General features: G+C 50.6%; 2 protein-coding genes and 1 non-coding gene across 5 annotated transcripts; 1 reads left to right on the top strand and 2 right to left on the bottom strand.

Moving 5' to 3' along the window:
- The first annotated feature begins 38769 nt into the window (after window positions 1-38769).
- Window positions 38770-112271, top strand: Znf710 (zinc finger protein 710). Of its 3 annotated transcripts, none has more exons than XM_028873731.2 (5): window positions 38770-38966; window positions 98698-100186; window positions 105126-105317; window positions 105696-105870; window positions 109869-112271. In XM_028873731.2, exons 1-5 carry the CDS (start codon window positions 38785-38787, stop codon window positions 110036-110038), a joined length of 2208 nt encoding a protein of 735 aa, XP_028729564.2. In that variant the 5' UTR covers window positions 38770-38784; the 3' UTR covers window positions 110039-112271. The 3 variants fall into 3 exon arrangements, with proteins under 3 accessions (XP_028729564.2, XP_028729566.1, XP_028729565.1); XM_028873733.2 differs by lacking the exon at window positions 38770-38966 and adding an exon at window positions 39701-40498 and having other exon boundaries at window positions 109869-110038; XM_028873732.2 differs by lacking the exon at window positions 38770-38966 and adding an exon at window positions 41171-42041 and having other exon boundaries at window positions 109869-110038.
- On the bottom strand, window positions 61277-61353 carry Trnae-uuc. Its single transcript has one exon. It is a non-coding gene; the product is annotated as a tRNA-Glu (tRNA).
- A 2118-nt stretch (window positions 112272-114389) lies between the features above and the next one.
- On the bottom strand, window positions 114390-135434 carry Idh2 (isocitrate dehydrogenase (NADP(+)) 2). Its single transcript, XM_028873735.2, has 11 exons — window positions 135254-135434; window positions 123290-123381; window positions 120674-120839; window positions 118827-118987; window positions 118600-118743; window positions 117953-118089; window positions 117619-117770; window positions 115563-115675; window positions 115337-115434; window positions 115135-115227; window positions 114390-114741 (listed from the first exon to the last, which is right to left on the bottom strand). The coding sequence occupies exons 1-11, from the start codon at window positions 135366-135368 to the stop codon at window positions 114654-114656; spliced, it is 1359 nt and encodes a 452-aa protein (XP_028729568.1). The 5' UTR covers window positions 135369-135434; the 3' UTR covers window positions 114390-114653.
- Window positions 135435-141850: the final 6416 nt, after the last annotated feature.

The raw sequence follows: 141850 nt of genomic DNA, 5'->3' as shown, positions 1-141850 counted from the left end.
AGCTAGGAACTGAACTAGGCCCTCTGCAAGAGCAGTACACATTCTTACCAACTGAGCCATCTCCCCAGCCCCTGACCAATAGACTTGGGGGGGGGGTTGTTTTGTTTTGTTTTGTTTTGTTTCAAGACAGGGTTTCTCTGTGTAGTTTCAGAGCCTGTCCTGGAACTCACTCTGTAGCCCAGGCTGGCCTCGAACTCACAGAGATTCACCTGGCTCTGCCTCCTGAGTGCTGGGATTAAGGAAATGCACCACCACCGGACAGCTAGCCAATAGACTCTTAACCAAGGGGCCAAAGGAAAAAACCACAGGAAAATTTAAAAACATTTTGTGACAAATAGAAACAAAATGCAACAAAACTTAGAAAATGAAAGAAGTGCGTAGCCGTAAATGCCTACATTGTTAAAGAAACCAGCCGCAAAGATGGCCTGGCAGTGAAGAGAACTCCTCTTCTGGAGGACCCTGATTCGATTCCCAGCACCCACAGGGCAGCTCCCAACCTTCTGTAACCCCAGTTCCAGGGACTCCGATGCCCATTCCTGGCCTCCACAGCTACCAAGCTTTCACGTGGTACACGGACAAACACGCAGGCAGAATATTCATACACATAAATTGTGATGTAGTTTAACGTTATGAAACAAAACAAGAAATGGGTGTGGTTACCCATGACTCTAAACCCACCAGGACTTGGGACTTGGAGGTGGAGATAGATCAGGAGTTCAAGATCATCCCCTGCTGAGTACCAAATTCAAGGCCAGCACGAAGAAACGCCGCCGTTGCGTGCCCAGTGATCAGTGCGGGGTCGGTCACCTGCGTTCTCCCCGCTTCATCCCTCGGAGCAGCAGCCCTCTGCATTTTCCGGGGATGAGAACGTGGAAGGCTGTTTGCCGCAGTCAGAACAGGAGACACCCCGCTTGTAGCAAGCACTGGCAAAGAGTGGAGGAGGCCTTGACACCAGGCAGAGGCGGCCGTGTGAGGTCCACAGGGAGTCATGGAAGTTCCTTGAGCAGAATCGGTGACCCCAGGGGTGTTTCCCACAGTGTGTGAGGAAGGACTGGCGGGACCCTGGCCCCTCAGCCCAGTCAGCAAGATGGGTAACAAGTACATGAGCAGGTCAGCGGTCAAAGGTAAGTACCCCAAGTCCATGCCCCTTCTCCTCCCGGCATCCCCACATGCCCAGGCCTTTCCTCTGAATGACTCACGCCCTGAGGCAGCAGGTCTCTGCCATCTGGGCTGCTCTGCTCCGGCTGAGTGAGACCAGCTGGGATTGGCAATGCGGGCCTTGCTCGGCGTTGGGGGAGCAGGACCTCCCGCCCCTGTGAGCACCCTCTGCTGGAGACTTCTGGCCTGGCTGAGTCTGCAGGCTCTGGGCACTGGGCCCAATGGTTTTCATTTTTTATAAGAGCAGTGGGATGTCTTTCAAGAGTCTTCATGATATTAATTACAGCCTGTTGTGCAGCAGCCTATGGCTTCACAAAGGCCAGGGCTCATGTTCCTAAAGGCCTCAGAGACCTGAGACGCCCCCCCCCCCAGTCCCCAAGGATTGATTTCGCGAGGATTCTGGGCTCCCTCCCTCTTCTGATGCTCAGGAGGGCCTTCTGTCCCCAGGCCCTCCTGAGCAGCACATCAGCACATCAGCAGGGCCCTAGAGCTGCAGAAACTCCGTACGGGGAGCCTTCTATAGAGCGGAGAATTCTAGAAATCAGATCTAGAAGTTGAACACCCATGGTCAGGACAGAGCACGGCATTCCAATTCCAGAAAAGAGAGGCAGTTAATCTCCCATTGCTGATCAGGTCACAGGAGAGTCTCAGCCACCCAGGGAAGCAACATCTCCAGATGAGGGTAGTTTTTCAACCTCTTTAACAGCAAATCCCCAGAACTTAGGCACCGAGGCAGCTCTGGATGGGAGATTCCTGGGGTCCCAGCTGCCAACCCTGGTGATCTCCCTTCCAACTACCCATGGAAGTCCGTGCCTGGCCATCCTAAGCCAGAGAAATACTAAGGCTGGGGGCATAGCTCAGTGGTAGAGGAAGGGAGATAAGTAAAGAAAGAATTAGTAGCCGGGCCGTGGTGGCGCACGCCTTTAATCCCAGCACTTGGGAGGCAGAGGCAGGCGGATCTCTGTGAGTTCGAGGCCAGCCTGGGCTACCAAGTGAGTTCCAGGAAAGGCACAAAGCTACACAGGGAAACCCTGTCTCGAAAAACCAAAAAAAGAAAAAAAAAAAGAAAGAATTAGTACTTTTAATTTTACGTGTGTGTGTGTGTGTGTGTGTGTGTGTGTGTGTGTGTGTGCATGACAGGCTGAGAAGGCAGAAACCTTGTTGGCCACAAGCCTGACAGCTGGAGTTCAGTCCCTGGAAGCTATGGTTCTGTTGTTGTTTTTTAAGTTGGACGTGTCGTCCTGCATCTGTCCTCACAATACTCCTAAGGTGGGATGGGGAGTCAAGTATTCACGCTGACACAAAAGGAGGGACCGTGCCTCAGAAACAAGATGGCGCAACCAACTGAAGAGAACCCACTTCCAAAAGCTGTCCTCCGACTTCCATGTGTGCTGCGACATGACGGTGCCCATGGGTGCATGCATGCATGCTCGCGTGCGTACACACGCACATTAATTAAGTAGCTAATTGTTAAGTAAGAATAATAAAAAAAAAATATGTCTGCAGGTGGTGACACAGGCCTTTAATTCCAGCACTCAGGAGACAGAGGCAGGCAGAACTCTGTGAGTTCAAGGATTTCAAGGCTAGCCTGGTCTACAGAGCAAGTTCCAGGATAGTTAAGGCTACACAGAGAAACCCTGTCTTGAAACTCCCATGCCCCCAAAAAAAGAATAAAATAAATTAAGGAATTTTTTAAGAGTAAGATTTGTTTGTTTGTTTTGTTTTGTTTATAAAGAGCTAGCCAAGCATGGTGGCATACACACCTTTAATCCCAGCACTCAAGTGGCAGAGGAGACACAGCTCTGAGTTCAAGGCCAACCTGGTCTACATAGCAAGTTCCAGGACAGCCAGAGTTACACAGTGAGACCCTGTGAAGAAGGAGGAGGAGGGGGAGAAAGAGGGGGAGGAAGAGGAAGAAAAGGAGGAGGAGAAGGAGAAGATGAAGAGGAAGAGGAAGAGGAGGAGGAGGAGGAAGAAGAAGAGGAAGAGGAAGAGGAAGAAGGGCTAGCCCAGCCAGCCCCCTTGGCCATGCTCTGGCTCCTTTTTATGTCCATGCAGTCCCTCCCCCTCCCTGGCATTGAGGCTTCTGCCACGCTGCTGTTTATCCACGGTGCCATCCATCATGTCACGACAGTCTCTGTTACATGCCTGGATCTCCCTTCATAAACCCGACAGCAGCTCTCCTCTCTGTGCCTGCCGAGTTGCTGGTGTGACAGGGCTGCACCACCACATTCGGCAACCCTCTCCTCTTTATAAAGTGCCCAGCCGGCCAGGGGTGGTGGCGCACCCCTTTAATCCCAGCACTTGGGAGGCAGAGGCAGGCAGATCTCTGTGAGTTCGAGGCCAGCCTGATTTACAGAGTGAGGTCCAGGAAAGGCACAAAGCTACACAGAGAAACCCTGTCTCGAAAAACCAAAATAAATAAATAAAGTGCCCAGCCTTCGGTAGTTTGTTGTGGTAATACAAAATAACGAGGGAAATGTCTAGGCTAGAACTAAAGGGAGTTTCTGGGGCCCTAAGAGGTGCTGACTCGAACCCAGCTCTTTTCAAACCAGTGCCAGAGAATTTGATTGGGTCCCACAGCTCCCAGGGAGCAGCAGTCTGTGCTTACAGACCTCAAGGCAAGGTCACTCTATGTCCTTCTTCCTCCATAGCACTGCTGTTTTCCCATGATCCTTTCTTCCTCTTTTCTGGTTCCTCTTCCTCTTCTCTTACCATAAATAAATCCCCATCTAAGTAATACACTTTGTCCACATAAAGATAAGAGCAGTCTCCCGCCTGCTAATCTAACCGTGGACTTGTCCCTTGCCTAGCCAGCCCAGGGTCATATGAGAGCTGTTCTCAACACTTGCTGCACTTCCAGCAACATGGCAGGCAGGTGACTCTGTAAGTTCATTGCATCACACACAGGTCTCAGAGGTGGGATCCCACCTGCCCATTTGACAGATGAGCTAGCAAAGGTTCAGAAGGCTGCTCATGGCTTCCTGCACAGAATGGTTGCTTTCTGGCTAAGTTTTCTGGCCATTTCCACTTAAAGGGAAGGTTGTTCATTTTATTTGTGTGAATGTTTGTGTGTATATATTAGTTAATTTTTGGGTTTGGTTTTGTTTTGAGACAGGGTTTCTCTATGTAGCCCTTGCTGTCCTGGAACTTTGTAGATCAGGCTGGCCTCGAACTCACAGAGATCTGCCTGCCTCTGCCTCTTGAGTGCTGGGATTAAAGGCATTCACCATCACACTCATCGTATTAGTTAATTTTCTATAGTTGTAATAAAGAACCATGATCAGACTGGAGAAATGGCTCAGAGGTTAAGAGGACTGGCTGCTCTTCCGGAGGACTCAGGTTCAATTCCCAGCACCCACATGGCAGCTCACAACTATCTGTAACTCCAGTTCTAGAGAATCTGACACTCTCACACCAATGCACATAAAATAAAGCTAAATAACCATGATCAAGGCAACTTAAAAAAGAAAGTGTTAAATTGGACATGGAGTTCCAGAGGGCTAGAGTCCATGACAGCAGAGCAAAGGCAAGCAGCAGGAACAGCTGAGCGCTCACACTTTAAGCCATGAGCAATAGGCAGAGAGTGCTAGCTCCAAATGGCACGAGTCTTCTGAACATCAAAGCCCACACTCTCAGTGGCACACCTCCTCCAACAAGACCACACCTCCTAATCCTTCCCAAACAGTCCCACCAGCTAGAGACCAAGTCTTCAAACATAGGAGTCTTTGGGAGTCATTCTCTCTCAAACCACTACCACAATGTGTGTGTGTGTGTGTCTGTGTGTGTCTGTGTCTGTGTCTGTGTCTGTGTCAGTGTGTGTGTATCTCTCTCTGCGGTGTTAATATGCATGTGTGGCAGCCTGCTTTCACCTGTGAATATGTACAGAAACCAGAAGAGGCCATCAGGTGTCCTGCGCTGTTGCTCCCTTGAGACAGGGTCTCTCGATGAACCTGGAGCTAGTCTGGCAGGAAGCAAGCCCAGAAAGGCCCCCCACCAAACAACCCTTCCCCCTCTTCCTGACACCTTGGATGTAGCCACACACAGCTTTTTTTTTTTTTAATGTGTATGTATTTTGCCTGCGTGTATGTAAGTGCTCCACTTGCGTACAGTGGCCATGGACACCAGAAGAGGGTGTCAGAAACTGGAGTGATTGGTGGTTGTGAGCCACCATGAGTGCTGAGTACCAAACCTGGACCGGTGGCCCTGGGTGATTTCAGAAAGCAGACTGAGCATTCACAGAGAGCAAGCCAGTAAGTAGCTCTCCTCCATGGCCTGTTTCCATTCCTGCCTCCAGGCTCCTGCCTCCAGGCTCCTGCCTCCAGGTTCCTGCCCTGACTTCCTTGGGTGATAGACTATAAACTGTAAGCTGAAATAAACCCTTTCCTCCCCACATTGCTTTTGGTCATGGCGTTTTATCACAGCAATGGGAGCTCTAAGTACTTCAGTACTTAGTACTTCAGTCCCCACAAAGTACTTTATGAGGTGGGTCCTGCTCCCCCGACCCCCATTTGACAGAGGAGAAAATTTCTGGGGTTCAGGAGACCTAGGAGCTCGCCACCAGCACACAGCTTGTGAGTATCAGAAAGATGGTGTCCAAATCTGGCTGATTTCTGGGTCCAGCCCTTTGACCCGCTCCCCCACCTTGCCAGCCGGATTCACTGTTTCTGGACTTCTCTGCTTTTGGAGGCAGGGTGGAGTCCACAGGCCTGATGTGCTTGGCCTGGCTTCCCAGACTCCATGTTTCTGCCTGAGGCTGGCTTTACTTCCCTGCAGAAGAGCTATCTGGGTTTCAGGATGGAAGCCAGTTGACAGCTAGAATGTCTGCTGGAACCCTGGGAACATATGTGACACGTCTATTTGGAGGCACAGAGGAGACTAGACTATTCCGAAACAGTTCCTTTCTCTAGAGCGAGATGTATGTGCAGCGCTCATCTTCCGAAGAAGAGGAGGAGGAACAGCATAAAATCCATATCACGGACCCATGAGTTGGCTGTGGGACTCCCTCGTGTAGGAGTATGTGAACATTAGAGACAGGAAACCAGGGAGGGAATCTTTTGGTTGCAAGCAACAGAAAACTCAACCCTAATTAGCAAAAACACGCATTGATGGACAGAGCAGAAAACCCAGGAGCTGGCCCGTCTTCAGGTGCAGCTTGATCAAGAGGCCAGGTCCCATCTTCCCAGTTCTGTGTCCTGCTCCTGAACTTCACCTTCTCCCTCAAAGCAAGATGGCTGCTGTGTTAGGTACTCTTTCACCACGGGGACCAAAGCACCTGAGGTGGCAGCTCCCAGGAGGATGTTATGCCCAGATCGCTGGGACCCCCAAAAGACCACCATGGAGACTGAATCCTGCATGTAAAAGCAAAGAGCCTTTACTTCAAGCTCCAAAGCTTGGTCCCTCTGTCTGTCCAACACAGCGGTGAGAGCAGAGAACCCTGAGCTCAGGTGGGGCAGAGTTTTAATCACAGCAGAGGTTGGGGTGAGGGGATTTCCAGGGTCCAGGACCCTGATTGGCTGACAATTGTCTACAAAATGACATAGGGGTATCTGTAAAACAAAAATAGGTGTGTGCTCGACTCAAAGGCATCTGGCCACCTTATCTAATGGTTAGAATGTTTGGGATGTCAGGTACTTCCTCATCCCTGGGTGGATCCCTAGGTGGTATCAGCTTAAGGCTTTTCCTGGATCTGGGTGTTGCCTGCCAGTAAGCCTGTCACAGAAGCTGTGTCTAGGCCTCTAAGCCTGTCATGGCTGCTGTGTGGTCAAGCTGTTTTAGGGCCCTCCACATTGGAATGACTTGTTTGAGCTCACAGATCCAGAGAATTCCATTCATAAATGTTTGGGCAGAGCACCATTATGGCATGAGCCTGTGGGAGGAAAGCTGCTCACCTCATGATAGACAGGGAGCAGAGACAGTGTTGGAAAGGGGGCAGGACATTGCTGCCCCCCCTCCCCCTCCCTCCCCCCTGCCCCGGCTTAAGGAACGGCCCACTTCCTCTAGCTAGGGTCCCCCTCCTCAGGTTTCTGGAACCTCCTAAAATAGAGCCACAAGCTAGGGACCAAGCAGTCAAGTTGTGAGGCCAGAGGGATATTTCGTATTTAAGCTTTATCTCCTCTCAGGAAAAGGGAATGGAAAGGAAGGTAGACTCAGGACACACCAAGATCAAGTTCTCCGCAGAAAGGAGATCTATTTGCCCCAGAGGGGAAAAGGGCAGGGAATAAGAGACAAAGACAAGAGACAGAAGAGGAAGAAGGGAAAAGGAACAAGGGAGGGGGAAGGGATATCTGTCGCTGGGGGACAAAGGACTGAGACTCTAGATAGAGAGGAGACAGTCTAGGCTCATATGCAAATAAATGGCAGTTTACAAAGGGAAATGGGGAAACCCTGTGTAGGAGGAGTTATGTAGTTTGATGGAGCATGGTAGTTAGGGAAGCCAAAAGGGGACCTTTGATTGCTGGACTCCAACACTTTGACAGCTGGACCTTAGTAGTCAGTCTCAGGAGGAGGAAGTGGCCAAACAAGGGAATGGACCTTGGTGGCTAGCTTTAGGAGTGTAATCTAACGGGTCTTACCAAGGCAGAGGGGATGGGGAGAAGGGGAAAAGGCGACATGTTTGTTTGCCATGCTCGGGCCTGCCAAAGCCCTTCAGGAAATGTGTTTCCAATGAGTTAACTGAGTCTCATGGGCTCTGGATGGCTCAATATGGACCAGGAAAACGTGATGTCAGCCAGATGTGTTAGCATGTGCATGTGATCCCAGCACTTGGGAGGGTCAGATGCATTCAAAGTCATCTACATGGTATGAGACCAGTCTGGGAGGCAGGTGGATCTTTGTGAGTTCAAGGCCAGCCTGGTCTACAGAGCGAGATCTAGGAAATGCGCAAAGCTACAGAGAGAAACCCTGTCTCAAAAAAACAAACAAACAAAAAAGTCTCTTTAGAGGCCAGTCTGGGCTACATGAGATCCTGCTTCAAAAGAAGGAGAGAGAGAGAGAGAGAGAGAGAGAGAGAGAGAGAGAGAGAGAGAGAGAGAAGAAGGAGGAGGAGGAGGAGGAGGAGGAGGAGGAGGAAGAGGAGGAGGAGGAGGAGAAGAAAAAGAAGGAGGAGGAGGAGGAAAGGAAAGTGAGCTCCTTTACTGGCCTGAGTACCTGTGGGTGGGTCAGCAGCACCAGCCTCACAGGAATAAGGGGGAATGTTCTCAGACATTAGTGGGATACATTCCAAGAAGCAGGGTCAGTCAGGCTTGGTGAAGCAGGCCTGTAACTCAGATGACCTGAGAGCCTGAGGCAGCAAGATCACAGGTTAAAGGCCTGCCTGAACAAGAGGGAGTTCAAGTCTAGTCTGGTCAATTGATCAAGATCCTATCTCAAAATAAAAAGTGGAAGGAGGCCTGGGGATGTAGGTCGGTGGCAGAATGCTCATGTGGGGCCTTGGGTTCGATTCTCTCTCACCCTGCTCCCTGCTCCATATACACGCCCAAAGCAGCAGGATGGAATGGACATGGGGCATGAAAGGAGGAAGGTAAGAATCAGGGGAATACCGGAGGGAGGAAGGAACAAAGAAAGGGTGGAGGAAGACAGAAAAACTGGGGGGAAAACTCCATTGGGATTAAAAGCAAAGTGGCAAACAGCTTCCAGGAGGGCTATGCTCAAAAGTTCATTTATTAATCTGTTTGGAAGTCAGTACATTTTTACGTACGTACACACGTATGTACGTACGTGTGTGTGTGTGTGTGTGTGTGTGTGTGTGTGTGTGTGAGTGTGTGTGGGCCGGGTGAGGGGGGGAGTCATTGTAAATATCCCAGGCTAGCCTGAAGAAATACTCATTATTTCACCTGTAATGTAGTGAAGATAGTAGATATTTGCGATGAAAACTAGAAATCCAAATGTACAAGCTTAGATGACACCTCAGAAAGCTATTGTATTTGGAGTGCTGGCGTTTGAGAGAAAGAAGCCTTAATTAATGAGCACGGACTGGCAGATGGAGGCTCCGTCGGGGACCCGGAGGGGGCTTCGAAGCCTTTCCAAGGTCTCCGAGTTTGACAATGGGGTTCTCTGTTTTGCAGAATTTCCCTTCGTATGTTGTGGTTTTGCTTTCTCTAGGTGGAGATGAATCCAGAACGTCCCTCGTATCTTCTCTTTGTAGGTGCACAAAGAAGACGTGACTCTTTTCAACGGTACCACGACTCCTATTGTGACCCACAAATGGGATCCACGGAAGGGCGAGGAGAGCAGGAGGCTGTCCCACAGCTCCTGAGCCAAGAGTGGTTTAAGAGGCGGCAGGAGAGGGGCGGGGGTCAAGGAGAGCTTCGTAAATCATGAATCAGGAGGATGCGTAAGGCTTGTTCTCCAAGGAATGGCCTGTGTCTGCCCGAGGAAAGAGTCACAGCTGTGATGCTCTCCTGAACATCCAAACTCATGCACCTCTACGTCTCAGTAGCTGCCTCAGTTTGGATTTGTGTGTTTACGGGTAGCTCAACCTGGCAATGTTGAGTGTCCCCACAAGGCTCTGACGTTAAAGGTTTGATCACAGTAGGCATGGTAGCACGCTCCTATAATCCCAGCACGTGGGAGTTCCAGGCAGGAAGATCAGGAGTTCCAGGCTCTTCTGGTGAGTCTGTAGCCTGCCTGGGCTCAGAATGAGTTCCAGGCTAACCTGGACTACACATTAAGACCATTAAAAAAGGAGCTGGAGCCACGAGTGGTGGCGCACACTTTTAATCCCAGCACTCGGGAGGCAGAGCCAAGTGGATCTCTGTGAATTCGAGGCCAGCCTGGGCTACAGAGTGAGAGCTAGGACAGGCACCAAAGCTACACAGAGAAACCCTGTCTCTAAACACACGTGCGGGGCAGGAAGGGGGGCTGGGGGGGGCTTGGCAGTTAATTTTTTTCTTTTCTTTCTTTCTTTTTTTTTTTTTGGTTTTTCGAGACAGGGTTTCTCTGTGCAGCTTTTGTACCTTTCCTGGATCTCACTCTGTAGACCAGGCTGGCCTGGAACTCACAGAGATTCGCCTGCTTCTGCCTCCCCAGTGCTGGGATTAAAAGCGTAGGCAACCACCACCCAGCAATTTTTTTGCCTTTTAAAGAAAAGGTCGTTGAAAAAACAATGTGATAACACAGGCCTTTAATCCCAGCACCTAAGAGGTAGAAGCAGAATTCTGAGTTCAAGGCCAGCCTGGTTCTACAGAGTGAGTTCCAGGACAGCTAGGGCTGTTACAGAGAAACCCTGTCTAGGAAAAAAAAATTTTTTTTTCAAGACCTGTTTGGGCAAAACAGGGAGTTGCAGGTTAGCCCAAGCTACAAAGTAAACTCTGTCTTAAACAAAACAAAACAAAAACAAACTAGGGCTGTCGGGCATGGTGCACTTGGAGGAGGTTGAGACCAGGTGGGTTATATGGTGGGTACCAGGTGACCAGGTGTGCCAGGGCTGCTAGTGAGACCCTGTTTCAAGCGGGCCAAGCGTGACAGTGCACACCTCTAGCCCAGCACTTGGAGACAAGGGCAAGTGAATCTCTGTGAGATGGAGGGCAGCCTGGAGAGTTCCAGACCAACAAAGTGAGACCCGATTGCAAAACAAAACAAATAAACAAAAAACTCAAGAAACAAAGCCTGGCAGGACATGGCAACACACACCGGTCCATCTGTTGGTTAAGCGGCAGCCATGATGACAGAGGAGAGTGCCATGGTTACCTTTCTAGAGCTTTATTGGGAGAGAAAGAGAGAGAGAGAGACCATGGAGGGGGGAAATTTCGGAAGGAGAGAGTGTGGAAAGAAAGAGCACAGAGAGGGCACGCCCGCTTTTTGGGCTGGCATGCTGTCGCAGGCTGGTGACGTAATTAAGGGCATAATCCTTACACCTTCCCAAACTCCAGAGACAGAGCAGAGGGGATTAACAAAGAGTTTGAGGCCAGTCTGGTCTGCACAGCCAGTTCAGGCCAGTTTGAACTACAGATGTAAGACCCTGTCTCAAAAACAAAAATCAAGGGGCTGGAGAGATGGCTCAGAGGTTAAGAGCACCGACTGCTCTTCCAGAGGTCCTGAGTTCAATTCCCAGCAACCACATGGTGGTTCACAACCATCTGTAATAAGATCTGGCGCCCTCTTCTGTATACATAATAAATAAATAAATCTTTAAAAAAAATGTTAAAAACAAAAATCAAATACAATCAAAAAGGGAGATAGGGCCGGGCGTTGGTGGCGCACGCCTTTAATCCGAGCACTCGGGAGGCAGAGCCAGGCGGATCTCTGAGTTCGAAGCCAGCCTGGGCTACAGTGAGTTCCAGGAAAGGCGCAAAGCTACACAGAGAAACCCTGTCTCAAAAAAACAAAAAAAAGGGGGGGGGGGAACTGAGGGTATTAATTCAACAGAAGAACACTTGCCTACCATGTTCAAGGCTCTGGGTGATTGTCCAGTGCTCTAAAAAAGAAAAAAAACGTGGAGGAGGGGGCTTTAATCTGATAGACGTAATTTTACACTTGCTCTGAGCCAAGAGACTGAGAAGTGACGTGAGAGAATATGTTTATTTGTGTGCGTGTGTCCATGGTCCTTGTCCACGAGTGTGTGCACTCACACACTCATCTCATGTGCACCTGTGGAGACCGTAGGTTAACTTTGGGTATCTTATCTTCCTCTATCATTCCCCACCTTTTTAACAGTCTCTGGCTGAAGCTGGAGCTCTCGGTCTGGGGCAGCCCTGGAAACCTGTCCTTACCCCAATCCCCAGTCCTGGAGATCCGGAGCAGCAGCACCTTGCCCAGCATTTCCACGAGCGCTGGGGAGCCGAAGCACTGCTATCTGCTTGTACAGCGGACGCTGCACCCGCCGAGCCCCACTGCACCCGCCGAGCCCCACTGCACCCGCCGAGCCCCACTGCACCCGCCGAGCCGCACTGCACCCGCCGAGCCCCACTGCACCCGCCGAGCCCCACTGCACCCGCCGAGCCCCACTGCACCCGCCGAGCCCCACTGCACCCGCCGAGCCGCACTGTACCCGCCGAGCCCCACTGCACCCGCCGAGCCGCACTGTACCCGCCGAGCCACACTGCACCCGCCGAGCCCCACTGCACCCGCCGAGCCCCACTGCACCCGCGGAGCCCCACTGCACCCGCCGAGCCCCACTGCACCCGCCGAGCCTCACTGCACCCGCCGAGCCCCACTGTACCCGCGGAGCCCCACTGCACCCGCCGAGCCTCACTGCACCCGCCGAGCCCCACTGTACCCGCGGAGCCCCACTGTACCCGCCGAGCCCCACTGCACCCGCCGAGCCCCACTGCACCCGCCGAGCCCCACTGTACCCGCGGAGCCCCACTGCACCCGCTGAGCCCCACTGCACCCGCTGAGCCCCACTGCACCCGCTGAGCCCCACTGCACCCGCCGAGCCCCACTGCACCCGCTGAGCCCCACTGCACCCGCTGAGCCCCACTGCACCCGCCGAGCCCCACTGCACCCGCCGAGCCCCACTGTACCCGCGGAGCCCCACTGCTCCCCACTGCACCCACTGAGCCTCACTGCACCCGCCGAGCCCCACTGTACCCGCCGAGCCCCACTGCACCCGCTGAGCCCCACTGCACCCGCTGAGCCCCACTGCACCCGCTGAGCCCCACTGTACCCGCCGAGCCCCACTGTACCCGCCGAGCCCCACTGCACCCGCCGAGCCCCACTGCACCCGCTGAGCCCCACTGCTCCCCACTGCACCCGCTGAGCCCCACTGCACCCGCTGAGCCCCACTGCTCCCGCCGAGCCCCACTGCACCCGCCGAGCCCCACTGCACCCGCTGAGCCCCACTGCTCCCCACTGAGCCCCACTGCTCCCCGCTGAGCCCCACTGCACCCGCCGAGCGGTACTGCACCCGCCGAGCCCCACTGCACCCGCCGAGCCCCACTGCACCCGCTGAGCCCCACTGCACCCGCCGAGCCCCACTGCACCCGCCGAGCCCCACTGCACCCGCCGAGCCCCACTGCACCCGCTGAGCCCCACTGCACCCGCCGAGCCCCACTGCACCGGCCGAGCCGTACTGCACCCACCGAGCCCCACTGCTCCCGCTGAACCCTGGGAGAACGTTTCCAAGAGCGCGGGTCCTGAGCTCGGTGATTCAGTTGGTGGAATGTTTGCCTAGCACGCATACTCCCCAGCGCCATGTAAATGGGTCGTGGTGGTCCACACCTGTAATCCCAACACACATCTTGGGTGATGGAGACAGGAGGATCAGAAGTTCAAGTCCAGCCTGGACTACTTGAAACTGTCCAAAAACAAAGACGGTGGTCTGAGGAGTTCAGAGCACAGACTTAACGTCAGTCCAGTCTGTTAGAGGGGAGGGAGATGATGCGGGCTTGTAGACAAATTTCTAAACAGTCTTATTAAATAAGAAACACAGAGCCAGATACAGGGGTGCAAGCCAAAGAGATCAGAGCAATAGCCACCAACTAACTAACCTTAGCTTACCTCGTTGCCGTAGCCTCCCAAGAGAACCTCTTCCTGTCTAACCCGAGCCTTTATTGCCTTGCTGTTCTGCCTTCTCATTGGCTCTTAACCCAGCACCTCACTTCTTCCTCACTGCCTGTCTATACAGACCTCCAGGTCTTTATGGTTGGTACTGGGATTAAAGGTGTGAGTCACCACGCTTGGCTGTGCCCTTGAACACACAGAGACTCTGCCATGTGATCGGATTAAGGGCATTGTGCTACCACCGCCTGACTTCTCTTTATGGCTGGCTATGACCTCTGATCTCCAGGCAAACTTTATTTATTAACATACAAATAAAATAACACATTGTAGCACAAATAAAGTATCACCACGTGGGCTGGATATAACTGAACATTACTTGGGCTCTAGATTCGAAGGGGGAACCCTAATTAGTCCTGGATGCCTAAGAGCATGGAGGTGGAGGAGAAGGAATGTCAGGTTTTCAGTTGGTTCCTGATGGACATTGGTACTATTGGATCAAGCATAATGTGCAGCAGGCGTGGTGTGGAAGCTGGCAGGGAGTGGGGAGCTCTATTTTATACAAATGATTCATCAGGAGAGTATACAGGTGGGGTGGGCCAGCAGCCACGAGCCACACAGCTCAAACCCCGTGAACGTGCTTAGAAGGACAGCTCCCATCCGGCAAAGCCCTGAGTGATGCCTAAGCCCTAACCATAGCAGCCCTTGACGGACCACGTTCTTAACAGACCTTTGGAGAGTGAAACAGAATTCAGAGAGGCTCCATGATTTCCACGTAGCAGGTAGTAGGCGGATCTGGGGTTTAAGTCCTCGGTGTCTGGAAACTGAGAGTTAAGCCTTCTGCAGTCTGTTCGCTCTGTGTGAGCAAACAGTAGGGATCTGTGCAGCCTGAGAGAAGGTGCCAGTCTCCAGGGGTTCATCCCGCTGCACCGCCAGCACGTTAGAACCCGCTTGTCAGGCTGGCGAGGGGGCTCGGCAGCTAGAGGTGTTTACTGAGAACCTCACTTAGATCCCTGGGACCCGCAGGTGGAAAGAGAGAGTGACTCCTGGTATTTGTACACACACCCTGTGGTGCTTGTGTGCCCTGATATTTGCGCGCGCGCGCACACACACACACACACACACACTGTAATTTTTAAAAACCTCATTTGTCAGCCATACTCTGCGGTACACACCCATAATCCCAGCACTCCGGAGGTTTAAGGCCAGCCAAGGCTAAATAGTGAATAGGAGGCCAGTTTGAGATACATGAAATGAATGAATGAATGAATGACTACTAAGGAAATGAATTCCATGAATCATCTGCCTTCATTTCTTCTGTGGTCTCAAGGAAGCTACGAAGCTGATCTCTTTCCGGAAGGGACACCTGTGTGGGGGTGCCGGCCGAGGAACCCTGTTCTGCCTCAGTTCCCCAGTACACTCCTGTCACAGAAAGACCGGGGAAGTGAGGGGCGGGCAGGTGACAAGACAACCCACCACAGCAGGGAACCAATCAGACAGCACTAGGTTTCTCTCCTTAGAGGATTTGGGCGGGGCACTCCCTCTGTTACTGTTGGGGGACCATTTCCCAGGTAAGGTGTGTTCTAGGGTCCAGACAGAAGGTGGGAGCAGAGAAACTTCTCTTGCCCTGTGTCCACTCACACTTTTGGATTGCTCTAAATGTCCCAGAGTGAGTGCAGACATTTTCTGGATTTTTGTTTTCTGGAGTTTTCTCTTGAGCAACCTGTCTTGTGGTATCTTTTGATTATCTGTTGAGATTTTATAGTAATATATATAAAATGTGGAGCCTGCATCTAATCATCTAATAGAAAACTAGCTGTAGAGTATTTAAAGTAGTCTGACTTTCTGCTTGTCATTTTTCTTTTGGGTGCCCTTCCCCTCCCCCCAGTCCCTGCCACCCCTCCAGACAGGGTTTCTCTGTGTAGCCCTGGCTGTCCTGGATCTCGCTGTTGGCCTTGAACTCACAGAGATCTGCCTGCCTCTGCCTCCTGAGTGCTGGGATTATAGGTGTGCGCCACCACCGCCTGGCTTCTTTTGGAATTTTAAGAGTGTTTCATGTATCCCAGGGTGGCCGAAAATTCATATGTAGTTGAGGCTAGCCTGCAAGTCTTGGTCTTCCTGTCTCTACCCACCAAGTGCTGAGGTTACAGGCATGCATTGCCACACCCAGATAACCTCCCCCACCTCCTCTTCTTATTCTTCCACTTCCTCCTCTTTCTTCCTCCATTCTCCTCCCTCTTTTCAGACCTTTGAGATAGGATATCATGTAGCCAAGACTGGTCTTAAACTCCTGACCCTTCTGTCTCCATTTCCTAGTGCTAGGACTATAGGTCTATGCCATCATGACACACACACACATATATATATAGGTTTTTCAAGACAGGGTTTCTCTGTGTAGTTTTGGAGCCTGTCCTGGATCTCTCTCTGTAGACCAGGCTGGCCTCGAACTCACAGAGATCCACCTGGCTCTGCCCCCCCCTCCCCCCAGTGCTGGGATTAAGGCTTGTACCACCACTGCCCGGCTCCCAACGTATTTTTAATTTTTATGAGAATACTGTATTTCTGTTTTCCTTTCCTTTTAGACAGGCCTTAGGAAGCCCCGAGCCAACCTTGAACTCCCCTCCCACGGTCCCTAGAGTGCTGGGCCACCACACCTGGCTGGTTCTTTCTTGGTTTAATAATATCTGATGGATGGAGCCAGAGAGATGGCTCAGCAGTTAAGAGTGCTTGCTGCTCTTGAAGAAGACCCAGGTTTGGTGTCTAGACCCCACGTAAGGTGGCTCATAATTGTAACACCAGATCCAGAGGATCCAATCCCCTCATCTGGTATCTTGGGGCACCTAACACACACACACACACACACACACACACACACACACAAGCATGAGTGCAACACACACACAAAAATATGTATTGAAGGCAATTTATTTTCTTAGTAGTTTGAGCTTGACTGATTTACCAGTAACACCCTCTTTCTCTCTGATTTCCACAAGTTCTAAGCTTCAAAAGCCATTGCTCTACCTGGCACCTGAAAGTGTCTGTTTTCTTTGACTTACAACATTGCCCACCCTTTGATCTTTCTTATGATTATTTAGTGTGAATGGAACTTACTTGCTGGATCATGTGAGACACTACATTTTCCCATTACTTGCCAGCCAGTTAACTCAAGGTTTTCTTGTTGTTGTGTGCACGTGTGTTGTGTTGTTTTGTTTTAGTTGGCATGGTGATGGAAGCCAGGCGTGGGAGCATGGGCTTATAATCCTAGCACTCAGGAGGTTGAGGCAAAGGGATGGCCCTGACTGTGAGGAGCCAGGGCCACACGCGGGGACGCTGTCTGAAAGGGGAAGGGTGCTGTGTATGTAGTTGAGATGGTGAGGTGCTTGCCTAACGTGCATGAAGCAGCCTCAGTTTCGATCCCCTAGTGCTGAATAAATCAGATGTGCTGGTACTGTTTTCACAGTACTGGGGAGGTAGAGGCAGTGTTAGCATTCAGACCCACTTCTTGGGGTCCTGGCCAATAAGCAGGTAATACCCTGGCCCGCCCAGTGTCCTAATGATGTCATCCTATGTAAAGCCCCCTTTAAGAGGAAAAAAAAAAACCTCTTCTCTCTCTCTCTCTCTCTCTCTCTCTCTCTCTCTCTCTCTCTCTCCTCCCTCCCTCCCTTCCTCTCTCCCTCTCTTCCTCCCTCCCTCCCCTTCTCCCTTTCCCCTTTAATAATAAAACTTTCCACGTGGGTGCTGCGTCTGCATGGTATAAGTGTTTTTCCACCCTGCCCCCTTGGCCGCCAAAAGGCCATATTTGCATGGCGTATCTCTTTCTCACCCACTGGGTGGGGCTTCTGGGCTCCATCTCACCAAGGTCTCTCTCCCACCATTTTACAACAGACAGGAGAATCAGAAGTTCAAAGCCATTCCCAACTACATAGCACCTTCGAGGCCAGGCTGGGCTACTTGAGACCTTGTCTCCAAATGAGGGGAAAAAAAGCGGGGGGAGTGTGTCTTCATTTCATTTGGAAATGGGGTTCTCTAGTGCCCAGACTGGCATGAACCTGTGAACTCAAAGGACCTGCTTCCCTCAGCCTCCTGAGTAGTAAACATACAGGTGTGTGTCAGCATGCCTGGCAGCCCCAAATAGAACACTTCTGTCCCCATCCTGATGCCTCCATCACATGTTAATATTCCTATCATTGTCAAGTCTGGAGCTACCTTCTTGTGGGGGGCGTGGGTTCTGGAGACCAAACCTGGGGCTTCTCACATGCTGAATGCATGCTTTTCTCCTCCACTAGCATTCATTAGTCCACTTAATTTCTACCAGGCTTTCAGGGAGCTCAGGTTGGCCTTGAACTCTCCATGTACCCTAAATTGATCTTGAACTTCGGATCCACCTGCCTTTATCCAGTGCCGGGATTACAGGTGCACGCCACCACGCCCAGCTTTGGGTGTGTTGATGTGTGTGTGTATACATGGCATGTGTACCTTTCCTGTGGGTGTGTGCACGGCTGCATACAGGTGCATTTGCTTGTGTGTGCATTTGTATGCAGGAAGCCAGATGCCTGTGTCTGGGGTTTTCCTTGATCATGCCTCAGTGTTCCTAACACCTGTGTTGAACTCTTCCTCCATTCATTCCCCAAAGCAAAAAAGTGCGTGTTTGCAGATCTGGGGGTGCAACCCGGGGCCTCCACATGCTAGGCAAGGGCTCTCTACCTCTGAGCTCCCGCAGCCCTAAACTTTCATTCTGTGCCAGACCTCACAGCTCTGGATAGTAGGGAAACGCAGCAGCCAGCAAACGACTTTCTTACAATGACTTGAGAATAATCTCACAGTTTTAAAAAGTGTTTAAACGTTAAGAAGAAAACCATTTCTCGGGAGTTCGTAATCTCACGGTAAGAAAAGGAACTGAGTCAGGAAGCGGGTGCAGCGCATCAGTGCTGGGAGACTCTTCCGAGGAGAACTCCGGCCGGATAGAGGGGGCTTTGCGAAGCTGGTGGGGAGGCCTCTTGCCCAGGGAGCACAAGGGCGGAATCGGAGGGAGGTGGTCTTTGTGGAACCAAAATAAGACCAAAATGCTCTCACCCCAAAACTAAAGGCCTAAGACTGCTTCTTTTAGCTACAGGCCATAAGTTACTGGAACAGGCCAGAAGTTACTGAGACCAGTCAGTTCAGATTCCAGAAACCAGGAAGTGTAAAAGTACAGAGCCACAAGATAGTCACGAGGTAATGCCTGCCAGACTATGGAATGTCCTCTCCCTGGTTTCCAGGGTAACTGATCACAGAAATGCCTCCACCTGAGGGCAGCCAATGAAAAATGGTGGTGGGCAACTACTTCCTTAGAAGGAAAACTGAATTGTGATTTCTGGAATTCCTAGACACAAGCCAATCAGAATTGTACCCGTACTAGCACCCCTAAATGATGTAACCTTGTGACTTTTCCCTTTAAAAACTGAGCTTGCAGACAGGCGGGCGCTTCCTCCAGCCTCCACTGCGTTGGATGCATTGGACGAAGTCCCTGCCTAGGCTTGTATTGCTTTTGGATATCCAGAATTAAACCTTGCTTTTGCATTCCGGCATGCTCGTCTTTGGTGGTCTCTCTGGGGGTCACGATCTGGGCACAACATTTGGGGGCTCTCCGGGATCCCCAGAGACCCCCGCCGGGACACCTAAGAGCTCCGGAGGTCCATCTGCACCGATCGGTAAGAGCGCTCAATTTTCTTGTCTTTGTTTTCCTTTTCTTATCCGAAGCCACCGGTTGAATCTGACAGGCTCACCTTGGCGGACGCGCCTGTAAGGTGACCTGGAGGAGTTGGAAGACGTTCCAACCCCTCATCAGGACGCGGGGGTCCTCACAGGTCCCCCCGTCATAGGACGCCCGAGAGGGGTCCGTCTGTTAGGATGCCCGTGAGGGGTCCGTCTGTTTGGATCCGTCTGGGGATCGGGAGATGCCCATGAGGGGTCCGTCTGTTTGGATCCATCTGGGGATCGGGAGACTCTGTTGAATTCTCCCTGTCCCATCTGTAGGTCTTTGGCATTATTGAGGCTCCCTCTCCGGACTCTCGTCTGTCTGCCTGGACCATCTGTAGGGCCCTTGTTCTTACTTTTTGTCTGCCTATCTTGTTCGTCAGTGTTATTTGTTATAAACGTATAAATGTGTGAGAACTGTGGCCACATGTGCGAGTGTTTTATGCCTGAGCTTGTGTATGCATTGGGACTTGTGGGCCGGATTGCCAGCCAAAGGGATGGAGACCCCTTCGGTGGTTGAACTGGCACAGACTAACCTAACATTGCTTCCTTGCTCTCTCTGACCAGAGCACAGGCGGCAGGCAGCAGAAAGCTTGCTGTGAGTCCGGCAGGCAGCGGCTGCACAGCTGCTACTTTGGGGACCCAGGGCACCGCTAAGAGGGCTAGGCGGCCCGTGAGCATCACGGGGCCTAGATGCAGCGGGTTCGGGCCCCAGCTCGCTCAAAAAGCTGTGGAGTAGAGGCTTGGCTGCATGGGAAGGCATGGCTTTGTGCTAGAGCGGGCTGTGAGCACTGTGGGGCCCAGATATGGCCGGCAGGTTCTGGCTGGGCTCCTGTGTGGACACGGGGCAGAGCTGGCGGGAGCCAGCAGGAGCCTCAAGGAGCTTAGTGTGGGGGCTGGTGGAGAACTAACTGCCCCTCCAGGGTCACAGCTGAGGAGTGGCCTACAGGTCTGTGGGCCCAGCCAGGGCATGGAGTCACTTTCAGTCTGCCGTTCTCATGTACTTGAAAATCTGAGGTTAACAGCAATCTTTTGTCTCCATGGTGCACACTTTCCCCATTCTCTTCCATGCTGTTGGGTGGGGCTCCCAAGACCTGCCCTGAGGCTAAAATCTGATCAAGGTCTGGCTCCAAGAATGGAATGTCACCAACAGTTTCTTGTCTGCGGTACAGTGCTGATGCAAATTAAGTTTTCTTGTTATGGTGTATGCATGTATTTCTGTTCTTGTTTAAAATATTGTAACTTTACAATATATTCTAGAGTACTGAGGGAAATCACAAGAAAGACTTTGGTAAGAGTTTCTGTTTTGAAGGAAAAGAAAAGCTGAAATTTGTCTAGAGTAAATGTCTGAGGGATCAAAGGAATGAACTGAAGGTACATGGAAGGTTGTAGAAGGTCAGAGGGGATGTGATGTAAACTGTTTGTTATGGTTTCTTATACCTGCAAATACTGAATTTGAAAGTTAATTCTTATTGGTTTTCATCTTAAAAGTGGCTAATGATTCTGCAAACTGCTTATGTGTGTATGTATACAGGCATGTGACTTGAAAAACTGTATGTATGTGTGTAACTTGGATCCAACTGTGTGTATGTGTGCAAGTAATTATTGTTTAGAAAAACGAGCTTTAAACAGCAACCATGTGGCTCCCTCCATCTTGGCTGGTGACCTCATGGGCAGCCATGTGGCTGGTAGCCATCTTTTACTAAGGTTATAAAGATCTACTCGGGTTAACACCTAATACTTATGTCTTTACCAAGTGTTCAACAGCAAGTTTCTAGAGAATTTAAATAGAAGGTATTTGATTAATATTAAAGCTGCACATCAATGCTTTTATTCACAGGAATATACCTTGCTCTGGCAGCCAAACTTTGCAACATAAAGGAATCATAGGAAACAGCTGAGGTTTGCAAATGTATGGCAGGACTAGAGTTCCAAAAAGAGTCTAGTTGCAGTGGTGGAAGAGATTTGAGAGATCTCAGTCTTTTAAGAACAGTTTTTATAGTTAAAAACCAATGGCTTAAAAAAATGTTTCTTCTTACCCAAGGTACGTTCAGGCTTAAGAATGTTGTATAATGATATTTTGTTTTGGTTTCTTTACTGAACCTGTATTTGATGCTAGAAGAGCTTCAACTTAAAAGCATTGTTTTTAGGCTACTTTTGTAGACTGTTAGAGAACATAAATAGTCAGTCATAAGTAATCAAGTTTTTTAATTGTAGTCAGGGTAAGTAAGTACTGATGTAAGTTTACTCATTTACTCAGTCTCTTGCATATGTTTTTAGGGTTGAGCTTGAAACAAGTAATTAGAAACAAAGTTTGTCTATTCAGATATGCCTGGACAGCCCTCATACTTCAGAGATCTGCAGAATATGGCATTTAAATGTTGATCTAAAAGCTTACTATATCAGACAGGCTTCCAGATCCTAGCAGTGACCCAAGGTCTCCAAAGAAGATTACATATGAGGCACCACACCACAACGTCTCTGCCTGAAATATGACAACGCTGACCACAGGGCAAGATGCCCCAGTGCAACGCCTGCCGCCAGGACCCAGCCCAGACTGTGGACAAGCAGTAGGACACTGGAATTGATTGCACCCTTTTGCATGACCAAGGTCAGTCTTCCATGTCCCTATTCCACAGGAAAAATACTCTGCCTTATGGACCTGATGGCAGAAGAAGATTGATGCTGTTCTGACTGGTGCCTCCAATGCTATGAAGACCTGGGTAGGATTTGTCCCTGTAATTTATAGGATTGGAAGCTTCTTGGTCTGCACTCAGATATAGTTTATCCTTCTCAGATCTCTGACAGTACTGATGGCCAGGCTAGCTCTAACTTTGTCAGCATGGCAGCATCAACCAGATCCTTCTGCAAGGCTATAGCTTTCTTGTTAGCTCACTTTTAGGAAAATGTTCTAAGATATAAAAGTTTAAGTAAGTCATAAAGGTTCAGATATGAGTCCAAAATGAGATAAGTTTCAGATTACTCTCCTGTTCTATGGTTCAGAGCTTAACATTTAGGAGTCCTGATGAGCTGGTAGAGCAATGACTACTTACTGTTCAGTCACAAGCTCAATATTTTGGACTTGTTTTAGATGTCATATTTAAATGTAACTTATTGGGACTCAAAGGTATGAGTCCACTTCTGCTGTTTTACAAGATACCCATTACCTGCTTTGTCTACAATATGGATTTCAGTACAGATTGGTAATACTAATGTATCTAAAACTTTTATGTCATTTCGTAAGTAGGCCTCAAAGGATCAAAAGAGTCATAAAAACCTAGACCCACTTCGCAGAGGTCAAAAGGACCCCAGATAAGTATTCCTAAAGATGGTATTTTTCCTCTCTCCTGGTCATGGGACTACTGATTTTCCCATTACTAAGGGTATGGACCTAAGGGTTCCAAATAAGTTCATAAATTTTAACTTCTGTTCCTAGTTTAAATTTGTCTCAACAGATTTCCATTTGGCTGGCAGTCACCTCCAGGTTTCAGTTGCTGACTCCACTGCTCCAGACGACTGTGAGCTCCAGACTTGCTAAAAGCTGACGTGGACCAGCCCAGCTAACATGGTTCTTCCCTGTCCCTATGGGGTCAGGCAGCTACATGCTTCTGACAAATGCCCCCTTGCCCAGTCTTTGACTAGCTTTTCAGCCTTTTGGGGCCCCTGATATCGGCACCCCAATGCCAGCTCGAAGCAGTTCCAGAAGAGAACGTCACCCCTGTTCCCTGTTCAGAAAAGGCTGAAATGCTGGGTCAAAAAGAAAACTCCCTGACATAGAGACAAGATGGCTAACTATACATGGCCATTATTAGAGAGGGATACTTAGGAGCTAACTGTCCAAAACCCATGATTGGGTTCCATTAGTCACATGAGAAGGGGGAAATGTGGAACCAAAATAAGACCAAAATGCTCTCACCCCAAAACTAAAGGCCTAAGACTGCTTCTTTTAGCTACAGGCCATAAGTTACTGGAACAGGCCAGAAGTTACTGAGACCAGTCAGTTCAGATTCCAGAAACCAGGAAGTGTAAAAGTACAGAGCCACAAGATAGTCACGAGGTAATGCCTGCCAGACTATGGAATGTCCTCTCCCTGGTTTCCAGGGTAACTGATCACAGAAATGCCTCCACCTGAGGGCAGCCAATGAAAAATGGTGGTGGGCAACTACTTCCTTAGAAGGAAAACTGAATTGTGATTTCTGGAATTCCTAGACACAAGCCAATCAGAATTGTACCCGTACTAGCACCCCTAAATGATGTAACCTTGTGACTTTTCCCTTTAAAAACTGAGCTTGCAGACAGGCGGGCGCTTCCTCCAGCCTCCACTGCGTTGGATGCATTGGACGAAGTCCCTGCCTAGGCTTGTATTGCTTTTGGATATCCAGAATTAAACCTTGCTTTTGCATTCCGGCATGCTCGTCTTTGGTGGTCTCTCTGGGGGTCACGATCTGGGCACAACAGTCTTAATCTCCTTTTTGGGGTTCTGTGCAACATAAAAACTTCTCTATTACGGTGTCCAGAAAATTATTTCATAGAAGTCCTAAGATTTGTCTGCACCTTTGCCTGATAGTGTTTTGTGTCGGTCCTTTTCTCCTGCACCCGACAGAAGCACCCGGAGGGAGGGGGAATTGGCGTGGGTTTCTGGTTCCCGGATGTTTAGTCCACCACGTCCGGGAAGGCAGGGGAGACAGCTCTGCTGAGGTGGCAGTGTGTGGGGACAGTCGTAGCGTGTCACACATCTTGACAGCTCAGGAAGCAGAGAGAATGGAAGCTGAAGCTGGGCCTGGCTGCAACTCAGAACCACTCCCGGTGACCCACTTCCGCCAGCCAGGCTCGGTCTCTCCGAACTGCGCTGCTAGCTGGCGATCAAGGGTGCTGACACGTGAGCCTGCAGGAGACATTTCTGATCCAAAGCACAATACTTCTTATTTTTATTTCATTTTGAAACAGGCTCTCCCAGTGTAGCCCAGGCTGGCCTTGAATTTGAAATTCTCCTGCCTCACCCTCCTCTGAGTTGTGGGATTACAGATGTGCACCATGAAAGCTAGGCTTCTTTTAAATTACTATATCTTTCTCTTTGTTATTCTATCTAACCCCTTCTTTTAAGTCCTGTGTTAATTAGACTTTGTCTTTTACAGAAATAAAACAGCCCAAGGACAAGGGTATTAATTCTACCCTATTTTCTTTGCTTCTTCCTCCTCCTCTTCTTGTTTTGAAACTGGATCTGAAGTTGACCAAGCTGGTCTTGAACTTGGGATCCTCCTGCCTCTGCCTCTCAAGGACTGGGATAACCACATGGGCCTTTGCTCTCAGCTTCCTTCCTTCCTTCCTTTCTCTCTCTCCTTTTTTTTTTTTTTTTTTTGAGACAGGGTTTCTCTGTGTAGCTTTGTAGCCCAGGCTGGCCTCAAACTTGTAGAAATCGATCTGCCTCTGCTTCCCAAGTGCTGGGATCAAAGGCATGCGCTGCAGCTGCCGCCACCCCACACACCCCCCCCACCTCCACTCCCCACCCACCCACCCCAGGCTTCTTATTTATTTTTTAATAAATTTATTTTACTAACTTATTCTCTTCTGTTGTTATTTGGTTTTTTTGAGTCAAGGCTTCATGTGGCCCAGGTTGGCCTCAAACTCGAAGTAATCAAGGTTAGCCTTGACTCCTTAAAATTTTTTTTTTTAATTTTATGTGTGTATGGGTGTTTTGCATGCATGCATGTCTGTGCACCACATGCATGCAGTGCCCATGAGGGCCAGAAGAGGGTGTTGGGTCCTCTGGAAATGTAGTTAAAGATGGTTGTTAGTCATCATGTGGGTCTTCTAGAAGAACAAGTGCTCTTAACTGTGGAGTCATTTTATTTTTGTTTTTCAAGATAGAGTGTCTCTGTGTGTCTCTGTGTGTCTCTGTGTGTCTCTGTGTGTCTCTGGCTGCCCTGGAACTCACTCTGTAGCCCAGACTGGTCTCAAACTAGAGATCCATCTGCCTCTGCCTCCTGAGTGCTGGGATTAAAGGTGTGCACCACCACCAAGCAACTCATTTTTATTTAAATAATAATAACAATAATAAAGTGTGTGTGAGAGAGAGAAAAAAAAAGAAACCAGTGTGCAGGTCAAAGGACAACTTTGTGGAATCCATTTTCTCTTTCCACCTTTACATGAGTCCTAAGAATCAAACTCAGGCCCTAGCTTTTCATGGCAAGCGCCTTTACCCACTGAGTCATCTCATGGGCCCACAAAAACTGTTTTTTATTTGTTCTACGGATGTTCGGCCTGTGTCTATGTGCACTGTATGCAGGTAGTTCCCTAGAGAAGCCAGCAGAGGGCATGGGATCCCCAAGAACTAAAGTTACAGGTTCTTAGTTACCATGTGGGCACTGAGAACTGATCCCAGGGCCCCCAAAAGAGGCCCTGTTATTAACTGTTAAAAACTTGTTAACTGTTGAGCCACCTCTCCAGACATGTATGTATGTATGTATATATGTGTGTGGATATATACATACACACACATAGTGTGTGTGTATGTGTGTGTAATTTTATGTATGGATTTTTTTTTTTGGTCTACATGTATTTATGTGCACTACATGCATTCCTGGATGGATGGATGGATGTTTTACGTGTGTGTGTGTGTGTGTGTGTGTGTGTGTGTGTGTGTGTGTGTGTGAGCATGCCTGGTGCCCAACGAGATAAGAAGGCTGGAACTGGAGTTACAGATGGTTGTGAACAGATTGAATTGAACCTAGGACCTTGCACATGCTAGGCAAGAACCCTAACACTGGGTTAGATACTCAGCTCTCTTTTTGCTTTAAAAATATATTTATCTGGGTTTGGGGATTTAGCTCAGTGGTAGAGCGCTTACCTAGCAAGGCCCTGGGTTCGATCCAATATATATATATATCTTATGTGTATATATGTGTGGATGTCTGTATATCTGTGACCCATATGTGTACAGTGCCCAAGCAGGCCAGAAGAAGACACCAGATCCCCTGGGATTAAGGTTAGAAGTAGTTGTGAACTGCCATGTGGGTGCTGGGAATCGAACCTGGGTCCTCAAAAGAGCAGCCAGTGCTCTTAACCACGGAGGCATTTCTTCATCACTTGCTTTTTGCATTTTGTTTGTTTTTAAAGATTTTATTTTATGTGTGTATGTATGAGTGTCTGTGTGTGTACCACATGTGTGCAGATGTCTTTGGAAGCAACAAGAAGACTTCAGATCCACTGGAACTGGAGTTCCAGGCAGTTGTGAGCTGCACAGCATGGGTGCTGGGAGTTGAAGTCTGGTCCTCTGTAAGAGCAAGCACTCAGCTGGGTGGTGGTGGTGGCGGCGGCGGCGGCGGCGGCGGCGGCGGCGGCGGCGGGCGCATGCCTTTAATCCCAGCACTCGGGAGGCAGAGGCAGGTGGATCTTTGTGAGTTTGAGGCCAGCCTGGGCTACCAAGTGAGTTCCAGGACAGGCACAAAGTTTCACAGAGAAACCCTGTCTCAAAAAACCAAAAAAAGAAAAAAAAAAAAAAAAAAAAAAAAAGAGCAAGCACTCTTCACCACTGCATCAGCTCTCCAGCCCCTAGCTCTGAAATCCTGAAACCCCGAATGCTGTCATGCCAACTTCCTCAAGAGGTCCCTCAAGAGGTCCCTGAGCTCCTTCTGTATCCCAGGCTGTCTTCGTTCCTGCCTCAGCCTCTCTGATAGCTAGGATCATAGGCCTGCAGCACACAAGGAAAGAAAGAACCTAATACTCCACAATTAGAGCATGCTGGGCAAATCCTCTACCGTTGAGTCACACATCTTAACAGGCAAGTTTTGAAAAACACTTAACAGTGGGAATGTCTGTGACACCCTGAGTAAGGTAGCAAATTATACATGAATCAGAATTCCATTTTTGTAATATTTTGTGTACACGTTCATTTTATCCAGAAAATTACACATAAAATACCTGGAAAGTATATGTTAAAAAGTTAGACTTGGTGGCGCACGGCTTTAATCCCAGCATTTGGGAGGCAGAGGCAGGAGGGTCTCTGTGATGAGGCCAGTCTGGGGAAAAAAAAAGAGAGTCATTACTTCTGATCATGATAGGTTTAAGCCAGAAGGATCTCATGAGTTTGATATTGGCCTAGGCTGCACAGGGAAATCTTTTCCCCACAACAAAATAGGGGCCACTACAAGATAGCTCAATACATGAAGGCGTTTGCTGCCAAGCCCAGATTTAACCAAAGTTCCATTTCTGAGATCCATTCATTGGAAGGAGAGAACAGACTCCTGAAAGTTGTCTTCTGACCTCCACATGTAGGCTTTGGTATATGTGTCTCCCCTGAAAATAAATAAACACATATAATACAAAATTATTCTTAGCCAGGCGGTGGTGGCACATGCCTTTAATCCCAGCACTCGGGAGGCAGAGGCAGGTGGATCTCTGTGAGTTCGAGGCCAGCCTGGGCTACCGAGTGAGTTCCAGGAAAGGTGCAAAGGTACACAGAAAAACCCTGTCTTGAAAAACCAAAAAAAAAAAAAAAAAAAAAAAAAAGTTTAAAATAAATGTTGTTGCAGAATATTGGTTTACACTGTGTGAAGATGTGTCACTGTGATTGGTTTAATAAAGAGCTGAATGGCCAATAGGTAGGCAGGAGAGACTGGGTGGGACTTCCAGGCAGAGAGATGAACTCATGATGAATCTAGGCTCAAGAGAGATGCCAACAAGACACTTAAGAAGTCAAACATACAGCCGGGCAGTGGTGGCACATGCCTTTAATCCCAGCACTCGGTAGGCAGAGGCAGGCGGATCTCTGTGAGTTCAAGGCCAGCCTGGTCTCCAAAGCGAGTTCCAGGAAAGTCACAAAGCTACACAGAGAAACCCTGTCTCAAAAAACCAAAAAAAAAAAAAAAAAAAAAAGAAGTCAAACATATGGTATAGAGGAGTAAACAAGCCACGTGGCAGAACGGAGATTAATAGAAACGAGTTAATTTAAATTATAAGAGCTAGTTGGGGAAAAGCCTAAGATAATGCCAAGCTTTCATAATTAATAACCCTCCAGGTTGTTATTTGTGAGCTAGTGGCCCAAAGGAAGTCCAACTACAAATGTATTGTCTTAGTTACTTTTTTATTGCTATGATAAGATACTATGACCCAGCCGGGAGGTGGTGGCACACGCCTTTAATCCCAGCACTCTGGAGGCAGAGGCAGGCAGATCTCCATGAATTCGAGGCCAGCCTGGGCTACAGAGTGAGTTCCAGGAAAAGCACCAAAGCTACACAAAGAAACCCTGTCTGGGGGGGGGGGGAGGATACTATGACCGAGACAATGTAACAATGTATAAAAGTTAATTTGGGGCCTACAGTTTGGTTTTAGAGGGTTAGAGTCCATGGCCATTATGGTAGGGAACATGGCAGCAGGCAGGCAGGCATGGGGTAGAGCACATGAATGCAGGTGTCCTCTGAATTCAGATCTTCCAGATCCCCGGAGAACTGAACCTGGGTTCTCCGCAAGAGCAGCAAGTGCTCTCAACTGCCGAACCATTTCTCCAGCCCTTTAGTTTCTATTTTCTATCGGTTAGAGAGGATTTGTCAAATTTCTTTAATGAGTATACATTTTTTTTCTCTTCCTTGAACAAACCATATTTCTCCCCTCCCTCATCTAGCTTTGCTAAAACCTATCTAACTGGTATGTAAAGGCTGCGTATAATCCACATATAACCTTGGTGGGTTTGCATGGGTGTGCTACATGTTACGTCACAGTAGTCAAGGGGATTCACAAGCACATCTGTCCCCTCCAGAACTTTCCTGGTTAACCTAGTTTTGTCTTCATGGCCAGAATAATTACATTATTCTGAAACAATTGCTTGGCCATTTAGAAAACAAGGCATAGGCTTCTTTTGCATTCTCCAGTCCCAGAGGCAAAGGCCCCACACAGAGCCTTCAGGGAGCTTCCAGTTTGTAGGAGAAACAGCCAGGCAAGTGGAGGTTGTTTCGCAATGCAGTTACTTCTCTTCCTTTAGAAATGTTTGGAGAACTGGGTGGGAAGAGGAACCAGCCTTTTGGTTGCTGATTTAAGCTCTGGGTGGAATAGAGTATCTATTGTGGAAGTGTATTGTGCAAGAGGAGAATGGAGCTTTTTGTGAAGAGAGATAAAGAGGTTGTAGGGTGGGAGGGGAGGATGGGGGAGGAGGAGACAGGGCTGGCAGATAGCTCAGGGGACCTGGGATGGAACCATCCCGTGGGCAGACTTCGAGTAGGGCCACCGGAAAGTCCCAGCAAGTCGTCCTCCTTAGCCTGTCCCTCAGTCTGTGAGTCCATGACCAGCCCTGTACCCAAAGCCACCTTCATACAGGCTCAGTAAACAGTCATTGTCCTTGAAAATCATGGTAAACCTGAGTAAGCTGTGTGTTTAGGATTATCCTTCTGAATTTCCTTTAAGTCATTCAGTAAACAGTCTGGAGACACAGGTATGGTAGCTCACACCTATAATCCAATCCTAGCAATTAGAACACTGAAGCAGGAGGATCGCTGTGAGTTCTAAGCCAGCTGGGCCACAGGGTGAAATTCTATGAGAGAGACAGAGACAGAGACAGAGACAAACAGACAGAGACAGAGAGGAAGAAAAAGAACCTGATTTCAGGTCTCTGGAAAGCATTTACAATGCCTAGGACTTATCTGTGTGAATCTTTAGTGTTTTGTTTGCGGTTTTTAATTCTTTCTTTGTTTTTGAGACAGTTCCACTATGCAGTCTTGGCTGTCCTTGAACTTGCCAAGATCCTCCTGCCTCAGCCTCTGCCCCCAGTGATTGCTCTGTCTATGCAGTACTGGTTCTGTTTGCTTTGCGACAAGGCCTCACCATGTAGCCCTCACTGGCTTCCCTGGAACTTCCTATGTAGACCCAGCTAACCTCAAACCCACAGAAATCCACCCACTTCTTCCTCCAGAGCATGCTGGAATTAAAGGCATACATCACCATGCCTGACCTGTGGATTCTTTAGATATAAATTCTCTTTTTATAACCACATTTTCTACTACTAAGCTTTTTTTTTCCTCCCTTTTTTGGCTCCTTCCTTTGCCTTGTATTTTGTTTTTGTTTGAGATAGGGTCTCTTGTAGCCCAGGCTGGCCTCAAGTATGGGGCTCCTTGCCCCTGGCCTTATAATTTATTATTTGTTTGTTTGTTTGTTTGTTTATGGTACAGGAGATGAACCCAGTACCTCACCCCACCAGTCCTGGAACCACACCCCCAGCCTGAGAGGTTAGGCTTCACCTGCTCTCTCAAATGAAAGTAAACTAGGTTTGGTAGGCAGGAGGATTGCTTTGAGTTTAAGCCCAGGCCTGGGCCCCCTGTGAGTCAAGGCCAGCCAAAGCTAAAGAGAACTGTGGTCTGTTTTTGTTGTTTCTGCTGTTCGGGTTTTGTTTGTTTTTGCCTTGACACGGGATCTCCTTAGACTGTCCAACACATAAAAACCAAATAGACAAAAATCCTTGCTTTACTTAGGAAGACGGAGACTCTTTAGCGAGAACGACTTGGGAAGCAACTAACGTGACCCCCACAGGCTAGAATCCCACCTCCCAGCATGCTTCAGGTGCATAGCAGCGGGTCCAGCCCCTTGGCTATCAGGACCGGTTCCTCTCAGAAACTTACTTCCTGTTCCCATTTCTCTCCTCTTTCCACTTCCTCCAGATAGCTCTGCAGTTGGCCCCCACCCTTAAGTTACCCAGACAAGTTTCCCGGTGCTGAGAAATAGTTTTAAACAGGAATCTTATTTTCCACCACAGGGAAAAATCCTAATAAATCTGAAAATGCAGGTGTCCTCTGACCCGTGTTCCCTGTTCCCAAAATGAATGTTATGAACCGGTTATTGAGGATTCTCCAAGGTAGCTCTGGGATAAAAGAGATAAACCAAAAATAAAGTTTCAATTGAAAGGATAGCACAGTGTCTCTGGCCATATCTCCCTGAATGTATCCTGTTTTCTCTGATCTCCAAGCTAAGCAGGGCCAGGCCGGCTTGGTACATGGATGGAAGGAAATAGGGAAGAACGAAAGAATCTTAACGGTGTGTGTGTGTGTGTGTGTATTTTTTAAACAAAAGAGGGCTAAAGAGCTAACCCAGGGTTCTTGCCTAGCATGTGCAAGGTCCTAGGTTCAATTCCAGTGTTACAAAAAATAAAATAAAAATTCTAGAACTTCACTTAAAAAAAAAAAGGCCGGGCGGTGGTGGCACAAGCCTTTAATCTCATTACTCAGAAGGCAGAGGCAGGCAGATCTCTGTTAGTTCAAGGTCAGCCTGGTCTACAGAACAAGTTCCAGGACCCAGGGTTACACAGAGAAAACCTGTCTCAAAAAACCAAAGGGGGAGGGTGGGAAACAAGAGGTAGAAACTATGAAACTTCCCTTTTTAAATATACTTTTCTTTTTTTTTTTTTTTTCTGGAGCTGAGGACCGAACCCAGGTCCTTGTGCTTGCTAGGCAAGCACTCTACCGATGAGCTAAATCCCCAGTCCCTAAATACACTTTTTTTTTAAAAACTCTTGTTTTCTCTTTATTTATTTATTAGGTTCCCCACCCCACCCCCCCAGAGGCAGACCTTCTCTGTGTAGCCCTGGCTGTCCTGGAACTCACTCTGTAGACCAGGCTGACCTTGAACTCACAGAGATCCTCCTGCCTCTGCCTCCAGAGTGCTGGGATTAAAGGTGTGCGCCACCACCCCCAACTCTCTGAGTTAAAATAGACTTTTAAAGACTTGTTTTTATTACTTTATGTGTACAGTGTTTTGGTTGCATGTATGTTTGTGTACCATATGCTTGCAGTGGATCCCCTGTGACTGGGGTCACAGACCGACACAGGGCGGTGCAGGGAATTGAACCCAGGTCCTCTGGAAGATCTGCAAGAGCTCTGAACCACTGAACCATCTCTCCAGCCCAAACTTCCCTTCATCTGTACTATCTAATTATTGCCCAGGCTTTGCATCAATTTGCATAATAATTTGTATACTCATGGTCTTATTTATCTCTCATGTTTAAGGAAGCTAGCTGTCGCCTGTTTATAGCTATTATGAAACTTTCCTGTGGCAAATTTTTCTTCCTCTTTTTTCCTGTGGGGGTGGGGTGTGACATTAGCTCAGGCTAGCTAGCTTTAAACTCACTATGTGCTTGAGGGTGACCTCAAACTCCCGATTCCCCGTCTCCACCTCCTGAGTACTGGGATTACAGACATGCACCACACTACCACATCTGGCTTTCTTAGTTTTGTTGTTGTTGTTCTGGGGAGGGGAGAAGGGGAAAGGCCTCTTTTAGCCCAGGCTGGCCCCAAACTCACTATGTAACTAAGGGTGACCTTGACCTTGAACTGATTCTCCTGCCTCCCATTCCCAAGGGGCGGGGTTACAGGTATACCACTTCACACTTGGCCTTTCTCCTCATGTTGGAAGCAGCACATCTGGTCAGCAGCACCTCACCAGCACATCTGGTCAGCAGCACAGCACCAACTTGAGCTCTCTGCAGCCCCCATGCGACTCCTGGGGTCCTTCCGTTCTTCAGCTGGATGCTAGATGGGAGGTCTGATACTAAACCAAGTATCAAGCCTTGTGAGCTGCTTAATCCCAGCACTCAAGAGGCAGAAGCAGGTAGATCTCTGATTGTCAGGCCAGCCCGGTCTACAGAGTGAGGTCCCGGATAGCCAGGGCTGTTACACAGAGAAATCCTGTCTCAACAAACCAAAAAGAAAAGTAAATAATAAAAACTGAATAGTATGAATATTAGATATCGAAAACTTGCTGATATCCTCTAAGAGGTTCGATTGGCTCATCCAGTGAAAGACACTGGTCTTTTTGTTTGTCTGTGCAACCCTGGCTGTTCTAGATCTCACTCTGTAGACCAAGCTGTCCTGGAATTCAGAGATTCTCCTGCCTCCGCCTCCCGAGTGCTGGGATTAAAAGTGTATGTCACCAAGCCTGGCAAAAGACAGGGGTCTTAATAAGCACCAGTCACTCTCCCCACAGAATCACTGTAGCGGAAAGAATCAGGGGATGAGGGTGGGACTGCACTTCATCTCTTTTCTTGGCTTACAGGATCCCTCAGACTCTCAGAGATGGAAGGCCCCAAACACCAGGGAAATAATGAGGATTCATGGTTCTCCCCTGCCCCCATACACACACACACACACACACACACACACACACACACATTTTTTTTTAAGAGAGAGAGGGTTTCTCTATGTAGCCCTGGCTGTCCTGGACCTCACTCTATACATTAGGCTGGCCTCAAACTCAGAGATTCCCCTGCCTCTGCCCCTGGAGTACTGGGATTAAAGGTATGCACCATCATCATCTCAATACATATCTACCCTCATATTTTAGTTCAGGGAGACCACTTTGAGGCTTCCGAATCGCTGGGAAGAGGGCTGCATGTGCCACTGGAATAGAAAACAGCTAATTGCTCTCTCTTGTCAATATGGAAGAATCTCTTCTGCTTGGAGTAAATCAGGGTATTTGACTAAATGGTAATGTCTTGAGTTTGGGCCCTCACTGGGATCTACTGACATTCAAAGAGCCTTTACAATCTACAAGATACAGTATCCTGTGTTTTCTGTTGCTAGTTACCCGATTTCATTCTTCCCAGCAACTCCAGGATATGGCATTAGTTCTTTTAGTTAATAAGATGTCAGAGTAAAAGGCGGGGCATCTGCCCAGACAGGTTCTCTCTGGGAGGCAATATGTAAGGATGATAGTGGGAAGCTGCTTGTGATGGGGTAAGGACTTGGGAGGTGATATCCGATTTCAAGGCTCTCCTTAGCTATACAGCAAGTGTGATACTAGCCTGGGTTACATGAGACCTTGTCTGAGAGAAAGAGAGACAGTGACAGAGGCAGGGAAGATGCTGAGGGACATTGGCTCCTAGGTAAAGAGATAAACCAGGCCAGGCACAGAAATCCCAACCTTGGCTGTAAATTCTGGCTTAGTTATGATACAGTGCTGTCGAGGCCTGGCACAAAGAAGACTGTAGAAGAACGTGCATCTGGCTAATATAGGAGGATCTTGAGAGTTCCATGCCAGCTTGGGTTACTAGTGAGTTCAAGGCTAGCCTGAGACAGGAAAGGGCTGGAGAGATGGCTCGGCAGCTGAAGGTGACTGAAGGCAAGCCTGGTGCCTGGGACCTATATGGTACGAGATCATGGCCTGCACACACTCCAAGAAAATAAATACATCAATGCTAATATTAAATAAAGGATATTTGTAGCCTTTTAAAACAGAAACAATAGCAAATATAGGAATGTTTATCAATAGCAGTTTCATAACACTGAAAATCTGCATACATCCCACCGTCCAACATTTTGTATACATACATACTATGGAAAAGTGTAATTTGTTATGAATGATACTGTGGATGTTAACAAACAGGAAAAGGTATTTGTGACCTATTACTTGATCACACTGATTGCAACTGACTTATGTGATGCAATTTTGTTAAATTTATTTATTTTATTTATTTTTTTAAAAAGATTTATTTATTTATTATGTATACAGCATGTATGACTGCAGGCCAGAAGAGGACACCAGATCTCATTACAGGTGGTTGTGAGCCACCATGTGGTTGCTGGGAATTGAACTCAGGACCTCTGGAAGAGCAGCCAGTGCTCTTAACCTCTGAGCCATCTCTCCAGCCCAAATTTATTTTTTAAATACCGTTTATTTATTGTATTGTCATTTTATTTATTTCTATGTGTATATATCTATGCATGTGTGCTCTTTGTGTGTGTGTGTGTGTGTGTGTGTGTGTGTATGTATGTGTTGATGTCAATTGTTTTCCTCTACAGTCCTCGACTTTTCTTTTTCCCTAGACTGGGTTTTTTTCTGTGTAGCTCTGGCCATCCTGGAACTCACTCTGTGCTCTGTAGACCAGAGAGCTGGCCTTGAATTCTGAGGGATTAAAGGTACACTACTACTCCCAGCAACTTTTTTTTTATGTTAATGTATATGTCACCTGCATGTAAATGTTCTCAGAAGCCAGAAGAGGGCATTGGATCTCCTGGAGCTGGAGTTGCAGGGGATTGTGAGCTGCCAGATGTGGGTGCTAGGGATCAAATTTGGGTCCTCTATGGGAGCAGGAAGCCCTCTTAATGGCTGAGCCACCATTCCAGCCTAACATGTATATATATTGCCAGTTATTGAACAATATTTATTTTGTGTAGTTTTATTATATGCATTTACATGTAAATATGGGGAGATGGAATGCCCACGGCTATACACTAAAACGGAATGTCTCTCTGCCAGGTTTTCAGCTGTTCCTAGTTGATTTTCAGTCTGGTCACAATGCATTTGTGCTAATGATAAGAGAAAGCCAGGTGTGGGGCTGTGCACACCTGTAATCCTAGCACTTGGGATACAAGGTCACCAGCTTGGGCCCATGAGACCCTGGAGAGAAGGGAGAGAGGGGTACGTAGGCAAGAGGGAAGAGGTTGTCTGGAGACATTTACTTGGCATGTGAGAGGCCCTGGGTTCCATTCCCAGTGTTAAGACAAACTACAATATAGAAATGCACAGTGTCCACAATGGAAGGGTGGGACACAGGTGTCTGCCTGGATCCTTGGAGGTACAGGGCTGCCGAGTTCATTTTCAATGTGTCTGGAGAATCAAGACCCATGTAATGGATGAGGAGTCTTACAGAGATTTGACTGGACTCTGGAGAAGTCAAAAATCCCTCCCCACCATGTGTAAATTGAAGTCTGTTTTTGACCCTGCTCCTAGGAGCCTTTGCTGATGTCACAGGGCCCATCTTCGTCTGATTCCTAGTAGTTCCTCAGACAGGCTAGAACTCCAGTGATCAGGCCGGGCCTTTGTAGCCAGTTCGTCCCCGTCATGCTCCTGAGATGTCATCCTGGCCATCTCGATCAAATGTGGGTGTTCGCCATGCCAGCCACCCACTGGGACAAGGCATCTTTGAAGGAATGTCTCTGCCACAGCTGGCTCTCTGCCTTTGTAGCCTGAGAGTCACTCCGGTTTCAGCCCATCTTCCCATTTCTAGGTTGTAAGGACGCCTCCCTGACACGCCTTCATTTTACAGTAATGGTGAATAAAAGCTACTATATATTGCTGGTGCTTATGCACCAAATAGCACAAGGTGTGGGCTCTTCTAAGCCGCACTGCACACTGGGAAGCAGGTATGTGCATCCTTATAGATGAGTAGATCAGTGGTTGACTCAGCCACAGATCTATGCCACATAAGTCTGGGCACTTGAACACAAGATACTCAACAGCCCATAGGTCTATCCCCCTCCCCCCACTTTTGGTTTTTTTGAGACAGGGTTTCTCTGTGTAGCTTTGCGCCTTTCCTGAATCTCACTCTGTAGACCAGGCCTGCCTCTGCCTCCCGAGTGCTGGGATTAAAGGCGTGCGCCACCACCGCCCGGCTTCCCCCACTTTTATATCCTCTGTTCAATATTTTGAAGCCGGGTCTCACCATGTAGCCCAAGCTGGCCTTGAACTTAGATTTTTTTTTATGTTGGTAGCTCTGGGAATTCAACACAGGACCTCACTCATGCTAGATCAGGTGCTCTACCACTGAGCTACACTCCCAGCCCACTTTCTTACACTTTGAGACATGGTCTCTATATGTTGCCCAGGCTGGCCTTCAAATTGTGATCCTTCTGCCTCAGTCTCCCAGGTAGCTAGAATTACAGCTCTTTTACTTACTTGATTCTCGCTCTCTTTTCAAAGAGGAACTTTCTAGGCACACCAGGCTGGCTGCAAACTTACAAGCTCTACCAGATTCTGCCTCAGAGCGTTGGTGTTAAAGGTGTGTCTAATCATCACCTGACTTCAGTTACCTCCGTTTTTATAAGGCAGGAAACTGGGGCTACATTATTTACTGAACATATTAGTCACTTACGTTGAGGAAGCTGGCAAGTGAAATGGGATAAACTTTGAACATTTATTTCCCTGACACTAACCCTGTCTTCTGCTTATGCCCACAACCATCCTCTTCCCCAGCATGTACTCTGTATTTTCTGCAAGTACTTGAATTGTTTTGTTTTTTTCTTTTGGACAGGACTTCTCTATTATAATCATGGCTGGCTTGTAACTCATTATGTAGACCAGGCTGCCTCAAAGTCACAGAGATCCACCTGCCTCTGCAGTTTCCCCAGGGCTGGGATTAAAGGCGTGTATCAACAGGCCTGGCTGCTAGAACTCAACAGTTCTTAGAATTTAGAATGTCCTTTTTTGCCCTGCAGACAAATTGTTCCCTCCCACGCTTTTTTTGTTGTGGTTTTGAGATAGAGTCTCTCTGTGTAGTCCTGGCTGTCCAGGAACTACATAGATCAGGTTGGCCTTAAACTCATAAAGATCTGCCTGCCTCTGCCATCCAAGTGCTGGAACTAAGGGCCTGTGCCACCACACCTGGCTCCCTCCCATGCTTTAGACTGGGATAGCCCTACTTACCTAGATGACCTTCAGGAAGCCTTCACTGACCACCCTTGTCCTCTGAGGTGCTTCCACACACTACACTCTAATTGTCTGTTGTCCCCACCCCCACGCTTTTTTTATTTTTTTGAGAAGGGGTCTCACTTAGTCCAGCCCGAACTGGCTATGTAGCTTGGGCTGGCCTTGAACTTCTGATCTTCCTGTCTCTACCTTCCCGACTCTGAGATTATAATCATGCACAACTGTGCCTCTCTCTTTTTGGTTTTGTTGAGACAAGGCCTTGCTATAATGGTCCTGGCTATCCTGGTATTTAATATGTAGCCTACGCTGGCCTCAAACTCCTGACAATAATCCTGCCTCAGCTTTGCAAGTGCTGGGACTACAAGTAGGCACCATACAAGATGCCTGGCTCTGAGGCCCAGTTGTCTCCTGCTTCTCTACCAGTTTGCAAAGCCAGAGAACAAGGAACCAGACCGGCTGGTGGTTAAGTCCGTAGCACCAGGCCGAGGAGCTGGCACACAGCAGGTACATAGTGAGCGTAGTTGAATGAATGAACACTCGACTCTCAGAGATGACTTTATCTCTTTTCTGGAGGATATGGCTTGGGTGTTCTGAAGAGCGGCAGGTAATGACAGGGCTGTGGCTTCCTGCATTCCCTACTAAAAGGGTGTACTGGGAAGCCCTGGGGTCACTAGAGAGGCCCAGTGAGCGGAGCCTGAAATCATGGGGTCGTTCTTGCTGAACCAAACTCTCCGGCTTCTGTTTTCTCACTCCTTGCCAGAAATAAATCATGTTCTGAGTGACTGGAGTCATTGCTCACAGCTCCGTGAGCTGGTGTAGGGTGGGGCGAGGGGCAGTGGCCTTGGGGCTCCTGTCAGTAAAGGCCCAGGCCTTGGGGCTGGGGGGAGGGGAAGGAGTGGCTGGTCCTATCCCTGGGAGGCTGCAGTCATTGGGGCAGAGACAATGGGGCTCAGCGTCTGCTCCTAGCTGGGAGAAGGGACCCTCCAGTGAAAAGCCAGGGAGAGCAGGGAAGTGTGGGAGGAATTGATGAGAAGGGGTGGAGCCAAGGAGATGCAGCCCGGAGGAAGGAGGGAAGGGGAAGGAAGAGCGCAGGGAGGGGAGAGGATCCAGGCTTCTCTTCTGCTCGGTGACCTGGTCCGGAGCCGCAGCTTCCCTCGCTTTGTCTGGGCCCGCCGAGACCTCACGTTTCTCGCCCAGCTGCAGCCCCAGTCCAAGGGCCAGGCATCCAGCAGGTGCTCAATACTTACTTGGGAAAATAAGAAATGTGGCCAACTTTGCTCTGGGAACTTTTCCCCCGTGTTGTCTCCACTCCTCCGGAGAAGCCGAGGACAGAGCTGGTCTTGGGAGCACGCCCAGGCGCCCCATGAATAATTGACCCTTGGTGGCGACACTGCCCGGCTCTGTCCGCGGGCTCGGCACCCGCCCTGCGTCGGAGGCGAGCGGCGCAGCTGAGTGGCGGGTGTCCGGGAGGTTGGAGGCGGGGTGTCCGGCCTGTCCCAGAGCTGGGAGGAGGCCAGGCTAGGCTGAACCCCGGGCCCCGCAGGGAGCCACACGGGCCCAGACCTCAGCTAACGACCACGCCTCGGCGCCCCCCAGCCGTGCACCCCGGGGGCCGAACCTAGGCCCCGGGCTTGGGGAGGCCGCGAGGAGCTGAAGTCCCCTGAACCCCTTCGCACACGGGTCCCGGCGATCACAGCCGGAGCCGTTCCCTCGAGTCTGACCGTCCAGGGCTCTGAACAGCTGTTTAAAGGCGCTTTAGTGTGCAGGGCTCTGCGGCTGCGTTTGCTCCAAGCCCATCTGCCCACTTAAAAAATATATTAAGTGAAGAGCAACCCCCCCCCCGCCGCCAGCTTCCACCCCTGGTTGGGAGGGGGCGGACTCAGAGCCCCTACCCGTATTTCGAAGGACTGGGCACCCAGGGGCTCCCCCGGACCTCCATCCCAGTGGCTCTTCTTTGGGATAGGACACCCCAGGCTTCCTGGGGGGGGGGCTGTTCTCTCGGGCCCCCTTTGTGCCTGGCAGGGACAGCCCCCCATTTCCATTCGAGGTTCTGAGGCTCCCTTCTCCCCCGCTTGTTAATCTTTGTTCCCCTTTTCTGCTGAGAGGAGGGGGGGGGAAAGGAGAGGGAGAAAGAAAAGAAGGAAAAAGGCGTGACTCGATTTTCAAACGAAACTCCCACAGCAAACAAAACCCTTTTAGAGAAATAAGAAAGGAGGAAGGAGGAAGAAAAGAGGAAAGGGGAAGAAAAAAAAAAGAGAAGCCTCCAGGCTTGCAATTCGAGTAGGAGAGTTGCTCGGAAAGAAAGAGAAAGAAAAGAAGAAAAACCCTCTCTGCGGTAGAAAGAGAAAAAGAAAACTTGGGCCGGCAAGAGGGGGGTGCTGGGGGGGTGGTGGAAGGAAGTGAGAAAACAAAAGAGAGATAAAAGGGCTGCTTTTCTGTCTCTCTCTTCCTCTGCGAGCTGGCTTAGGAGGAGCTGTTTAGCATCCCTTCACGTCAGCCCTGCCTCATTCCCTTCTTCCAGGGAGGGAGAGAGCGCGAGCGAGCGAGAGAGAGCGAGCGAGCGCGAGAGAGAGCAGGAGGGAGAGAGAGAGAGAGAGAGGGGGAGAGAGAAAGAGAGGAGCCGGAGGGAGGGTGGCAGAGCAGGGCGGGCGCGCGTGGAGGCGGCGCGCAGCAGCAACCCGGGCGGTGGGCAGCAGGAGCCCCCGGCCCGCCCGGCCCGGCCAGCCGAGGGCCCCCAGCGCCAGGAGCCGCGCCCGGACCCAGGGTGAGTGTCCCGCGCGGCCCCCGGCCCCGCCAGCCCCCGGCGGCCCGCGGCAGGGTGGCTGGGGGCGCGGGGGTGGGTCGCTGCGGCCGCGGTCGACCCGCCCCCCGCCTCTCCCCGGGGACGGCGGCGCGCAGGCCCGCAAGCCGCGCTGCAAACATGTCGTCTTTTCCTTTCACTTCCACATTCCCTCATGCCGGAGAGCTGGAGCGAGAGAGGGAGAGCTGGGGAAAGAGGGAGAGATGGCGTCTGGAGTGGGGGGGGAGGGAGGAGAGGGGGGAAGGGAAGAAGAGAGGGAGAGAGGGAGGAGAGCGCGCGAAGGGGGGAGAGGGAGAGAGAGAGAGAGAGAGAGAGAGAGAGAGAGAGAGAGAGAGAGAGAGAGAGAGAGAGAGAGAGAGAGAGAGAGGCAAAATGAAAGGAAAGCGCGGCGGCAGCGGCGGCGCGGGAGGCCGGGGAGGCGGCGGCGGCGGCGGTCTCCGGCCCGCACGTGGGTGTCGCGGCGCTCGGGGACGGGGACGCTCTCCCCCCACCCCCCCGCACCCGGCCCGGGACTCAAAGTTTCACCCCTCGCCGCCCCGCCCCTGCGGCTGCCCACAAACTTTTTACTCCGGGAACGGGTGGGGTGGCCGCGCGGCGGGGCCGGCGGGGTGGCGAGGGCGCAGCGCGCTGCTGGGGTGCCGGGTGCCCCTCGTGGTCAGCGGGCATCTCCAGCCGGGGGCCGCGGGTCCCGGGTGCCCCCCCCCTCGGTGGCCCCGGCTCGGACCTGTTGACGGCGCTCGCCGGGTGCAGGGGAAGGGTGGGCAGATCCCCATGGCTGGTCTGGAGCCTCCGGTGGCTCGTCCTCCCTTCCTCGCCGCCCCCTCTCCCTCTCCTCGCGGTCATTTTCCTAATTGGACGGAGCTGTGGGGCGTGATCGTCGGCGTCAGCTCGGGGAGCCCCCCGAATCCGGTGGTCTTCCTTCCCCCCACCGACTCTCAGACCCCACCGAACCGGCCTCGGTGTTCCCCCCCACCCCGAGCTGCGGACTTGCTAACTCGTGCGTAGCGGGTTGTTGGGGTTTTTTTTTTCAACTTGCCTTTTAAGATGACTTTTATGGTCCCTGCAACTGCTTCCCTCCAGTCTAAACTGTAGTTTGGGAAGATTTAAAAGGCCAGGGAGGTGCTTGTGTGGCCTCTAACTAATCCAAAACGGTCATTAATGGATCTCTCCGCCCTGCGAGATGGTTCCGGCCAGGCCAAGCAGTAGCCTGGGTGTGTTTTCGCCCGGACACTGCGGAGTTCCTTCACGGTCTTAGCGGCCGGCCTGCCAGGGAGGGGACACTTGACCCGCGGCCCCAGTGCCCTATCTTCGAAGGGCACCCTGGGCGTCTTTCTTTCCGTTCACAATGGAAACTGCCCGCCACTGCCCACCTGAAGACGTGACTAGTCCCCGTGGATACCTCGGACGCTCACAAAACTCCCCCACAGGTGTGCGGAGGACTTTGTGCCGCTGGGGGTCATCCGGCCAGCTTTGACGCTGCCCTCTCAGGCCTTGCCTTTGTACATGTGTAAGTAAAAGCAGCCAAAGTTCATTTCTGCCAAAGAGAAGAGCTGATGTGTGGGAACAGGAGACGGCGGGGGAGGGTTTGTATCACCTTCCTAGGGCCCTTCAAAGATCCAGGGAGCTGGTGTGGGACGCGGGGAAATGGTCCTTCGCCGGCTTTAGATTTAAGAAAGTGTCTTGTTATCAAAGCTGAGGGGCCTGTCTGCTTTTTATTTTGAGAGGTAGTGTGACCATCACTTTTTCACTTCTTTCAAAGCAAACTTACCTTTGAGAGCTTTGCTTAGTGGTTTTGTCTGCTCCCCTCCCGTCGTCCCACACGTAGTAACCCTGCGCCAGGCACCTGCTGCTCTTGGAGCACAACCTTGAATTGATCACTTCCAGCTCCAGCCACCTTGCAGAGCCGGCTTTACTGCCTGAGGGCACTGGGCAGAGCTTAGGGTAGGGGCAAGGGACAGTTGGGTTGTATTTTCTTCCTCTAGTCTGGTCTGGTTTCCTGCGTGACGGTGTGCCAGGAGTTTCAGTGAGTTGACACGGGGTCAGACTGACTTCTAGAGTGTCTCGGTTGTCTTCTTCAAGCTGTTCTGAGCTGACCCTCGGTCTCATGGTGTGGGAGGCATTTGTTTGTGCTCAGGTCCCTTCTATCACAACCAGGCATTTTCTTTTAGGCTCTCTGTCTAGAGGCAAGGAGACAGACAAGGTCTGGACTGTCTTTTGGGTTGGAGGAAAGAAAATGGATCAGCAGAGATTTTGTATGGTTTCTGGTTTAGGTTTGCCTTGTGGCTTAGAGATGTTTCTAGCAAGGCTGCTCTTGGGAAGTAGCTAACTACTACTTCCTTCTCTTTGGAGAAGTGTCTCATTACCTAGTCCAGACTGGCCTTGAACTGGTGATCCTCCTGTCTCAAGTTCCTGCGTGCTGAGACTACAGGCATGTCCCACCACACCTGGCTGTGGTATAGCCTCTTTTTAGAAGGGAATAATTATCTGTGGGTCACAGCCCCCTTTGGGGGTTGCATATCCGATATTTACATTAAGATTCATAACAGTAGCAAAATTACAGTTATGAAGTAGCAACAAAATATATATACATACATATATATGTATATATATGTATTATTTTTTGAGACAGGGTTTCTCTGTGTAGCTTTGCACCTTTCCTGGATCTCGCTCTGTAGACCAGGCTGGCCTCGAACTCACAGAGATCCGCCTGCCTCTGCCTCCCAGGTGCTGGGATTAAAGGCATGTGCCACCACTGCCCGGCTCAACAAAATAATTTTATGGTTGGGGTCACCACTACATGAGGAACTGTATTAAAGGGTCACAGCATTAGGAAGGTTGGGAACCACTGGAATAGTAGAGAACTAAAAGGAAGAGTCTATTGCATCTCAGAGGAACCAGATGAAAAGGCCCACCACTCCCCCACACTGATGGGGATGTTTGGTGCCGCTTCCTTCCTTGGCTTGACCACCCACAGATCCCTCAGGCCTTACTAGGGCTTGACCCCAAGCAGGTTCACTCAGTTTACCAAAGGAAGGATTCTGCATCTGCTAGGTCTCTGTTAAGAACAGTGGAGCCAGTCCTTTGACTCCAAAACTAGAAGATCTTAGAGACTGTTTAAAAACATCCAAGGCAGGAAGAGTACCCCATGGAATAACAGTCACTAGCAGGGCAATCGCTCAAATCTGAGCCCCTGGGGTCTCTTTCCACAAGGCCTCTCTACCTTTACTGCTGCTACGGATTCGCAGCCACACATAGTTCAAAGAACATGGCTGTGAGGACATGAAACCAGCCATGGGCTTGTAATGCATGTACGGGCCGAGGTAACATCGCCTTATTTTGTAGGTATGCCTTACATGCTGCTCTGGAGGACTGGGCCGGCCAGGGCAATTATTGGGAGAGCTTGCTATTTTAGCACCAATCTCTTTAAAGCCTAGCAGTTCAGCAGGGTAGAAGTTTAGTCATCAGGATGTTCCTAAATTACCAGGTTTTGATCTGGAATACTTTCTTCATACTTTGTACTTGTGTGTGGTTTATTTAGGGTTAGCTAGAGGGGCAAGAATGGGGACAGAAGGAAGGGTTTCAGTAGCTGATCCCCATTCAGGGCTTAGAGCTGTTAGAATGTCTGTTCAGTGGGGGCAGAGGGCTGGGCTATCTGTGGATTTCCCCCTACCAACATATTTATTATTTATTGATTGCTTATTTGCTTTGCCCATTGCTAAGCCCCTGCAAGACTAATATATAGTTGGCCTTTCATAAATACTTGTTGAATGATGTACTGGACATTAGGAAAAGCCTTTCCCTCCCAGGAGGAGCCCAGAAATGACACACAGAGGCAGGGACAGGGAGGTGATTGATGGGCGCTGCAGAGTTGTGCTGTGATTCATTGTTTCAAACAAGCTCCAGACAGGTAAGGCGGGAGGGGGTTGGGAAGAGTGGATCCTGAATGGGTGGAGCCACAGGGTGGAGACTTCTGCAAAACAATAGAGAGGTTTTGAATTGGACTCAGACACTGGGAGAATAATATAATCAGGTGTTCCAGGCCAGGATTATGCTCAAGTATATACATCATCTCCCATAGTCCTTGCAGGTGCTGGCAAACACCTTGCTATTCTCATCTGGTAGCCTGGGAAACAGCACAGAGGAGTTAAGTCACTTGTCTGGGGCTTCAGAGCCGGTGTCTGCTTCTCGACAGTAATGATGTGGTCAGGCCTCTCATGCGAAGGAACTGGGTCTTCAGCTTTTGGGTTCTTCTGAAAGGATAGTGGAAGAGAAGCTAAAAAAGAAATTGTCAGCCTGCAGCAGAGGGGGGGGGGTCCTCACACTGCCTGCTGATGGTTCAGCCAGCGAGGACTGACAGGGTGTGCTTATTTCCCAGGGTCTCATTACTCCCCGGTAGCAGTGCCAGATCAGGACTATTTTTGTACTTGACAAGAATTTAGGATGCATGCACACACATCTGAACACAGGTGATGCCCGCATTGAATCTAGGGTTTTGCACATGGACAGTACCGCTGAGCTACATCCCTACTCGATTGGAATACGTTTACACTGGGGCAAATGGCTCAGGCAGTAAAGTGCTTGGAGGACCAGAGTTAGATGATCAGCACCCACGTGAAAATCCGTGGTTACCCACTTGTCACTCTAGAATCGGAGAGGTGGAGACAGGAGGATTTCTGGTGCTCACTGGCTAGCCAGCCTAACTAATCCAGGAGACTTTATGTCAGAAGCAAGGTGGGTGTCTCCTGAAGAATGACCCTCTGACCTCCACCTGCATGCAAACATGTATAGATGCACCTGCACACACAAATGGCGCTCATCTATAAGAACACACACATACACACACACACACACACACACACACACACACACACACACACACACACACAAGGTCACCGTTGGCCTAGAGGTCTCCAGCAGATGTCCCACACATCCAGTCCAGTCTGCTAGCCCAGCAAAGCGCAGACCATGGCAGCTGCTTGTTTACAGGCAGTCTGCGGTGTTCTAGACACTGTGCTGTCCGGTCCTCCTAGAGCTTGCAGTCTGTCTGGGAGACAGACATTAAACGAATAATTACACAAATAGTCTTTAATTACAGTTGTTATAAGTGCTTCAAAGGAAAAAGTTCAGAGGCACAGGAGCCAATAATTAGGGAGGGAGGAGAGAAGGGACAGGTCCTGGAGAAAGGGCATTTGAAGCAGCCTCCCGACTTGGAAGGAGGGCTTTAACCAGGGTGGTATACGTCGTTGTTGTTTTCTTCTTTCTTTGGAAATAGAGACAGTAAGAAGAGAAAGGCGCCCTGATAACAATGGACAGGGTTAGACAGATGGTGCAGGTCTAACTCAGAAGCCTTTACAAACATTTAATTTCTTTATTTATCATGTATGTGTTCGGGCACAAGGATGCCCTGGTGTCTTGTGTGGAGCCAGAGGACAACTTGGAAGAGTCAATTTTGTCCTTCCATCACGGGGATCCTGGGGAACTGAACTCAGGTCACAGGGACTTGACAGCAGGTGCCTGAGCCTGCCCAGCTCTCCTGCTGACAGCTCCCTTCCCCTCCTGGTGGGTTTTTGTTTGTTTGTTTTTAGTAATGACAGCTGGCCTCAACTTGCTGAGTGGCAGGCCTTGAACACCTGACCTTCCTTTAGTCCCTCCCCCGTGCTGGGACTGCAGGCATGTGCCACCATTCCGTGCCCTAAGTTCACAGCTATCCTCCTGCCTCCCCAGTGCTAGGCACACATCTCCAGGCCTGGCTTGGTCTGTTCACTTGGCTATAAAACCTTGCTGTTGTTCATGTGGTTGGTGCACCAGCAGCATCACCATTACCTGGGAGCCAGGCAGAGATGCAGACTCCTGGGCCCCTCCGTAGATTTGCCGAGCCTGCGTTTTAAACAAGCGTGCTCTGGAGGTGGCCCAGGTGAACGCAGGTCCTGAACGGGGAGCTTAGTCGTGCAGGCAAGGAGTGGTGTGACCTGGAACAACTTCTCCTGCAAGTAGCAGGGAATCGGGCAACATCACAGATCCCTCCTGGCGCCTCTGACCTTTAGCTTCTGGAGCTTTGTGCTACTTCCAAGCTTGCCGAGGGCCTGGGCCTGCACCCCGCAGCCTCCACCCCTGCACTGCCTTCGTGTGGACCCTCCCTTCACCCCAGTAAGCACTCAGGCACCATTAGAGCTTTGGAGAAGTGTCGGAGGAAGTTGTAAGAAGTACTGGAGCTTTGTGGCCCAGGCTGGACACGGGGAGATGTAGCCCTAAGTAAGGAAAACTGGCAAGGTCACAGGACTTTAGGGAGGAGAAGTGGACGTTACAGGGGGCGGGGAACCTGCTCAGTAGTTCCGTGGGTGGGATCTTTGTCCCTGGACTCCTGAAGTCCCTGCCGGGAGGACTAGACAGGGGTGCTTTACCCTCGCCATTGGGGTGGGGTTCTTACCTGAAGCCATGCAGGTTGTGTGTGTGGCATTCTGGAAGGAGACTATTCCTCATTAGCTTCAGAGGAGCCCTTGGCTCTAGCTCAGTGGTTCTCAGCCTGTGGGTCTCGTCCCTTTGGGGGTGTTGAATGACCCCCTTCACAGGAGTCACAGATCAGATACCCTGCATATCAGGTGTTGACATTATGACTTGGAACAGTAGCAAAGTTGCAGTTATGAAGTAGCAATGTAATAATTTTATGGCTGAGGGTCACCACAACATGAGGACCTGTATTAAAGGGTCACAACATTAGGAAAGTTGAGGACCACTGGTCTAGGCTAAGCTCAGTACTGGTGATAGATAGAATCCAGGGTCTCATGCTTGCAAGGCTAGAGCATCACTACTTTATCTCTAGCCCTTTTTCTTTCACTTTCATTTTTAAAAATCATCATGTTGGGGAGGGGTCTAGGTGCATGTGGCTGTCAGAGGACAGATTGTGGGCATCAGTTCTCTCCTGCCACCGCGTGGGTCCTGGGGATTGAACTTGGGTTACTAGACTTGGTGGTGGGTTACTAGACTTTACACTTGGAACTGTCTTGGCTGGCCCTCTCTTTTTATTTTGAGACAAGGTCTTACCAAGTTGCTGGCTTAAACTTGCCTTGCTCCATATCCAGGGCAGAATTTGAGTGGGTATCCCCCAGCTCTTTGATTCAACAGGGCACAATCCTAAGTACTTTACATACTTTCTTTTAGCTCATTTACTTATTTTTTTTTTCTTTTGTGGTGGCTGGAGATTGAGACAGTCTCCTATAGCCCAGGCTGCCCTCCAGCTTTCTATATAGCTGAAGCTGGCCTCGAACTCTAAATCTCCCTTCCTACACTTCCTGCGTGCTGGGATTGCAGGCATGTGCTGCTGTGGGGAGCAATGTTTAAATATTTAAATTAGCTCCTTTAAATAGAATGACTTTCCTGAAGTCACATGTAGCAAGCATCCTTGGACAGAGGTGGCATGGGGGTGAGATCTTTTTAGTGGTATACACTGATGTTGCAGAGGCACACCCCGCCCCCCCTTAGTAAGCGTCTCCTGGTCGTTCATGTATGTGACAGAAGAATTTTCCTAAGGAGACAGAGAGTGGGATGGGGCCAGGTTCCCAGACTGCCTCTGGAAACCCCACATCACCACTGGGTCCAACTTCCTCTTCTTTGCAAAGCAAAGAATTAGCAAACAAGATTACTGCAGCCTTGAAGACTAAACATTCTGGAAGGGGAGCCTTTGAAGAACTGCACCCTTGAATTAGGGGAGGGGGTTGTGAGAGGAAATTGGGGTAGATCCCCAAACGGAACAGATTAAAGGGTGTTAGAACCGAAGCCGAAGCCGGGCCAAATGCATGTCAGCGGCATCAGAAGGTGAAATAACTGGTTTTATTACCTCCTAATGAATGTGCGGTGCTCCGGGACCTGACCCTCCCCCACGCCAGTGCCTTGTCCCAGCACCGAGGCTTTCGCCCTCTCCTTTACTCCTTCCTAAGCTATCTGAGTTTCCGTTGGTATGATTTTCCCTTTATAACCTGTATGCGTGTGTTTGCAAACGAGGTCAAATCACTACCAGAAGTAGGCTGGCCTCTAAGAGGGTTTTGGTTCTGTCTTTCACACCCGCCATTGTACGACTTTCTGGTATTAAATATATATATGCTCTATTGTGTGTTTATTTCTGGGAGTGCGCAGAGAGCTGTGGGAAATGTGAGGATTTTCTGAGCCGCCAAAACTAAGCCTAAGAGATCACGGTGGCCCAACTGTCTTCTCTCTTTACCCCTGCTTAGGAACTGCGGAGTCAAAATGAGGTTGGAAAGATGGCAACAGATGCCCAGGCTTAAGTGAGAAACTAACCCTGGTGGCAACTCGCTCGTGTGTGGACCGTCTGGGGTCGGGGGAGGTTGTCCAGCTGGGTGCCACCCGGGACACCCTCTCATTTCCAGTAGGACGGTGATGGCATCGTTTCCTGGTGATGAAGGCAGTTCTGCGTGCCTGGGAAAACCCAACAGGCAAACGTGATTGCTGGTATAATGTGCCATGCCAGCATGGCTTCCTGGGGACCACGTCCAGGCTGTCCTCTTGAGAACTGTCAAGGGTCCTTTGGAAGCCAGTGGTGTGGTTGGTTAATCTCACTCTGATTCCGATACTGGACCCTGAGCTTACAAACTGTCTTGCCGACACATGCTTTGTTCCATCGTTGTGACTCTGTTAGCTTTAGACCTCAAGACCCCCGGCAGAAACGACTTTCCTTGACCTCCCTCTACATTCCCGGCTTGAAGTGGGCCTGTGCACCCCTGCCCAAGTTGGAAACCCGTGCCTGCTTCCCTAGGCGTAACACCCCCCCACTCCCCCACCCCCGACGCCTCAGTAGGAGTGGGCTTCCCTCATCCTGGGCTCCACGTTTCTGTCTACGCTTGTGGACAGGCCAGTCTCCTGTCACCATTCTGTGTCACCTCCTTGACGCTAGAATTCATTCCCTCTCCTCTCTGCCTGCCTGACTTCTCCACAAGGTTACTATGAGGGACCGTCTAGCCCACTGGGGTCTGGCTTCTCACTGGTCCCTCTCTCCGATCCTGCTCTCTGCCTTTTCTCCTGACCTTGCTGCACTGTGGCGTCTTGGTCACAGTCCTCTGCATTGGGCTTGCTCCCACATGTCTGGTTAGTCCAGCCTGAGTGGTGAAGGCTCTGTCTGGGCCACGTGCCCCCATATACAGTCCCCATTCGGGCTCCCTGTGGTTTGTGACCCATTCTGACATCTATGCTGTTGGAACAGGGAGTTCAGGCCTTTACATTTGGTATGGTTTATATATTTAGCTGGGATTACAGATGTGCACCCCCCCCACACATCCAGATGTGGTGCTGAGGGTGGAGCTCTGCACTTTGAGCTAGCATGCACTCTGCTAACTGAACTACACCCCCAGCTCCTTGTTCTGTTTTGAGACAGGGCCTCATTGTCTAGATCTTGCTAGTTAGTCTAGAACTTGTGTGTAGATCAAGCCATCCTCAAACTTGTAGAGGTCTTCCGGTCTGCGCCTCCCCAAACCACGGCTGTACCTATACAGACTAAAAAAGATTTAAAGATACTTGGTGTCAGTTTTTTTGTTTGTTTGAGACAGGGTCTCTCTACATACCCTTAGCTGTCCTGGAACTCAGTATGTAATCCAGGCTAGCCTCAAACTCTCAGTGCTGGCATTAAAGGCGTGCACCACCACGCCCTGCCTTTTCTTCTCCCAAACAGTACAGTTGCCACTGTCCCTGTTCATGCTCATTTGTTATGGTAGTTTAGCTGTCTGTCTTTCTTTCTTGTCTGTCTTTCTTTTTGTTTTGTTCTGTTTTTTTTTTTTTGTTTGTTTGTTTTGTTTTTTTTAAGACAGGGTTTATCTGTTTAGCCCTTGCTGTCCTAGAATCCACTCTGTAGACCAGGCTAGTCTCGAACTCAGAGATCTGCCTGCCTCTGCCTCCAGAGTGCTGGGATTAAAGGTGTGCACCACCTCTACCTGGGTCTCACTCTGTAGCTCTGGTTGACCTAGAGCTTGTTGTGTGGACCAGGCTGACCTTCACAGATCTGTCTGCCTCATCTCTTGAGGACTGAGATCAAAGGCTGCAACACCATTCCGGTCTTCTTTTCTTTCTTTAATCCCACGAGTTAATTAGGTGTTGTGGTGGTTTGAATGTAATTGTCCCCCGTAAACTCAGGGAGAGGCGCTATTAGGAGGTGTGGCCTTGCTGAAGTAGGTGTGGCCTTGTTGGAGGAAGTGTGTCACTCTGGGGGCAGGTTTTGAGGTTTTCTATGTTTGAGATAATGGCCCACTGTCACAGACCATTTCCTGTTGCCTTCTGATCAAGATGTAGCCAGCACCATGTCTGCCTGCACGCCGCTCTGCTCCCCTCCATGATGATAATGAGCTAAACCTCTGAACTGTAAATGAGCCACCTCAATTAAATGTTTTCTTTTATAAGAGTTGCTGTGGTCATAGTGTCTCTTCACAGTAATAGAAACCCGAACTAAGACAGGTGTTCTTAAAAAAATTCTTTTACGAGTCTGTGTGTGTGTGTGTGTGTGTGTGTATTCATGGGTGTGCACACTTGAGCATTTGCTCACTCATATTAGAGCTCCAAGGACAACTTACGAGAGTCGGTTCTGTTCTGCCCTGTGAGATCTGATGACTGAACTCTGATTCAGGTTGTTGGGCTTGGCAGCCAGCATCTCAGAGCTGCTGAACCATCTCCCCAGCCGGGTGCTGTTTTAAGTGCTGTATGTACTTACACTGCCTTGGCTTCCTTTCCCTCAGGTTTCTCCTGTCATCTCAACTCTTTCTAGGATTATAACACTTTATGGTGATGCTTTTTCAGTCAGAAAGTTTCAGTTTCTATTTGGTTAAAATGTTATTTTATTCCTATATTTGAGGATAGTTTTACAGGGTATAAAATATTAGCTTGACTGTTATTTGCTCTTGGTACTTATAGGCAACATTCCACATTTGTTTGTTTTTAGGCAGGGTCTCACTATGTCTCACTTTATAGACCAGGCTGGCCCCAAACTCACAGAGATCCTCCCACTTCTGCCTGGGGCCAAAGGCATGTGCCACCAGGCCTGGTCCTTTCATTGTGGGTGTAGGAGTTGCCGGCCCAGTGACTGCCCTCTAATCGCTCTAGGGGTGGGGAGAGCAGAGGGAGCACTCTGTGCTTTTGGATCTCATGCTGTTGCACCAAGGATTCATTAGGACCTTACAACAAGAGTGGACGACCTCCTCGGATCCCCACACTGGGACTCAGAGCTTTTTGAAAGTTTGGAATCATGTTTCTTATTTCTGGAGCCCCAGTGCCTGGCTCACAATGTAGCTCTGATTGGCCTGGAACTCATAGATCTTCCTGCCTTTGCTTCCAAAGTGCTTAGCTTAAAGTCCTGCACCACCAAGACTGGCAGTTTGCTTGCTTTTTGAGACAGGGTCTCATTTGACATCTTTGGCTGGCTAGGGACTCACTGTAGTCCAGGATAGCCTCCAGCTTAGAATAGTCCAGGATAGCCTCCAGCTTAGAATAGTCCAGGATAGCCTCCAGCTTAGAACGTCCCCCTTCCTCTGATAGTGCTGAAATTATAGTGTTCTGCATCCGGCTAGCCTTGTTCTCTTCCTAAGCCACCATTGTCTTGCCTATTAGGTGGGGGGAGGTGGGAGGAGGGAGGCTCGGACCCCCACACTTGGACTCAAAGCTTTTTGAAAGCTTGGAGCCATGTTCTTTATTTCTGGAGCCCCAGTGCCTGGCTCACTGTTGGGAAGAGTCATTGCTTAATAGATATCTATTGATTGACCAGAATTTATGGTAAAATCAATATTACTCTTCTTGAATAATAATAAGAATGTTGTAAGACCACCTGTCCTGTGATCGTGAATGAGTCCAACTCACTCTTTTTGGCCATTCACTGAAAGGCACCTCTGAAAGTCTCCCTCCCACTGAGGGATTGACATCCAATGCAGCAACACCAGCCAGGTGTCAACCCTGGGCTCACAAATGGTGTGAAGAGACGGGAGGGCTGTGCAAAGAGCATGACCTGGAGGGGACTGGACATGAATTGCAAGAGAGGAAAAAGGGCCTTGAGAATGACCTACCAAGCCCGGCAGTGGTGGCGCACGCATTCAATCCCAGCACTCAGGAGGCAGAGGCAGGCGGATCTCTGTGAGTTCAGGACAGCCAGGGATACACAGTGAAATTCTATCTCAAAAAACCAAAAAAAGAAAGGAAGGAAGGAAGGAAGGAAGGAAGGAAGGGTGAGTAATGTAGGGGCTGGGGTAGATTGCTGGCCTGGCATGCACAAGGCCTCAGCAGAGGCCAGGAAAGGACAAGAAACACATTACTATATGTCAGCTGAAGGTGGCACACACCTTTGATCCTAGCACTCTGGGAGCCAGCGGCAGGTGGATCTCTGTGGTTTGAGGCCAGCTGGTCTACAGAGTGAATTTAGGACAGCCAGAGCTACGTAGTAAGAGCCTGTCTCAGGAAGAAAAAATAAAAAGAGGTGGGAGGGAAGGAAAGGAAAGGCAGAACCGCTAAGCCTCGATTGGTGGAGAACTGGGAAACACATTTTCCAACCACCATGCAGTTGTCGTCACAGGAAGAATGAAGTCCGGTCATGTGCCGATGTGTACTCGGGGGATCTGAGGTACAAGTGAGAAAACTGGGGGTAGGATGCCTGGCTGAGCAAGGACTCGGCACTTCGACTTACAAGTGCTTTCCCTAGGGAGAGGAGCTGCCGTCTACATTTTGAATTTTGTGCCTTGTGCATATACTACCTGGTAGAGAAGGATTTGGTGTGGAAGGACAGGAAAATGGGACGGGGAGGGAAGACTCCCAGGTGTGCTCAGCATTATCAGGCACCCCTTCCTGTGACTTATGCAAGCTTATCATTTTGTTTTTAAGGTTTATTTATTTATTTTTGTGTATCTGGTGCTCTATCTGCATGTACAACTTTATGCCAGAAGAAAGTATCAGATCCCATCCATCTCTCCAGCTCAAGCGCTCTCTCTCTCTCTCTCTCTCTCTCTCTCTCTCTCTCTCTCTCTCTCTCTCTCTCCCTCTCTCCTCTCCCTCCTCCTCCTCTCTCACTCTCTCTTTCCTCCTTTTGTTTGCTTGGGTTTTTTTGTTTGTTTTTTGAGGCAGGGTTTCTCTGTGTGGCTGTCCTAGAACTCACTGTGTAGACCAGGCTGGCCTCAAACTTAGAGATCCACCTGCCTCAGCCTCCCGTGTGATAGGATTAAAAGGTGTGTGCCACCATGCCCAGCTCCAAACGTTCTTCTTTTTAATTGACAGACACTTCACTGGTCAAGAGCCTGTCTCCATCCATCTACCTTGGTCTAGGCTCAGTTGAACGTGGGTGAATTTCTGCTCCTGTCTCTCCAGCGGGCGTGTGTCTCCAGGGCAAAGCTCAGGCAGTAGGTGGTGAAGGCGAGCCCCCTACCCTGCCGGCCACATCCGACACAATGAGGAAGATTAGAGATGGATAGGCTCCGCAGTCCGATCTTTGAAGTGGCCGGCTTTCATCAGAATGTCTGAACTTCAGCTTTATTTCAAGGGAGCTTTTATTACTGTTGGTGGACTGGCCTGAGGCGGGTGCCGGCCACTCCAAATGCCCGGGGAGATCACTGCCTGCTCTCGACTGACGCCGAGGCCTTTACTCTGTTTTATGGTCAAGGAGTTTTCAGAGCTGAAAGCACTCAGTCCATGGAAGATTCCAGCAGAATAATTTTAAAAACACATTTTTCTATGCAGAGGTGGAAATGGGATGGTATGCCTTTATGCCTTTAATTAAGGGGGTGTGTGTGTATATTTTTTGTTTTTTATTTAAAATATCTGCATTGTTTTCCAAAGCCAGGGTATTGCCTGCTTTCCCTATACCAAAGGGAAGTGCTGTGTAGAGGAGAAAGCTAGAGGTCTTGGCCATATATATTACGAGACTGTAATTTACAGGCTACAGCCTCACTCGGGAAAAGAGTTTGGTGTCACTAAGAGATACAAAGCCACCCTGCTCCAGCTGGCCTGGTAGGTGGTATGTTTATTTTCTGAGATAGAGTTGTTTCTTCAGAAAGAGGCAGGGGCCTTGCAGGGGTGGTCACAGGGTAGGAAGTTCTTGGGACTTGTGTTCATAACGCCTGACGCGTTCACCAGGGACCCATCCCAGCAGCCCACCTTTGCCGTTTTCCTGTGTCTGATTGACCATCTCGGTGCCGGCTCATCACCATGTGGATTTCCTGCCCAGTGAGGGAGTTGAATGTGTGAATGGAGAGGAGGTGCCCCATAAATGTTCCCCAAATAGATGCATTTTGATACTTGAGATAGACTTTCAAGCTTTGGGCTTTTGATCATAACAAGGGCTGGAGACATCCAGCCGCCTCCTTTGCTTCTGGGGTTTTCCTGATACTTGAATAATTAAGTCTGCTGAGTGGAGTTATGCTCCCTTGGGCTCCAGGACACCGGTTTGAATGAGGACCACTTCTGATATGGTGTACAGAGCTTAGGGGAATTTCACTGCTGACCCCTATTTTGGAGGCTTTTTAAAAAAACCTCGATTGTAAAAGTTAGTTCTGTGCCCCCAAATCTCAGCATAGAAACTGCCCCCCTAACCTTTTTGAGATGAAGTCCTCATGTGGCCCACGCTGGTCTTAAATTGGCTGTATAGCCTAGGCTGGCCATAAACTCCTGATCCACTTACCTCTGCCTTTCAAGTGCTAAGATTATGGGTGTGAGCCACCACTTCTAGAACACACACACACACACACACACACACACACACACACACACACACACACCCCCATGCAAGATAAACTATTACTGTGTTACTCAGGCTAGCCTCTAATAACGATCAATCTTCCTGCCTCAGTCTCCTGAGTAGTGGGGTTACAGGTAAACTTAGCTAGAAACTGGTTACTTCCCCTTCCTTTTGAATTTACGGTCCTGTGGGGGCCACTGCCCTTTCTTCAAAGAAGGGCCAAGATAAGGGGGCTTGGCTTTCTCGCCCTCAGCCCCTCAGTTCCACTTCCTCTGTTCTCACGGAGAGGGCCTGCACAGAGAGGCTGTGTCCTCAGAACTTGAAGACTTCATTGGGATTGTGTGGCTTTATTTTAGGGGTTCACCCTGAATGCACTGAGTAGAACCTTCTGGAGGATTCTATTCCTTTTGTCCAGACCGCATTTCTTAGTCCTTGAAAAGACTCAAATATAATTTTAAGATGTTTCTGTCCAGTTTTTTTTTTTTTTTTTTTTTTTTTTTTTTTTTTTTTTTTTTTTTTTTTTTTTTTTTTTTTTTTTCCAAATCCACCTCCTTCATGTATTTGAGGAATGAAAAGTTTGGATCTTGGAGCTAGCTTCCCCCTCACACCTTTCTCTGAAAATAACATTAGCCATGCAAGTTAGTACATACTTGTAATTCTTCAGGACACTGAGATAGGATCACTGTGATCACCAGGAGTTCAAGGCCAGTCTGTACCTCAAGCCAGTGTGGAACAATAGAGTGAGACATGGTCTGAAAATTAACAAAAAGAGTCACCACCACAGGCCTTTAATCCCAGCACCCAGGAGGCAGAGCCAGGCGGTTCTCTGTGAGTTTGAGACCAACCTGGTCTACAGAATGAGTTCCAGGACAGGCTCTAAAGCTACACCTGTCTAGAGAAGCCCTGTCTCAAAAAACCAAAAAAAGAAAGAAAGAAAGAAAAGAACAAAAAGAGGGCTGAGGGGGGGGGATGTTTCAGTTGGGAAGTGCTTGCTTGCTTCACAGAAGACCCGAGTTCAGATCCCCAGCACCCACGTAAAAGTCCAGTCACAGTGGCACACCTCTGTAATCTCAGCTCTGGGAAGGTGGAGGAGACAGGCACAGCCAGTCTGTCCTGGGAGCTGCAGGTTCAGTGAGAGGCCCTGACTTAAAAAAACAAGGTGGAGCGCGATTGAGAAAGACACCCAGCACTGATCACTGGCCTCTACATGCAAGTGCATTCATGTGCATATGTACAAGTGCACACCCTCCCAGGAACACATATATATACTACACACAGAGATAGTAAAAAAAATGATCTCTGATTGACCTCTTTCTTTTTCAGGGTTTCTCTGTGTAGCCCTGGCTGTCCTGGAACTCACCCTGTAGACCAGGCTGGCCTTGAACTCAGTTACACCTTCCCCTGCCTCCTGAGTACTGGGATTAAAGGCGTGTACCACCACCACCTAGCATGACATTTTTTTTTTATTACAAGGAGATTTATTGCAGAAAAATTAGGATTATAAATGGGCAACAAAAATCTATAATTATTAATATTTTAAAAGGAGAATATATGTATACCCCTTCAGCGTGTTTTTAACTCAAAAATTGAGATTGTACTGTTTGTACCATCTTGTTACTTAATTAACAATGTTAAATTAGTTTTTTAATTAAAATCCTCCTTGGGTTAAACATTCTCCTTCGAATCACTGTAAAGGATTTATAGCTTTTTTTTTTTTTTTTTTGAACCAATGGATGGGCTTTTTAATCAGAAGTTGGCATGTCTTCCTCAATTGCTGTTTGCCTTATTTTTTGAGACAAGGACTCTCAGCCTGGAGCTCACCAATTGGCTTTGATTGGTCAAGCCCCAGGGATGCCCCTGTCTCCATCTGCCCAGTGTTGGGGTAACTGCAGTCTGGCTTTTTACTTGAGTGCTGGGAATCAAACTCAAGTCTTTTTTTTTTTTTCCTTCCGAGACAGGGTTTCTCTGTGTAGCTTTGGAGCCTGTCCTGGAACTCACTCTGTAGCCCAGGTGGGTCTCGAACTCACAGAGATCCACCTGCCTCTACTTCCTGAGTACTGAGGTTAAAGGCGTGTGCCACCACTGCCAGCTCCAAACTCAAGTCTTAATATGTGCACAGCTGGCAGTTTACCAAGTAAGGCATCCCCCAGCCCCAGGACTGCGATTTATTTAACCCAGTTTTCTGAAGTTAGGTTGTGTTCTGTTTTTTTGTCCTCATTGTTTGGGTTTTTGGAGACAGGGTCTCACCCTGTAGTACAGGCTAGTCTGGAACTCTCTCTAGCCCAGGCTGGCCTCAGACTCTTGGCAATTCTCCTGCCTCAGCTTCCCAAGTACATGGATTATAATTGTTAGCCTCTGTGGTGGTTTGAAAGAAAATGGCCCCAAAAGGAGGGGCACTATTAGGAGGCGTGGCTTTGTTGGAGTGGGCGTGGCCTTGATGGAGGTGTCGCTGTGGGGGCGGGCCTTGAGGTCTCCTATGCTCAAGATACCACCCAGGGCGGCAGTTCACTTCCGGTTGCCTTCTGAGGAAGATGTAGCCAGCACCATGTCTGCCTGCGTGCTGGCCGCCACGCTCCCCGCCATGATGACCATGGAGTAAACCTCTGAAACTGTAAGCCACCACCTCAGTTAAGTGTTTTCCTTTATAAGTGTTGCCATGGTCGTGGTGTCTCTTCACAGCAATAGAAACCCTATGTGAGACATCCTCTATTCTCCCCTCAAGGACATACATAGTTAGGTGGTTAAATCACCTTGCTGAAATGCCCAATGTATTTTGGTTTCTTAACACCAGCTTTTAACTCTGTGGACTGTTTGGTTTGGGTTTGGGTTTGGGAAGGATCATAAGTTTTTTTTTGGTTTTTCGAGACAGGGTTTCTCTATGTAGCTTTGCGCCTTTCCTGGAACTCACTTGGTAGCCCAGGCTGACCTTGAACTCACAGAGATCCGCCTGCCTCTGCCTCCCAAGTGCTGGGATTAAAGGCGTGCGCCACCACCGCCTGGCCGGATCATAAGTTTTAAGACTTTGTCCAAGTCTTTCCCACAGGCCTTGTTAGCCTGGGAAAGAAAAGTCTACCTTGGTGCCTCTGTTTTGCACCATGAGCTCCAGGTCTGAGTTCAGAGGCCCTGTCTTGCCTTTTCTAACCTCAAGCAATAGTCAGTTTGTGGTTCCCTGGGAAACCTTTTCCTAGGGCTTAGGCCAGAAGGGAGCCGGTCAGGGAACTGAGGCCTGTCTCTTTGGTAGGACGATAGCCCTAAAACAAACATCCTGTCCAAAATCTAGAGACCTCTGTGGGAAAACGCTGAGGCTGGCCCTGCTGGGCCTGGGTGGAGGGGCCTCCTGATATCCTGTGTAGGCTTCTGTCCAGACTTGGGCCTCCCCCACCCTGATCCTTCCATCAGCTGCTAAGGGAACAGAGGGAAGTTAGATGGACTTTCTTGAGGAAGTAGCATTTGTGTGAGCTAAATTGGGCCCTTCCTGTTCCTTGTCCTGCCCGGCTCTTCCTCCTTTTCCTCTCCCGGTTCCACGTGGTCCGTTTGTCGTGGTAGTTGGTGGGGGGCTCTTGGGGCCTTCTCTCCTTAGCTTCTTCCTTACCCTTTTATTCTTACTGACATCGCGGCCCGTGGTTGGCCATGTCCACACATCAGAATACTCCCCTACCCTCTGGACCCTTCTGTCCTGACAGGACTGGTCCAGCTGAGGCTCAGCCCAGCCTGCTGTCTTGTCTCGAGGCTGCCTGGAAGGCCACAGGCTTGAGGAGGCCCAAACTGCCTCCCCCCTCCAGAGACCCAATATGCCAGCTGCTGCTGCCCAAATGGGTAACAAAAAAAAAAAAAAAAAAAAAAAAGCATACAACCCCAGCCCCGCGAGAAGAGCGTCATTTCGGTTTATATGAACCTGATGACTGGAGCTAGAAATGAGAGGCGCAGGTTGGGAGAGGGAGCCTGGATGCTTCCCCTGGGGTGGGCTTTGTTTAAATTTTAATATGCTCTTCCTTTCTCTCCAAGCACCAGCCAGGCTCCCAGCTCGCTTTGTCACTCTACCCCTGTTATCTTGCTGGTGGCTGAGATCCCTTATCTGCTCTCTCCTCCCTTTCTTCCTGGTGGCGCACCCCCATCCCACAGCCTCTCCCTCCCCCACTTGTGACAGAACATGATGGATTCCCTCCTGCGACCTTAGATGCGGATGGCACTTGTCACTCTGCTCTTTAGCCAGCCAAGACTTGGGGAAAATGGACTACTTTTAATGGTGTGGGACCCACCAAAGGTACCAGCCCTAGGCCACTTGAGTGTCTTGAGAGAGGTGTTCTGGCCCACCCTTAGCACCGTGGGGAGCCATGGGTCTGAGGGGGCGGGTCTCTGCTGTGGGTAGCTGGAGATGGAGTCAGCGTGATCTAGCTTTTGACTTGGCGCCGATTCAGCTTTGGACATTTGTTACCTACTGTATCCTTTGTAGGCTGAAACTGTATAAAACCAAAATTCAGGCTGCTTTTACCCAGGCAAGCCCTGATCCAACAGACCCTGTAGACCTGAGCTCCGGGAAGGTCAGGACCCACGGAGTCACAGGGCTCAGGATCTGAACAAGTGTGCTTTTCAGCCCGCTCACGGTCCCCAGCTTCCCAAGCCTTAGTTTCACAGCCTGTGAACTGGGCGTAGGCAACTCTCTGTTTTTAGTATCTATGCTCAGTGCAGTCATTATTTCCCGTGGATCTCAGGGCTGTGAAGTCAGGGGAGTTCTGTGTGCTGCCCTGAATCTTCTGTTCTCTTAAGATTTTCCCTTCTTATCTCCATGTCTTCATTTAATCAGCAAATTGTTACCAAGTGCCTTCCATTGGCCCCGCTCTGTGATATAAAGGTGAATGTCATGGTCTCTGTCCCTAATCTGCAAGTGATACTGGACATTGGATTTACACACAGCTTGTGAAACTGGCTGCAGTTTGGTTGTTGTTTTGTTTTCTGGTGTGGCTTTTGTTGTTTTGTATTTTGTTTTTGTTGAGACGGGGTGTTGCAGTGTAGCCCAGGCTGGGCTTTGAACTTGTGGGGAATCATCCTGTCTCAGCCTGGCAAAGGCTGAAATTACAGACTGGAGCTACCACACCTGGCTTGTCGCAAAGGCAGAGCCTGGGGCTGCTCGGGCTGGAAGCATGCTAAACTTCTTCCCCAGCCTGGAAATTGGCTCTTTGAATGCCCTGGGGTGGGGAAGGGTGGGGTCATGGGTTGATGGCCATAGGGTCTGACCCACAAAGGGACCAGCAAAGCACAACCCCCGGGCACTGAGGAGATGGCGGTGGCTGGTGTGAATGGGAGGTGGAGTTTGGGGTAGAAGATGGAGATGCAGATACAGGTGGTGTGAATTGAGAATGTGTCAATCTCAGACGCCCTCCCGAACCTTGTCCTTACCACCAGTGGGTTCTGAGCAAAGAGACAGCGTGGAGATGACTCCGGCATGACCGTGGCCAAGCACTTGGCCAGAGCTGTGTATGGAAAGCCCCTTGGAATGTTGGCCTGAGAGTGGAGGACCCCCTCATGGGAATACATAGGGTACTTCTGCTTGAATTCTTTATTGTTTTCTCCCAGAATTCCCTCCTGGTGTGAACAGACAATTTACAAAAGTATGTCCTCTCTACTTGGCTGTGTTTGTTAAAGCTTGTTGAGAAATTACCCAAACTAAAATTTTTTCCACTGGGGCATGTTCTGCATACCTGATTCTGCATTTAAGAATGTAGCAAGAGCTTCTGAAATGTGGCGTAGGCTGGAGCTGGGCTTCTCCAGCAGGGCGAGGAAGGGGGCCAGTTTGAGCACTCACTGTATGCGCAATACCAGGCTAGACTTATTTACTTCCGAGTGTGTGTGTGTGTGTGTGTGTGTGAGTGTGAGAGAGAAAGAGAGAGAGAGACAGACAGACAGACAGAGAAGCACATGAGAGCTGGAGTGTAACTGGAGAGCTTCTCTCCAGCTCCCTCCAGACCCCGGCACTCCGACAGCCCAATTATAAAATAGACACACAGACGCTTATATTATTTACAAACTGTATGGCCCTGTGGTTCCCATACCGGGAGTCGAACCCGGGGCCGCCTGGGTGAAAACCAGGAATCCTAACCGCTAGACCATATGGTTGGGTCTGAGTGGCTGTGGGACTGGCGGGTGACAGAGATTTGTCCTGACCGTGGGCAAGGCAGGAAAACTCTAGCTACACTGGAAGTCAAAGGACAACTCGCAGGAGCCGACTTCTCCTTCCTCCCCCTGACATCTTGCTGTCTTTGGTCGACCATCTTAATCTTAATCCATTTCCTACGGGAAAGGACCAGGAGTCCATTTCCCTTTTGACTCCATGGGCCTAGACTGTCCACCACATTGGATGGGATCTGACCACTACACTGGAGGGGGGTGATTAGTGAACCCTGATTGAGACAACTGTTTACCCCACCCCTATCCTCTTGGCCCCAGCACGAGCTCAGGCCAGAGAGAATGCAGGGTAGGGACAGGAGGTAGATCTCAGTCGGGGGGAGGACTCCAGGAAGTGGGAGTCCCTGTGATAGGGAGGGAGCCCAGGTAGCGGGCAGGACTGAGGAGCTGGGTCACCTAGTGTAAACGATGGGCCTTCCAGGGACAGCCAGGGACCACCTTTCTCCCCTATTGTGGCTTCCGCACACTTCTACCCCTTTCTGGGGACAATAAGGAGCCAGCTCTAGACCTCCCTAAGGTGTCCGGCCACTCTCTCTCTAACTGCTGTCATTAGAAAGGGCAGCAGGAGCTAGTGGACTCTCCAACATGGGCATCCATTCCCTTTTCCAGAACCACAGTGACGGCAGTTCCCTCGCAGGCCACTCCCCTCAGGTGTGTCCAATCCAATTATTTTTGTTGGCTTCCTTAACTCTGATTGCGGGAGGAGGGTTGCTAAAGCCCTGTTCTTTCAACAGTGGTGTATCTGTCACCAAACCTTAAGAGGAGAGAAAGAAAGCCATATTAGTCAGCTTTATGGTTCTGAAGGGAATTTGATAGACATGAAAATGTTAACAGTAAAAATTGCTCATAGTCTCCTAAACTAGAAAGTATGACCACCATGTAGTCCCCTCAGCCCCCACCCCACCCCACCCCACCCCCACCTGCAGCACACACTGCACTTGAACGTGGCCATAGGCACATCGAACTTCGCCTCCTCCTCGTCTACTTTTGACATACCATTATGGCAAGCAGAAAGTTTCCAAGCACTTGGGCTTTGTGAGTGAGCACACGCTCTGCAGACCTGCTGTTGGCTCCCTTAACCGACTGCAGGAACTCACAATTCTACCCAAAACAGAAACCGTGCCAGCCCAGGGGGTCTTTGATCACCGTGCAGTAAACCCAGCCAAAACACTGCACACTCAAACTCGCTACAGCCCAAACCCAGCCACTCAACAAGACTGTAAAGCGTGCTTCCGAGGTGTTGCTGGATCAAGGAAGAAATAAAGATGTAGTGACGAATATTTAGAGAAGCATTAAAACCAGAGCACTGCATATCCAAACCTATGGAAGACAGTTGGTTCTAGTCTCATAGCATCAAATGCCTTTATTATGAAAAAGAGAAAGAGAGAGAAAAGAGTAAACCAAGCATTCAGCTTGAGATCCTGGAGGGGTGCGTGTCAGACCCCAAGGAAAGTGAAAGGAAAAACCAGCAAAAGATAAAGGCAGAAATAAATGAATTACAAAACCAAAACACTGAAATTAACAAACGTGTCCAAGAGCCGATTCTGTTTTTAAACAAAGTCGCCAAACCTGGCGGATTTATTTGAGAATGAAAGGAATAAAGAAAACAATAATAGGACCAGGAAAGGGGGGGCATTTCAATAGATCTAGAGATTTTCAAATGGAAAATTTATGCACAGCAATAGGCTTATATTTGAAAATCTCAATTAAATGCTTGCTCCTCTGAAAATGTATATGTTGCTAATGGAGGAAAAAATCATGATTCTTATCAGAAGCTGCCTCCCCCACCCGAAGACACCAGTCCCCCGGTGCTTTGGCTGGTTAATTTCAAATTTGATGGTGCTGATAGTGTTACGCTATTCTGTGGCTTTAGCAAAAGATAGAGAAGTCTCTAGTTCGTTCTACAGAGCAAAATAAGACTGATATTAAACGTGCCAAAGAGACCAGATTAAAGAATGAAAACTCTAGGTAGGAAATAGAATTCAATAACATATTAAACAAGTCATCACCACAACCCAGTGGGGCAAGAAGGAAGGAGAGTTAGTATCAGGAAAGCTTAATATAGTAACTATGGTATGCTAATAAGCTAAAGCAGAGAGATTGTATTAACCGGGATATGTACTTCGGGAGGATTGATTACATTTCTACCTAATCAATATGCCAAGAGGGAAGCATAAGTGTGGGTGCCATTTTAGCATGATTCAAGGTACCTGTGAAGCTATTAACGGGTGTTACAAGTGACCAGCAACAGTCAGTCAGTCACGGTGTGGAAATCAGCCAACAGCAGGCCAGGAGGCCTGCATCGCTCTCCCTGTTCAACATTGTGCTTGAATTCAGTCATCTCAAAGCCAATAACATAAAGGAGTGAAAGTAACAGTAACCCCAGTTTTAATCAACATCACCGCTAAGGCTGGGGGCAGATTTCTAAAGTTCAGAACCAATAAAAAAAAAGGCATCTGAGAAGTCAGGCGCGGGGGAGGTGTGGCTCAGTGGGCGGGGAGCTCCTGCCTAGCTGCGGGGGGGCCCGGGTTCCATCCCCAAGGCCACAAAACCAAAAGCAAACAGATTTGGCTCTGAAAAATTTGCAGCATTTGTATGCAGACTGTCAAACGATGGAGAAAGGATTTTTATCATAAGTACATACCGATATGCTGCTTTGTTGTTGATGATGTCGTTGTGGTTTTTTTGTTGTTGTTGTGGTTTTTTTTTTTTGTTGTTGTTGTTGTTTTGGCTTAGGTTACTGGTTTTGTGTTTGGTGACAGAGGAAGCCAGGCCAGTCTGAGATCCTTCTGTCTTCACCTCTACATTGTTACCATTAGGGAGTGTACCTTCCACACGCAGCTTAGCTTTGTTTTGTGTTATCAATTAAAGTTAGTCAAACTTGGTGACCGAAGCCTATAACCTCAGCATCTCAGGAAGTTGAAGCAGGAGGATAGCCACAAATCTGAGGCTGTCTTGGGTTACAGAGTAAAACCTTAACTGAATAAGTAAGAAATAAATTAAAAAAAAAAAAGTTTTTGGTTTTCTGAAACAAAGTTGCTTTGTGTTTACCTGGCTGCCCTGGAACTCCCTTTGTAGCCTCAAATTCACATCGATCTGCCTGCCTCTGCCTCCCAAGTGTTGGGATTAAAGGCGTGCGCCACCACCGCCCAGTTTAACAAAAGTTTTAAAAGCAATATGAATAGACCCCATGACTAGCAAGTAAGTATCTGGCACAAAGAACTTGCCAAGTGGCGATCTTGATGAACTAACTACTCAGGGACCAGTTCAGTGTGTGACAGACACTGCATTGAGTTAGTATTTGTTGAGAACCTGTTCTGTTTATCTGGTGTGGATGTGCCTGTGTTTGCATGTGTGTGCTCGAGTGTGCACACACACATTTGCGACGTGTGTGTCTGCACCGTGCAGTCAGAGGACACCCTTCAGTGTCCGTCTTTGCCTCCCCTCTGTTTGAGACAGTCTCTCACTCTCTGGGGCCTATGCCAGGCCGCTTCCAGGGACTTCCTCCTCCTCCTCCCATCTCACCATAGGCGTGCTGGTGTTACAGATGTGTGCCACCCCAACTGGCTGTACTATGACTTCTGAGGATCTGAACTCAGCTCCTCATACTCTTGGCAAGTGCTCTTATCCACGGGGCCATCTCCCTAGCCCTACGATGCACACTTTTAGTTAAAGGACCGTGCTATTTTTATTTCAAGTTAGAAAGGGTTTGAGGGTTTGTTTTGTTTTGGGAGGGAAGGCTTGTTTAGTTGTTTTGTAGTGTTGGGGATCAAACCCACAGCTTCCTGCATGCCAGGCAAGCAGCTATACCACTAAGTTGTATCCTCAGCCCTAAAAGACTCCCTCCCACCAAGGTTTTATTATGAAAATTTTTCAGATGTTTTGAAAAGTTGAAATACTTCCATGGTAAACATCAACATACTATGGTCTCGACAGGACAGATGCTAGTGTTTGCCATGTTGACCCCATCTGCCCATTTAGAGACTGCCCTGGAACTTCTGTGTGGACCAGGTTGGCCTCCAAATCCCAGAGGTCTGCCTGCTTCTGCCTCTGGCCTACTGGGAGATTCACGGTGTGCTCCACCACAGGGGCTGGGGGTAGGGAGCAGGAGTAGCTGGTCATTGCATCCACAGTCCAGAGAGAGAGTAGCGAGTGAGTTAAGGCATGCATGCATGCTCAGCTTTCTGTCTCCTTCCCACTCAGTCCAGGGTCAGCCCATGAAGTGGTGTCTCCATCTTCAGGGTGGTCTTCCCACCTCAATTACCCAATTAATAAAATACCTCACAGGCATCCCCCACAGGCCAGCCTAGTCTAGACAAACCCTCATTGAGACTCCTCTCCCAGGCCGTACTCCATTGTGTCAAGTTGCTAATTAAAACCAACCATCACCAGGACATTATGCCTGTTTGACCAAAATTGAGATTCAGAGAGGTTAAGTAACTTGCTTAAATTCACACAGTGTGGTTTTTCAACCTGGGCTGGTCTGACCCCATCAAATTATATAACATATCCCGGGGCTGGAGAGATGGATCAAAAGTTAAGAGTTCTTCCAGAGGTCTTGAGTTCAATTCCCAGCACCCACATGGTGGCTCACAACCATCTGTACTGAGATCTGGTGCCCTCTTCTGGCATGCAGGCATACATGCAGGCAGAACACTATACATAATAAATAAATCTTTTTTTAAAAAACCCAACAAACCATATCCCTTTTCTTCATCTTTCCTTCCCCAAGTGCATGAATGTGGTCACTTGGGCAGCTGGACAAGTTGGAAGCAGTCTGAATGAGGTGGGCAGGCACCTGGTGAAGAGTCCACAGCTCTGAATGTGAATGACTGATTATGAGCGTGTAATGGGGCTTCCACTGATGATGGAAAAATAATCAGGGCAGTGGATTGTACAAACCTGGATCTGAGTCGTGAAAAACATATTCAGGAAAGAACCTGAGTAGCAGGGAGGTTAGGGTGAGAAGGAATATATTGATTGGGTTTCTTCCCAAGCGTTTTTAATGGGTACTTTCGTTAGTTCTTACAGAAGAACCACTCACGCTCACTCTACAGTCTGAGGTCATGGTGGGGAGGCCCTGCCCTGTTCCTTGCTGTTGTTTTATCTTCCAGTGTCCAGCCGCATGCGCCTGGCATATTGTGGATGTAATTAATGTGAGTGTTGGATGGGCGCCCACTGGGAAACTTCTCAAGAAGGGTTTGGCCCAGGAACATGTCTGCAGAGAGCTTCCTCAGCCGGGCTCTCAGGGAGCAAGCGCATGCCTGGGGGGTGTATTTCAGGGTCAGCTCTCCTGGCCCAACCGAAAGGTCTAGCAAAGTGTGGGCACCATTCTGGTTGTTTGGTGTGAAGCTGGGGTGTGGCTCGGGAATAGCATTCAGGAGAGTCTAGGATGGAGCCCCAATGCAGGGCCGAGGGGGTGGGGGGGGGAGGGGATGGCAGAAGAAAGGCTGGCCTGGCATCACACTTTAGTATCAGAGGAGCTCATCTCCAGCTCAGATGGGACTAGATTCTATATTCTTCTTGGAGTTTATTTGGGGGGGGGGCAGTTGAGACAGGATTTCTCTATGTAACAGTCCTGGCTATCCTGGAACCCATTATATAGACCAGGCTGGCTTTGAACTCACAGAGATCTGCCTTCCTCTGCCTCCCAAGTGCTGGAATTAAAGATGTGTGCACTGCCACCTGGCTTCTTGGACTTTTAAACTCGAGGGCTGGGAATGGTAATTTGCACCTTTACTCTCAGGAGGGAGAAACAGGAAGGTCAGGAGTTCAAGGCCAGCCTCAGTTCCATGAGACCCTGACTCAAAGAAAAAACAAAAAAGCAAAAAAGATACTAAAAAGGAACAAAACACCTTGATAATAGTGATTCCGCAGAGTCATTGTTGAGTACTCACTAGAGGCCAGGCTACGTACCTTTTCAACCATTCTCTTAATTCATCTTCACAGCTATAAGGATTAGCAACCGTTACCACCTCCATTTTGATGCTGGAATAAGACGGGGAAGGAAGGGGTATTTGGCTTAAGTCTTAGTTTTCCTAGGAATGTTCCACAGATACAAGCCTTCTGCACTGTAGCCTCGTTGTCTGCGCTGCAGCTGGCGTTGGTGGAGTGCTTACTATGTGCTGAGCTCCAGCTGCACCCTGCACGTGGCCTCCTGGTGCATCAGCAAAGCCGAAGGGAGCCAGGCAGAGAGCAGAGCCGGCCCAGCAGTGAGGAGTGTGGGGCCTACTTTCCCACAGCAAGGAAGGTCACACCACCCATAGGACGGGACCGCACTCCTCTAACTAAGGGCGAAGTCCTGCAGAGAGCATCCTTTTAGGTTTGTAAAACTGGCTGAGTGGGAGCTGGAGAGATGGCTCAGCAGTTAAAAGCACTGGCTGCTCTCCCAGAGAACGCAGGTTCGGTTCCCAACATCCACAATCACCTGGAACTCCAGTTCCAGGGGGTCCAGTGCCCTCTTCTGGCTTCTGTAGGCACACAGTACACAGGCAAACTTGTAGGCAAAACACTCATACACATTAAAAAGTGTTTATAAAATTGCTGAGTGGACCAAACGTGGTGTCGAGCACCTGTAACTCCAGCCAGCACTCAGGAGACAGAGGCAGGTGGATCTCTGTGGGTTCTAAGCTAGCCCCTGTTCCATAGTGAGACTCTGTCTCTGGTAAACAAACAAACAAATAATATAATATAATAAAATGAAATTGCTGAGTAGATTGTTGTTGGTTGGTCTTTGGCCTTTTTTGGGGTCGTGGGGGTCCTGCCACCCAGCTTCCAACTTCCCATTCTTTTTTTTTTTTTTTCCTAGACAGGGTTTCTCTGTGTAGCTTTGCGCCTTTCCTGGAACTTGCTTTGTAGACCAGGCTGGCCTCGAACTCACAGAGATCCGCCTGCCTCTGCCTCCCGAGTGCTGGGATTAAAGGCGTGCGCCACCACTGCCTGGCCCCATTCTTAATTATAAATGTCTGGCCTTAGCTTGGCTTGTTGTTAGCCAGCTTTACCCATTTAACTTTTGCCTTTGGGCTTTTTACCTTTCCCTATTTCTGTATACCTTTCTTTGTTTCTTACTCCGTGTCTGGTTGTGTAGCTGGGTGGCTGGCCCCTTGTGTCCTCCTCCTTCTCTCACTCTTTTCTCTCCCAGATTTTTCCTTCTATATATTCTCTCAGCCTGCCAGCCCCACCTGTCCTTTCTCCTGCCTAGCTATTGGCTGTTCAGTTCTTCATTAGACCATCAGGTGTTTTAGACAGGCACAGTAACACAGCTTCACAGAGTTAAACAAATGTAACATAAACAAAAGTAACACACCTTAAAATAATATTGTACAACAGGATTGTTTTATAACAAATGGATACCAACAAAAGCTACCATCATTTAAATTGATAGCTTGGACTTATCTCATGAGGTGTGGACCTGACTGTTGGTAGTGATGTTTTCATTCATAGTTAGAATAAAGAATAATGGTCATGGATATAATACAACACATGGCTGGACTGAATGATGGAGAATAGAACAGTTATGGGAGCATAGCAGGACTCTAGAGATCGGGAGGCGTGGGGCCTGAGGGTACACCATCACTTGGGAACCCCCCCACCCCACCCCCACACCAGTCCAGAACCTGTATTTCAACAGTTACTGGGTGACTCCTTGAATAGCTGAGAAGCAATACTCCTATCCATCCATCCCATCTCTGAGGAGATCAGAAAACCAGATAGTTGAAGTGACTCGTACCTGAGAACAGCCAGAAAGTTTCAGAAAACAGAGCCCTGGCCATTCAACACCGGGGTTTCGTCAGGTAGACTGGCCCAGTAGGATAAACCCACTTGGTGTCTTTGCGTTTCTTTTGCTTTTGGTTCTGCAAAGCTACTGGCTGTCCCATCCTCTTGGTTCTTAGGCAGGGGGGCATCTTCAGTGGCCACAGTATTTACCATTCCTGTTGGAGGTGAGAGGGGCTATAAAAATACCATTACCTGGGCTCAGCCCCAGATCCACTGGATCATCCACACATCACACATCAGTGAGTCCTAAGTGCCACAGTTGCTATGGCTACCCTCGAGCTGTGAGGGTGGCTTTTTCTGCCCAGGTGGGACCTGCAGTTGCCCTGGTTGTCATCTGGAGAAGCCCAGTGGAAAACTATGGACCTGGTTACTCCATGCTTCAACTCTACACAGAGCCTAGATGAACTCACTCGCCTCAAACCTCTGCTCTGCGGAGTACAGCAGGCCATATAGAGCTAGAATAAATTCCAAGAATATTTAAGAAAATCAAATACATTTTTTCTTTTTATAATATTTTTTTAAACTTTATTTTATATGCATTGGTGTGAGGGTGTCAAATCCCCTGGAACTAGAATTACAGACAGTTAGGGCTGCCTTGTGGGTGCTGGGAATTGAACCCGGGTCCTCTGGAAGAGCAGCCAGTGCTCTTAACCATTGGGCCATCTCTCCAGCCCCTCTTTTGGTTTTTCGAAACAGTGTCTGACTATATAGGATTGGCTGACCAGGAATTTGATATGTAGACCAGGCTGGCCTCAGACTCAGAGATCTGCCTGCTTGCCTCCCGAGAGCTGGGATTAAAGGAGTGCGCCACCACACCTGGCTATTATTTTCTATTTTTAAGAGAAAGGAGAGTAAAAAGATGGCTTTGGAAAATTCAACACCTCCTATCCAAGGCTGATAAAAATGTGTGTTTGAAATATTAAGACATGGAGCCGGAGAGATGGCTCAGTAGTTCAGAACACTTCTGCTCTTCCAGAGGATCTGGAAGATTCCAAGCACCCAGATGGCGGCTTACAACTCCAGTTCCAGGGGGATCTCATGCCCTCTTCTGGCCTCTGCAGGCATTAGGCACACACATGGCGCACAGACGTAGCTGCAGGCAAAACACATAAAGGAAAATTAAAAAAAAATATATTAAGAAAAGGAAAATGCCTGGTCTCAGTTAGTCGGTTGTTTGCCTAGCATGCAGGAAGTCTTGGGTACCATTCTTAGCACCGCTTAAACTGGGTGTGGACACCGCTGACTTCACGTGACAAGCCTCAGGACCAAGGACTGCCCATCAGCGTTAGGTCTGCAAAGATAAACAAGCTAGCCCTTTAGTGCGGAGAGCCTTAGGAGCGGTGTGGCGTGCGCGTGCGCAGTTAGGCGGGAAGTGTCTGTCCAGCGCAGAGGAAGCAGCGGACTCCTCCCGCCTTCTGCGCTCCCACTCCTGGCAGCCCCTTCACCCCCAGGTGCTGGCTCCCAGGCCACTGGGTTGAGCTCTCCTGCCTTGTCCCATTGAGACTGGCTTTGGACTCTTTGAAAACACCGAGGGGACCCATGGGTGGAGCAAGAAAGCCTGAGATGGCCTTGAGACTCCTGGTGTGTGACCTTGGGTCTTTCCCTGGGCCTTTGAGTTGAGAGTAAGAATGACTTGTCACTTGTGGAGGGCTTCCTGTGTGAAAGAGTTCTGAAGAAGTACCTGAACTAGGTTTGGGGCTCAGCAGAGGGAGAATTCCTTGTGTTTATAAGTTGTCTGAAAACCGTGGATCGCAGGAAGTTGCCAGCACCATCCTGCTTCCAAGTTCTCGTGTGTGTTCCCTGCGGTGGTTGTGTCGGAGGCGCCTGGGACTGTCAGGAAGTAGCAGGCAGTTTCCTGATGATTAACTCAGTTCCTGGAGGGCCCTCCCTAGCGGCCAGGGGGAGCCTGGTCACTAGGCTCCTGTCGGACAGGACAGGCTTCCTCCCCAGCTTCCGCCTCATCAGATTTGGAATTGACTCTCTTCACCCCTTCTCGGAGTCCTCCCTAGGTCCCCTGCCACCTTGGGCGGGTGACAGCCTGGCAGGCCTAGCCTGGCTTTGTTCTCTTCACCTGGGCTCCAGCTGCTCAGGTTTTGCGTGCAGGTGTTTCCACTGCGGGAGATTGATGGTCTCCGCCAAATCATCTCCTGCTCAGAGATTCGGGTCATTTGGGTAGTGGTAAGCCCTTCGCAACAGGTGCTGTCCTGTGCTTCCTATGTGCGGGGCCAGGCCAGGCCCTCGTAGTGTAAATCTTCCCCGGGGTCTAGCACCCACCGCAGAACCAGGCCCAGGTCCTCAGCTTGAGGGTGAAGCCCTGTGTTTCTTAATACCCGGTGGCTGAGTCAACAGCCAGGGACTAGTGTTTGGATAGCAAACACCTAGCAGCGGCCTGGACCCGCCCACAGCCAGCCAGCCCCCTCTTGCTCTGCTCGCAGAAATGCCCTCTGGAAAGGACAACCAGGACTGGCTACATCCTTTGCAGGACCAGGTGACAAAGGAAAACATGGACCCTGTGTTGGAAAATGAGTAAGAATTTCAGGACGGTCTTGCAGAACACAAGACCAAGAGCAGGCCCTTGTGAGGGGAGGGCCCCAGACGGTGGTACAGACAGCTCAGAGGCACAGCTGCCCAGGTGGGCCGCCTCTCTGGTAGAAGAGGAGGTTGACCTCCCCCCACCCCCAGCCATGGACAGCTACTTCCATTTCTCTCTCTCTCTCTCTCTCTCTCTCTCTCTCTCTCTCTCTCTCTCTCACACACACACACACACACACACACACACATGGGTATCTGATATAGAAATATATTATATAGAAATGATAGAATAAAAAAGTAGATTATTGAATCTACTCTAAGAAATATAAAAATAATAGGATAAAAGGGTAGATTATTTATCTGCTCTGAAAAAAAAAGATAGAAATAATAGGATGAAAGGGTAGACTATTGAATCTACTCAAAAAGAAAAAAAGGGAAAAATATGGATACAATAAGATAAAAAGGTAGATTATTGAATCTACTTTTAAAAAGCAACTAGTTTTAAATATTTTACATTGGATTGGATTTTTAAATATTGTGTACAAATTTTGTATATGATACAAATTTGAGATTTTTTTTTTTTGGTTTTTCGAGACAGGATTTCTCTGTGTAGCTTTGTGCCTTTCTTGGAACTCACTCTGTAGCCTAGGCTGACCTCAAACTCACAGAGATCCGCCTGTCTCTGCCTCCCGAGTGCTGGGATTAAAGGCATGTGCCACCACCGCCCAGTGAGATTATTTTTGTTAGAACATTCTGTACATACATTTCTAACCTTGTTCAAGGTATTGTACCTATACAACTCATTTAACAATGTAATGCAATTTTCTAGTCCTTGAAAATTATTGCCAACTAATTAGGATATAAAGAAATGCAAGTCAGTAGTTAGTCACCTATTACAATCAAACGTAGTCATATTAGGTATGTTTTCAAGGTCAAACAGAAATATTTTAGATAAACAGGCCATCTTCAAACACTTCAGAGGTCTACAGAATATGGCATTTAAGATGTTTTAAAAACATAGTTTTGTTTTGTTTTGTTTTTTTAAACAATGAGACATGTCTGCTCCTGGCAGCACCAATCTACTTCAGAGAAGATGATGGGCATCAAAGAAACTCCATATGGAGTTTACTTTCTTTGTGGCAAAAGTTAGCCACTGGGCAAGAAAGTGCCCTTACCTCCACTGCTGACAGTATGCTGTCCAAATGGGACAAGCAGGACGCAAAAGAAAGGACTGCAGAACCTTGCCAAGGCAAGGTAGGAAGGCCCTTTAGAAAATCCTGCTCCACAGATGAGTCTGTCAGGTATGCTAGGCCTGTAGGCCGAAGATGGATATCCCAGCATTGCGGAGGAACCTTGGGCGACTGTCCAGGCAATCAGATGTTTCTGTACTTATTTGTACTTCCTGCTTACTCAGTAAATATTATTTTCTTCTCGGGTCTCTGAGGGAGTTGAAGGCTGGATAGTTATAGTTTTCCTTGTTAACAAATTCAGAAAAGAAACTCAAGAGGTGTAAAGTGTATAAGTTTGAAAGACATCAGAAGATAATTTTGGATTGGTAATACAAGTTAGGATAGAAAGTGAATTAGGTACAACATTTTGGACTCACCAAAATAGGATAATGGAGTATTTTCTCTGGATCTGTCAAATGTTAATGGACTGGACATTGTTAATGTAATTCTTGACTGTATATATTGTATATACTTAATTGTACTTATTGTATATAGTTTTTCTAATATTAGTTATAACCTTTTATTATTTTAGACAAAAAGGGGGAAATGTGGTGATATACTGTGTACCCTAATAAAATTTGCCTGAAGATCAGAGGACAGAACAAGACACTAGATTAAACACAGAAGCCAGGCAGTGGTGGCACACACCTTTAATCCTAGCACTCAGGAGGCAGAGATCTGTCTGGATCTCTGAGTTCAAAGCCACCCTGGACTACATGAGATTGACTCAGTCTAGGAGAGAAACAGAGCCAGACAGTGGTGGCCCACACCTTTAATCCCAGCACTTGAGATTTTACACCTTTAATCCCAGTATTTGGGAAGCATGCACTTTAATCCCAGCACTAGGAAGGAAGTGATGGCTGGGTGGAGAAAGATGTAAAAGGTGTGAGGAGACAGGAACGGAAGCTGAGGAGTCCTAGAGGTGAGACATGGCCTGGCTTGTTCCTTTGTCTCTCTGAACTTTCAGCATTTACCCCAATATCGGGCTCTGGGTTTTTTAATTAAAAGACGATTTTAAAATTCGTGTTACAAGTGTTGGATCCCCTGGAACTGGAATTACAGACAGTTGTGAGCTGCCATGTGGGTGCTGGAATTGAACCCAATCCATGCTCCTAACTGCTGAGCAGTCTCTACAGCCCTGATACTTCCGTTTCTAACGGGAAAGAACTCCACCTTCTTCTTCCTCTTTCTCTGTCTCTTTCCCCCTTTCTCCGTAAACTCACAGAGTTTGAGGCTCCTTCCCTCCCTCCTCTCCCAGCTTCCTCTCCTGGCCTCTGCTTCTTCTCCTCTCTTCCCCTCCCCCTTGCCTGACCGCCCTCCTCCTCCATCTCATTCTTCCTCTTTCCATTACTTTATCTAAGTGGGAAAACCCTTGAGCGGATTGATGTGTAACATTTCCCAGCCATTCATCTGGTGCCATTCGATTTTAGTGTTCTTTTCAGTGACACCAGGCTCCTTGGGTTTCCAGAGCCCCTCTGAAGTGGCTGGAGTGAATGTCTTCCTCACCAAGGGGTGTCCCTTCAGTGGCCTCTGGCTCTGTCCAGATGGTCTCTGCCCGTTGGGAGCCTAGGATGAATTCTCATTGTTAGCACTCAGTCACTCCCCACCTCCTCTCCGCATTCAGCTGTCAACTCCACTGGCCACAGTGGAAAGAAAGCCTGTTCCATTCCCTGGGGACACCCCGTGAGCCCTGGTGACAGAACAGACCTGGCCATCATTCCCATTCACGGCTTCGGCTGGGGGCTGCAGCGGGGCATGTGAAAGGTTCCGTAGTGAGCTGGGATGCTGTCCTGGTCTCCTTGCATTTTCATGCAGCAACCAGAGAAATCTTCAGAACATGCATGGCATCGGGCATGGTGGTGCAGACCTAGATAGAATACTGGCACTTGGGAGGTGGACACAGGAGGATTGCCGCAAGTTGGAAGTGAGTTGAGGCTTATAGGAGACTCTGAAAAACAAAACTCAAAAATAACAAACGTTCGTGGTGAGGCTGTGGTAAGGACATTTACGTAGCTTATACAAGGCCTCAGGTTTTGTCCCAACCTCAATGTTGTTTAAATGTGTGTGTATTACAATGTTAGGTGACTTTTGCCTAAAACTCCCCTCTGAGGATGGTATCTAGCCTCTCAGCATGACCTCACAGGTGCTGACTTCTTAGTGTCTCTAACTCCAGCTCTGTCCCCAGTTCCACGCAACAGGGAATTCTCTGTCTTCCCTCTTGGACAGGTGGCTTGTGTTCCTGAAAAGACACTTGAACCGTGCCCGCCCTGAAGAATGCTCACATCTGGATCAGGGGGGGCAGGGGGCGTGGGGACAGGGAGGTCTCAGCATAAGGGAAGTGAGGTTATGGGGCAGGCTGAAGGGGTAGGAGGCGCTTGAGTGGCCATGGGGGGTGGATCTGGGTGAGTCAGAAGCCTGGCTCAGGATGGCAGGCCTAGCTAGACCCTTGGGACAGGTGGCAGGGCTCTCAACTTTTCGTTATTTGGAGGGCATTTCAAACTTCCTGGGGTCTGGGGTAGGCCCAGCCTAGGCGTTTGCATCTATTCTCTTGGGTTCACTGGAAATATCCCCTGCCCCCCCCCCCCCCCCACTGAGGCTTGGGGAAGGTGGCTCAGCTGCCCCAGAACTTACCCATGGCCCCAGTGCACTGGGATGGTGAAGACTGCTCTGTCCAGGGGCACTGGGAGAGCGAGTCAGCGGGAAGGGCTCCTGTTCCGAAGGGGAAGGCTGAGGCCTGATCACCAGGAAGAACTGGAGTGTTCAGTCTTGCCCGCCACCTGACCAGGGTGAGATGAGGGCCGGGCGGCACTGTTCTGGTGGGGATAAACTCTGACCAGAGACACTACCCTTAACGTGCCCGGGACCCCACAGAACAACGGACAGTGTGGAGACAGGTACACCGTGTCCGTGCCGTGAGAGCTGGGCCGTGCGAGAGAGAGCTGGTGCTACCCCCAGGAGGAAGCAGCTAAGGACGTGGGATCACCCCAACAAGCCTAGCTGGCCAGTGCACACGCCAAGCGGAGCACCAGAGCCCCCAAGCTGTGCCCACATTGTGACTTCCCCTCTGCCTGCAGCAGCTGGGCTGGGCGGGCCCGGGACAGCTGGTGTCCTGGCAGGTCTGAGTGCCCTGCCTAGTCACCCCACTGTTTAGTCCTTGTAGCATTTTTTTTTTTTAAATATCTGCCATGCAGACTGGTCTGCCTAACACAACATTGCTCTCCACAATGGGCAGACGGGAAAAGAAACCGAAGTCCGGCCCTGCAGACAGACCCGAGGAAGGACGAGTTGCAGCTTGCCCACGAGGTCTGGTTATTCAGAAAGTTTTATTTTGAAATGGTCAAACTTGACTGACTGGTGCAGCGGCCTCATGGATCCGGCACATTGGTTGTCCCTTGCTCCCTGTCCTGTGGTTCCGAGTCATTTGAAAGTGAATTGTGTGAGGCTTCACCCACAAGTGAGGTATCTCTTAGGAGCCAGGGTTCCCCACTCGGTATCATGATCGCAACTGAAAATCACGGTTACTCAGTGATGCTGCCCATTAGATCACCCTATTTGAATTTTCCCAGTTCTCCTCCAAAAATGTCTTTTGTGCCTTTTTCCTGTCTGCGCCCTACATTTGGTTTTGTTTCTCTAGCTTTTAATTCAGAACAGTCCCCCTGCTCTGTGTGGGGGGTGTGTATGTGTGACATTGACTTTGAAGAGTCTGTGCGAACCAGCTGGGTTAGAGAAAGGGCTCTGGATTTGTCAGATTGAATACCTTTAAGTTGTTGACCAACTCAAAACTCTGCTGAGCATCACTAGCCAGGAAAATCGTAAGGGGCGGGGCCTCTACGTTTGGAGGCGTGGCCTTTGTTCTTACCTCAGTGAGTCATGGGGTCCTTCCCTCCTGCTTTAGTAACTTATTTCTAACTGGCCCCAGCTGGCCATAAAGGTTATCTTGCTGGATCCACGGCAAACCTGGATGGTTGGGCGTGTGCTGTCTTCATGTCAGAGAGAGATCCTAAGAGGTTGAAGCTGGGCCCACATCCAGGCTACCGGGCAGAAGTGGACCGTGCCCCAGCCCTGTGACACAAGGTGGAGCTCCCTGCAGGAGCAGCTGGGGACTGGATGGAGTCACCCCAGTATAGTCCTGAGCCTAAGGATATTGAGTGTAATTTAATGCAATCTAGGCATGGTTTTGAGCTTGAGTGACTGAAGTGACTTGAATCCACTGTACCTACCCTGAATGGCCTTGTCAGGCCCTTTTGTCATTTTAAACTCTGCCCCTCACCTTGCCCATCAGCTGCCACACCCCTTCCATGCCTTTCTCCACCTTCTGACCCGCACCTTGCACAAGCTGAGATCCAGGAAGTTAGATAGCCATACCTGTTAGGGCAGGGTCCAAAGGTCCCTGGTCAGGGCCGGGTCCCATGAAGGACACACAGGGGCCACCTGCCATCTCCTCTCTGAGTTTTCCGGTGCCCTCTGCCTTTCTCTACTCCTTTGTCAGAACTTAGGGGTGTCGGGGAGGGGACGAGACTGGCGTGGAATGTGGCACTAAGTATGCTTCAGGCTTCAAGGGTGGGGACTACTGCCGTCTTAGTGGAGGGGCTGGTGAGGAAGAGATGCCTGTGTGCGAGGGTGAGGCCCAGAGAACCAGAGCCGCCTGGGCACAGTGGCCATGATACCAAGTGAAAAGGCAAGCTCTGCTGGGGCTGGTGAGGAAGCCCAGCCCTCCGGCCCACAGGTGTGACAGCTCATCTTGGGCAGGTGTCGTTTTGAGGTCCACCATGTTAACAGTCCTCCCCAGCATTCCTGAGGAGCTGGTCCCCTTAGGAACTGAGGTCCATGGTCTCTGGTCCTCCATCTTCCTTCCCGGGTGCATCCCTGTGCTCGGATCTCTAAGAGCACAGGCCTAGGCTGCAGCTCATCTCAGTGTGTTTCCTTGGGCAGGAGCCTCTGAGGTCCAGCCTCTTAGAGGCATGGCGGCCCCTTTGGCTTCTGCTCTGGATATCCCAAGGAGTTCAGAGTAATCTTGGTTTGAGTCAAGAGTGACTCTTCTACAAGGCTTTCCCCTGCTCCTCTCCTCTCTCCTCCCCTCCCCCCTCCCTTCTTTCTTGGACAAAGTCTCCTGTAGTCCAGGCTGCCTCTGCCTGCTCCACCTTCTAAGTGCTGAGATTACAGGTGTGCACCACCACATCCCAGGCTTTTTGTTTGTTTGGTTTTTCCCAGACAGGGTTTCTCTGTGTAGCCCTGAATGTTCTGGAACACACTCTGTAGACCAGGCTAGCCTCAAACTTGCAGAGATCCATCTGCCTCTGCCTCTGAGAGCTGGGATTAAAGGTGTGCTCCACTATGCCCAGGTCCAGGTTTGTTTTTTATCAAAGTAATGCACGGGCATCTGTATTTACATCAAACCCATGGGCTTAAGAAGAACCAAGCTGTGTCAGATACAAAGGTACCAGCCTGCCTGTTCCTCCTGACCCCAGCTGCAACTGCAACCTTTCCTGGTTCTCATTCACCTCCGTGTTTAGAAGGAATATCTCTTACTGTTTGTTCACCAACTTTGGACATTATCTGGACTCCCTGCCCTGTATTCTTACAGATGCTATGGAAATTCCTCATCTGCTTTCCCTCTTCCTAAAGTCACACTTTTGGGGTAATATTGCTCAGTGCTGAACTGAGTACCAAGCTATGATTACTTCATCACTTCTTTCAAAAAGGGATTGGGGGCTGCAGAGATGCCCGGTTAAGAGCACTGCCTGCTCTTCCCGAGGACCCTGGTTCGGTTCCCAGCACCCACATAGCAGCTCACACCTGTCTGTAGCTCCAGTTCCAGGGGATCTGATGCCCACTCTGTTCTCTGAGGGCACCAGGCACACATGTGGTGCACAGGTACACACTCAGGCAAATTGCCCATGCACGAGAAATAATAAAATAATTTCTTAAAGTGTTAATTATGGTCTCTGCAGGTCTCACCCAAATGGCTCATTTCTGTCCCTGTCTCAAATTATTCCCAGTACACCAGAAGGCCAGGAACCATCTCTGGGGTGTTTGCCCTGTGACCTCAGCGCAGGTTGTTTTAATTTCTAGACACTGGTGCTGGTGTAGCTTGACAGCAAAATTCCTTAAAACCTTTTCAAAACAAAGGGGAACTTTGTTTTTATTTATTTTATTTTTATTTTTTTTGATTTTTCAAGACAGGTATTTGTGTATGTGGTATATGTGTGTATTTGCGTGTGTGTGGTATATGTGCGTATTTGTGTGTGTGTGTGTGTATGTGTGTATATGTGTGTGTGTATTTGTGTATGTGTGTATATGTGTATGTGGTATATGTGTGTATTTGTGTATGTGTGTGTGTGTGTATGCACTTGTGTACACACCTAGGTGCGTAGGTGTCCTGCTTTGTCACTGTCCACCCTATTTCCTCGACAGGGTCTCACCGAGCCTGAGTCAAGCCTGGCAGGCCCCAGTGACCCTCCTTTCTCTGTCTGTCTCACCCCAGCCCTGGGCACAGGCTCGGGTGACCATCCCCAGCTTCTTACGTAGGTGCTGGCACAGCTCTTACCTACTGAGCCACATCCCCGTTTTATTTTGTTTGTTTTTGAGACAGGGTCTCACTTGTAGCCTAGGCTAGCCTGAACTCACTATGTAGCCAAGGGATGACCTTGACACCTCAGTCTTCCTGTCACTTCTTCCCAAATGCTGGGATTACAGGCACCACATTCGTCCTACAAATAAAGATTTAGCCTGCATCATTGTTTAACATACGCTATTTTATTTAATAAGATGATTCCGTGCACCCCTCTGAAAAGGCACCCCGATGCCTGGCCTGGGGGCCCCTTGAGCTCATGCTCACCCGACCTCGTGATAGTGTACCTGGCAGTTTTCTCCTTTGCTGCTTCCTCTGCGGCACAAGGGTCTTGCTCACTCACTATCGCCCTAGGAGTGTGTCGGCTCTGGCTAGCACACAGTAGGTGCTCATCAAACGTACGCCAGCATTTGCATGTCCTGTCAGGGTGCAAGGGTGAGTGCAGGCTGTGGTCAGATCCCCGCCCTGCGGGCCTGGATTCGCCTCATGTCCCTGCTCTCTCTAGTTTCCTTGTTGGGTTTGGGGTCTGGAGCCCTTCTGGGGCCTAGTCCAACTGAGTCTTTCCTGGTGGAGGTGGGAAGGAAAGGCTTTCTTTCCCTGGTCTATTTTCATCCCACCCCCACACCGTCGGCCTCCCTGCACCGACCGAGAGCCCAATAGAGAGGAAGGCAGAGCCTGCTCAATCAATCAATCAATCAATCAGTAGGCCAGTCAGTTCTCCTGCCGCCTCTCCACTGCCAGCATTGGGATGAGCAGAAGAGAAAACAGCCATTGTGTAAAGGTGACCCCGGTCCAGGTTCCATGACTCACTGGGTCCTGGAAGATGGGAGGAGGGAGAGAAGACGGACCGAGAAGGGGAGCCAGGGACGTTCACCTGCCATCTCTGAGGACAGCTGGGGAGTCATTTGGTCACCAGTGTGTGAGCATCGTCTTACCCTGGAGCTGGACACGGGCCAGGCACTGCCCAGTGCATGACAGTGACCAGATGCAGGGAAGAGGGAGGTTCCGATCCAAGCCCAGGGCAGCTGTGCTTCCTCCCTCCTGCCGAGAATGGGTTCTGGCTGTGTTGCCCAGACTGGCCTGTAGTTCCTGTGCTAAAGCAAAACTTAGGCCTCAGCCTTCCAAGTAGCTGGGACTTAGACCCCTCGCACCCGGCCTGGTGTACTCTATTCTTTGTAAGGGTCTTTGGGTGACTCAGCACAGTGTAGCTCTCTAACGGTGCATGAAGAGCAAGCCTCTGCCCACAGGGCCTCCTCCATCCTGAGACGCTGTTCCAACAGTTGGTATTCAGTGTAAAGAACCACCCCACCTTTTGTTTGTTTTTTCCAGACAGGGTTTCTCTGTGTAGTTTTGGTGCCTGTCCTGGATCTCACTCTGTAGACCAGGCTGGCCTTGAACTCACAGAGATCCGCCTGGCTCTGCTTCTCGAGTGCTGGGATTAAAGGCGCCACTGCCCAGCCTGCCCCACCTTCTTAGCTTCCTGGACTGAGGCCCAGCCTGATCAGCTGGGGTCCCAGGGCTGTTCCTCAGCCGTTCCACACTGTTAGCCCGGACAGAGCACCTCTCTGTGTGCTACCCTATATAGCTGGAGCAGGTAGACAGGACCCCGATGGAGCAGTGCCCCTCAGGCCCTCCTCCCGTATCCTGGGGCAGCAGGATACAGATACTCAGCCACTCGTAGGCAGGGCTACCCAGGAGGCACATCTTACCCTCGGTCCCACTCGCCCAGGATGCCATAGAGGTGACCGCAGCCAGGGCCCAGGCTGAGGGCAGGGCCAGCCAACCCTGCGCCAGAACTGGTGGCTGCTGGGCCTAAGGGAGCACTTGGGGGTTGCTGTGAGTTCGGGAGAACCTTTGCAGCTCTCTGCTTTCCTCGGTGGGACGGAATGTGTTCTCACACTTTCAGAAATTAACTTGCAGCTCTCAGCCCTTCCAGCCCCGGGAAGGAGGGAAGGAGAAAAGAAGAAAGGGTTGGCATTGTTCCTGTGATTGGCACCTCGTGTGAATGAGGGGTCACCGCTTTGGGCTGCTCTTTTTCAAGCGCTCCTCTCTCCCCGGCACGCTGCATTCACGCTGGAACATTCTCTCTTTAAAGCTTGTGTCTCTCTCTCTCCCCCGCGCTTTGTCTCTGCCCTCCTTCCCTTGGCTCTGGCCTTTCATTCCGGGCCCTCCCCTCCTCCCTGGGGATCGCTCTCTTCTTCTCTTCTCGCTCTTTCTTCCTCCCTTTTCTTCTCTTCGGTCCCTCTTTTCTTTTCCTTTGCCTCTCTCTCCTTCTTTTAAGTCTTCTTTTCCCTTTTGAATAGCGCTTCTGTTTGCAGGGGCGGGAGAAGGTAGAGCAGTGAGTTTGTGGGGGTCTTTCCTCCATTGCACCATGTGCACAGACCTCCCTCTGCAGACGCCGCTGTGTGCCAACCCCGTCACGGAGAGGGCAGGGGGGTTGGAAAGGCCCCCTTGGACAAGACGCCCCTGTTCTCACAGATCAGGAACCCCAAGTCCTTCAGTGGGGCAAGTCCAGCATGGCCCTGACACAGAGGTCAGAGGTCAATACAGATTCCCTAAACCTCTCTCCTGTGGGAGCCTACTTTCAGTCTTCCTGGCCCAGAGGGGCCTGGGTGGAGCCATGAGACCTTCATTTGGACTGAACTCAAGAAGGCCATGTCACATGTGCGTGAGAGTTGTCTAGCCGTGAGTCCCCCACCACACTGACACATCTCTGGCTGCAGAAGCAGTTGGCCCCATATTGGCTAGACTGGGATGGTAGAGAGGGTCTGTCCTCCGGGTGGGTGGCTCTGCCTGATGCCCCTCCCCCCAAATAAAGCTGTGTTCCAGGAGCGAGTGAGCATTCAGTTTTGGTTCCCCCTGGGTTTCCTCTCTGTAGGCCTCTGTTTCCCTAAGATGAAGGTTCCCTCTCCATGCTTGTTAATCCACCAGCGGACTCCTATAGAACCCACAAAACCCTGCTTAGGCACCACCTCCCTGTTTGATTCCCTAGGTAGTGTTAATCACGTCTCTCTTTCTGTAGTCTCTTAGAGGTACCAGCTAGCTGTGGTAGTCATCACCCTTTTACCGTGGCACCCTGTGGGAGGGCGGGACTGCCATCTTTGTCGTTTCTGAATTCAAAAGAAAAAGAAGGTTGTGCCGTCCACATGTGCCTGATCTCAGCCACTCAAAAGTGACTCTTTAAAAGTTTTGTGTCTGGGAAGCTGAAAGCGGTGTATGGCTTCAAGGACAGGGGCAAGATGGGGGTAGGGCGAGGGAAATGACACCCAGAGCAGTGGCAGGCCTGAGGTGGAGGCTCAGTGACCTTAGCAGAGGGGTGGGTGTGGAAGCTGCAGAGATGCCCTCCGGGAGGGCGCCCAACAGGACAGAGGCAAAGGCCTGAGCCCGGGGCCTTGGATGTGGGAGGCCGAGGGCCGAGGGAGGGGGCAGCGGAGTCTGCTGACAAACCATAGTGACCTTCCAGAAGGAGGGCAGAGGTCGCAGAGCCCAGCGCAGGAGGCAGGGGACAACCCCTGGTGGAGAGAAGGGGAGAGGGCATTGCCTGGGCTGTGACCTCTTGTGGCGTTAGAGGGAATCTGGACATAGGGTTGGGAGGGGGCAGGGACTGAGGTGGGGTATGAGTTAAATAAGCTAACTGAGGCATGGGAAGGCATCTGGCAGAGACCCGAGGCCAGCCTGCTCCAGGCGGAGCCTACCCCCCTGACCCGAACTCATTTCTTCCTGAAGATGCTGCCTGTCCTGGATCCTGTAACCTGGGGTGCATGCGGGGGGGTTGGGGGACTCAGTCTAGCCAGCTTGCCAGAAAGAGGAACCGTTTGGAGGAGGAAGGTGACATGAGGGGAGGCCTTGGCCAGGATGCCACACACAGTACTGCCAGGCCTGTGGGTCCCAGCTACCAGGAACGGCTCAGAGACAACCTGCGTATGCCTCCCAGCCCGCGTGGGTCGGAGTGTGAACTGAGTGTATCATTAGCAAAGCAGACATGGATACCTGGATACTGACCGTGCGTGACCAGGGTGTGAGTGACAGTGCCCCGTGAGGGAGGCCCCTCTCTGTCCCCGGGCCTTGAGTCAGCGGAGACTGGAGCAGAGCCCAGGAAGGTGGAGGGTAGCAGAAGGGAGAAGATGGGAACCGGAGAGCCTCAGTGAGCAGGGGAGAGGACTTGGGGGAGAGAGCATCCCTGAGATGCTGTGTGGCAGAGGGTGGCGCTGGAGGAGGTTACCTTGGGGACCGTGAAGCACCTACTGTGTGCCGACTCTGAGACTATTCCCTAGGGATCCTCAGGCATTGTGCCTCAAGGAATTGTTAAGAGACAAGTGTGGCCAGGGCGGGCGACCCCTTCCCCCCAGTGGAGTCTGCCCGTGGGCTTTGCAGCCTGGGACTAAGTAGGGGCGCCACTGCTTCCTGGTGCTACCGGCTTCTTGGGACACCTGCTGGCAAATCCTACCTGCCAGGGCGGGTGTGGGTGGCCTTCAAGTTATTCCGGTTTGGGCAAAAACATTTCCTGGCATCCCAGCAGGGTGCCTATAAGGCAATACCTCTTTCATGATGTGTTTATGATGTGTGTGTGTGGGGGGGGTGGCAGACTGTGGAGGCCAGAGGACAATTTTGGGGAGTCAGTTCTCTCTTCCATCCTGGGATGTGGGGATCAAATTCCCCTCTTTGGGCTGAGGCTGCCAGTGTTGCCAGCCAAGCCTTCTGACTGGCTCTCCCTGCCTCTTTAAGAACCGGCACCAAGGAGACAGCTCCTCCAGGAACTGGCTGTGTGGCCGTGGAATTACCAAAGTCAATAATTGCAAATGCTCACGGGCCACTGGGGTTTGTTGGCAGCGGCCGCCAAGCGGGTGCTGCTGATGAGCCTGCTGCAGGGGGGCTGACGGGCTGTGGACTCTAGACTCCACTCCAGGCCAGGGCGCCATGCTTCACAGCTGCTTGGTTCTGTCTGTCTGTCTGTCTGTCTGTCTGTCTATCTATCTATCATCTATCTATCTATCATCTATCTATCTACCTACCTACCTACTGACCTACCTACCTATCCATCGACAATCCGGCTAAGTAGTCCAGGCTGTCCTAGAACTAGTGTATAGCCCATGTTAGCCTTGAACTCCATCTTTCCGCTGTAGCTCTCGGAGTACTCGGACTACAAACAAGTAAGTGGGGGTGCGCTATCACACCTGGCTCCAACCTGCTTTTTGAAGTGACTTTTGCAGTCCTGTCCCCGTCTCTGTGGGGGATGATAGGAATGACGTAGTCCTTGCACACAGCCCACACATCCTCCATATGATTTGAAGCGTCTCTAAACGACTTATAATAATACCTAACACAGTGTAAATGCTGCGTGAGTCGCTGGGGCTGTGCTGTGTAGGGGATAATGACAAGGAAAAGAGTTTGCTTGTGTGTGGTACAGATGCAGCCATCTAGGCCTAAGTACACGACGCACGTCTGATAGCAGAATGGCATCTCTCACCCTAACTGTCCCCTCCTCTTCCTCCTCAGGGCTTCAGGCACACCCTGCTAGCCATCTATTCAGTCAGTATGAAGCTGAGGACGACCTTGAACTTTCTGTTGTTTGGTCTGGTTGTGGGGTTTTGTTTGTTTTGAGACAGGGTCTCACTGTGCAGCCCTGGCTCCCCTGGAACTCAGTAGATGGCCTCGAACTCACAGAGACCCTCTTGCCTCTGCTTCCAGAGTGCTAGGATCACAGTTACTACCAAACTCGCTTTTTGCTATTTTTTTTTAAAGGTTTATTTATTATGTATACAGTGTTCTGTCTGCATGTGTGCCTGCAGGCCAGAAGAGAGCACCAGATCTCATTACAGATGGTTGTGAGCCACCATACAGTTGCTGGGAATTGAACTCAGGACCTCTGGAAGAACAGCCAAGTGCTCTTAACCACTGAGCCATCTCTTCAGCCCGCTTTTTGCTATTTTGAGTCAAGGTCTCGGTAGGCCAGGCTGACTGCATATGAATGGCAACCCTGCACCAACCTTCTGAGTGCTGAGAGTATGGTGTGAGTCTCCAAGCCCAGCTTCCTTCATAACTTTTAAGAACAATTTAAAAAAAAAATGAAACAGACTTAAAGGGATATCTTTTTCTTTACAGTTCTTTACAATTCTTTACCATTTCATATGCTCATACACCTTGATCACATTCATCCCTGATTCCCCTCAGACATCCCCTAACAGGCCCCCCTCCCGCCCTCCTGTCCTCTTGTTGGAGTTCGTTGGCTTTGTTTATGTTTGGAAACACACTCCGTGAATTAGAGCCACCTGCTGTAACGCTCACTAAGACTTGCCAGCTTGACCTTGTGCAGGTGGCCATCACTGTAGTGACTTCATGAGGACAGTGGCCATGTCCTGTCCAGAGGACGGCTCTTCCTGTACTCCTCTGTGCCCTGACATTCTACAATGTTCCCTGAGCCTCGGGAGAGGAAGATAAAGCCAACTTTTATTATTTATTCACTGTTTTGTGAGTGAGTGAGTGAGAGAGAGAGAAAGAGAGAGAGAGAGAGAGAGAGAGAGAGAGAGAGAGAGAGAGAGAGAGAGAGTGTCGATCAGAGGACAACTTGCAGAAATCAGTTTTCTCCTTCTACCAGGTGGGGGTAGGAATCGAACACAGGTCCCCAGGCTCATTGACAAGCACCCTTACCCACTGAGCCGTCTTACCAGCCCTCTGAGTAATTTCAGTTCGTTGTTCCTTGAGCCCTCCCTTGAAGACACTATGACACCAAGAGCCATGTACATACACATGGCTGTACAGGCTCCTAAAAGCTGCCCACACCACATTCCTGAAATCCGGCACCTAGGACCCCAGGCTCTGAGAAGCAATGCCCAAAAACTCTTCTAAACCTTCCCGTGTCTCTGCTTCCGCACAGACTAGTCAGGATTACGTGAAATAATGCATCTGGAGTGCACGGGCTGGCACTGTATGTCTCGGGGCAGCCAGCCAGTCTGCTACCACCAGCACTGGTGCTGTGCCATAAGGACAAGCGCAATGTGTGTGCAGTCCCTGCCCGGCCAGTACAGCCCCTGGTAGGGAGAACCCAAAGGTGGCAGGCCGGAAGGGACTGGGAACGGTGGAGCACTGTGCCAGGTGAATGGCTGGCTATGCTCCTTCCTTACTCCATCTGTCTTTGTGGGTGTATGGGGTGTGTGTGTGTGTGGCGTAGGCCTCCTCAATCACTCTTCACCGATTTGTTTTTCCACTTTTTTTTTTCTTTAAGACAAGGTCTGTCAGTGAACCTAGAGTTGGCCCATCTGGCTAGACGAGGTGGCCAGCAAGCCCCAGGGACCTGCCCGGCACTGGGGTTACAGGTGCCCACCTCTGTGCCTGGCTCTTAACGTGGGTTCTGGGGACCCAAGCTTGGGTCCTCCTGTTCACACAGCAAGTGCTTTACAGACTGAACCATTTCCCCAGTGAAGTTGCCCCCTTTCCCAGTACTGGATCGGAGCTAACTTAGCCCCCAGGCTGTCCCAAGGGCCCTCAGACTCCACAGCCAGGAGAGCTGGGAAGAAACCCTCCCACCTCCAGGGAAGGCCAGGCTTTCCCTTGGCTTAAGATACTGACAGTGACGTCATTTGGCATGTAGGCCACACCCATACATCTCAAAGTCAGCATCTGGACACACACACAGGAAGAGCCACCACACTGCTCTCCCTCACAAATTCCTGTGTACCATCCTTTGTGATCCAGATAGAAGAAGAAGAAACCAGTTCCCTCTCTGGGCATCCCCCACACACAAGCCTGCCTTCCTCCAGGAACCTACCTATCTCCTGAGGCTTACCTACTTCTGACTTACCTTTCTGCAGCCTGCAGCAGCCAGGCTCTCTTAGCCCCTTCCTCCTCTGTTAGCATCTGGTACCTGCAGACCAGCAGCTCGCAGTGCGCATGTCCTAATGACCCCCAGCTTCCTCCTGCTCCTTCAGTGAGCCACCTTGCTGGAATATGCGTGTCCCTCTGCAGACTGTGGGGTTGTGGGCAGAACACCTGGACTCGTGGCCCTGCACTTCTTGCACAGGGCTTCCCCTCATCTCCCTGTATGTGCACCAGGTGAAAGAGTGTCTGTGCACTTGGTTCCCTGTGTGGCTGGTGTGTGTGTGTGTGTGTGTGTGTGTGTGTGTGTGTGTGTGTGTGTGACTTCTGCCTGTGTAGACTCCAGCTGTCCCTCCCCCTGTAGACCCAAATTACACTTCTCCTGGCATAAACCCAGACCTGACTTGGACGTGTGGGCGACTGCAAAATAAATGTTGATTCCAGTGCTGGCTGGGCTTGGAGAGGCCGCGCTGTCAGGGGCTGTGGGAGAATGGAGGGACACCCCCCCCCCATGAGTCACTCTGGCTGCCGTGAGAAAGCGGAGGGCTCCAGGCCAGGCCACACTCCTCGCCTGCCCTCCATCCTCAGCTCTTCTCTGTCTGCTGCTACCCCTGTATGTACTCTTGCCTTTCTCCACCCTGTGCCTCCAGCCTCAGTGAGCCCTTGCGCCTGCTGCATCTGTCTGAACGGTGGCTTCCTAAACATCCATCCCCAAGCCTCTCCTGACCACCTAGAGAACAGAAATCATGTCCCACGCCATAGGGCAGGTGATGAGGCCCGCACAAGCCAGCATGGCAGGAAGGGGCGGACTTCAGTCTAATTGACAGCTCAGGTCAATTCTGTTGTCTTCCATAGTGCTGGTTGACACGGAAGAACATTTCCAATCCCTTAAATGGGTACTGGCGGGGACAAAGTTACTTTGTCTTGTTGTGGTACCCCATACCCATTGCCTGTCTACTCAGCATTTCTGTTTTGTGGCTCTTAATCTTGTCTCTAATAAACGGTGAGGTCCCTGATATTGAAGATCTTTGTGACCTGCCAGCACTCAGCCAGCACCCACCCGTCCCTTGGAATAGGTGATGACATTGGCAGTAATAATTTTAGCAGGGGTCCCCCTCCCGGAGTCCTCCACGCACACAGGCCTTAACTGCAGACTGCAGCGTCCCCGTCACGGCTTTCCGTTTAAAAAGCATGAGGTCAGACCCAGCCGCCACTTCATCCAGGGGCCTTGGCCAGGTCCCTCAGCTCCTCTGCCTCATTTCCTCCTGCATGGAATGGGCTTTTCTCAGCTCTCTTCCTCCTCTTCTTTCCTTTGCCTTTCCTGTCCTGTCCTGACTGGTTTTATTTTTTTGAGACAAGGCTTTGTTACAGAACCGTGGCTGGCCTGGAATTCACTTCGTAGCCCAGCCTGGCCTTAAACTTGCAACAATCTTCTTGCCTGGACTTCCCAAGTGCTGGGTTGACAGGTGTGCCCCATCATGCCCCGCTTGTAAAAGGGGCTTTGTTCCTAACTAAGGTGCCGGTCTCTACCTCTGTGATCTCAGAAGCTAAACACCTGGCCTAAGCAATCACCCCCAGGATCTTGAGCCACCTGCCAGAGAATGCAGCCAGCTTCCCCTGCTCATTTGCAGAGGGAGGCAGGCCCTGGCCTTCCGGGCTCCTCCCAGAACTTCTGTATTTTTCTTTTTTTTAACTTCTACATTTCAGAGGAATAATGCTAGTGTCCCTGGCACCTTGTCACTGAGTGCCAGAGAGAACCCTGTCACTGCGCTGACAGGAGAGGACTCCATGTGGGCCCTGGGAGCCCAGGACTCAGAGGCTGAAGGATCTTGGCCACCTCCTTGGCATACAATGTCACTCAGCTGCTGCCAAGGTCTCTCGTAGGCCTCATCCCACTCCAGGTCGCCAGGGGACTTGGTACCACTTCTACCAACCTAGCGATCCTGTGTTGCTCTCAGACTCCAGGTTCACCAGCATAATCGGCTTGCTTTCTTTTCTGCGGTAAATCCATTCCTGGGCCTTTGTTTCAGATCGCTTAGATTAAACACAGCAGTGTAGTGGTCTGGGGGAGCCTGGGCTGGGACTGCTGTGTCCTGGAGTGCAGGGCGAAGTGGAGTCTGCAAAGGAAGAGTGTAGTTAGTTAATAGGCCTGAGCCTGTCCACACCGGCCATATGACTCAAACAGTCCTCAGTTTGTCTGTCTGTAAAATAAAAACCCAGATGTTCACTTCCCTGCCTAGTTCCTGCTAGGAGCTCGGTTTGTAGGGGCTGGAAGGACACTAGGAGGAAATCCCTCAATCCTGCCTCCCCCAGGAGAGGAGCCCAAGGCATCCTGCATGCCAGTGTTCTACTCGACCACACCCCCAGCCCTAAAAAAGTGAATCTTGAAGAACTGGGGATGTCTCTCACCTGTTTGTGCAGAAGAGCGCTGGGTCCATTGAGGATCCAGTTCTTTAGTTGTTGGTTTGTTTTTCAAGACAAGGTTTCTCTGTGTATCCCAGGCTGGCTGGCTCCCTGCCTCTGCCTCCCAAGTGCTGGGATTAAAGGCGTGCACCAGTTCTTAAGGCCAGGTGGGCCTGGGAGAGGGGCCTCAGGCTGGGCACGGTGGGTTGGGTCTCCCGAAGAACAGTGAGTTCCAGCTTGGGCAGCATCGTGGGGGATTCTGGGCCTGTCTGGGCCTTGCTCTGTCCTGAGGGTACCTCAGGCTACTCCAGGATGCCTCTCCCAGCAAGCCCCACCCCCAACTGTGTGTCGAAGAGGGAACCCTCTAGCAGGCAGAGGGTCCCTTGGGGAGGTGTCCTTCCTCCTTGCTGTCCTGGGGCTTTGACCCTTTGGCTCTTCAGAAGGGAGGCTGGGACCGAACTGGAAGAGTCAGGCCAAACAGACTAGGGTTTCTTTTCCCTTTTCCTTCTTTCTTTTTCTTTTTAAGCAAGAGACAGATAAATGTCACTCTGAGATGACAGGAGGACATCGGGGGAGATGAAAGGAGGGTAAAAGGGGCCCAGGGCCAGCAGCAAAGGACACGGGGAGCTCTGGACTCTACACCGCGATGACGGGAGAGATGAAAGAGGAGAGGAAGAGATGAGATGGGAAGGCAGGACCGAGTGGCAGAGCAGAGGATGGGGTTGCCATGGAAACGGAAGAGGGGAGGAATGGAGGGAGAGGAAGACAGGATGGAGAAGGCAGAGGACGCTGCAGAGGAGGGGCCTGACAGGCTAGATGAAGAGAAAGGGAAGCCATGAGAGGTCCTTTGGACCAGATAGACTGGCAGAGGAGGAGGACTGTGACCCTGAAAGCCAGTCCTGTCCAGATCTGAGTAGAGTGACCCTGGGAAGCTTTGTTTCATTCACTCTGCCCGCAGGGACTGCCTTAGTTTCTGGATCTGGAAGGTGGAAATGTCCCCTACTCCTAGAGGACTGCTCACATGTACTCATTGAAGGGCCTGACAAAGTTCAAACCTAGTGAGTGCTCATGCTGTCCCTCACTTGTGATTCTTATCTTTGCTCCCTGAATGTGTGAACCAAAGTTTTGTGTGTTTTCCCTGTTTAGCAGGAGATTGGGGATCTGGCACAGCTAGCTTCCTCATTGGTGAGAAAATGTGCTTTTTACTTCCGGAACTAGAGGGAAGACAAGGAGCCTTCCAGAAACAGGAGGCCTGCTATCCCTCTCCTGGGGAGAGGAACTGGCCTTGCCACTGAGGGAAAGGGAGGCCAGGCGGGGCTTTGCACATGGCAGCTTTCCAGGCTGTGCTCCTCCTCAGCAGCCTCTTCTCCATGAGTCTGTGTTCCCACAAGGCTCTGCTGGGGTGCTGGGGTGAGCACCTGGGCAAGGTGTCTGCCTGTGGGCAGCGTCACCTAACTGGGATGTCACCTCCGGGGATGTACATCATTAACAAGCCCTTAAAAATCATAGCAAGGTCCAAGAAGGAAAAGAAGGTTGCTTTGTTTGTTTGTTTGTCTTTTGAGACACAGTAGCCCTGTGAACCTGGAGTTCATAGGGAAGACAGGGGCCGCCCTTGAACTTCCAGGTGCCGGGACTGTAGGTATGTACCACCACACCTGGCAAGGAAAAGTATTAGAAAAGGATGAAACTTGAACTTGCTGAGAACTTAGAGGGTGGGACCCGGGCAGGTGGGGTGGCACAGGGGAGATTTCCTACAGATGTGGCACTTGCTAGGAGTAGAAGGCTGAGGAATAAATGAGAAAGTACGTTCCTGGCGCGTGGAACTACGATGCAAAGTCACTTGCAGGCAAGTCTGTGGTGGAAAGTAAAGGCCGTGTACAGTGAGGTGATCACACGGGCACAGAGAAGCCAGGCTCACGGGTCCTTTGATTGCAAGCACCCAGTGAAGTAAATGTGGCATCTAGATCAGGCTTGCCATCCTGCCCTGCCTGGTCCGTGTCACTTGCTTGGGTCATCGTCGTCGACATCGGCGACCGAGTAATGGAAACCCTCCCTCCCACATTCTGCCCTACAGCCCTGCATGTTATTTAGCAGTGCTCTGCCCGGAACTCTGGGACAGGAACTCTGGAACTTGTGTTTAATATGTTGGTGGAAAGCATGCTAGGGATCAGATCCCCATGTCGGTCCTGTCGTGTGTGGCACGGGGGGTCTTAGGGTTTCACCTTCCACCTCTGTGAGATGACACCATTGGCTGGAGGGGCCCCAAAGTTCCAGCCCTGCAGTGAAGACCCCAAAACTGGGCAAGGTGGTTAAAGGAAGGGGTCTCCACTAAAGGCTGCGGGGAAGTGTGTGCTGTCTGGGCAGCGGGCGGAGGCGTGGAGACCTGCAGTCCAGCCTTGCCTTTCTACTGTCTGGGCTCCGTTTGTAGCCTCAGTGTCCTTATTGAGAGAGAGAGAGAGAGAGAGAGAGAGAGGGAGAGAGAGAGAGAGAGAGAGAGAGAAGGTGCGGAGGGCCTGGTGGTGTAGTGCACGCCTGTAATCCTAAGGAGGAATGTCATGGGCTGGGCGCTAGGCTGGGCTGCAGAGTAAGATTCTGGGGGTTGGGGGCAGAGGTCTGAGCCAGGTATGGTTTGCGCTCAGGAGGCTGAGGTAGGGTATCTCTTGAGCCCACAAGTTCGAGACCGTCTGGGTAACAGACTGTCCAAACAGAGCAGGGCTGACATATACTAGACCTTTGTGCGGTCTGTGGATTGTGGCCCAGCCCCTGCGTAGCTAGCTCATGGAGTTGACTCAGACAGAGAAAAGGGGAAACCGAGGAAGAGAGAATCCAGCTATACTTCCGCTGGGCCCCTCGATGCTGTGGGTGGCTCCGTGGCTGACAGAAGCGCGACTGTGGCAGGGAACCGAAGGTTTGCACAAGCATCCAGCTTTGGGCTTTCACTTCCTCTTCTCTGAGGATACGAGCGAGCGAGCGTTTTACCTTTGAACAAGGGAGGGAAGCCAAGAGGGAGGGTTTGCTACCAGGTGCATTCCCGGAGCGTTTCTTCAGCTCCTCCCTTTCAGGCTACGTGTGTTGCCCCACCCTGGGACCTACCTCTCCAGCCCCCAGGGCCTGGGCCCCCTCCCCTCCCAGGGACACAGTTCTGTAGAAGGGCCAGAGAGGAAAGCGGGGACCACATTCTGGAGGTCTGAGTGCCAGCCCCTGAGGCCTCCTCCCCGGTGTTCCCTGAGAGCCTATCCCGTCCCTGTACCTCCTGCAGATCTCAGGCTCCACCTGTGGGCGTGAGCTTTATTTGGCCCCCTGCTGTATACACTGGGAAGTGCTTGATAACTGTGTGTTAATTCAGTTGGTTCTAGTGAACAACTGGAGACCAAAGCCTCCGAGTGACCTCACGATTTAAGGCGGAGAGGAGCCTCAGGGCCGCCCAGTACCAGTCCCGTTACTGCCCAGGCTGCACTGGGGAGCAGGTCCTCTTGCACCCAGGACATAATCACCCGATTAAGGCAGTTGCTGTTAGTGGGCACAGGAAGCCTGCAGAACGCCCCTGACTTTGACTGGTTTTATTTATTTTATTTTTGTTGTTTTATTTTGGAGCTCACTCTGTAGACCAGGCTGGCCTCCAACTCACAGAGCTCCTCTTGCCTCTGCCTCCCAAACACAGGGATTAAAAGCGTGCGCCACCACATTCGCTTCCTCTGGTTGGTTTTCAAAACTCCCAAGGTGGTGAGAGAGTCAAGGAATATCATGTGGTTACCAGGTCCTGTGGCTTCTTCCTTCAAAATGACTCTTAACCTGCCAACCCCAAATTAGGCCACCCTTTGCCCGAGCCTCCCTTTTTTTTTTTTTATCTTCCTATGAGACAGGCTTTCTCTGTATAGCCCTGGCTGTCCTGAAACTCACTTGGTAGACCAGGCTGGCCTCGAACTCAGAGATCCACCTGCCTCTGCCTCCCAAGTGCTAGAATTGAAGGTGTGTGCCACCCCCACCCAGCCAAGCCTCCTAATCCTTAGCAGGGGCCTGAGGGGGTCGCCATGGAGGATAGGCACGGCTAGGGCCGTGTGTGAATGAGGAAAGGCTCTGTAATGAGGGGACCCTGTTGGGCAGGCAAGTCGGATGTGGGCTTTAGATGATGATAATCCTGAGATTCCTGGTAGGCCCTTGTGTCTGTTTTATAGATGGGGACACTGAGACTCCAGGGTGTCAGGTGACTTGCCCATGGTCCCTGGGCTTTTATCTGTCCTCACTGGAGCCACAGAACTGAGACAAAGCACTTTTGCAGTAGCAGTGAGAAGCCTGGGGCCCCTCTTGGGGTGGGGAAGCCTGCTGCTGGGCCTCAAAGGGGAGACTTGACTCCCTCCCCAGCATCAGGCCTGACCCTCTGGCCCAGAGGTGAGGCTGAGCCCTGGGAAATAGGGCAGCCCCGGGCTTCTGTGTCACTGTGGGTCCCCTCCCCCTCCCTGCCTTTGTTTCTTGTCCTCCACAGCCTCTTCTCTCCCCCCCCCCACCTCACTCCTCTTCTGTCCCCTTCGCTGTCTCCTCCGGGCCTCCGGTCTCCCCCACTCCCCCCTTTTCTTTTCCCCTTAACCCGCTCCGTGCATTACTGCACTCGGGGGCAGCTACTCCTTATCCGTGCCTTTAACATTTACTTTCTCCGCACCCCGGGGAGGGGGGCGGGGAGACAGGCTGGGAAGTGGGAGGAGCTTAGCAGAGGTGCGGGGCGCACTAATGGAGGCCTCCGTCGTCAGCCATGCAGTTTGGAAGAACACAGGGCCCTCCAAGCTCTCTTCTCCTGGACATTGTCAGGAGCTTTGATTTGAGTTCCCGGCACAAGTGATAAAGGAAGGCTTTGCCTTGAGAAGGAAGGAGCCATCGGGGGGGGGGGGGGGCCCGGGGGCCTGCAGCATCCCTGTGCCACAAGTGATGTGGTCCTGTGTGGGCTCTTCTGCCTTGAGCAGTCTGGGCCAGGGCATCAAACAGAAGGGCTGTAGCCTATGAGAAGCAGCCGGGGGACTTGGGGACAACTAAAACCAAAAGACCGGTCCAAGGGGATGAAAGGGATGCTGGGCTGGAGGCCACCTCCCCTCCACTTATCTCTGTCCATCAGAGCCCCAGGCAGAGCGGCAAGTCACTTAGAATCCGTCTTTCTCTCCACCTCGATCTTAATAGAGCCCCTTCGACACACACAAAACATACACTTGGGCACACACAATGCACACTCATGCATGCACATGGCTGTCCCCAGAGACCAGACCACCTGAACATAGGGCCCAGCCCTCGCCACCAAGTTTCAGTCTTCTGCTGGCCCCGGGCAGCTCCTGCACTCAGCTATGACGTGCTCTCCAGATCTGGCAGCCTTGGAATTGGAGTCCGCCTGGGTACTAGAGATGCCTGGTGCGACCCAGCTCTGCCCTGCTCGTTAAGAACTCCTGTCGCTGCGGCTTAGGCCCGTTCCCCGGCCTGTGGAGTCAGGCTGCTGCTGTAGGGTTAAATGGGGCCTGGAGCCCTCAGTAATGATAAGCTGTGGAGCCTCTACCAGGTCTGTAGCTCATGACTGACCATTCTTAAGCCCCCCCCCCCCCATGGCCCTTGAAGAGCACTGACTCTGGGCAAGCCCCTTTTGACAGCCGGAACAGGCTCCAGTCAAAACCATCTGTGGCCTGGGGTAGACTTGGTTTGCGTCTTGTCTGTGTGACAGTAAGGGTTGTCTTCTTGTTGGAGGGGTCCCCGTTTGGATGGTTGGTTGCATGATTTCCCTCATCATAGGGAACCAGACCTGCTCGTGGTCAGTGGTCACCCCGTTGTCTACATGGGAAGTAGGCTGTGTGCACCATTCTCTGGGGGTGGCAGGGGTGTGACAACCGGGCTTCTGAGGAAAGCTACACCATCTGTTTCAGGTCAGAAGCCCTCCGTAGGAGTGATGGAGGATGTAGGAGCTGAGGTTTGGGATGCATGAGGGCGCGCCAGACCTAGGACCGACCTCAGTACTCAACCCAAGTTCTTTGTTGTTGTTGTTGTTGTTACTCTTGTTCACTTAAAACTCAGTATGCAGCCGAAGATGACTTTGAACTCCCAAACCTAGTTTACTTTCCAAGTGCAGGGATTACAGGCATGTGCTATCACACCCAGCTTCCTGTGCCAGGTTCCAAGCACAGGCTTTGCCATGGTTGACGGTCGGTCCCTCCTCCCCATGGCTTCCGCCTTTGGGGAAGTCTAGAAAACTCGCTGAGTGTATGGTTTGCTCAAAGTCACCACATACACTGGGGCTGCTACCTGGTGCTGTGTCTGGGATGGGCTGGTGTGGCGGGCAGTGACATTTCCTGGTATGTTGAGGAAAGGCAGCAGCGGCTAGTGAGCACTGGCTAGTGAGCACTGGCTAGTGAGCACTGGCTGGTGAGCACTGACGTGGTGGTGATGGACTCAGCAGGACTCTGCGGGCTCCCAGGCGACCGAGCCCCTGTCCTGTTCACCTGCTCTCTCGAGGCACCAGGCCTGCCACCCAGCTGGGATTTAGCGATGTTGTTAGTTCCTGACAGTCATCCTCGCAATCACCATCGCTGTGCTGCGTTTGGGGCCCAAGGATGGAAGGTGTTTTCACCCTACGCCTTTCTTCTCTCTGGGGCTTTGTAATTAACTAAGATCCTTGTCCTGCACTTTGCCCTTTGGGATCCTGTACCTTTCTTGTGTGTTTTCATCATTCCCAGTTTTTAGATGGAGAAACTGAGGCAAACAGAAGTGATGTGATCAATTACAAGTGACTGAAGTGGGAAATCAGTCCCTAGTAAGTGCTGCAGCTGGACATGGAGTAGAAGGTGTCGAGAAGGGAGATTAGCCCCCTGGGCAGCTCCAGATGGACCCCGAAGCCCCCCTGGACTCCGAGCTGACCCCTTCCTCCCCAGCCCTGCTCTGAGCCTAAGAGTCTAATCTCTTGGGTCTGTTGCAAGGAGGCCGGATTCCTGTCTGGGGTATTTTTAGCCAGCCTCAGGAAGAGGAAGCTCCACTGCGTGCTGGGAGTGGGGGAGGGCAGCACTAGGCCTGGACTGATTTCCTGAGGAAGGGCTTGTCCACTGGCCATGCGCTGACCCTGGCCCTGGGGGGAGAGCAGGCAGGAGTCACCCACTGGAGTGGTTCATCTTCTGGAGTGTGTCAGGAACGGAGCCAGGGCAAGGCATGGGGACATGAGTGGAGCCCAGAAGGAGGCGGCCCCCACAGCACAAACAGACCTGGGGAGGCTGGCATGGCCATGAGAGCAGACAGACGGGGCCAGGGAACTGGTGGCAGGGCTGGGAATGGGGAACCAGAGCAGGGATCACTGTGTGCAGAGGTGGGGTTCCTAGTACTCCCAGAGCCAGGGAGAAAGAGGGTGCTTTTGCTGGTTTTCCAGCTGGACCGGGGTGCAGTGACCGTGAACCTGGGATCCAGTTTTAACATTCGGGTTAGATAGTGGTCCTGCAAGCGTTAGCCTTCCGATCTGACATGCAACTCCAGTGTCAGGTAACGCTGTCTTTTTATCAGGATGTTTGGGTGTCTATGCATATGGCATTTAGTTAATTAAGAAAAACAATGGCTCCTATGATAGACTGTTTAGCCTTAGGGCTGACCGGCGGTAGCCCATGTTTGAAACCAGCCTCCAAACCTAATCTATTTTTGTTGATTATTTTTACTCTGTGTTATATATCTGTATATATATATATATACATATTTAAAATCCTCATTCATGCAGCCTTGCCATCATTAATGGCAACGATTGTTTAACACCTCAGTACATGCCGGGGTCTGTGCAGAATTAATTACCCCAGCAGCACAGCCATGGGACTCTTGGCGTGTTTTAGAATGTGGCACATTATATTTTGAGTAGGTGGGTTTTTTTTTAATCAGTTCTTAAAATAATAGAGTAATTAATTTCTGAAACAGAAGGGCCAGGACTGTGGCTCAGTAGAAGAGCGCTTGCCTAGCATGCGTGCTTGCCTAGCATGCTCAAAGTCCTGGGTCCAATCCCCAGCTCTGCAAAAAAGAAAATTAAAAAGCTATTCAACTTCATTCATAAATCACCAGGCTTGGAGGCACACGTCTGTAATTTCAGCACTCAGGAGGCTAAGGCTCTAAGACAGAAGATTCCAGGCTAGCCTCAGCTATATACTATATACTGAGATCCTGTCTCAAAACAGAGCGGTCATCTTTGTTGTGCGTTTTGAAACAGATTTCTGAGGGCCCGTGAAGAACCGGTAAGGCGCGGTTTAAGAACCACTGGACATGGATTGGGTAGATGGCTCTGTGGGTACAGGGCTTGACAGTGAGGACCTGAGTTTGGTCCCCAGCACCCAGTTAAAAATCCAAGTGTGGCAGCACATACCTGTAATCCCAGAGCTGGAAGGCAGAGTCAGGAGAATCCCCTGGGTCTGCTGGCCAGCTAGACCAGTCAATGGGTGAGCCCCAAGTTCTGTTAGAGACCCTATCTAAAACAAACAAAAACCCTGACATCATTGGCCTTCATGCAGGGGCACGCATGGCACCTGCATCCACACCACACACCTGCACGTGCATGCATGCACACAAAAGGAGGAGATGGGGGGGGGAGTGCATCACTGAACAGCTGGGTGTGGGGGCACGCATTTGCAATCCGAGCACTTGGGAGGCTGAGGCGAGAGGGTAATGAGTTGTAGGCCAGCTGCAACTGCCTTGTGGGACCCTGTCTCAAGGAGAAAGAATCACAGATGCAATCCACTTTAACAGATGGAAAGACTCAGGGGGTGGGGCTTACCCAGGACCTCTCAGAGGGCTAGACACACAGAGGTTGTTGTTGCTCCCCATAATTACAGGCATATCCTGTTCTCAAGGCAGGGTTCACAGGACATCAGAGCTACACACACCCCAAATTAGCTGGGCCCTTGTCCTCACTGAGTCTATTGCTGGCTCAGCATTGAACTAGCAGTATTAACATGCCCTTTTCCTCCCACAGAAATGCCCTCCTAGCCAGCCGCCTCGGGATGGAGGGCTTCATGGACTCAGGGACACAGACGGACGCTGTGGTGGTGCTGTCCTTGGCTCAGGCTGCTGTGCTGGGCCTGGTCTCAGAAAATGAGCTCTTTGGAGCCACCATAAGTGCTGAGGCCTTCTACCCAGACCTAGGGCCAGAACTGTCTGGGACAGCCATGGGGGAGCCGGGACCACCAGGACCCGACATCTATCAGCTGGCCTGTAATGGGCGGGCCCTGGAAGAGCCCCCGGAAGAGGAGGTGTTGGAGGTAGAGGCAGCCTTTGAGAAGCACACCCGGAGGAAGACACGGCCCCCTGTGCGGCTGGTCCCCAAGGTCAAGTTTGAGAAGGCCGAAGAGGAAGAGGAACAGGAAGTGTATGAAGTATCTGTGCCTGGTGATGACAAGGACCCGGGCCCCGCAGAGGCCCCTGCCGAGGTGGCCACTGGTGGCTGTGAGGCCCTGGTGCAGAGCAGTGCCGTCAAGATGATCGACCTCAGCGCCTTCAGCCGCAAGCCCCGGACACTCCGGCACTTGCCTCGAACTCCAAGGCCAGAGCTGGACATGGCCGCGTTCGATCCTCCTTTCCCCGACCCGACCCGGGATGGCTTCCCTGAGCCCAGCATGGCACTACCGGGCCCAGAGACTCTGCCCACCGAATGCGGTTTCGAGCCGCCCCACCTGGCCCCCATGAGCAACCCTGAGCCTCCCGGCATGACGTCACCAGAGCTCGTCAAGCCGGAGCAGGGCTTCGTGTGGCAGGAGTCGGGCGAGTTCGAGGCCGACCCGGCAGGCTCCACGGTGGAGCGGCACAAGAAGGCGCAGCTGGACCGGCTGGACATCAACGTGCAGATCGACGACTCCTACCTAGTGGAGGCGGGGGACCGCCAGAAACGCTGGCAGTGCCGCATGTGCGAGAAATCCTACACGTCCAAGTACAACCTGGTGACGCACATCCTGGGCCACAACGGCATCAAGCCGCACTCGTGCCCGCACTGCAGCAAGCTCTTCAAGCAGCCCAGCCACCTGCAGACGCACCTGCTGACGCACCAGGGCACACGGCCTCACAAGTGCCAGGTGTGCCACAAGGCGTTCACGCAGACCAGCCACCTCAAACGCCACATGCTGCTCCACTCCGAGGTCAAGCCCTACAGCTGCCACTTCTGCGGCCGCGGCTTTGCCTACCCCAGCGAGCTGAAGGCCCACGAGGTGAAGCACGAGAGCGGCCGCTGCCACGTCTGCGTCGAGTGCGGCCTCGACTTCTCCACCCTGACCCAGCTCAAGCGCCACCTGGCCTCCCACCAAGGCCCCACCCTCTACCAGTGCCTCGAGTGCGACAAGTCCTTCCACTACCGCAGCCAGCTCCAAAACCACATGCTCAAGCACCAGAACGTGCGGCCCTTCGTGTGCACCGAGTGCGGCATGGAGTTCAGCCAGATCCATCACCTCAAGCAGCACTCCCTCACCCACAAGGTAAGGCTCCCAGCCCTGGCTCCCCACCTCTCACTCTCTCTCCCCGGCACCCCAGGGTCCGGGGTGAGATTCACACAGGTAAACTTTTTTTTTAAGGTGTCCTTCTAGTTAGTGTGTTGAGTGTTACATGTATGTCTGTGTACCACAGTGTGAGCCTGATGTGCGTGGAGGCCTGAAGAGGGCATCAGATCCCCTGGGACTGGAGTTACACGTGGTTGTGAGCTGTCATAGGGGTGCTGGGAACCAAACCTGGGTGCTCTCAACCACTGAGCCATCTCTCTGGCCCAGACTTTACTTATTTTCATGCTTAGAAATTTATCTTAGAGCTGGGCGGTGGTGGCGCACGCCTATAATCTCAGCACTCGGGAGGCAGAGACAGGTGGATCTCTGTGAGTTCGAGGCCCGCCTGGGCTACAGAGCGAGATCCAGGACAGGCACCAAAACTACACAGAGAAACCTCTCTCCCCGTCCCTCCCCCCCCCCCAAAAAAAGAAAAGTATTAGAAACATAATTGAAATTAGTTTTTCTCAGTAGTAAAACTTACCTTGAAAATGTTTCTGAGGCCCAGGGAGGTATTTGAGTGGGTAAAGAACTGTGTAAACATAAGGACCTGAGTTCAAGTCCCCAGCGCACCTGTCAGTGCCGGGTGTGGCGATCGATGCACATAACCCCACCAGTGGAGAGAGGAGGCAGGTGAGTCCCATCGGCTCCCTGGCCACACGGCATAGCCAAACCAGCGATTTAAGTGAAGGTCAAAGATGAAGTGTGGAACAAATGGAGGAAGACACCTGTGCAGATACACACACGTACACACACACCACACACAGAGAAGAGGAAGATTTTTGTGAAAGAGGTTTGGGAACTCCCGCAGGACTCAAGGGTCCCTCCCTGATTCCTACATGAGGACATGCAGCTGGATGCAATAACCAGAAATGGAGAGGACAGCTTGGAGTTCTTGTCATCACAGAACCTTTGGTTTCCCTTTAGAAAAAGGCAAACTATACGTGATTATAAAAAGGGCTCCATGGGGCTGGGGAAGCCAGCGAGATGACTCAGCAGGTAAAGGCACTTGCTGCCAAGCCTGAGAAACGGAGCGATCCTCAGCACCCACGTGGTGGTGGTGGGGGGAGCCAGACACACACACACACACACACACACACACACACAGAGTAAATAAATGTAAAAAGTGGGGCTGTGCATGCATGCCTAAGGTCACCCCCCAGCAGCTGTGTGAAAAGCTATGCACAGTGGCGAGCACTCAGAACCCCAGTGCTGGGGAAGTCAGTCGGGGGACCCTTGGAGCTCTCCGGCAAACCAGCCTAGCCCAGTCAGTGAGTCCCAGGTCCCCATGAGAGATTCTATCTCAGAAAACAGCTTGGACGGCTCCTGAGGCTGACTTGGCCTACACACACACACACACACACACACACACACACACACACGCGCGCGCGCGCGCACGCGCACGCGCACACACATGCACACGTGCACGTGTGTACACTTGCACACACATGCACACCAAGAGGAAAGGGGGCTGGAGAGATGGCTCAGCACTTCAGAGCACTTGCCGCTCTTGTAGAGGACCCACATCCAGCAGCTCACAACTTCCTGGAACTCTAGTTCCAGGGGGATCCAGTACCCTCTGGTGGCCTCTGCTTGCCCCAGCACACGCAAAGGATGCACAGGCAAACACTTGGCTACCACACACGTACGTACAATGAATATGTGCGTCTTAAAAGTACAAGTGACCGACAACGTGGCTCACCTGAGCAGAGTCACTTTTTGTCAAGAAGGACAATTGAGCAGCTGTGTTCTTATCCACCAGGTTGGTAGACCTAACCTTCACCTATTTTCCTCTTATTCCTGGTGCCAGGTCACCGGTCATCCCCCCCCATCCGTGTCCCGTGTCCCCCCCCCCCCATCCCCGCTTTTAGCCGTCACTACCTCCCCCACGAGGCCCTTACACCCTGGAAGGGTAGAATGGAGCCTCTTAGGCCTCACCATCCCATTCTGGCACTTGCCTGACCCATGCTTCCCTTCCAACTCCAGCCAACTGACTTAACCTCTCAAAGCCGTGAGTGGCGCTTTCTCTGTGTGGTGACCTGTGGTGACCCATCGATATTGCTCACAGTGGACCCTGCAGTGAGCCTGCCAGGCCAGGAGCGCGAACTGCTCCAGCCCCCAGAACCTTTCTGATGGGGCGGGGACCACTGGCAGGCAGGTCCCACTGCGGTGGTGGCAGCGGCTGCCGAGCGTATGGTGTTAAGGATTCTGACACTGGATCTGGGCTCATCAGTCAAACTGTAATTGATTATCGGTGTCTGCAGGGGTGGGAGTGAATGATGATCTGTAGGCTGTGCGCTCGCCATCTTTCTCCTCTGCTCAGAGACTTCCAAATCCTACCGATGTGCTCAGAGATAAAGGGTATGCGAGGAAAGCCGAAGGCGTGTGTCGGTGTCTTAATTTGTACACCCCCCGCCCCTCATCTGTGCTTACAGCTCTTGAGTGGGGCCCCCTGGTGGTCATGTGGCCGGCTGTGTCACAAGGATACTGAGGGTGTGCACTAAGGAGCACCTGGCTGCTAAGAGAAAAAGCACAGGGTCTGTCAGTATCACAAATACCCTGGGTTCAGTCACCAGGACATAGGCACAGAAGCACATCATACCAACATTTTACATTAGCTAGTTGGGACAGCAGCCAGGACGGAGACATGCATCCGTCCCAGGGACGTTCTCTTCAGCAGAACTGCTCCCAACTATGACTCTTCCTTCTCTCCCAGCATCCCCTGTGCGCACAAGCCCCTCATCTCTGTGCTGAGTGAGTGTCAGCTCTGGGCCGAGGCATGCGGCATTCCAGACTACAGTTTGCTCTGGAGCCCGCGTCTCCTGGGGCTGAATGTCCACAAGAATCACCTGAGGGCACTGGTGCAACTAAAAACTCCTGGGCTGTTCCAGGCCCCAGGGAATGAGCCTCTTTAGGGGGGGGTTCAGGCTGTTGGCTGGAGAGCTGCAGGTGGCTGTCCTCTCCAGGGAGGTGGGAGACACACCTTCACGGGGTCTGTGGGAGAGCAAGAAGCCTGAGTGTCAACCATTTTTCCTCTGGGGTGCACGAAGATTTTTGTCCTTTTCCTAAGTGTTGGTGATTGAACCCAGGACACAACCTTTGGTAGATGAGTTCTCTACTGAGATATACTCCCAGCCCCCCCCCCCCCCAACAGAGTCTTGTCTTTCCCTGGCTGGTCTCAAACTTACAGAGATCTGTCTGCTTCTGTGCCCCCATACCCAGCTTTCATTTATTTACTTTTTATATATTTTATATATTTACTTTTACATGTGGAAGTGTTTTGCTTGCATGTATGTATGTATGTATACCACATCACATGGAAGCCAGAAAGGTTGACGGAGTTCCTGGAACTGGAGGGACAGAGCCATCATGTGGGTGCTGGGACCAGAACCCCGGTCCTCTGAAAGAGCAGCAAGTACTCTTGACCACTGAGAGCCAGCTCTCCAGCCCCGCCCCGCCCCCTGGCTTTTATTGATAAGTTGTCTGTGTAGGCCTTGAATTTGCTCTGTAGCCTAGACGACCTTTGAATTTTCCACCCTGCTTTACTTCCTCAACCTCCCCTAAGTATCTGGGATTACCAGCCTTTGCCACCATGACTGGCAATGTACAGCTTTCCTCATTTCCTTCTCCTACCCCACCAACTCTGGTTATCTTTTTTTTAAAGATTTATTTATTTATTATGTATACAGTGTTCTGTCTGCTTATATGCCTGCAGGCCAGAAGAGGGCACCAGATCTTATTACAGATGGTTGTGAGCCACCATGGTGGCTGGGAATTGAACTCAGGACCTCTGGAAGAGCAGTCAGTGCTCTTAACCTCTGAGCCATCTCTCCAGCCCCAACTCTGGTTATCTTATGAACAGGTTCTCACTGTATAGTTCTAACTTCCTCAGAATGGCTCCTCAATGCCTCCACCTCAGCCTCCACCCTTCGGTGCCGGGGTTCAAACCTAGGGCGGGCACCTTTTACATGCTAGAAAGACTCTCCTCCACGGAGCTCTGTCCCCAGCAACACAGCTTCAATCGTGTCTCCAAAGGGTCTGTCCCCCAGGAGACGTAACTGAAGATAAACAGAGGAACACATCCTTGATGTCATGAAAATTGTCCAGACAAGGGCCTTGCCCTGCTGACCACAGGCCTGTGCTGCTGGCTTCTGGCGGGTACACGTGCCTGTTTGCTGGATGGATGGAGGGACAGACAGGTGGATGGATGGGTGGACAGACCCCCTCATATCTCTGCGTACTGGTGCAGCGGACCTCCTTGCACACTCAGGCAGAGATGGGAAGGCACACAGTTTGTGCCTGCCTTATCCTGGAAAGAATCTAGGAACAACAGCCTGCCATACCCCAGAGATGGCCAGCAGAAGAGCTCAGCAGTACAAGTGCTCGCCACCGGGCTGGAGAACCTGAGTGTGCTGCTCAGAACCCACATGGTGGAAGGAGAGAACCAAGTTCTGAAAGTGGTACACACACACACACACACACACACATACAAACACACACACAAAAACACACACACACATACACACACACACACACACACACATACATACACACACATATACACACACACACACACACACACACATACATACACACACATATACATACACACACACACACACACACACACACATACACACACACACACACACACACATACACACACACACACACACACATACACACACACACATACACACACATACACACTTACACACACAAACACACACACATACACACAAACACACATACACACACATACACACACATACACACACACACACACATACACACACACACTACTTTTTTTGTAAAAAGGAATTTTCCAGAGCCATACCTGTTAGTGCCCCAACCCTGAGTGGTTCCTCTACCCCCACAGGGCGTGAAAGAGTTCAAGTGTGAGGTCTGTGGCCGAGAGTTCACCCTGCAGGCCAACATGAAGCGCCACATGCTGATCCACACCAGCGTCCGGCCCTACCAGTGCCACATCTGCTTCAAGACCTTCGTGCAGAAGCAGACGCTCAAGACCCACATGATTGTGCACTCACCCGTGAAGCCATTCAAGTGCAAGGTAGGGGGCTGTCCCCACGGCCAGCATGGCTAGTGCTCGCCTGGGCTTGGAGGGGGTGGGGAGAGCAGCTGGGGATCAGAGCCTTGAAGCTGTTGAAGCCGTGTTTCTGAACTGAGAGGGGGTGGAGGTTGTGGCCTGGTCAGGACCCTGTAGTAAGATGTGAGCCGCAGTTCCTGCCTCCCCCAGCTCAGAGCAGGCAGGAGATGCAAGGAGCAGGGACCGGCAGGAAGGCTGTCCTTTGCCTCCCTCCGTGGTCACACAGGAAAAGACGGTGTGCTGTGTGTGTAGTGGGGTGAGGGTGACTCTGCTCAGGAAGTGGGGATGGATTGGCCAGGCCTGCAGGCTCCCTACAGCCCTCTGCTGCCCTCCCGTCTCCAGGTGTGTGGGAAGTCCTTCAACCGCATGTACAACCTGCTGGGCCACATGCACCTGCACGCAGGCAGCAAGCCGTTCAAGTGCCCCTACTGCTCCAGCAAGTTCAACCTCAAGGGAAACCTGAGCCGGCACATGAAGGTCAAGCACGGCGTCATGGACATCAGCCTGGACAGCCAAGGTGGGTGGGCTGTGCGCAGTGGACAGAGCAGGAATGACAGCGGCGTGGCGCACTCAGGCGTCTCCTGTCCCATCAGGGGCGGAGGGAGGCTGGCCAAGGCCGATACCTCCCTGAGGTGGGCTCAGGTCTGGAGAGAGGGGGAGCCCGGGGAGCCATCGTGGCAATAACGGGGGTATTTATGTCGTCTTCCAAGGACTTCCATGGGCTCACTAAAACAATAATAAAAACAATAACTGACACGTATTGAGTGCTGTGTAACTCATGTGACCCGCACAGGGAGGCTGCTGGCTCTGGGATCACTCCTACAGCAGAAACTGCAGGACAGAGAGATCAGGCAACTCAGTCACAACACACAAGAGCCGTAGACATCTCTCCCATCTTTATCACAATGATAAGTTCAAATAAGTGAACGGGGAAGTCGTGAGAGGGGAAAATACGAGGCCACGCCTCCAAGTGCTCGTGGAAGTTCTCAGACATTCAGAGAGGTTAGGACAATCAACCAGCCATGGTGCCTGCTGGACAGAAGGAAAGTCACATGTTCAGGAGAGGGATAGGTGGCCCTGCCCCTTAAGCTTCACGAGAGAGAAGCATAAAATAAATAAGTAAAAATGTAGGAAAAAGAATTAAAACAGAACCCAAGATCCAAGAGAGCTAGGTGTGATGTGATGCACACTTGCTAATTCTAACACCCAGGAAACTGAGGCAGTTAGACTATGGTTCAAGGACAGCATGGGGCCACACAGTGAGACCCCGAATCAGATAATAATACTAATTTACAGAATTTCCAGAGGGGCTAGGTACACTTGCATATACCTGTAGTATAAGCACTTGGGATACTGAGGCAGGAGGATTACCACAAATTTGAGGTCAAGCCAGGCTACATAATGAGACCCTGTCTCTCAAAAAACCTGCAAACAGAAAGGAAAGGAAATTTCCAGAGGACCCTATATCTCGGCAACTAGTAGAAGACTCCAGCTGTTATGAGACACACCCACTTCTGTCCGCAGCAGAGCTGACCGTTGGTCTACAGCTCCATTGTGGGGAGGTGGCTTCAGGTTGTACAGGCCCGAGGCCGCTGAAGGTGCATCCCAGATGCTCCTGCCAGCGACGGTGCCTTGGCAACAGCCAGAGTTGAGTAGCCACACTCAGTTGTTCACTATAAATGATGAGTGACTTTGGTTTTGGAACAGCTGGCCAGTAAATGGCCTGGAGTTTCTGGCAAAGCCAGTGACACTGTGGCTTATTGTAGGTAGTTTTTCCATGGTTTGACCAGGCTGTGTTGGTAGGTAAGAAGGAACCCTGCATCTGGATGCTCCCTGTAGCCCCTGGATACACATTGTCCTGCTGAGTGGGAGTCTGCATTACCAAAGATTCTCTGTTCTTTGCCTAATGTACCTCCTCAGAATCTCCCCAGAACTGGCTTAAACTGCTGGGCTCCCAGCAGTTTCCAGGATGGGGTGAGGGGATTGCATTTCAGATAGGCTCTTTGAATGCCTTTGATATAGACCTTACAGGATGAGGTCTCAAATTGGCTGCCTATGGGAGTCACTTGAGGATTTTCTTGAACATTTAATTTTATGTTTATGGGTGTTTTGACTCCGCGTGTGTCTGTGTACCATGTGTTTGCCTAGTGGAGGACAGAAGAGGCTGTCAAGTTGATGGGAACTGCGGTTACATTTGTGAGCCACCACATGGGTGCTGGCAGTCAGACCCGGGGCCTCTGGAAGAGTAGTGCTAACCCTGGAGCCATCTCCAGCACATGTGAAGAGTGTTTTCAGTGCTGATGACTGAGTCTGGACCCCAGAGGGGCTGGGCTGGGGTCTGAACTGTTCCCTGTGCACACATTTGTGAGCTTTACTACGGTGAATTTCCCCTGTAGCTGCTCACCAGCAGAGGCCAAGTCAGCCTTGCTCTTTTGCAAATGATAGAGCCATCAAATCTGGTTCTCCAGGATGAGAGGAACAATCTTTTTCCTCATTTCCAGGAATGCTTAGCGTGGGTCCCTCCCCGTCTGTACCAGATAAGTGAAGTGGCCAATGGTCCTAGGTGGCCTATATACCCACACTCTTCTAAGTGAAACCACCTCATAGCTGTGGTTGTAATTTAGGGAGGTGGGTCAATCAATGTGCATGCAAACTCTGATGAGGCTGGTGTACGCCTATAATCCCAGCACTTGGGACGAGGGCAGGGAGTTCAACACGGCTCTCCACTGTAGAATTCAAGGCCGGTTGGAGATGATGAAGTGGGGAGGTGGAAGTTTGGCTTGTTTTAATAGCCAGTGGCATGGTGAACAAGCTCGGCTTGGCTTGCCGGATACCTGACCTCGTGTGACAAGGTCAGAAGGGTTCTGTGTGTTGGAGGCAGCCACCCAGCAACTTGAAGGGTTGGAGGTAGCCCAGCTGGCAGAGTGCTTGCTTCGCATGCACAAGGTCCCGGGTTTGCCCAGCGACCATAAGCCAGGTGCAGGGCTGCACCGCCCATCTCAGCATGCTGGAGGTGGAGACAGGAGGACCAAAAGTTCAAGGGCATCTCTGACTGTATAATGAGCTTGAGGACAGTTTGGGCTACGTGAGATTTAGTTAAACACGAAAGAAAGCTGTGCGTGGTGGAGAAGATCTTTAATCCCAGCGCTGGGGAGGCAGAAATGGGCAATTCTTTGAATTCAAGGCCAGCCTGGTTTACACAGTAAATTCCAAGATAGACAGCAAGCACTATATAAAGAATCCTTATCTCCAAAAAAAAAAAAAAAAAAAAAAAAAAAAAAAAAAAGAAAAGAAAAGAAAAAAGAAAAAAATGAGGCAGAGAGGATGGAAAGTCCAGGCCATTTTTAAAGGTGGGTGGGTCAACACCTCAACAGTGACACCAGGGTTAGGTTACCTCTATGGGATCCCACAGCATTAACGTTTTCTCCTGGACTCAGACCACCACCAGAACTCATCCAGGAAAAGAATGAAAGCACTCCCCTTCTTTAGAACCAATAGATTGTCAATAGGCCATGTCCTCCTGACCCAGTGGTCAGGTCAGATTTAGGTCATATGCCAGTTCCTGAGCTACACCTTGGCTGATGGGGGGGGTGAATTTGACATCCCAGGTGACATTTGGATGTCATAACTGGGAAGATGCTACTGGCGTCAGATGGGTGGGGTGCAGGAGACTATGATGTCCCGCAGTAGGACAGGTGGCCCCACCACAAAGCATCGTAGCCCCAGATGTAGGTAAGGTTAGGAAGCCCACCTTGGACCTATCAGGGTGAGTCCTGGGCTGGGTCTGTTTCCCCCAAAACACCAAATTTCTTCAGTGGTCAGGGGCAGAACCCCCTTAGCTGGTGAGCCTGAGTCGCTGCCAGCCAGTCTCTCGGGGCTGCCGTTCATAACCAATCCATAGTCCTCAGGAGGACGCTGGCCTTGCTGCGACAGCAAGCTTCATAGTAAGATTTCAGTGTGACACAAGGTACCTCTCAGACATTCTTCTGTCCCCAGAGGTGCTTTGACAACCTACCTTGGCTGAGAACCCAGGCCCAGGGCGGGGCTGGTTTGGTGGAGAAACTAAATGTGGAGCAACTGCACCCTCCGGTCAGTGCTGAGGTAGAACTTTGCAAGTTCACAGGAGTGCTTGGTGGATGACCTTGGGGAGCTGATCAGCCTTCGGATCTGCAAACTGAGGCTTCAGGCTGATGTTGGATGAGGTCAACCCCAGGAAGTACTAGGCATACAGTGGATACTAAATGAGTCACATAAGACGGGGGACCAATGACAGACACTGCTGAGGATGACCCAAGAGGGCTCAGTGACCTAGCAGGGGCAAGGGAACATGACCCAGAAGTCAAGGCCAGGCCAAGGATTTGTTCCGCCCAAGGCCCTTGTACACCCAGCAATAGGGTCCAGAAAAGCCTGGATCCAAAGACTGCGAAAACAATGGCTGCCCTTTAGGGTCCCCCACTTCCCGAAGGACACTGGGGACGGCCAGTGTTTAGGCCTAACTGTGCCCCTCTCTTGTAGACCCCATGATGGAGCTGGCAGGCCCCGACCCCTCTGAACTTGACAGCCGACAGGAGATGGAGGACTTCGAGGAAAACGCCTTTACCTACACCAGTGTGGACAGCAGCACAGAGGCCAGCACCCTCACTGAGCAGGCCATGAAAGAGATGGCCTACTACAACGTGCTATAGCAGGGCCAGCCGAGTGGGTGGGGAGGGCAGGGGGAGACCCACGTCCCGAGGGCTGCGCCTCTGCAGCCCAGAATCAAGCTACTGCCCGCTGCCCGGCCCCCCCCCTCCCCACACTCACCCCCCAGTTATTTGCACCACTAGGGATCTTTAGACCAAATGGAGACTGTACTACTGTCCTTACAGGGAGCTGGGCGCAGGCCTAGCCATCCCAGTGAGGGAAAGGTAACCAGGAGGCCCGGTCTGGTTCTCCTTGGCCTGCTGCTGTGGGTGGGCAGGGAAATGCTAGAGAAGTCTCTTACAGGCACAGGGGCACAGACTTAAGAGGTCTTCTCCCACGCCACCTCAGGCCCATAGAGAGGGCTTCTTGAGGAAGAGAATGCTCGAGCCGGGTCTTGTCTCTTTTCTGCACCTACTCTGAGCTCCTGCACTGGTCAGCACTGCCTACCCCCACCCTGCTCAGACCCAAGAACCTCTTCCCTTCCCTCACTCAAGAGCCAGGCAGGGCACTCTGCCTTCTACCTCCTGGGCCTCCCCTTGCCCTGGTCAGACACACCCGCGCGCGCGCGGCCCTGGCCCTGGCCCTGCCTGTCGGAGAGCCGGGGAGCCCAGCCTCCAGAACACCCTCCCAGCCAGCTGGCAGAGCACCCGTGCCCTCAGCCCTGTTTGAAAGAATGTCTCCAATACGCATTTCAACAAATTTCATCCAGTTCTGTCCCAAGCTAAGGTACCGCCCATAGCGTCCTCAGCAAACAAAATCAGGGCATGTCGTGTGTCTGGCACACATGAACAAGGACAGGTGGAGGCCCCATGAGCCAAGGGAAAGGGCAGACATCCCTGGGACCAAGGGACTGTCCTAATGGGAAGCCGAGGAAGGCCACCATGAAAAGAGGGGGACAAGAATGTTCGGGGTTTTGTTTGGTTGGTTTTTGGTTGTTTGTTTGTTTTTATGAGCAGGCAGGTGTCGTGAGGAGTGGGTGAGCCGAGACTCAGCAGGCTCCCAGGGAAGAGCAACATATTTAAAAGGAAATTGAAGACCATAGGCAGGGCGGGGGAATGTGTTTTGAGTAAGTGAGGATATTTTGAAGGTAATTTATGTTTTCCTTTCCAACTCTCTCGTCTATCATCTTCACTGGAGCGATAGAGAGGCAAGCCGAAGCTTTCTTGTGTGCTCTGCACTCCTGCTTCCCTACAGCAGCCAGGCATGGTGGGCTCCATTAGCTGGGAGCCTCAGAAGGAAGGCTAAGGCAGGAGGGAAGAGGAGGCAGAGAGCCGACCTGGCCCTCTCCAGCCAGTGGCTCTGTGCCATCCAGGCCGCCAAGGCTCTGACTCCATGGGGCCAGCTGCCCTCCTCACCTGTTCCCTCTATCCTCCAGGCAGCGACTAGCACATTCAGAAACTCCAGAGCACCCAACCCCCTGCCCGGAAACCCCAAGGCTCCCTAGGGTAGGAGCAGGCAGAGAAACCCTACAAGGCACGGATGAAGCCACCAGCTTTGGCTGAGAAACCGAGAGGGGGACCAGCTGGGGCGGGAGGTGCTGATTTGAAGTGCAGCTGCCCCCAAGCCTGTGTCCCCAAGCGAGACACCAAGCCAGGCCTCAGGGTGATTGTTCAGAACCGGGGGGAAGTGAACACAATGGCCCGAGTGTGGTTTCCCAAGGCTCCCGGCCTCCCAGGTGCCCATCACGATGACCCTCAGGTGGCAGTGAATAGGTGTCACTGTACAAGACATTTCTCCTGCTGAGCAGACGGCGTCACCCCTGCAAACTACCTCTTCCCACAATGACTTTCTCCCCTGGTACCAAAAAGCACCCTGTACCTCCTCCTCTCCTGCCAACGCAGTGGCCTTGGTCTTGGAAACAGAAGGGAGAAGTCTGGCCTGGGTGCAGTCTCTCATTGCCTCCCAGTCCGCCATTGGCACAACCTTCTGAGGGGTACCATGCTCAAAAAGCCCCCTCCCCACGCCTGTGCCTGGGCAAAGCAGAGAGGAAGGTACACCACAGCGCGCAGTTGGAGCTGGGGGCGGTCCTGGCAAGGCTCCGGCCTCACCCTCCCAGCCTTCTGCAAAGGGTGACTCAGAAACCCTGGCCGGATTCCACCCTAACTTATTTTGACGTGTATACAAACCAACTGTTTAGCGAGTCCACTTGTGCAGAGCCTACTGTGGTTTTATGTTCCTGTTCAAAAGAGAAGTTTACTTAGCAATAATTATAAATAAATGAATATTCTCTAGTGAGGTGACTGGACATGCTTCTTCCTGTTGCTCTTGGTGGCCCTTCTCTCCGAGGAAGTCCCAACAGGGCTCCCCAGTCACATACCAGACAGCATCCCTCTCTGGAAGTGCAAGACTATCCCAGCCACCTGACCTGCCATATACTTAGGGACACGCTCCAAGCCCCAAGGGTGGGTTTTTTGGGGCTTTGTTTTGAGACAAGGTCTCTGTACCCCAAAATCTACCTGCAGAGGACTGGGATTACAGCTGTGTACCCACACCCAGCTTCTTTCATGCTGTTTTTCTAGTACTGAGGCTTTTTGAGACAGGGTCTCACTATCCACCCCTGGCTGGCCTGGAACTCAACCTGGCTTCCTGCCTCAGGTCCCTGAACCAAGATTACAAGTGTGTGCGCACACTGGACCTTTTCAGAGTTTTTGTTTTGTTTTGCTTTTTGAGACAGACTCTTCAAACTCCTGGTGATCTTTCAACCTCAGCCTCCCACGTGCTGGGATTACAGGCATGCACCGCTCTCCCCAATGTTCCCACTCTGAGGTTAGTTGCATCCGCAGATACGAAACCTGTGACTGGGGTCTGGGCAGTCAGTTCAGGGCACTGGCTGCTCTTCCAGAGGGTCCGAGTCCCACCCCCCACATGGCTGCTCAGATCTGTTTGTAACTAACTCCAGGTCTAGGGGATCCAGTGTCCTCTTCTGACCTCAGCAGGCCCTGTATGCACATGGTACACAGAAATACATGCAGGGCGAAACGCCCATACACATAAAATAGTAAAATAAAAGGGTTTTAAAGCCCGTGGCTAGGGCTGAGGATGAGGCTTGGTTGGTAAGAGTTCTTGCCTGCCGTACAGGAGGCCCTGGTTTTGATGCCCAGCACTGCACAAACAGTATTATGGCACATGCCTAGAGTCCCAAGCATTCAGGAGGTAGAGACAGGAGGCTAAAGAGTTCAAGGTCATCCTCAACTACATAAGAAATGTGAGACCAGTCTAGGATATATAAGACCGATTTTTTAAAAAAGGGTGGGGCGGGTGATGGGGGCCTGAGAATACAGTTTAGTGATCTTAGTAATAAAATGCTTGCCTAGCTAAACTCAGTTCCCAGCACCGCTAAAAAACTGCTCTGGACACAAAGAGCTGACTTTATTAGTAAAAGTTACCTGGCAGGACCAACAAGCAGAAAGAGAAATCACTGCCTCAGGACGGGAGGATGGTGCTTGCAATGAATGTACGTATAGCTTGGAGCAGCCTTTCAACACCTTGCTTTTTTTGGGGGGGGGGGGGTGTTGTTCTTTTTGGTTTTTTTTTTGTTTTTTTTGTTTTTGTTTTTTTTTGTTTTTTGGTTTTTCAAGACAGGGTTTCTCTGTGTAGCTTTGGTGCCTTTCCTGGAACTCACTCTGTAGCCCAGGCTGGCCTCGAACTCACAGAGATCCACCTGCCTCTGCCTCCCAAATCCTGGGATTTTATAATTGTACCAAAGCAGTAAAGATGAACCTGAGAACAGGGGCCCCATATACACAGACCTCAGAAAGCCTGGGCAGCCCTGCAATAAAGGGCCTGGGAGGATCTGTTTTAAGAGTATACCAGGGCAAATAAAGCCGAGCACGCTAGCACAGGCCTTTAATCCCAGCCCTCGGGAAGCAGAGACAGGGAGACCTTTGTGAGATCAAGACCAGCCTGATCCATATAGTGAGTTCCCAACTAGCCAGAGCTACACAATGAGAAAGAAAAGAATAGGGTTGGGGATGCAGTGATGGAACGCTTCCTTAGTATACACAAAACACCGAGTCTCAGCACCACAAAAGGTGCACGTGTTAATATTTACAGTGTCACAAAGTGATAATCCCTAGACGGAAGGGATCCTGCTTGGGAATTCTGTGTGAGCCTCTGCCCCTAGGCCCCAGCTGCCTCCCGCTCAGGGACAAAGACTGCAGACAGTTTTGTGAAGAATCCAGGGCCTGCCTTACCCCAAAAGTCTAGTAACTCAGGCAGCTTCTGTAGAGCGCATGAGGCCCACAAGCTGTCTTGGGCCTCCTAGCTGACCTATTAACAGCCGGAGGCACCCCAACCCTGTCCCTGGGGCACCCTGCCAGCTGCTTCCTCCCACTCAGGGACAAACACAGCAAGACGGTTTTGCAAAGAGCCTTTTAGTAGCTAAATATGGCACCATGTGATTCAGAGCAATATAAATTACAGTATGCAAAACACACTGGCTGGCTGAGGTAAGGCACACCATTCCTGCCTCGTGTCCACCGTGAGGGGAAGCCGCTCACATACTTTAAAAAAATCTCCATCATAGAAAAAATGTCCCCTAGGAAGGCCACCAGAGAGGCTGTGAGGCTCACACCTGCCATGTATGGAACACCCACTGCAGTTAGGCCGCGTCTGCCCCTACTGCTTGCCCAGAGCTCGGTCCAGGTTGCTCTTAATGGTGTCCAGGAAGTCCGAGGTGTTCAGGAAATGTTCGTTCAGCTTCACACTGCCAAGAGAACAATGGGAGCGAATCAGGCCTCCTGAAGGCCGTCAACCAAGCCCTTCCCGGGCACATCAGACCTCAGGCATCAGAATGGCCATCTCATGCCACCAGGCACAGGTCTGAGTTCTCCAACAGCCCACTGCCAGAGGGCCACAGTGAATTTAGCAGAAACTTAAGAGCGACAAGCCACTGACATAGGTCTCGGAAGAGAGAAGCCGGGAGACAGTTGGAGAAGAGATTGGAGAAACTGAGCAACTGCCCGTGGGGACCACCTCAGGCTTTGTTCTGCCCCCAACCCTAGGCAGCTATACTGACTCATGAGAGGGGCCCCCAAGTCCTTCCCCTGGCTTCCCCCGGCCTGCTGAGGTCTCAGGCCCTGTATCCCAAAGCACACACTTGCTGAGGCCATGGATGCAGCCAGCCAGGTCCTTGGTCATAGCTCCGCTCTCCACGGTCTCTACACACACCTTCTCCAGAGTCTGTGCAAACCTGTGGGGAATGTGGCGGTGAGGCCCCGGGCACGCTGGGCAGAACCATGCATGGGCTGCAGGCATGGGCTGCAGGCAGGCCGCTGCTCAGCTTCTCCCCGTGTGCTCACCTGATGAGGTCCTGGTTCCCATCCAGCTTCCCTCGATGCTCTAGACCCCGTGTCCAGGCAAAGATGCTGGCGATGGGGTTGGTACTGGTGGGTCGCCCCTGGGGACAGGCCATGGGATCAACAGCTGAGCCCCAGAGAGAGCTACCCACCTTTAGACGGACAGATCAGGCGCATCCCCCCCAGCCATCAGGGCCAATGGGCGTTGGATCTTGAGGTGCACACTTACCTTCTGGTGCTCTCGGTAATGGCGGGTGACGGTCCCATGGGCGGCCTCAGCTTCAATTGTCTTCCCATCAGGACAGACCAGCACAGACGTCATCAGGCCGAGGGAGCCAAAGCCTGGGGGTGGGCAGATGTCCCCTCAAGGTCATGCTTCAGCTCCAGACCCTTCATCTTAGACTGGATGCCTCCTTATCTTCTGAGCCCCATTCCCAGCCCATTGCAGCTGAGAGGACCATACAGCCCTCACAGGCAGCTGTCCTCAACGTGCTAACATTCCTCTGTGTGCTCCCTTCCCAGACCCCACAGCCTGCGGCTGTCCATCTTGCGGCCTCCCAGAAGGCCATTTCAAACAGAAACAAGCTGCCCTCGGCTATTTGGCGACCCGCACAGTTTCTGCTGCTGGGAGTCTGCTTTCAAACTTTATTTCCAAATGTCCCCCAGATCCAGATTTCAGCTGGAATGACTGTTGTCAAGGACCCTGGGGAATCAAAAGAACTCCCCCAGACCCACAAGGAATGGGCAGGCTCAAGGAAGAAAAAGCGGGCCCTTTACAGAAGGAAAAGATTCAGCTCAGGTTTCGTGTTTTACATTTATTTGCTTTTATTCTGTGTAGGGGACGGTGCACGCGTGCCCGAGTAGAGGTCAGAGGACGGCTTGCAAGAGTCTGTTTCCTCCACCATGTAGGCTCCAGAGATCGAACTCAAGCTGTCGAGCTTGGCGGAAGTGCCTTCACTCGCTGAGCCATCAAGAGCTCTTTTTCTGCCTTGTTTCATTTTTGTTTATCCTGGAATTCACTATTTAACCCAAGCTGGCCTCGAACTCACATCGATCTGCCCACCTCAGCCTTCTGAGTGCCGAGATCACAAGCGTGAGCCCCTGTGCCCAGCATCCCGCACTTCTTTCTGTATTAGAACAGCCTTGTCACACACCAGTCACAGGGACAGAGATGGGCAGATGCCCTGGACGCAGCAGCCAGCTAGTTTAAATTCTAGTTCACTGAGAAAACGGTCTCAAAAAATAAGAGAGCCCAGGGGGGCGAAGGTTCCTGTCACCAAGCCTGACAACCTGAGGTCAGCCTCTGGGACCCACGTGGTGGAAGGACAGAAGCACTTCCTGTAAGGTGTCCTCCACGCCCCATGTGTGTGCTGCAGCGCACGCACGCGAGCACAAATAAAGAAAGGCAGCTCAGTGCTTGCCTGGCTCTCATGAGGACCTGTGTAGGATCCCAGTACTGGCCAGACAGACAGATAAATAATGGACTCATAAACGTTTTTTAGACGGGGTCTATTATGTAGTTCTGACTGTCCTAAAACTCACAGAGATCCAGTTGCCTCTGTTCATAATGCCACCGTGCCTGACCTTATAAATGTAATTTTTAAAAAATATATTGGGGCTGGAGAGATGGCTCAGTGGTTAAGAGCACTTGACTACTCTTCCAGAGGACCTAGGTTCAATTCCCAGCAACCACATGGTGGCTCACAACTGTCTGTAATGGGATCAGATTCTGATGTGCATGAAGACACACCACTCATATATAAAATACAATATATATGTATTTTATATGTATATATAATATATGTGTATATATATGTATATATATAATAAGATGGAGCACACTAGAAGACACCTAAAACCAACTTCTGGCCTCCACGGGGGAACACACACACACACACACACACACACCCCTTTAGATGACTCTTTGAGGAGTCCACACTCATGCTCTTGGGTGTATCTTTTTATTTGTTTGTTTTGTTTTCAAGACAGGGTTTCTCTGTATAACAGCTCTGGATGTCCTGGAATTCATTTTGTAGATCATTTTGTAGGCTGGCCTCGAACTCAGAGATCTGCCTGGCTCTGCCTCCTGAGTGCTGGGATTGAAAGCGTGCACCACTACGCCCGGCCTAACTTGGATGTATCTTACTTTCTCCCCAAGAGCCCCTCTTTCACTTAACCCTGTGCTTACAATCATATTGAAAATTTTAATAAAGAAAAAAAAATCATTTCAGTCATGGGATACCAACAGCTCCCCCCCCCCCCCGAAGCAGGTCATCCTAGCGTACCTTGAGCCAGGATGTCGGACTGTACATCCCCGTCATAGTTCTTGCAGGCCCACACAAAGCCACCTGTAGACTTGAGCACCTGGGCCACCATGTCGTCGATGAGCCGATGCTCGTACCAGATCTTATTCTTGTCAAAGTCAGTCTTATAGTGCCTGGGAGCAAAAGGGCTTGTTTCGGGGCGCGGACAGGAGGCTGGCAGCTTCAGGACCCCTCCCTGAACCCCAAAGCTGAACCAAGCACACTGGGAGGGAGCACCACCTCCCCAGGCGGAGCAGGGATGGCGCAGGGGAGCTGGGAGGCTGTGGTGCCCTCAGAAAGCGTCAGAGGCTGTTACTTGTCAAAGATCTCCTGGAAGATGTCCTTGAAACGCCCGTCATAGGCCTTCAGAATGGTGTTCTTGGTGCTCAAGTAGAGCGGCCACTTCTTCTGGATCGAGTACTGGAAGCAGCTGTGCGCAAAGCCCGAAATGGACTGTGGGGAGAGCGGGCATAGCATGGCCCCCAGCCTGAGGACTGCCAGTCTTGCCCATGGTCCCAGGGCCAGCACTATCTCCATAAGCCTCCTCGACCCCTACCACCATGGAGTGAGACCCCGTTGCTTTGGCTGGCCCGTCTTCTCCCTCCAGATTTTTGGGAGCACAGACCCCTACCACCAACTTCACTTTGGACAGCTCTCTCTACCTCACACTTCCTAGACCTCACAGCCGGTGCGGGCCTGGCTGTAGACCTGGTTAAGCTGCCTACGGCTAGGGCTAGGTTTGACCATGTGTCTCCAACTTCTCCAACTAGAGCCGTCCTCTATGGTCATCTGTGATTGGCTCAACGGTGGTCATGTGACCCAATCAGGGCCGGCGCAAGCCTGCGCTCCTTCCTGGTCTCTTCCATCTCTCCCAGGTAAGAGAATGAGGCCAACAGAAGTAAAGAAAGCTACAGGATGGCGGAGGTGGAGATGAGCTGGGGAGGAGGCTGGCCAGGGCCTTACCTCGTCGGTGTTGTACATCCCCATGCCCACGCCACCGGCAGGGAAGTTGTACACCTCCCACTCCTTGGCGCTGCTGCCGTCCTTCGGGGTGAAGACCATCTTGAACGTGCCAGCTCGATCTACCACAAAGTCTGTGGCCTTGTACTGCAGAGAACAGGTCGTTCGAGCCAGGGCTTCCCATGGGGAGCATGAGTCAACAGACTTGACTGTCTCCAAGCCCGGCCTACCTGGTCGCCGTGGGCGTGCCTGCCAATGGTGATGGGCTTGGTCCAGCCAGGGACAAGGCGGGGGATGTTTTTGCAGATGATCGGCTCTCTGAAGACGGTTCCCCCAAGGATGTTCCGGATAGTTCCATTAGGGCTCTTCCACATTTTCTTCAGCTTGAACTCTGTGAGGACAGAGATAAGACAGACCCGTCACAGAGCCACCAGAATGCACCCCGAGCCAAAACACAGCCAGACAGGGGACCCAGATGTTCTCCTGGAGAAGGTAGACGGGTCTAGAGTAGTCGTTCTCAACCTGTGGGTCTCGACCCCTTTACAGTCACCTAAGAACCACCAGAAAACACAGGTATTTACATTATGACTCATAAGAGCAAAATTACAGTTAGGAAGCAGCAACGAGAATAATTTAATGGTTGGGGGAGTCACCACAGCCTGAGGACCTGCATTGAAGGATGGCCGCATTAGGAAGGCTGAGAACCGGAGGTCTAGAGTATAAACACGTGGCCCCTGGAATCAACCAGCTGTGACTGAGGCTTGCAACGGACCTTAGCCTGAGCTGTGAAATGAAATCGCTGATGAAATACCAAGTGTGCTGGGTTCTCACTAAATGAGTTGTCTGTAAAGTGCCCGGAACACTGCCTGGCCGCCATTTTCCCAGGTCCACACCGAGGTTACTCAGCCAAGAGAAAGGGCAGCTTCCCTCTACCCCATCCTGCCCAAGACACTAAGACGTTGTCCGTAAAAGAATGAGCTACAGACCCCAGCACCAGGCTGGAGATGCAGTTCTGTGACGCAATGCTTGTCTAGCATGCACAAGGGCCTCAGTTTTTCTCCAAGGACTTTCACTCGCATTTTTTTTTTTTTTAATTCTAGGATTTAGGAACATCAAGGAAAAGAGCTCCGGACTAAAACTCACTCCAATGTGCTATAGGCAGGTGGTCTAGAGACGGCTGATGTTTCTTGAGTTTTTCTTTGTTGTTGTTTTGCAGAGCTGGGGATTGAACCCAGGGCCCTTATGCATGCTAAGCAAGTACTCCACCCTGGAGCCACACCCCCAGCTCTGAAGACCATCTGGAATGCTTGTTCCTAGCTTCCTCATGCTGCAGAAATTGGGGAGGAAAAGTGTAGCTGGAGAGTTTTCTCTCCAGGTCCCGCCAAGCCCTGGCTACCCACTACAGAAAAGTCCTAAACCATATTCTCCTGTTGTTTTTGAAGCTTAGGGACCATTTTTTTGGAGTTTAAGAGAAAAATGCCAAGACAGGCAGGCTGTCGATCTCAGCAGCTGCCAGAAGAAGGGATGCGGAGAAAGGAAAAGGCCATGGTGGGTACGGTGAGGTGATTAAGCAGTCACACGGCAAAGGGGGGGGGGATTAGAAGAGTGGAAAGGCTGAGTTCCGGGGAAAGCAAGTTTAGCCTGCAGCCAGCCCTGCAGCGTCAGGATACCCACCCTCCCCCAGCTTCCGCACAGCCTCTGTAGACCAACCTGCCAACAGGCCAGAGGTCAGCGGGCCAGGCTGTTCAAGACCTTCACCACAGTGAGAGCGCCAGCACCGTCTCCTTCCTCCCTGTAACTGCCGACGCCTCTCACTGATGTGAGCCATGCACCAGAGCGGGGATACCCGCCTGGCCTCTGCCAGACATGAAGCCTGGCCTGGCCGTGAACATGAGGCTGGTCCCCAACCACACCTCCCCCAGCTGCACCATCGTGACCTCAAAGGCCCTGCTGTACAGCAGGTCCTCTCAGCAAGACTGGACTGACCTTGCAGTCCCCATCACCCCAACCCAGGCTCCAAGTGAAATCAGCCTCAGGGGCGCTGCCAGCCTCTGTGACCCCCCACCGCACCTCATACCTTCCACACGAGCCTCATCAGGGGTGATCGTGGCACACTTGACAGCCACACTGTACTTCTGGGTGGCCAGCGCAGAGTCGATGGTGACCTGGTCATTGGTCTGGTCACGGTGTGGAAGGCCGAGGTCAAAATACTTGAGCTGGACGTCCACGTGAGGCAGGATGAGCTAGGGAAGAGAGCCCGAGCGAAGTGTCAAGCCAGAAGGCTGACTTGGGCAGGATGACAAGGCATGTGAGCGAGGTCACAGGAGGGAGCCATTCCTCAGCGAGGCAGAGATGGCAGGAGGCTGGGTTCTGAGAGGTAAGCCACACTGGGTTCCGCAGAAGGGAGCCAGGTGTGAGCATCTCCGGCTACTCTAGTGCCCCATCAAGTCAGCTAAATCCAAAGTCTATAATACAGCGGGGTCCCCCTTCTCCTCCAAGTGGTCTGCGATCTTTACGGGGATGGGGCAGCCTCAGCCAGACATGGTGACACACACCTGCAGTCCCAGCACTTGGGAGGCTGAGGAAAGAAGATCAGGAGTTTGGGGCCAGCCTGGGCTACACAGTTAAGACTTGTCTCTGGCTGGAGAGGTGACTCAGTAGTTAAGAGTGCGTCTTGCTCCTGCAGAAGGGCCCAAGTTCAATTCCCAGAAGCCACATCAGGGAACCACTGTAACTCCAGCTCCAGGGAACCTGCCACCTCTGGCCACTGTGGGAACTGGCATACCCACACATAGGCATACACACTTACACATAATTAAAAATAAGTCTATTCATTCATTCATTCATTCACTCATTGATTGATTGATTGATTGAGACAGGGTTTCACTATGTAGTCCTGACTGGCCGGGAACTCACAGAGATCCACCTGCCTCTGCCTCCTGAGTGCATGTATGGCTGTTTTGCTTGCATGTATGTCTGTCCACATGCGTGCCTGGTGCCTATGAAGACCAGAAGAGGGTATTGGATCCCCTGGAACTGAAGTTATGGAGGGTTGTGAACCGCCATGTCGGTGATGGGAATTGAACCTGAGTCTTCCGCAAGGACAAGGGCTCTCGATGGCTGTGCCATCTCTCCAGCCCTGCTAAGATATATTTAAAAAAAAAAAAAAAAAAGCCCTGTCTTACAGGGAGGTATGGCTGCATATGACTTTGTAATTCCTGATTCAAAAGTCTGAAGCAGAGGACCACTGTGAGTTTCAGACCAGCCTGAGATGTAGAGTGAGACTTTGGCTTAAAAAAGAAAAAAAATTAAATGAGGAAATTAAAGGAGGTAGGGGAGCGGGAGAGATGGCTCAGGGGTTAAGAACACTTGCTTCTCTTGTAAGAGACCTGGGTTCGGTTCCCAGCACCCACATGACAACTCACAACCACCCATGACTCCAGTTCCAGGGAATCCAACACCTTCCTCTGACCTCTGAGGGCACCAGGCACCCATGTGGTACACATACATACACAAAGACAAAACATCTAGACACACAAAATAAACCAATCTCAAATAATGTTTTTTAATTAAAATAAAGCTGGAGCGACGGCTCAGTGGTTAGGAGCCACTTGCTACAAAATCATGAGCAGCAATTTGGATTCCAGCACCCACAGGGCATCTTGTACATGCTTGTAAGCCCAGATGTGGGAGAGAGGCAGGAGGACCACTGAGGCTTGCTGGCTTCCGGCCTACCAGAGAAAACACAGGCTCCAGTCCAGGGAGAGACTGCCCCAGCACACTAGTGGAGGGTGACAGGACATCGAACACCCTCTCCTGACCCCTGTGCACACACACAAATTAATTTTTATTATATCTATTATTTATTGTGTGGGTACGTGTGGAGGTGTGTGTGCGCCATGGCTAGGGTGTGGAGAGCAGACGACGACTTGTAGCAATATGTCCTTTCCTTTCTCCAGGTGGGTCTTGGGGATTGAAATTACATCATCAGGCTTGGGTCTGGTGGTGGTAACGCACACCTTTAATCCTGGCACTCAGGAGGCAGAGACAGGCAGATCTCTGTGAGTTCGAGGCTAGCCTAGCCTACAGAGCAAGTTCCAGGACAGCCAGGGGAGTTATACAGTGAAACCCAGCCTCAAAAAACAAAAAACCAACCAACCAACCAAACAACAAAACCAAACATCTTTAGGCTTGTCAGCAAGTACCTTTACCAACTGGACCATCTTGCCAACCCCCAATTTCTTTTCTTTTCTTTTCTTTTTTTTTTTTTAAGAACAGATTTGTGATTGACAGATGTCTCGGTGGGTAAAGGCACTTACTGCCAAGCTTGGCAATTTGAGTCTAATCCCCAGGGCTCACACGGTAGGAGAGAATCGACAAGTCCCCAGACCTCCACCTGTGCGCCATGGCACATTCATGCTCACCAACAAACAAATGTAATAAAAAACTTTCAAATGAAAAAGATTTGAAAAAGCTTGCACATTTCAGCACCAGTGAGAGCCCCAGACTGCTCAGGACAGGCACTGGCCGACAGCAAAAAACCTAACAACTACTAATGTTGTTAACATGAGGAGGGTGGGGCGGACAGTAAAAAGGAGGACTGCTGTCCACCAGGGAACCACTGGACTCATGCGGACCTGAAACCTTGTAGGACTGACCATCTACTTGCCGCCCACTGAGGGGGGCGCGTTACCTTCTCCTTGATGAACTGCCAGATGATTCGGGTCATCTCATCGCCGTCCATCTCCACCACTGGCTTCTCCACCTTGATCCTCTTGCCAGCATCTGGAAATGGGCACATAGCACGTCACAATCAAAGGCTCCAAGAGCCCACCAACCGCCCCCTCTCCTGCTTTCGAGACCTGCATTTGCACATGGAGGATGGCCGTATAGAGCTAATCCATCACACCCAGCGTAAGGGGCTGGGGGCAGCCTGGCCAGCCAGATCCTCTCCCCTTGGAAACTGAAGAGACCAACAGAGAACCACAGCCAGCTGGGCCTACCTGGTCCAGCACCAAACAGGGGAAGATTGTCCAGGGTTCCTGCCCACAAATCCTCAGGTGGACAGACTCACCACTTCTCCAAGTCTCGGCTCTTTGCTTTCCCTGTGTGTCCTTCCAATACAATCCTCTCAAAGACACTAAGCTTGACCTGTCTGCAAGCTTCGAGCTCTCAAAAGCCTGGAGCCAGGAGAGGCATGTACAGACCCACAGTGAGAGCCTAAGACGTATCTGACAACAGACCAAGCCTGCTTATTCCAATCACCATCTCATTGCAAAGCAACCCCAAGGAGAGCATCCCCAGCGCCATCTTTTTTTTTTTTTTTTTTTTTGTTGGTTGGTAGGTAGGTAGGTGTTTTGGAGACAGAGTCACATGGAGGCCAGGCTCCTGACCTCTCTGTATAGCCAGGGATGACCTTGAATGTCTGATCTTCCTGCCTCAACTTCCTTGGGTCTGGGGCTACCTGCCTGCACTACCACACTAGCTTATTTATTTTTTGCATGGCATCTGCATATGTAGCCCAGGCTGGCCTGACAGTCACTGTTTGACCAGGCTAGCCTCAAGTTCATGACCCTTTTGCCTTCACTTCCCAAATACTAAGATTACAGGTGCATGCTACAATACTCATCACTTTTATTTTATTTATTTATTTTTCTTTAGTGATTTTTACAAACATTGTTATGTGCATTGGTGTTTTGTCTGCATGTACGTCTGTGTAAGGGTGTCAGATCCTCTGGAACTGGAGTTATAGGCAGTTGTAAGCTGCCATGTGAGTGCTAGGAATTGAACCTGGGTCTTTTGGAGCAGCAGCTGGTGTTCTTAACCTCTGAGCCATCTCTCCAGACCCTCATGACATTTTAAAGATGAGGAAGCTGAGGGTCAGAGATGCCCGGCTTATTGCCTCAGGTTACAGAGAAGGAACACAACAAAGCCCTGAGGACTTGGACCTTCCTTTCTGGGAACACAGGCGTATGGCACCTGAGAAGGGGATGTAGCCTCTGAGTCAAGCAGACCTGTGAGTCGGTCATTCTAGAGAAAGTACCAAAACCCCACCAAGGGCAGGCAAGACGGCTCAGCAGATAATGGAGCTTGTCACCAAGACCAACAACCTGAGTTCGATCTCTAGAACCCAAATACTGGGAGAGAACCAACTTGTTCTAGTTGTTCTCTGACCTACACACACACACACACACACACACACACACACACACACACACACACACAAGAATGTTAATTTTTTTAAACATTTATTTGTTTATGTGTATGATGAGTGTTTTGCCTGCATGTATGTGTGTGCACCACATGCATGCAGTGTCTGAGAAGATGAGAAAGGGTGTTAGATTGCCTTGAACAGGAGCTATGCATGGTTGTAAGCTGCCATGTGGGTGCTGAGAACAAAACCTGGGCCTCTGTATGAACAGTAAGTGTTCCCAACTGCTGACCCATTTCTCCAGCTCCTTAAAAATATTTTTTAAAGTACCTCAACAAACTGGCTTCAGGCTGCAGCTCAGTTGATATAATGCTTGTCTAGCATGCATGAAGCCTTGGACCCAATCCCCAACATCCCATAAACTGGATGTGGTGGCAAACGCCAGTAATCCCAGCACTCAGGAGTCGATAACTTCAAGGTAAGTTCGATATCAGCCTTAACAACATAGTAAGTTCAAGGCCAGCCTGGAATACCTGAAAGTTTGTCTGAAACTTAAACAAATCATTGCCCTATGACATACCTCAGTTCTGACTCACAACACCCTTGAATGTAAATCTCATCCAAAGGGAGCAAAGCGGTTCACTGCCCAAAGACATGCAAGTGATTTTGTACAATAAAGCGAGAGAGAACCTTAGCGACTATTTAGGGAGAAGAAGGAGAGTTAGGGAGTGTGGTTGCTGTCGGGTCCCTAGCTCACTGTAACCCGTCCTTGTGGGTCAGATGCCAGGAAGCCAAAAGCACAGACATGAACTTGCCCTCTCCCTGGGGACTAAAGGCAGACATGGCTGACCCCTTTACCATACCCAAGATGCCTTCAACCCAAACCACAGAATTCTTTCACTTTGGTCTGAAGCTTTAGTGAGAAGGGCCTGAGACAGTCTGCTGGGCAGAACTTGCTTAGCTTCTAGACAGCTCTTCTGAGGCGAGTTAATTTAAAGACAGCTTGTCAGATGGTTTTAAACCTTTCAAACTACGCCATAAGCCAGTTCTCAGAGTCTCGACCTCAGCAGCAGCTGCCACAGTCCTATGCCAGCTTTGATGTGGTGCCACACCCCTCAGCAGGGCACAGGGTCAAAGTCCCGATTACACCCTGGTGTACATGGGAGTGTTAATGGAATTAGAGAACTTGGCCTATCTATTCACATAGCAACCTGGTGCTAAGTAAGCACCATTGACACCGGGATATTAAGATGTGGAAGCACACAGGGAGGGAGGGTGAGAGAACAGGTAACAGAGCAAACAACACTGTTTGTTGTCAACTCCAGGTCACTGAGGCTTCCCAGAGGAGCTGGGGCAGGGACCTGTCCAAGCCAGCTAGGCCCTTTTGGTTTGCCCTAAAAATTGATGTCCTATCCCTCCCCACAAAGACAGACCCCAGTGCCATGTATACTCACCCCAAACTCTCTTCCACTGAACCACGCACCTAGGGTGGTTTGAATAAGAGTGGCCCCCACAGGCTCATATATTTGGATGCTTCGTCATCAGGGACTGGCACTATTTGAGGAGGATTAGGAGGTGTGGCCTTGTTAGAGGAAGTGAGTCACTGGGGGTGGGTTTTGAGGTTTCAAAAGCCCATGTCAGGCCCAATCTCTCTCTCTCAGCCTACAATGAGGAAGTAGCTGCTAACTACTCCTGTGCCTCACCTGTCTGCCTCCCTGCCGTGATGATAATACATTAAAGCCCTAAAACTGTAAGCAAGCCCCTCGTGATTTTTTTAAATGTAGTTCTAGAATTTTTTGTTTGTTTGTTTTGTTTTTTGAGACAGGGTTTCTCTATGTAGCCCTGAGCTGTCCTGGAACTCACTCTGTAGACCAGGCTGACCTCAAACTCAGAGATCTACCTGCCTCTGCCTCCCAGAGTGCTGCGTTTAAAGGTATGTGCCACTGTGGCTCTGTTCTTTTTTTCTCTCTCTTATTTGGGGCCAAAGATTGAACTCAAGGCCTCATACATGTTATTAAGCAGGCCCTCTACCCCATCCATTAGTAGATTTTTGTTGTTGTTGTTGCTTGGTTTGGGTTTTGATTTAGGGAGGACAGGGTCTTACTGTAAAGCTCAAGCTTTAACTCTATCCCAGGATGACCACAAATACAAAGTCTTGCTGCCTCTGTCTTCTGAGCATTGGGATTACCGGCATCAATACCACCATGCCTGGTTCAGGTAGTGGTATTTTTTAAGTATCCATTGGTGACAAATGATTTTAAAAATCAGGAGAGGGGGGCTGGAGAGATGGCTCAGCAGTTAAGAGCATCTGGCTGCTCTTCCAGAGGTCCTGAGTTCAATTCCCAGCAACCACATGGTGGCTCACAACCATCTACAATGAGATCTGGCACTCGATACACACGGTACACGTATAAGCATACATGCAGGTAAAGCACTCATAAACAAAATAATTTTTCTTATTTAAATCAGGAGGTGCTGGAGAGGTGGCTCAGAGGGTAAGAGTACATACTTTTCTTCCAGAGGATTTGAGTTAGTTCCCAGTACCCATTTCAGGCAGCTCACAACCTCCTATAAGGATTAATATGTGCTCAGTACCCCTACATATACACATATTCAAAATAAAATAAATCTTTAAAAAAAATAAAAAAAAATTAAAATAAAAAAAACATCATGAGTGGGGTTGGGAATGTAACTCAGCTGGTAGAGTGCTTGCCTAGAGTTCACGAGCCCCAAGTTCAGTCTTCATTACTGCATAAACTGGGTTTGCAGGATCAGAAACCCAAGGTCATCCTTGACTACATATAAAATTCAGAGCCAGCCTGGGCTCCAAATGACCCCACCTCAACCAACAAGCCAACCAGGAGAGATCGCTTCTCAGCCTTTTCGTCAGGATCAAGTGTAAACTGTGGGGGTTTGAACCGGGTGTGATGCTCGACTCCTGTGATCTCAGCCCTCAGGAGGCTGAGGCAAGAGCACTTCCTGGAATGCGCTCAATGGTACAGCATTTGCACAGCCTGGGCAAAGCCCTGGGTTCCATCACCAGTACTGCCAAAAGAAATAAATAAACAAGCAAACCAAGAGAACCAAAGCCAGGGTCAAATTCAAAGCAAGGACTGGAAAAAATGCTTGCACACCCACGTTCGTTCATTGCAGCATCATTCACAACAACCAAAAGGTAGTGTCTAGCAATGAGTGAATGAACAAACAAAATATGGTCTGCACATCCGTGAAATATTATTCAGATTTAGAAGGAAGAAAAAGAAAAGAAAGAAAAGCCTGTCACATGCCACAACATAGGTGAGCCCCAAGAACAGCATATAACACAGACTGACCATTACGCCAGGAGAGATGGCGCATGCCTTCAGTTCCAGCACTCAGGAGGCAGAGGCAGGCCAATCTCTGTGAGTATGAGGCCAGCCTGGTCTACAAAACATTCCAGGACAGCCAGGACTGTTACACAGAGAAACTCTGTCTCAAAAGAAAAAAAAAGCAAACATAATAAAAAACCAAAGACAAATACTGTAGGATTCTACTTACACATTGCCTAGAACAGTGGTTCTCAACCTTTTTTTTGGGGGGGGGGTTCTTTTGGGGTTTTTTTGTTTTTTGTTTTTTGTTTTTTTCAAGACAGGGATTCTCTGTGCAGTTTTGGTGCTTGTCCTGGATCTCACTCTGTAGACCAGGCTGGCCTCGAACTCACAGATATCCGCCTGGCTCTGCGGGGATTAAAGGCATGAGCCACCACCACCCAGAGGTTCTCAACCTTCCTAATGTGACGATACTTTTAATACAGTTCCTCATGTTGTGGTGACGCTGTTATAAAATTATTTTAATTGTTACATCATAACTGTAATTTTGCTATTGTTATGATTCATAATGTAAATACTTTTGGAGATAGAGGTTTGTCAAGGGGTCCCACAGGTTGAGAACAGCTAGTCTAGACCATTAACCCACAGTGGGGGGTGGGGTTGATTGAGGGAGAAGGAAATAGAAAGTTACTGTTTCGTAGATACAGAATTTCAGTTTTGCAAGAGGAAAAGGTTCTGCAGCTGTCTCGGGCTGACGGCTACATAGTAACGGCTACATAGTAACAACGCTGACCGCTACTGAAGTGAGTGGGTAGTGTCAGGGGATGTCGGTAGAAACAATCAAGATACATTGTATAGATGTGTGAAGTTGTCAAAGAATCAATTTTAAAATACCTTTAAAATAATAAAAAAGAAAGAAATCACCAAAGAATAAATAAAAGATATTCCAGGGCCAGAGATAGCCCAGCCTAAGCACTGAGTTCAATCCCTGGATTCTACCTGGTGGGCAGAAAGGATCAGCTCCTGCCAGTTGTTCTCTGACATACCAGTGCTGTGGCACGCACGCACGCACGCACGCACGCACACACGCACACACACACACACACACACACACACAAAATCAATGTAAAAAAAAAAAGATATTCTAAAAAGAAAAGCTGTCAGCCAGGCGGGGGTGGCGCACGCCTTTAATCCCAGCCCTCCAGAGGCAGAGATAGGCGGATCTTTGTGAGTTCGAGGCCAGCCTGGTCTCCAAAGCGAGTTCCAGGAAAGGTGCAAAGCTACACAGAGAAACCCTGTCTCAAAAAACAAACAACAACAACAACAACAAAAAAGGAAAGCTGTCAAGGTTAATATTTTAACCAAAATAAAAATAGTAAGAATTTAAACCCACCCCCTCAACACACAGAAATCACAGCCTGTCCTGAAGAATGACTTACCCCTGACACAGTGAGCGAGCATTCACTACGAGCAAGGAGAGCCAGCCGGAGGGAGGGCCTCCCTGTTCCAGGCCTGGCCTGCACCCTCTAGAGCACCCCAGATGGTGGGGGTTTGAGACTTCTTTCTGTTGTTTAGTTTTGCAAACAAACCACGCTCTGCCTGTCTCAAAGAGACAAGGAGTGATAAACCATCTAAACCACAAATAATGGGCTAGGGCTGCCTACCAATTTTGAATTTTGAATTCAAATTCAAAACCCCAGAATCAAAAGAGCAAGACTCAGTAGGTGTCTGTCACACAGTGGCAAACTTAAGACATACTCAAATAAGGTGGAAAGGGAGGGCCAAAACCCAAGGTTGACCTCTGACCTCCACCATGTACGCCATAGCTTGTGTGCCCGTGTCGAGGGAGAGGAAGAAAAGAGGTGTACTTAAAGCACAAACATCAACACCCAGGCCTTTCTGAAAACTTGCAAAGCGACGCCACCTTGCATCTCCCGAGGGCCTGGGTTCCACGCCTAGCACTGCAAAAGATAAACAAATAAACCATGGGGCTGAAGAGATGGCTCAGAAGTTGAGAGGGCTTGCTGTACTCCTGGGATCTGAGCTTGATTCCCAGCACCCACATCTGTCAGCTCATTACACCTGGAACTCTAGCTGTGGGGGATCCAACGCCCTCTTCTGGCCTCAGAGGTACCAGCACATGCATGGCGCACACACACACACACACACACACACACACACACACACACACACACACAAAATATTTAGGGGTTGGAGAGATGGCTCAACAATTAAGAGCACTTGAAGCTCTTGCAGAGGATGCCGGTTTGATTCCCAGCACCCATATGGTGGCTCACAACCATCTGTAACTCCAATTCCAGAGGATCTGATGCTCTCATCTGTCCTCCACAGACACAAGACATGCATAATGCACATGGTGTACATACAGACAAGCACTGGCAAACATAAAATAATCTTAAATAAAAAAATATGTAAAAAAAAAATACATCTGAGGACTGGAGAGATAGCTCAGAGGTTAAGAGCACTGACTGCTCTTCCAGAGGTCCTGAGTTCAATTCCCAGCACCCACATGGTGGCTCACAACCATCTGTAATGAGATCTGGCACCCTCTTCTGTGTACATAATAAATAAATAAATCTTTTTAAAAAAATACATCTGATTGCAGTACACATTGTAAAATCCTGCAGAACTTTCTTTTTCACTCAAAAAAAAAAAAATCAAAGTCCTCAAAAATGGCCTCAGGGTTGAGGGTGTGGCCCAGGTGGCAAGCTCAGTCTTCCAGTGCAAGACATTTTTTTTGTTTTGTTTTGTTTGGTTTTTCGAGACAGGGTTTCTCTGTGTAGCTTTGTGCCTTTCCTGGAACTCACTCTGTAGACCAGGCTGGCCTCGAACTCACAGAGATCTGCCTGGCTCTGCCTCCCGAGTGCTGGGATTAAAGGCGTGTGCCACCACCGCCCGGCGTGCAAGACATTTACATGACTGTCAACACCAAAATAAAAGGGAGAGGAAACTGGGGGGTGTGACTCAGTAGAGGGCTTACCTCACATACACAAGCCCAGGATTGCATAAACTGAGCATATGTGTACAGCTATAATCCCAGCATGTAGGAGGGTGGAGGTGGAGGGAATCAGAAGTTCAAGATCATCCTCAGCAACAGAGAGAGTTCAAAGCTAGCCAGAGAAACATGAGACCATATGTGAAAGATCATGAATTGAAACCAGAAACTGCCCCTCCACCACAGTGCTGAGATGGGATGGCTAAAAGATGGACCTATTAAAAGATGGCACTAATGGTGGGGGAAATGATGGTACCAGACGGAGCCCTCAAAGCCATCTGTCCATGCTCCTATCCAATTGAGAAGAATGTAAATGAGGACAGTGATCCCCACTTCTCCGTAAGGGATATACTCCAGTACCCACAGTGGAACAGCTCCAAACTCTGCGTGTAATGTACTTTCTCCTGTACGTACATACTATGATAACATTTACCGTACAAATCAGGCAGAGTTAATGATTAACAATAACTAATAAAATAGAACAATCATAGTAATACACTCTAAGTTACATGAATGTGTTCCCTTAAAAAAAAATCCTGCCGCTGCCACGCACTTCATCTCCTGGTCATCACACACCTGCAAGTCCCTCCCTGCCCCACTCTCTCTGATATCTAGAGAGTCAGCTTCCTCCCCTGCTCAGACTTTATTCATTTGGGTCTTTTCTGCCTGCCCCATTCAAATCTCCCATACACCTCACACCTTCTTCTTCTTCTTTTTTTTTTTTTTTTTTTTTTTTTTTGGTTTTTCTTGGAGCTTGTCCTGGAACTTACTCTGTAGCCCAGGCTAGCCTCGAACTCACAGAGATCCGCCTGCCTCTGCCTCCCAAGTGCTGGGATTAAAGGCATGTGCCGCCACCGCCCGGCTACCTCACACCTTCTCAATTCAGTTCTTTCAGCACTACGTCTGTTTACTCTGTGCACACACATGCACTGCACTGTACCTTTGGAGGTCAGAGGACGACTGGACAACTTGTGGGGTTCCATTCTCTCCTTCCACCACGTGGGTCCTGGGGGTCAAACTCAGGTCACCAGCCTCAGCATTCAGTGCCTTTGGTCACTGTGCATCTTTCTGACCCTTCTCATTAGATCATTTCTCTGTGTCACACTGGTCAACTACCTTAATGCCTGTTCCCTCCACACTAGGATTAAAGCCCACAGACAGAACTCTTCTCCACTCCTCTCCCAGCTCTGTCCCCTACACCTTGCATGGTATCTGGCCGGAAAAGGAATACAATCTGCTAACGGTATCAATGAAGAACAAGTCATACATCGGGGCTGCCTGGGCTCGCTCTCTGTTGAGATGAATGTGCTCTTCCCATTCCCACAGCCCAGGGCCACTGCCACACAGAAGCCGGGAACTCTCTCACATGATGGGCACCCTGCCCAGAGCAGCTCACAGAGTAGAAGACTATTTGTAATCTGGGCTGGAGGTGTGACTGGTGATGGAAGGCTTGCCTGGCATCTGTGAATTCCTGGGTTGGGGCTCCAGCACTGGGGGGTGGGGTGGGGGAGGGGTTGTACCCAGGTGTCAAGGCACATGCCTATAATCCTACCTACTCAGAAGGTGGAGGCAGGAGGTTCACAAATTTTAAGGCTAGCCAGAATGATTTAGCGAGACTGGCTCAAAATAACGTTTAGAAAGAGCTGGAGGCGGCAAGCCATGTGTGAGGCCCTGGCACATTTTACACAGTACAAACTCCAAAGCAAGCCACAGGGCCTGGCTTCATACAAGGAGCTGGTCCCTGAGCCTACCAAAGAGCAATTAGAATGAGCCCAAGAGAGCCCAGCGAGGGTGGAAACTTGGGGGCAGCCAAGTCTTTCCAGAGCAGTGGGTCTCAATCTTCCTAATGCTCAGACTCTTTAACATAGTCCTTCATGTTTTGATGACCTCCCTAGCCATAAAATTATTTACTTCACAACTGACATTTTGCTATGGTTATGAATCGTAATGTAAATATCTGCTAAGCAACCCCAAAGAGTCCCGACCTACAGGTTGAGACCTGTTCTAGAGCAACCTACAGGTTGAGACCTGGTCTAGACCACTGTTCTAGAGCATTTCCCCTCAAAACCTACTGAGTCAAACACTAACACCCAAACCAACTCTGGGGTAGTCTGTGCTGGGCATGGACAGCTGCGGGACTTCTCTGAAGTGGCTAAAACAAGGCTCAGGGCAAAACAGATACGAACTGACTCCTGGGTCTGCAAAACTTGATGAAAGGTCTGTGAGATGGCGGATAAAGGTAGAAGAAAGAAGGTCAACTCCACAGGGTTGTCCTCTGACCTCCATACATGTACTGTAACATACACACATGGGCACGCACACATCATATCTATCTCTCTCTTTCTCTCACACACGCATAATAAATAACAAAGTTTTAAAACAAAAACATTTGATGATCAGCCACTGAATAATTTATTCTGGGATCTGAGATACTTGGGATTGCTCGTCCCTTCCAAGTGTGCAGGGCTAGCAGGACACCTTATGAATGTTATTAAGGTGACGAACTGACCACGTTTCTTCATCTTGAAAGTTAAGGTGAGGAAATGACCAAGTTTCCAGCCCGGAGCAAAATAAAGGGAGTCTACTTAAGTGCTTGTCTCAGACCTTCCCAAGTTCTGACTTCTCAGAGCTGCCAGCAAGGAGTTACTGGAGGATACAGGAGAGAAAAATGCACGCAGAACTGTGGGGCAGCAAAGATACAGCATGGTTTTGTTTTGTTTTTTTAAGCACCACCATACTTGGAGACCTTTGGGAAGAACCTTCCACTGGCTGCTTTTTAAAATGTATATCCAACTTTAGGATCCCAAAGGAACCTTGTTTTCTTGTTAGTGTGGTTTCTCGGGGTAGTTTTTGTTTGTTTTATTTTTATCATTAATGCAGACCCCTCCTCCCCCAAAAAGGGAAAAGGTGAAAAAGAAAAAGGAGCACTGGGTGCCTCTAACTTCGACCATATTTTGATGCAGGCCTGCCGTATGAGGCCGGAGACACTTGACCGGGTTTCAGGACTCAGAAACAGATCCCAGAAGCACAAAAGCAGAAATGTCCCTTTCTCCTTGGCAAAGGGGAGGGTCAGGGGCCCCGCCCTCTCCTGGCCCCCAGCTCCAGTCAGCTGCTCTCACACTCAGTTAAAGATTACCATTCTAGCCAGAACAAGCCCCATGGCCAGACCCACCCCCTCTTCCTCATTCTCTTGGCTAACCCCAAGGGGCTTTGGGCCAGGTCAGGATAGAATTTCCGTGGCAACAGGCATCAAAAAAAAAAAGTGCTCTACATTGTTCCCTGTCTTTTGTAGCTGGGGTGTAAAAGATGCCCACATGCCAGGCTGGGCAGCCTGTTGGTAACGGAGACTGCAGCTAAACCCTGCTCATTCTGCCCCGAGATGCACCTTCACGTTTAAGAAGGAAGCCGAGGGCAAGCGATGCAGACCTCAAGGGAACGTCTGGCTGCAGAAAATGACAAAGTGCGTGCCCAGCCTGCTCGCCACAGCTTGGATGCCAGGCGGGACCGACCCACACGCGGCGCGTGGCGGGCCCAGCAAGAAAAGGCCAGGACTAGGGCCGGACTGAGCAGCGGAGGGTGGGGGGAGTGGCAGCCAAACAAAAGCGGGAAAAATAGAAGGACATTCCTCCAGCTGTCGAGTAAAGGTTCCCAAAATAGCTGACGTGGGCCTGCTGAAGAGGAGGGACCAGCGTGATCAGGGATTGGAGCGAAGGGGAAGTGGAGGCCTCTCCTCCTCGCCTTTGTCTGCGCCGGGACCGCGAGGTGACCCTCCCCTGCCTAGGGCAACAGCAGGCCGCTCCCTCCCCTCCGGGCTGCTTGTCCGCCTCCCAGGGTGCAGAGCAGCCAGGATACCCCACTCCGCGCCCAGGCACCCCCCCCCCAAAAAAAACGCTCCTCCGGAATACCTGCTGAGCCCCAGCCCTGACGGGACCCAGCAATCATGCCCCAGGCCACCAGCTGCCACTGTGCCCTACGCCCCAAGCCCTGCGCCTGCAGCAGCCTGGGTGCGCCAAGTGCGGGTGCCCCGAACGAGAGGCCACCGCCCGGCCCTTGGCGACCCGCACACCGCTGTTCCCCGGCCGCCGGCGTGTTGCTAGTGGCGCTCCGGGGTCCCCCTCCCGGGACGTCGCCACGTCGCAGCGCTGCACGGTCCCCACCCCCACCCCCCGGGGCGGCACTCACAGTGGCGCCGTGGCTGCTCCGGCCAGCTGGGGACAGTCAGGGCGGCCGGTGCCCAGGCCCGCGCCGGGCCCGGGGCTCTGCAGAGCGAGTGCACGGCCCGCAGGTAGCCGGCCATCCCGAACACGCGAGGTCCGAGCGCGCCGCTGCACCAGGCTGTGCGCCGGGGACTCGGCTGGCCCGGGTGGCCGGGACCCAACCGGGGCGGAGCTGCCGAGCCCGCCGCCCCATTGGGTCTCACCCGGGAGAAGGCGGGTCCAGGGCCGGGGCAGGAGCCTGCCCGCCACCTTTGGGCCTGTTCCAGAGCCCCGGGCGGCGCTTCAGCGCTGAGCCCGCGCTTTCTGGGTGCTTCAGTCCAACCCCCCGAAGCGTCAGGAGCCAGAGAGACTCATTTGGACCGCGGGGGGTCACAGCTCCCCCGCTTCCACCAGGATGTCAGCGGTGGACACGTCGCCTTAAATCCCCTGCGTCCTTCGAGTTTGGCCGACTGATCGGCCAAGGCGCATTCGTCTAGCCCATTGACAAGTTTTGCGCTCTTGAGCCAAGGCCATGGCATCTAGGGTCTCCTCCAGGTAGTTGGGTGGACTAACCAGGATTGAGAGCTGAAATTCCGAGGGCGGTGGAGGCACGAGGATCCCGAGTTCTGCTCATGAGTTCAAGGCCAGCCTGGGCTACATGAGACCCTGTCACAAAAACAAAACAAAGCCAAAGTTTGAAATCACCCTTTTGTTCCTTGCTAGACCAGACTTCCAGCCCCAGAGTCCCTCAGCATGGCCAGAATCTGCATCCCCTGGGCCCGAGAGTGCTGCCAGGAGACTTTTGTGCTATTCTGTATGTAAAAGGTTTGAAGAGCGGGCTCCCTTCACAGAACAACCACTGTTGAAGTTAATTACATTCTATGGCAGTAGTTACGCAGTCAGTCCTGAAGGAGAGCCCATATTTCCTATATCCTAGGCAAAGGTCCAGCCACCCTGCGGCCCAACGGCTCCCATTTTGCTTGGTTTGCATGGAAAAACAAACAAGAAAACCAGCACAGACAACCATCAGCACCCATTTTCTTGAAGTAAGGTTCACTGAAGGCTTGGTTTTGTGTCTCAAAATCTTAACAAAGCCACCCCAGCTTTCCCGTCACACCAAAGGACAGCAACCTTTCTGCCCTGTGCTCCCGGTTCTCACCCCAGCCTCATTGCCAGGTGGAGCTGGGCCAGGAGAGTGACCTTGAACGGCTAACATCAAAGCTTCCCTCCTGGAGTCTCAGGCTGGCTGAGCTACAGCTTTAGCTCCAGGAGCCAGCAGAGAGAGTGTAGGCCAGGAGAAGCTACTTTGGGTCCCTCCAGAGTCTGAGACCTCAGTCAAAGGAAGGCATTTGGAGAGCCCTTTCGCTGGGTCCCCAATTCTCTTGCATAAAATGGTCAAGACCATGGAGGCTGCTGGCTTTGGTCTTCATGCCATCCTGGCAATACCAAGTCCCTGGGCTTCCGGATCCACATCTTCAAGGTTGGCGAACAGACCAATCAGATGCAATCTGCCCATACGGCCACTGCTGGAAGGGTGGCCCTTGCAATCCATCCCCACAAGGGGCTTCCTGTTTCCCCTACTCAGCAGACAAGGGTCTCAGAGGCCCCGCAGGTCACTCCTGCAGCCTCAGTGTGTTGTGGACTCTGAAGTTTGTCTGCTGAGGGATCAAAGTAGAGTCTTTGTGTTTTTTATAAGCACAGATCAGTTGGGGGCCGTTGAGGCAAGGTCAGTTTTTAAACTGCCCCTCATTGCCTGCTCCAACTCCTTTCCAGCTTTCTCCACACAGTGACTATAAGTCACCTTGTGTTAGCAGAGCTCAGGGAGGTTAGGTCCCAGTTCAAAGCCGTTCAGTCGAGTGTAGCAGAACTCCAGTTCAAACCCAAATACCTGACCAACAGTCCAGTATTCGCTTATCTATACAAGAGAGAAACTAGGACCTCTGTTATTCATGTTAGGAGCTACTGGACATGGTCATTTCTAAAAAAAAAATTTGGGGGGTGGTTTCAAGACAGGGTTTCTCTGTGTAACAGCCCTGGCTGTCCTGGAACTCACTCTGTAGACCAGGCTTGCCTCGAACTCACAGAGATCCGCCTGCCTCTGCCTCCCGAGTGCTGGGATTAAAGGTGTGCACCACCACCGCCCGGCTTTTTTTATTATTATGTGTATTTATGTTTTGATGCATGTATGTCTGTGTACCACATGTGTGCTTGGTGCCCTCAGAGGCCAGAGAGAGTGTGGAATTGGAGTTAGAGATAGTTGTGAGCTGTCATGTGGGCATTAGGAATTGAATCCATGCCCCTCCTTAGAGAACTCGAATATAACTTCAACTCGATCATGAAATGGAGTTTAACTTTAGAAACAGGGAGCTGAGTAATGGCTCAATGGGTAAAGACCTCACTGGTACCTCAGGTAACCTCTGAGTCACCTCTCCAGCCCCACATGGTAACTCTTGACCCTGAAAGCTTTGCCTGTGATGGTATTTAAAGAAAATGGGGTTAGAGTCTGCAATTTGAAGTCAAAGAGTTGGGATACTGGGCGTGTGTGTGTGTGTGTGTGTGTGTGTGTGTGTGTGTGTGTGTGTGTGTGCGCTTGTACCTGTGTGTAAGTGGTGGCGTACGCATGCTACATCATGAGTGTGGTGATCAGAAGACAGCCTTGCACGTCAGTCCTCCCACCACCTTATCTGAGGCAGGGTATCTCTTATTTGTTTCTGCTTACAGGCATTCTCCTGCCTCTGCCTCCCATCTCATCACAGAAGCACTGGCGTTCCAGACATATGGTGCTGGCCTTCGGTGCGTTCTATGGAGTCAGCACGGGTACCCACCCTTGTATAGTGAGGCCTTTACCCATTGAGCCATTACTCAGCCCCCTGTTTTTAAAGTTAAACTCCATTTCACGATCGAGTTGAAGTTATATACGAGTTCTCTAAGGAGGGGCAAAAATGCCTTTATTACTCCCTCTCCATCCTCTTAGAACTCGATGTGTATAGACGCAGTCATCACGGGACCAGGGACAAGAAGAGAATCCCGAGAGCCTCCTTCCTTATTTCATTTTATTACTCTTATTTGTTGTTGCTTCCAAACAAGGTCTTACGCAGCCTAGGCTGGTCTCAAACTTACTGTATACTGGAGAATGACCTTGAACTCCTGGTTCCCCTGGCTTTCACTTTCCAGGACTGAGATTACTCTACTTCCAAGAGGAGTTTTGATGGCATACGAGACATCCAGAAGAAAGTCCCCTGTGCTGGAGGAGCATCCCTGGGAGTGTGTATGCGGGTGGAATACCCACAAAGAATGTGAGGAGTCCAGACCACAGGCTGATGGAGGGGCTGCCTCAAGCTTCAGCCAACCTACACTCCAGGCATGTGTTTTGTGGTGTGCAGAGTGTAGGCTCCCCAAGACAGAGATAAAGACGTGTTGAGAGGCAGGGTCTCTCACCTGGGAAGAGACCTAAGTCCCTGGGTCAAAGACAAGTCTGACATGGGTCCTGGAGGACTTCCAAAAAGGACAGGCCTGCAGAGGTAGAGCAGCAACCGCCTGAACACACACAGGCTGCCTGGCAGGAGAGGCGCTGGAGTGAGTCAGACCTCCCTCTGGAAGGCTGAAGAATGGCAGTGCCATTATTAGAAAGTGGAAAACAGGAGGCGAATGTTGATAGCTGAGCGAGCTATTTATGGTGATCTCCCAGTCTGTCCTGTGCCTGTTTCCAGCACCTTCTTCCTGAAGCCTGGCTCCAGCAGTCACTCTGCAGCTCAGATTCCTGCGGTAGCTCTCCCACGGACCAGTGCAATAACAGCTGGATAGCTCAGTAGCCTGTGCCTGCACTGCCTCTTTCCAAGTCAAATGGCCGCTTTCCCCTCTCACAGCCCAATCCAACGTCTGCTCGGGGGATGCTCGGCCTGTATCCTTGTGGCCCACAATTCGGATGCTGCGAGATTATTCCCCTGGTGATGGTGTTAGGAGGTGGTGTCTTTGGGACATAATTATATCATCAGGATGACTTGTTAGGAATGGGATTGGTATGCCAGGGTGGTGGTGGTGCACTGCCTTTAATCCCAGCACTCGGGAGGCAGGGCCAGGTGGATCTCTGTGAGTTCAAGGCCAGCCTGGTCTACAGAGCAAGATCCAGGACAGGCACCAAAACTACACAGAGAGGAAAAAAAAAAAAAAAAAAAAAAAAGACAGGGTTTCAGGTATCTCAGGCTGGCTACATAATTGACCTTGAACTCCTGGTCTTCACACTTCCACCGCCTGAGTGCTGGGATGTGAGTAGCGCATCACCATGCTGCTCTGTGTAGCTCTGGGGATCAAACCCAGAACCTGGAGCATGCTGGGCAAGCACTCTATCAACTGAGCTACACCCCGAGTCTCTGAGTCTAACTTTGTACTATGGACAATAGTGGAGTTTATAAGCAAATTTAGGGGTGAAATTGCTGTTACTGTCTGTTCTGATTTTATTTTATTTTATTTTTTTTGAGATAAGGCCTCAAATTTCTGATCTTCCTGCTTCCACACAGTGCTGGAAGATGTTGAAATACTATTGAATTCCATGAACGTTCTGTCGTTTAAACTAATCCTAAACATTCCTAAATTCAGCAAGCAAGAGTCAGAAAGAGAAATGGTTGACAGCCATCAACATGGGCCAGATGCAACATTACTAAGTTGGCAGGAGACTTTCAGAGAGCAGAGTTTCTGCCAGCTTGCAGATGGAATGTGTATCATTAGGGTCTCACTGCCTGGAGTCCCAGCCTCTGGGAACCTCGATTCCCTAGCTGCAAATGGGGAGTAACAGTGCCAACTACTGGGGAGCTGGGGGGGGGACTACCGAGCTTCCAGCACAGTGCTGAAATGTACACAGAGGACATGCGCGGGGCCTCGGTGACTTGCCAAGGCTGACATAGGGATGGAGCACATTCCTTCCTGAGAGGACCTTAATCTTCAGGGGTGTGGGGGAGAGGGACATGTACGCAGTTATTATATATTAAAATATAGTGAACATGGGGCAGAGAGTGCCGACCAAAGCAGTGTCTTGAGGGCAGCTCCATAAGAGTCCTCCAGTTTGAAATGCGTGGACCTCCAATCCCCCAGTTTCAGCTGCAGCGTCCGAGGCCTCAGGAATGAGCATCAGGTGTAAGGAGGCACAGGACGAGAGGCTACTCAAAGCCACTGTTTGTGATGTGATAGGGAGGGCCGTGATGGTGGCGGTGCACCACTTAAATCCCAGCTTGCGGGAGGCAGAGGCAGGCTTGGCCTCTGTGAGTTCAAGGACAGCCTGGTCTACAGAGAGAGAGTTCCAGGACAGTCAGAGCTACACAGAGAAGCCCTGTCTCAGAAAACAAAAACAAACAAACAAAAAGGTGTTGTGATAGGGAAATGGATATTGAAGGCCAGGTGAGGGGACACAGGCCTGTAATCTCAGGATTTGGTAAGCTTTAGACAAAGGATTAGCAAAACTTCAAGGCCAGCCTAGGATACACCAGGAGTTCCAGGATAGTCTGAGCTACAAAGTAAGAGAGGAAAAAGAAAAGACAGGAAAAGAAAGTTAGCAGAAGGCTCAGAGGGTCATGGTGCCTGCCGTCAAGACTTGAATGTGAGCCTCCAGCCCCACAAGGTGGAAGGAGAGAATCAGTTTCTGAAGCTGACCTCTGACCTACACATTTGTGCCATCATACACACATACCATCACATGTACACACACACACACACACACACACACACACACACACACATCTAAACAAACAAAGTGAGATATGGAAGACACAAAAATCAAGAAGCGAGCCAGTCATGGTGGGGCGTAACTTAAATCCAGCACTCAGGAGGCAGTGGTAGGTGGATCTCTATGCGTTTGAGGCCAGCCTTGGCTACAGAGTGAATTCCAGGACAATCAAGACTATGTAGAGAGACTCTGTCTCAAAAAACCAAAAGAAGAAAAAGAAAAGTCTGGAATTGATGGCATTTCCTTCTAACCCCAGTGCTGACTGGGGAGCAGTAAGGAAAGGATCCCTGGGTCCTGTTGGATACACTCAGTCCAGCAGAATGGGGTTAAACACAGGTGTGCACCCTCAAACACACACATACACAGGCACGCATGCATGCACAACCTGCGCTTATACACATGTGCATCATCACACATGTACACAGAGAACAGGTTGGAAGAGTCCATGGTAGAGCTTTTGCCTAGCATGTTTAAGGCCCTGATTGGGTTCAATCCCCAGCAAAAGGAAAAGAAGGAAAAAAAAAAAAAACACATGGATACTGTTTCAAACTCTACAGTGCAACCAGGAAAGCTATCACTCGTATACTTTGTTACCAAAGGGAAAAAGAGAGGAGAGGATTGGAGGCATGGCTCAGTGGTTAAGAGCACTTGCCGATCCTGCAGAGTTTGGAGTTCCCAGTACCTTCCCCAGATGCCTCACAATCACCTATAACTCCAGCTCCAAGAGCTACAATGTCTCTAAGGGCATCTGCAGTCACATGTACAGACCCACACATATATACACGAAATTTAAAATTAAAGACTAGTCTAGTGGCTGGAAAGATGGCTCAGTGGTTAAGAGCACTTATTGCTCTTGCAAGGGATCCC

This window comes from Peromyscus leucopus, chromosome 1, assembly GCF_004664715.2.
Source record: "Peromyscus leucopus breed LL Stock chromosome 1, UCI_PerLeu_2.1, whole genome shotgun sequence".
NCBI classification, from domain to species: Eukaryota; Metazoa; Chordata; class Mammalia; order Rodentia; family Cricetidae; genus Peromyscus; species Peromyscus leucopus.
This window is presented reverse-complemented; position numbering and strand designations above follow the sequence as displayed.

What these genes read in the sequence shown, in the direction of transcription:
- Znf710 (XM_028873731.2), top strand. Translation starts at nt 38,785, where the DNA reads ATGCAGCCCGGAGGAAGGAGGGAAGGGGAAGGAAGAGCGCAGGGAGGG. An exon ending in AGCACTCCCTCACCCACAAG is followed by an intron (nt 100,187 to 105,125) that starts GTAAGGCTCCCA and finishes CTACCCCCACAG; the next exon opens with GGCGTGAAAGAGTTCAAGTG. An exon ending in TGAAGCCATTCAAGTGCAAG is followed by an intron (nt 105,318 to 105,695) that starts GTAGGGGGCTGT and finishes TCCCGTCTCCAG; the next exon opens with GTGTGTGGGAAGTCCTTCAA.
- Idh2 (XM_028873735.2), bottom strand. Translation starts at nt 135,368, where the DNA reads ATGGCCGGCTACCTGCGGGCCGTGCACTCGCTCTGCAGAGCCCCGGGC. An exon ending in TTCCAGGAGATCTTTGACAA is followed by an intron (nt 117,771 to 117,952) that starts GTAACAGCCTCT and finishes TTTTGCTCCCAG; the next exon opens with GCACTATAAGACTGACTTTG. An exon ending in TGCATCCATGGCCTCAGCAA is followed by an intron (nt 114,742 to 115,134) that starts GTGTGTGCTTTG and finishes TTCTCTTGGCAG; the next exon opens with TGTGAAGCTGAACGAACATT.